Source organism: Lepus europaeus, chromosome X, assembly GCF_033115175.1.
Source record: "Lepus europaeus isolate LE1 chromosome X, mLepTim1.pri, whole genome shotgun sequence".
NCBI lineage: Eukaryota > Metazoa > Chordata > Mammalia > Lagomorpha > Leporidae > Lepus > Lepus europaeus.
The window spans coordinates 52,494,467-52,614,163 of record NC_084850.1 but is presented as its reverse complement, the minus strand read 5'-3'; the positions used below and the strand labels follow the sequence as shown (position 1 = coordinate 52,614,163).

Sequence of the window (119,697 nt, the reverse complement as noted above, 5' to 3'; positions counted from 1 at the left end):
CAAGATGAAAAACTGCAAAGCATAGGACAATAACAAAGTCTAGATTAATGTTCCATAATGGGTTTATACAGATGTTTCTGAAAAACAGAAATACAACCTAAAAAGGAACATCCTCAGGAGAAAAGAACTAGATACAGCAGTATGCATTGCAGTGACCTGAGATTAAATGACATTTCAAATGGCCCCGCAACTACCCCCACCAGTTCATGCTATAAATTCACATTCTTTTGCAACCAAAATGCCAGGGGAAAAAACATGTTGAAATAATCAAATGTCTGGTACACTCTTTGTGGCCATGAAAAAGTAAAATAGAAGAAAATCTCACACATTTTGGCCATTTTAAATGCTAGTTTTTATTTACTGCTAACTGTGCAAAGGACACCAATTCAATACTGTGCAGTAAAACAGTTACATAAATCCAGTTTTAAACAATAGTATATAGGATAAATCTAAAGCAGAGCACTGTGTGCCTTCAAAGCTGATTACCACAGAATACAGCTCAGTTCAGACAATTCTTAAGACATCTGAAGAACACTCTCATTTAATATTGAGTCACCTAGAAGCAAAGGCTTCTGGTTTTATTGTTTTGCTTTCTAGAAAAAAGCAGAAGTTATTCCAATTTTGCATGGTTTAATATGTGTGATCTTTGAACTAAGGAAACAGTTTGTATGACTTATTCCTTTTATCAGTTGTGACCATCAGCTAACTCAAAGTTGACAAGCCAGCTGATAGGAAAGCAGTTGAATAAAATGTGGGACTATTTGTACATTCAACTCAATTTCTTCATTCACAACTCAAAGAAATATTACTTTAATGTGGTATTTTAAATCAAAAGATAAAATATTCTTGAAAACAGATACAACAGTAACCATTCTACCCACCTAAACCATTTAAACACTAACATAAAAGACTTTCTAAAAACCAAAACAGCAAGAAATAGCAGTGCAAGAATACTTCATACTGTTGAATCTTACATATTTTGAGGTAAATAATGAGGAGCTGAGGAAGGTGGAGCAACATAGCCTGTTGGCCCAGGATTTATAGCACCATGAATTTGAGAAGAACTGCCATAGACTGCACCAACTGGATGCCATGAGGCAACACAGGTATAATCTGGCACAACAGGATAGCAGGCATCATAACCTGAAAAAGGTGGCTGTCCATAGGGATCTGACATTATTGGATAGTAGACTGCTCCATGAGGGATCGATGCAGGATCAGCATTTGGGAAAGTATCTGAAATACAGAATACATATGGTATACTTTATACACAAAAATTCACTGAAATAGATCACATACAGAATAAACAGATGTTCTTACAGGTGAAATATAATAATATCACTAACTGTAAGAAAGATCACAGCAACTGGAGCAGGGGCACTTTACATATAAATAATAGTGTCTAAAAGAAAACAACCAAAAGATAATATGAAAATTTTCAAATAAAACATTACATATAAGTTTGTGGAAAATGGATTCAAATCAGAACCACAATGATATATCACCTCATCCCAGTTGGAATGGCTATGATCAAAAACATAGTAGAGCCGGCGCCGTGGCTCAACAGGCTAATCCTCCGCCTAGCGGCGCCGGCACACCGGGTTCTAGTCCCGGTTGGGGTGCCGGATTCTATCCCGGTTGCCCCTCTTCCAGGCCAGCTCTCTGCTGTGGCCCGGGAAGGCAGTGGAGGATGGCTCAAGTGCTTGGGCCCTGCACCCGCATGGGAGACCAGGAGAAGCACCTGACTCCTGCCTTCGGATCAGCGCGGTGCACCGGCCACAGCACGCCGGCCGCGGTGGCCATTGGAGGGTGAACCAACGGCAAAAGGAAGACCTTTCTCTCTGTCTCTCTCTCTCACTATCCACTCTGCCTGTCAAAAAAAAAAATAAAAAAAAAACCACAGTAGAAATTGATGGTGTTTTAACCTTGCTATAGTGACCATACATATTAGACAAAAAAAAGGAATTTTTAATTATTTAGATTATCCCATCCCATTGAATCAAGATTGCCACTGCCTCATGGTTTACTACAACTAAAAAGAGCTCTATAAAAGATACATTGTACAAAAATGCAATGAAGTTTGACACTTTTTTTTTATTACCATGGGCCACATCATATCAGCTCACTAGAAAGAAGATTATATAGTGCTAACAACATTCCAAAAATATTACTATACTTTAAAAAAGGGAAGGGAGTAGAGAAAGGAAACTAACACTTCAAATATGCACCAGGTACAATATACTTATATATAGGCTGCAATCAGTTCTTCTAACAACACTGGCAAGCCAACTATTTCCCAGTTTACAGAAAATCCGGTTTAGGGAAGTTAAACAACCAAAATCACAAATATCAAGCAGCAGTGTTGGAATTTAAAACATATTTAATTAGATTAGTTCATACCATTTCTTCTGCCTCCTACTGATTCTTTCTAAGAAGAGCAGTCCAAAGATCCTACTCTAAACCCTCCCAAATGCTTTCCCATCTAAATTGTATTGTAATCACATAGATGGCAATCATCCTTACGGTCTGGCACAGTGGTTCTCAAATATTTTAGTCTCAGGATCACTTTACATTCTTAAAAAATTGAGAACTTCAAATAGATTTTATTTATATGGTTTATATCAATATTTAATATAGTAAGAATTAACATAAGAAAGCTAAAATATTAATGTGAAAAAACTACATATGTATAAATTTTATGAAAAAAATGATTTTCCAAAATTAAAAAAGTCACTGTTTTATATTTGTATGAATTTCCAGCGTATGGCTTAATAGAAGACGGCTGGACTCCCATAGATGCTTCTGTATTCAATCTACGATATGTCATTTTGGTTGAAGTATATGAAGAAATCTGATCTCAGAGACATAGCTGGAAAAGAGAATTTTTTAAATAACAAGACTTCTAGATATCCTGTGATGCTTTACCAAAGCTACCAAAGTGGTGGTTTCTCAAAAGTCATTACCAATATGGACTTTTCATATTATGTTACATTAGAATCCATTGTTTTACCTTGTACTTAGGTTAGATACTTTAGAAAACCAAGCACGGGTAACATCATGCATTGGTAATCAGGAAACTGTACCTCACTAAGCTACTCAGATCTTCCAAATGTTAACACATTTCATTATACATTTTAAGAAACTGGCTTCATTGCTCCACCTATCTTGTTAAAAAGTTTTAATTCCTGGGAAGCTGTCAAGCTCATGGTGGTAGATACAAGTTTTCCAAAAGCCTAAGTTTTACATGAAAACGAGTTTTCTTTGACAATAAATGCTACTAGTTGTTTTTCCAGAAATAATAGGGTCACTTTGTTCATTTGAGAAAATGATGGCGAGATCAACCAAGTCAGAATAATCAATCTGTCTATTATTCTTTCAAGTAAGAGTGCTCCATGAAAGTTAAGTCAGCTGGCACAATTTGTATCTCAATAGCACAAGAACTTTTTCTTAAGTTAATCATTGTACTTCACTCAATATGCAGATATGTTTCATGAATAGCTTCCATTCTATCACAAAGTATATGAAATAAAATTAGTCAAAGATATTTATTAAAAACAACATTTTTGATGAAACTGGAGAAGAAATAAAAATGGAATTTTTGTTTGGTGCTAATGCCTTGATTTGTGTTTAGGTGCCAGCAGTTTTACCCATTACTGATTTGTATACCTTCAATGCATATCTAACATAGTCAAAGGGGCAGATAAAATCTTACTGTGAATACTTTTGATCTCATGAATCCCTTGAAAGAGTCTCAGGGATGCAAAGGGGGCCACATATCATGCTTTGAGAATCACTGACTTAGTTTATGTTCCTAATAAAACATCTGAAAAGTATTACTAGATTACATACAATAAAATCCAATTGTCTGTCTTGCTGACAATTTCACTACATACTCACCATTTGTTGATGCTTCTGCCTGTGTGCCATCTGCTCTCCCTACTTCACTGTACGTGTGAGTAACAGTCTGGCCTATCAGAGGAGGTGGCTCAGGATACACTGGATAATTCTCTATAGGGAGTTGCTGCACATGTGGCATATAGACCATGGAGTGCCAGTAGTTCTGATGATAGCACTTGATAACAAGAAAGGGCAACAAAAAACAAAAAAAAATTTACTGTTTCCTATTATACCATAGAATTTCTCAGTGAAAAAAGCAATTGAGTCATGATTTTCAGGTATGGTAGCAATGACTGACATAAAAGAAATGACAGATAATTTGTTCTCTACTAGAATTTTAACATCTCATGCAGCATATGTTATTTCATATTTGGATCTAGGAATTCTTTTGGGAAAGCATCCTATGGAAATTAGAGATATACATAAACATCTGTATACAATAATAAATTTTGTAGCATTATTATTAAAAGCAAAAAACACTGAACCTAAGTATTCAACAACAGAGAATTGGATGAATTAATTATTATATATCTTTGATGGAAAACTATATAGGCAAAAATCATGCTGTCAAATATTTTAAGAAAAAATGATATTATTAAGAGATTACAAAATTATACAGTGTAATCCATATACTGGAAAAAATAAAAAGTTATAGGGAATATGATGAAAATGTACACTGGTTATACAGGTGATTTGAATTTCTATTTAATCCAAATGTACTGCAGTGGACACGACTGCTTCTAATATGTTAAAATATTAAAATAGCTACTCTGGGGTGGGAATTCTACATGGCAGATAAGACATCTGTGTCTAACATCAAAATACCTAGGTTTGATACCCAGCTCCAACTCCTAACCCCAGCTTTCTTCTAATGCAGATGGTGGGAAGCAGTGGTGACAGTTACAGCTCAGCACTTGGGTCCCTGCATCCATGCAGGTAACCTCGAGTGAGTTCCCAACTCCCAGCTTTGGCCTAGCCTAGCCCCTGGCATTGTGGACATTTGGGGAGCATTGGATGAGAGCTTGCTTTCTCTCTTTGCCCTTGAAATATTTTTTTAAATATCTAGTTTGCATTTCCTAGTACTCTTGTGATATAAAAAGCTGGAGAATATTTCAAATTCCTCAGTCCTGTAGAACAAAGTTTCCACAAGTGACTATAATAAACATAACTGAAGGGGCAAGTAATTTATCAATTCTTGAAAGTGCAATTAGTACAAAAGTCTCAAAAAACAAACCAAAAAAAAAAAAAACAGCCCACTACTCTGAATTTATAGGTACTATTTGGAGAAGGGTTTTCTGGAATATTGAAGGTTTCTGGGAAATTAGTGTCAGGGAATATGAAACAGGAGACTGTAATAGCTTATCATCTGCCAAATCTTAAGATGCACCATTCCTTTTCAGTAAATAAGTTATCTTGTATTATCAGAAGTGTTATTTCAGGAGGAAAAATAAAAGAACTCTCAGCTTAAATCAGAAATACCTTTAAGAAATATTAAGACATTTCTCAGTACCCATCTGTAGGACTCAAGTGGAGTGATGAAACCAGTGTTTGGCAAATATCTATGAACACATGAGTGCTTTAAAAATAATGTAGCTAACAGTCTGATTAGTTCTCATACAAAATGCAGAAATACTCATAAAATATTTTAAGTAGGCAAGGTAAATATTCTGTTTATTTGGAGACAGAAAAACAGTACAGAGTTGTAATGCTAAATATGAAGGCTAATCTAATATTTGCTGAAGTTGTGCTGCCAGAGTTTAGTCTCCACTCTTATAGTAAGAGAAACTTAAGCACTGGGAGGCTAAAGTAGAAAACTGACCTATAGCATATCTTCAGAGATCTCACAAGACAGAAACAAAATTTTTAGGCCCCTCACAGTATTCTTGGATTTTAAAGTTCAAGAGTCTGATTATCAACACACTTTACATTTTGAGTGTAGAGCTTATGAAAGCAATTTTAACATGACTCTTACCTGCAATCCAAGATTGAAATAGTACTGCAAAACTTTTGTGTCTAAAATTAAAAAAAAAAATTAGTGATTAGACTGACACAGGCAATCAGAACCATCATTTGGAAGTTTTTCTCTTTGAGTATTAAGGTAGGTATCAATGTAGTCTTCCACCATGACACTCCTCTCTCAATTCTACCTTAACAGTAAATGACCATTTACACATTATTATAGATAAGATCATTTTGTGATATAAAAATTAATCACTAACTACATATTTTATTTCTATTTTTAACATTAGATAGAATCAACAAGAATGCAATTCTGCTAACATTTAGGAAAAATGCGTAAAGGCATTTTCTTACTTGCCTAAACTACAATTCAACTTTAAAACAACTCTACTTATATACGCACTCACTTTGGTCCTCAGTTACTGGAACTATTAGATGGTACATATTAATGCTCTACTAATGCTGCTATTAGTGATGCCTGCTGAGACAACTAACACAACATGAAATAATTCATCTTGCTTTTTTTAAAAAAAAAATTTTGACAGGCAGAGTGGACAGTGAGAGAGAGAGAGAGAGAGAGAGAGAGAGGTCGGTCTTCCTTTTTGCCGTTGGTTCATCCTTCAATGGCCGCTGCGGCAGGCGCACCGCGCTGATCCGATTGCAGGAGCCAGGTGCTTCTCCTGGTCTCCCATGGGGTGCAGGACCCAAGCACTTGGGCCATCCTCCACTGCACTCCTGGGCCACAGCAGAGAGCTGGCCTGGAAGAGGGGCAACCGGGACAGAATCCGGCGCCCCGACTGGGACTAGAACCCGGGGTGCCGGCGCCGCAAGGCAGAGGATTAGCCTGTTGAGCCACGGCGCCGGCCCCATCTTGCTTTTCTTTACCATGGTTAACATACTACTGCTAGAACACTAAAGAAAAGAGGCAATGATTGAACTTAACTGGACTTAACAAAAATATTTCATAAATTAACTAGAAGTAAGGGTGAACAGAGGAAACAGTCTCAGTATTCCAATTGCATCTCTGAATGTATTTGTACTGACCTGGGACCCACATTTATTTTTATTCATATATAACCAGAATTCCACTAACAGAAGAACTCTCAGAAAACACCTCTCTGCTGTTATTTAAAAGCAATCAGCTTGTATTTTAACTATTATGTGGGAGTTTAGTATAAAACCCTAATGTGCAAGCTAAAGAATATGAAAAGATAGGTCATGAGACTCCTTGATATACACATTCATCAACACAAAAACTTGTATACAAATATCCATAGCAGTATTACTAAGAGCTAAATGGTAGAAACAACCCACATATGAATCAACTGATAAATGAAATGTGGTATATGCATATAATGGAATATTAGACATAAAAAGAATGAAATTCTGATACATGCTATGACACGGATGGACCCAGAAAACATTTTGCCAAGTGAAAACACTTTATATTGTATGAATCCATTTATGTGAAATGTCTAGAAAAAGAAAACCTATAGAAATAGAAAGCAGAGTTGTGACTGCTAGGACCAGACAGAATAGGGAATGACTACTAAAGGGTACAGAATACCTTTTGGGGGTTAACAGGAAATTTGATGGATGAGTGGATGGGTAAATTTTGAGTAATCACCATGCCAGCAAAGGCTTAGGAATAGAAAATTAGGTGCATAAAGTTCATGTAAGAATAGAAGGAGAAAAGGTTAGAATGGAGATTACATTATACTAAGTCATAAATGCCATCCTTAATTTGTTGAAATTTATAAAAACTAGAGAATCACTGAAGAGTTCTGAAGGTAAGAGACACAGAGTTGTACAGATATCAGAGTGGTCAAGAAGTTACTCTAAATGTTCAGAGATGAGGTGATAAAGGCACAATCTAGGAAGGAGGTGGTGGCTATTTTAAAAAATCCTCTATAACAAATTTCTAATAAGTCAGTCAAGGTTATCATGCAAACATCAATAGTATTTTTGTATGCTAGCATATAAGAATTAAAAAATCGAAGTTTAAATATTCTATTTACATAGTACCAAAAACCCAAACATATTTAACAAAAGATACAGAAGATTGTTATGCACACATACATAAACTGGTGAGAATCCAAAGATGACTCTAATAAATGGACAGATATAGTATGACAATATGTTTGTGGATTCTAAGTGTTAATACTGTTAAGATGGCAATTCTCCCCAAACTGGGCCACAGATTCAATGAAACCCCAAATTCTCAGAAGAATTTTTGGTTGGTAAAAAGCAACAATCAAATGGAACTGCAAATAACCTAGAATACCCAAAGCAATCTTCCCAGAAGACAGCTACAAAATTTATAAAAGTATTATAAGTTATACTATAAAAACAGTGTGGAGAGGCGCATGGATTGAAAAAAATAGATCAGTGCAACAAAAGAAAGCTCAGAAATAAACCTGCACTTAAAACAGTTATTTCATTTTTGACTGAAACACCAAACTAATCCAATAGAGAAAAGAAAGTCTTTTTCACAAGTGGTACTGCTGGAATACTGGATATTCATAAGGGAAAAAAGCAAACAATCTTAAGTCCCAGATCATACTATAAACCAAAATTTAAGATGAGGGCAGGCATCATAGAACAGGTTAAGCTGTCACTTGGAATGCCTGTGTCTTACATAAAACAGTAACAAGTTGAGTCTCAGAACCTCTGCTTCCAATCCAGCTTCTCGCTAATAGATCTTGGTAGACAACAGATGATGGCTTCAGTGCCTGGGGTCCTTCTCCTACATCGGAGACATGGATGGACTTCCAGGATGCTGGCTAGGGCTGAGCCCAGACCTGGCTATTGTGAGCATTCGGGGAATGAACCAGAAGATGGAAGATTGTCTAAGACTTTTAAGTGGATGAACATGCACTTAAAAAAAATTGAGATGGATGGCTAACCTAAATACAAATAAAGCTTTCAGAAGAAAATATAGGAGAATATTTTCAGGACTTTGGAATAGGCAAAGGTTTCTTTGGTTATAGAAAACAATAAAAAATTGACAAATCAGACTTTATCACCATTAAAATCCTTTGCTCATCACGACACCATGAAACAAATAAACAAGTAAACCACAGAATATTCACAAAACATATCTGACAGAAAGACTAGTATTCAAAATATGTAAAGAACTTTTACAACTCAATAACACAAGTGGTACAGAGGCGGCATTGTGGTGCAGTGGGTTAAGTTACAGCTTTGGATGCTTGATTTGGTGATTTAAGTCTCAGTTCCTTCACCTCTAACCCAAATTCATACTAACGTATCCTGGGAGGCAACAAAAGATGGCTCAAGTGCTTAGGCCCCTGCCACCCAGGAGTGAGACCCAGATGGAATCCCAGGTTCCAGACCTTAGCATGGCCCAGTCCAAGCTGTTGCAGGCATTTTGGGGAGTGAAACAGCAGATGGAAGATCAGTATCTCTGTTACTCTACCTTTCGAGTACATTAAAATAAACACTTAAAAAAAGAGAAATATAAGGACCAGCATTGTGGCATGGCAAGTTGGACCAATGCCTGCCACACTGACATCCCAAAAGGGCACTGGTTCAAGTGTCAGCTACTCTACTTCGAATCCAGCTTCCTGCTAATGTGCCTGGGAAAGCAACAGAAGATGGCCTGAATGCTTGGGCCTCCCCCACCCACATGGGTGACCTGGATAGAGTTATGGGCTCCTGGCTTTGACTTGGCCCAACTCTAGCTGTTGTGATCATTTGGCGAGTGAAACAGTGGATGGAAGATTCTCTCTCTGTCTCTCTGTCTCTGTCTCTCTCTCCCCTCCTCCATGACTCTTTCACATAAATAAATCTTAATAAATAAACAAAACACTTTTTAACAACAAAATATTGGGGCTGGCACTGTGGTGTAGCAGGTAAAGCTGCCGCCGGCAGTGCCTGCCAGCATCCCATATAGGCACCGGTTCAAATCCTGGCTGCTCTACCTCTGATCCAGCTCTCTGCTATGGCCTGGGAAAGTAGTACAAGATGGCCCAAGCACTTGGGCCCTTGCACCCACGTGGGAGACCCAGAAGAAGCTCCTGGCTCTTGGCTTCAGACTGGTGCAGCTCTGGCCTTTGCGGCCAATTGGGGAGTGAACCAGCGGATGGAAGCTCTCTCTCTGCTTCTCCTATCTCTGAGTAACTTTCTCTCTTTCAAATAAATAAATAAATCTTAAAAAAAAAAAAAAACTGCTTCCATCCACCACAGGTCAAATTTCATCATTCAAATGTAAATGTTCCCTATAAAACACAATCTTTAAAAATATTTATTTGAAGGGCAGAGTTACAGATCTCCCATGCGGGTACCAGGAGCCCAAGTATTTGGAGCATTAGCAGGTAACATGATCAGCAGCAGGGCAGACAGGATTTGATCTGGTACTCAGAAGGGATGCTGCTCATCTGGTGTGCTGGTATTGCAGGGGGCAGCTTAAGCTACTGTGCCACAATGCTGACCCTACATTGTATTTTTTAAAAAGAAAAATATGCAGATAGTTAATCAGCAGATGTGAAAAATACTCAAACTGGATATCCACATGGAAAAAACTCAATCTAAACACAGAATTACACTCATCACGAAAATTCACTCAAAATGGATCACAGATCTAAATGTAAAACACAAAACTATAAAAGTCTTAGAAGACCAGAGAGGAGAAAATCTAGATGGATTTGGCTTTGGTGATGGTTTTTTAGATACAACACCATAAGTACAATTCATAAAAGAAGTAACTGATAAAGCAGACTTAATTAAAATAAAAAACGTCCATTCTGTAAAAGACACTGTCAACAGAATGAAAAGACAAGTCATAGACTGGGAGAGAAGATATCTCTGATAAATATTTTTACCCAAAATACACAAAGAACTCTTAAAATTCTACAATAAGAAAACCTGTTTTAAGAAATGGGATGGGGCCGGCGCCGTGGCTTACTTGGTTAATCCTCTGCCTGTGGTGCCGGCATCCCATATGGGTGCCGGGTTCTAGTCCCGGCTGCTCCTCTTCCAGTCCAGCTCTCTGCTGTGGCCTGAGAAGGCAGTGGAGGATGGCCCAGGTGCTTAGGCTCCTGCAGCCGTGTGGGAGACCAGGAATAAGCGCCTGGCTCCTGGCTTCAGATTTGCGCAACTCCGGCCATAGTGGCCATTTGGGGAGTGAACCAACGGAAGGAAGACCTTTCTCTTTGTTCTTTCTCTCTCACTGTCTAACTCTGCCTGTCAAATAAAAAAAAAAAAGACACTTTCTGATGTATTTAAAAAAAAAAAAAAAGAAATGGGCCAAAGACCATGACAGACATCTCACCGAAATACAGGTGGCAAATATGTATATGAAAATGGCATATGAAAAATCCAAATCCAAATAATGAGGTGCCATTCCACGCCTACTAGAATGGCCAAAATCCAGAACACTGACAACACCAAGTACTGTTATGAATGTGGAGCAAGAAGAATTCTCATTTGCTGCTAGTGAGAATACGGAATGGTACATCCATCTTAGAAGAAAGTTTGACCATTTCTTATAAAACCAAACAAAAATTTGCACATACATATTTAGAGCAGCTCTATTCATAACTGTTCAAATTAAGAAGCAATCAGGGCCAGCGCTGTGGTGCAGGTTAATCCTCCGCCTGCGGCACCAGCATCCCATATGGACGCTGGTTCTAGTCTTGGCTGCTCCTCTTCCAATCCAGCTCTCTGCTATGGCCAGAGAAATGAGTAGAAGATGGCACAAGTCCTTGGGCCCTTGCATGCATGTGGGAGACCGGAAGAAGCTCCTGGCTCCTGGCTCCAGATCGGCCCAGCTCCGGCCATTGTGGCCATTTGGGGAGTGAACCAGTGGACGGAAGACCTTTCTCTCTGTCTCTCCCTCTCACTGTCTGTAACTCTACCTCTCAAATAAATAAACCTTTTTTTAAAAAAGAAGCAACCAAGATGTTCTGTAGGTGAATGAATATGCAAATTGTGGTATACCCAGACAATGGATTAATTTGCAGCTCTCAAAAGAAATGAACTATTGAGGTATAAAAATACATGGAGGAATCTTAAATGCACACTACGAAGCAAAAGAAGAAGTCAATCTGGAAAGGCTAAATACTGTCTATACAACTGTGTACAAGTATGCAGCATTCTGAAAAAAGTCAAAACTATGAAGATAATAAAAGGATCAGTGATTGCCAAAGGTTGGTGGGGGTGGGGAGGACAAATATGCTGAGCACAGAAGATTTTCAGGGCAGTGAAAATACGTGTGATACCATAATGGAGGCTACATGTCATTGTACAATTGTCCAAACCCATGAAATATATAACAGTACATGTCAACCATAATGTAATCTATGGCCTTAGGTGACAATGATGTGTCAATATAGGTTCATCAATTATAACAAATGTATCACACTGGTGGGGGGGTCATTTGTTAATATGCGAGGCTATGCACTTGTGGAAACAGGTGGTACATGGGGAATTTCTGTACCTTCCTCTCAATTTTCCTATGAATAGAAAATTGCTCAAAAAATGCAGTACTTTTTTTATTTGAAAGGCAGACACACAAATACACACACACAGAAACAGAGACATCTTCCATCCACCAGTTCACTCCCCAAATGGCCATAATGGTTAGGGCTGGGGTGGGCCAGGCCAAAGCTAGGAGCTTCTTTTGGGTCTCCCATGTGGGTGCAGGGGCCCAAGGACTCTGGCCATCTTCTACTGCTTCCTCAGGCACACTAGCAGAGAGCTGAATCATAAGTGGAGCAGTCAAGACTAGAACTGGCAGCCATGTGAGATGCCAGCATTGCAGGTGGCAGCTTTATCTGCTATACTACAATGCCAGACCCCAAAAACATATTGTTCATCAGTCACCAAAATGGCTAAAACTAGAGAGTGGCAACCCTCAATGATGGCAAGGATGAGAAAGAACTGGAATTATTATACATTACTGGTGGGCATGTAAAGTGGTACAATTTGGGGAAAATGTTCAGGGCCAACACCGTGGCATAGAAGGTTAAGCTTCCACCTGCAGTATTGGCATCCCATATGGGTGCTGGTTCATGTCCCAGCTGTTCCAAGTGCTTGAGACCCTGCACCCAAGTGGGATACCTGGAAGAAGCTCCTGCTTTGGCCTGGCCCAGCCCAGCCCTAACCATAATGGCTATTTGGGAGTGAAGCAACAGATGGAAGATCAATCTCAAGATCTTTTCTCTATTTCTCCTCTCTAGCTCTGCCTTTCAAATAAATAAATAAACCTTTTAAAAAATATGTTCAGTAGGGGGCCGGCACCGTGGCTCATTTGGTTAATCCTCCACCTGCAGCGCCGGCATCCCATATGGGCGCTGGGTTCTAGTTCCGGTGCTCCTCTTCCAGTCCAGCTCTCTGCTGTGGCCTGAGAAGGCAGTGGAGAATGGCCCAAGTTGTTGGGCCCCTGCACCTGCATGGGAGACCAGGAATAAGTGCCTGGCTCCTGGCTTCAGATCAGTGCAGCATCAGCAGTAGCAGCCATTTGGGGAATGAACCAACGGAAGGAAGACCTTTCTGTCTCTCTCTCTCTCTCTCTCTCTCTCTCTCTCTCTGTGTGTGTGTGTCTATAACTCTGTCAAATAAAAAAAAATGTTCAGCAATTTCTTATAAAAGCAAGAATATACTTCTCTGACCCAGCTATTTCATCCAGCAGAGAGCTGGATCAGAAGTGGAACAGCCAGGACTTGAACCAGTGCCCATATGGGATGCCGGCGCTTCAGGCCAGGGTGTTAACCTGCTGCACCACAGCGCCGGCCCCTAAATACTGTATGTTTACATTTATATGAAATGATAAAACAGATAAAACTATGGTAGGAAGAAATCAGAACAGTAGTTGTCTCAGGGATAATGGAGATGGGAGCAGGGAAAGAGTGGGAAGAGGCATGGAAGAACTTTGTTGCATAATGGTAACATTGTGTACCTTGATGCAGATTTGGGTTACACTGGTACATGCACACATATGTTAAACTCAGCTAGTTTTAAGTTTTGGACATTCCATTATATGTGAATTTTGCAAGAAAATGAAAAACTATGGATGGGTCTTGTACAATTAGTTAAGCCACTGCCTAGGATGCCTGCATCCCATATCAGAGTGCCTAGTTTGAGTCCCAACTACTCTGTGCTTCTGATTAAAACATCTGAGAAGCAGCAAATGAGGGTTCAAGTACTTTGGTTCCTGCCACCAACATGGGAGCCCCAGAGGCAGTTCCTGACTCCTAGTTTCAGCTGGGCTTAGCTCCAGCTGTTGCAGGCATTTGGGGAATAAACCAGCAGTCGGAAGATTTGTCTTCTTCACTCTGTCACTATGCCTTTCCAATAAAAAAACCTTTAAAAAAACCAAAAACTACTGAACTCCAACTAAATGATATGTACACTGAAGGTTTTTGAAATTTTACTGTGATTTTGATACATAATGGTTGTACATACTTGAGTACAGTGTAACATTTCAATAAAAGTACATGTTGTATAATGATCAAATCAGGGTGTTAAGCATATCCATTACCTCATTTACCATTTCTTTATTTTGAAAAATGGAATACTGTCAACTATAGTGACCCTACTATGCAACAGAATACCAGAACTTTTTTCTCGTATCTAACAGCAATTTTGTACCTATTGACCAATCTCTCCTCCATCCTCCCCAGCCTTTGTAACCACTATTCTATTTAGTACTTCTGTTTTAGATTCCACATATAAGTGAGATTGGGTGTTACTTGTTTTTCTGTGCCTGGCTTAATGTAACAACCTCTAGGTTCATCCATGTTGCTGCAAATGACAGGATCTCATTCCGTTTATGGCTGAATAGCATTTCATTATGCACATATACCACATTTTCTTTATCCATTTAGGAGAAATATACTGACATCTATAATTTACTTTTAAATTCATATAAATAAGATGGATTAATGAACTGATGGAGACGGAAAAATGTACATACATGCTATAAAGAAAACACAGCTAAACGTTAATGATAGAATCTAGGTGGCGAATAGAATATTCATTTTAAAATTCAACCTTGATGTGTGTTTGAATATTTCCATAACACAACGTTGGAAAAGAGCAAAGTCAGCATTATACAGTGATTGACTACAACTCTGATATAGGTAGGTAAGAGAGGGGAGAGAGTAAAGAAATCAGGGTTTAGATAAAATACCTTTTATTATTTATATATTTATTTTTTATTTATTTTTTATTTATTAGGTGGAAATGTTACCACTGCTAACAAACTAAGAAACCACGGAGAAGAGTCAGTGAATCAACATTTTGTGTGGGCTAAGAAGAAAGGAGATAAAAATGAGGAATTTCATTATGGACTTTTAAATTTGAAATGAAAGTTGAAAAGCTACATGAAAATGTGTAGCAAGTAGGCCAGTGCCATGGCTCAATAGGCTAATCTTCCACCTGTGGCGCAGGCACCCCGGGTTCTAGTCCCGGTTGGGGCACCGGATTCTGTCCTGGTTGCTCCTCTTCCGGTCCAGCTCTCTGCTGTGGCCCGGGAGTGCAGTGGAGGATGGCCCAAGTCCTTGGGCCCTGCACCCTCATGGGAGACCAGAAGCACCTGGCTCCTGGCTTCGGATCAGCACAGAGTGCCAGCCGCAGCGCGCTGGCCGTAGTGGCCATTGGGGGGTGAACCAATGGAAAAGGAAGACCTTTTTCTCTGTCTCTCTCACTGTCCACTCTGCCTGTCAAAAAAAAAAAAAAAAGAAAGAAAGAAAGAAAGAAAAGAAAAGAAAATGTGTAGCAAGTAGCTAGAGAAAAAAATATCTGATAATTCTGAGGCCAAGGCTACCTAGATTTAGGAATCAGCTACCTCAAAGTATTAACAATGAAGTTTGAAGGAAGGAAAAAAGGACATCATGAAGTCGAAGAAAATTTTGGCAATTAATTTGGGATTGGGGGAAAAAAGCCCAAAATTGAATAGAAAAGCAGCTAGAAATATCAAGAGAATGTCACAGCAAAGCAAATATTAGGGGCTGGCATTTTAGCACAGGGGGTTAAGTCACTGCTTGCAATGCAGGCATCCCATATGAGAGTTGAAGTTGTGGTTGCTTTGCTTCTGGTCTAGCTCCCTATCAATGTATCTCGGAAGGCAGCACCCACATGGGAGACCTAGACAAAGTTCCTGGTTCCTGGCTTTGGCCTGGCCTACACCTGGTTGTTAATGCCATTTTGGGAGTGAAATAGCAAACAGAAAACAGATGTCTGTCAGTGTGTCTGCCTCTCTCATCCTCCCACTGTCACTCTGTTTTTCAAAGAATAATACATCTTTCTTTTAAGAAAACAAAGTATAAGTAAACTACAAGGAACTTTCAAGTACAATTCTCTTTTAAGCAATGCTGCCAAACTGAAGGATAACTTCCAATGGAAACCACTCTTTAGCTATTTAAGGTAATGAGCACATGGCTGAAATCCAAGCAGATCAGATCCCCAATTCTCCCCTAAAACCCTCTGCATGTCTTCAAAATTCATTTGGAACCCTAAATAACAAAGACTGCAACAATTTCATATACTTGTGGAAAGAATTTTAAAAATGGAGAAAAATATGACCCTGACTCCTGCTTTTAAAGAAAAACAGTGGAGAAAAGGAAAGATATCCATTTGAGAATCTTTTTCAGGAAAGATATGTCACTACCCAAAAAAAGGATCAAAAGTCAAATCAACTATCTACTTGCTGATTATGTAAATGATACCCTTAGCTTTCAATCTCTCCATTCTGTAGTCAAATACCTGGCATTATGCTCAAGTTCATTTCCATTTGGGTGATCACCCCAGTTCTCTCATAGGTCAAGCATAAGAAATATGCACCAAGATTTTTTAAAATATCAGACTTAAATAGCCCTCACCAAGTCTCTAAATCTACTTACCTTGAGGCAGGTCACTGCCACTTGGATCACAGGAGTAAGGCGGAGGTGGTGGTGGTAAGTTTGAAGCCTCTCCCATCTCAAGAGAAGGAAGTGGAGGTGGTGGTGGTGGTGGTGGTACTGGTAGAGAGGCGGCAGCAGCAGCAGGAGGAAGAGGAGGAGAGTGGTATGGATAAGACTGTGAGACAATCACTAAAAAAAAAATAGCAATGCATAATGTAACACCTTATAAACAGCTTATCTTCTGCTTTTATGTTCCCTGTATGGTCATGGAACTCTTAATTTTCATAGTTTCACTTAAAGATAAAAACTTGCAAGGTGGGGCCAATGATGCAGCTCAGCGGGTTTAAGCTGCCACTTGCAACACTGGCATCCCATACTTTGGTGCAAGTTCAAGTCCTGGCTGCTCCACTTCCAATCCAGATTCCTGGTTATGTTCCTCAGAAAGTAGCAGAAAATGGTCCAAGTACTTGGGTCCCTGCCACACATGTGAGAAACCAGGAAGGAGTGCCTGGCTCCTGGTTTGGCCTGGTCCAGACCTGGCTACTGAGACCATTTGAAGAGTGAATCAGCAAATGTTAGATCTCTCTCCAGTCCCCCTTTCTCTCTCCACCTTCCATCTTCTCTCTCGTCCCCTTCTTTTACTCTGCCTTTCAAATAATAAATTCTTTTTTTTTCAAAAAATATTTGGTTACTTAGTTTAATATATAATTTAAAGCAGCAATCTTTCATGCTTAAATCACAAGATGCATAAACTAATAAGAAACTAAACTGCACAGATTTCATATTTTAGCAATCTTTGAGAAATTCTACTGGTAACATCTGAGAAACATGGGAAATTTTATATCACAACAGTTCCATATCTAAGGAGGTACAAAACAAAACAGGCTAAATAAACATTAAAGGGCTAACTTTAATGTTCTCTACCTCTTAATATAGTTTAAAAACAATACTCAGTGTCTCACAGTTTTAGATATAAGAAATTAAAATATAATAACATTTAAATATGAATCTTCTATGATAATAAAGGAGAAATAATGTGACTCTTCCCTAGTTAATACATACATCCTCCTCTTTCTCTCTCTACACACACATACACACACACACGACATGCCAGTTAAATTTTTCTAACAAAAGATGAAGGATATAACCCATCAAGTTTACCTAAATCACTTCAGCCAACTTAGAAATTCAAGTATGAAACTTCACCACTATGTCACCTGCACTAACATTTTCATACTGAGAAGTATAGGAAGTTTAGTATCATCATTCAATAAATGTTTAAATTCAGAATTTCTGCCCAGTGAATTAGTACAGGAACAGTCAACACAAGGTTAATTTGTTATAGTAGTAATTTAGCAATAAGTAATCCATGTTGTTTTCATTCAGTGACAAATAATAACAATATATTCATCTATACCTTTTATATACTTACAGGGTAATGGTTATAGGAAATCTGTATATCTCAGGGTTATCTAAAACTTGGTTACCAATTTCGGGGTGGAGGTCTGGTGATAAAACTTTCTCTTTTGATTGTGGCAGTAGTTATACAACTCCATGCATTTGTCAAAACTATAACTTCGTACCCCAAAAATGAATTTTCCCATATATAAATATTAAATTTTAAAAACTTGCTTAACTGACTGTTGGAGCTTTTTCATGCACTTATAAATCTTCTTTTCTTAAATTTTTTTTTTGACAGGCAGAGTGGACAGTGAGAGAGAGACACAGAGAAAGGTCTTCCTTTGCTGTTGGTTCACCCTCCAATGGCCGCCGCGGCTGGCGCGCTGATCCGATGGGAGGAGCCAGGTGCTTATTCTGGTCTCCCATGGGGTGCAGGGCCCAAGCACTTGGGCCATCCTCCACTGCCTTCCCGGGCCACAGCAGAGAGCTGGCCTGGAAGAGGGGCAACCGGGACAGAATCTGGTGCCCCGACCGGGACTAGAACCCGGTGTGCCGGCACCGCAAAGCGGAGGATTAGCCTGTTGAGCCACGGCGCCGGCCGCATTTATAAATCTTCTACAATTTGAGAATGATTTTCAGAATATCCTTAAGAGAGGCCGGCGCCGCGGCTCACTAGGCTAATCCTCCGCCTTGTGGCGCCGGCACACCGGGTTCTAGTCCCGGTCGGGGCACCGGATTCTGTCCCGGTTGCCCCTCTTCCAGGCCAGCTCTCTGCATGGCCAGGGAGTGCAGTGGAGGATGGCCCAAGTGCATGGGCCCTGCACCCCATGGGAGACCAGGAGAAGCACCTGGCTCCTGCCATCGGATCAGTGCGGTGCGCCGGCCGCAGCGCGCCAACCACGGCGGCCATTGGAGGGTGAACCAACGGCAAAAGGAAGACTTTCTCTCTGTCTCTCCCTCTCACTGTCCACTCTGCCTTTCAAAAAAAAATTTAAAAAAAAAGAATATCCTTAAGTGCTAAATCTATGAATTTGTTTTCAATAAAAAAGTTATTCAACAAAGCTCTTCTCTTACTCCTTTTAAACACTCAAAATAAGTCACATTTTAAAAAAAGAAAATGGAGTAAACTCAACTAGCTAAAAATAGCAGAGTGTGATTATGATCACTAGGTAAAAACCAACTAATAGAAAAAGACCTACATAAATTTTTCATGGACCTGAGAGAATCAAAGGTAGAAATATTTGAAGGTCACATTGTCTGAACTCATCATCCTTTTTTTTTAAACTTTTATTTAATGAATATAAATTTCCAAAGTACAGCTTAAGGATTACAATGGCTTCTCCCCCATAACTTCCCTCCCACCTGCAACACTCCACTTTCCTGCTCCCTCTCCCCTTTCATTCACATCAAGATTCATTTTCAATTCTCTTTATATACAGAAGATCAGTTTAGCATATATTAAGTAAAGATTTCAACAGTTTGCACCCACATAGAAACACAAAGTGAAAAATACTGTTGGAGTACTAGTTATAGCATTAAATCACAATGTACAGCATATTAAGGACAGAGATCCTACATGTGGAGTAAGTGCACAGTGACACCTATTGTTGACTTAACAAATTGACACTCTTGTTTATGGCGTCGGTAATCACCCTAGGATCTTGTGATGAGTTGCCAAGGCTATGGAAGCCTTTTGAGTTCACCGACTCTGATCATATTTAGACAAGGTCGTAGTCAAAGTGCAATTTCTCTCCTCCCTTCAGAGAAAGCTACCTCCTTCTTTGATGACCTGTTCTTTCCACTGGGATCTCACTCGCAGAGATCTTTCATTTAGGTCATTTTTTTTTTGTTTGGAACAGTGTCTTGGCTTTCCATGCCTGAAATACTCTCATGGGCTCTTCAGCTGGATCCGAATGCCTTAAGGGCTGATTCTGAGGCCAGAGTGCTGTTTAGGACATCTGCCATTCTATGAGTCTGCTGTGTATCTCGCTTCCCATGTTGGATCGTTCTCTCCCTGTTTTATTCTATCGGTTAGTATTTGCAGACACCAGTCTTGTTTATGTGATCCCTTTAACACTTAATCCTATCATGATGATCAATTATGAACTGAAAAAAAAAACTGACACCCCACTGGCCCAACAAACTAAAAAAAGAAAAGACCCAAATCAATAAAATCAAAGATGAAAAAGGAAACGTAACAACAGACACCACAGAAATAAAAAGAATCATTAGAAATTACTACAAGGAGTTGTATGCCAACAAACAGGGAAATCTATCAGAAATGGATAGATTCCTGGACACATACAACCTACCTAAATTGAACCAGGAAGACATAGAAAACCTAAACAGACCCATAACTGACACAGAAATTGAAACAGTAATAAAGGCCCTCCCAACAAAGAAAAGCCCAGGACCAGATGGATTCACTGCTGAATTCTACCAGACATTTAAAGAAGAATTAACTCCAATTCTTCTCAAACCATTCAGAACAATCGGAAAAGAGGGAATCCTCCCAAATTCTTTCTATGAAGCCAGCATCACCTTAATACCTAAGCCAGAGAAAGATGCAGCATTGAAAGAGAATTACAGACCAATATCCCTGATGAACATAGATGCAAAAATACTCAATAAAATTCTGGCCAATAGAATGCAACAACACATCAGAAAGATCATCCACCCAGACCAAGTGGGATTTATCCCTGGTATGCAGGGATGGTTCAATGTGCGCAAAACAATCAACGTGATACACCACATAAACAGACTGCAGAAGAAAAACCATATGATTCTCTCAATAGACGCAGAGAAAGCATTTGATAAAATACAACACCCTTTCATGATGAAAACTCTAAGCAAACTGGGTATACAAGGAACATTCCTCAATACAATCAAAGTAATCTATGAAAAACCCACAGCCAACATCCTATTGAATGGGGAAAAGTTGGAAGCATTTCCACTGAAATCTGGTACCAGACAGGGATGCACACTCTAACCACTGCTATTCAATATACTTCTGGAAGTTTTTGCCAGAGCTATTAGGCAAGAAAACGAAATTAAAGGAATACATATTGGGAAGGAAGAATTCAAACTATCCCTCTTTGCAGACGATATGATTCTTTATTTAGGGGATCCAAAGAACTCTACTAAGAGACTATTGGAACTCATTGAAAAGTTTGGCAAAGTAGCAGGATATAAAATCAATGCACAAAAATCAACAGCCTTTGCATACACAGGCAATGCCACGGCTGAGGAAGAACTGCTAAGATCAATCCCATTCACAATAGCTACAAAAACAATCAAATACCTTGGAATAAACTTGACCAAGGATGTTAAAGATCTCTACGATGAAAATTACAAAACCTTAAAGAAAGAAATAGAAGAGGATACCAAAAAATGGAAAAATCTTCCATGCTCATGGGTTGGAAGAATTAATATCATCAAAATGTCCATTCTCCCAAAAGCAATTCATACATTCAATGCAATACCAATCAAGATACCGAAGACATTCTTCTCAGATCTGGAAAAAATGATACTGAAATTCATATGGAGACACAGGAGACCTCGAATAGCTAAAGCAATCTTGTTATGTAAAAACAAGGCCGGAGGCATCACAATACCAGATTTCAGGACATACTACAGGGCAGTTGTTATCAAAACAGCATGGTACTGGTACAGAAACAGATGGATAGACCAATGGAACAGAATAGAAACACCAGAAATCAATCCAAACATCTACAGCCAACTCATATTTGAGCAAGGATCCAAAACCAATCCCTGGTGTAAGGACAGTCTATTCAATAAATGGTGCTGGGAAAATTGGATTTCCACGTGCAGAAGCATGAAGCAAGACCCATACCTTTCACCTTACACAAAAATCTACTCAACCTGGATTGAAGACTGAAATCTATGACCCGCAACCATCAAGTTATTAGAGAGCATTGGAGAAACCCTGCAAGATATAGGCACAGGCAAAGACTTCTTGGAAAAGACCCCAGAAGCACAGGCAGTCAAAGCCAAAATTAACATTTGGGATTGCATCAAATTGAGAAGTTTCTGTACTTCAAAAGAAACAGGAAAGTGAACTGGCAACTGACATAATGGGAAAAAAATATTTGCAAACTATGTTATAGATAAAGGGTTGATAACCAGAATCTACAAAGAAATCAAGAAACTCCACAACAACAAAACAAACAACCCACTTAAGAGATGGGCCAAGGACCTCAATATACATTTTCCCAAAGAGGAAATCTAAAGGGCCAACAGACACATGAAAAAATGTTCAAGATCACTAGCAATCAGGGAAATGCAAATCAAAACCACAATGAGGTTTCACCTCACCCCAGTCAGAATGGCTCACATTCAGAAATCTACCAACAACAGATGCTGCAGAGGATGTGGGGGAAAAGGGACACTAACCCACTGTTGGTGGGAATGCAAACTGGTTAAGCCACTATGGAAGTCAGTCTGGAGATTCCTCAGAAACCTGAATATAACCGTACCATACAACCCAGCCATCCCACTCTTTGGAATTTACCCAAAGGAAATTAAATTGGCAAATAAAACAACTGTCTGCAACTCAATGTTTATTGCATCTCAGTTCACAATAGCTAAGACCTGGAATCAACCTCAATGCCCATCCACAGAAGACTGGATAAAGAAATTATGGGATATGCACTCTATAGAATACTATACAGCAGTAAAAAATGAATGAAATCCAGTCATTTGCAACAAAATGGAGGAATTTGGAACACATCATGCTGAGTGAAATAAGCCAGTCCCAAAGGGACAAATATCATACGTTCTGATATGTGACAACTAACCGAGCACCAAAAAGGAAACCTGTTGAAGTGAAACGGACACTATGAGAAACAATGACTTGATCAGCCCTTGTCCTGACTGTTGAGGAACAACTTACTATTTTATTCCTTCTAGTATTTTATTTTTGTTCTACTTAATACTATTGGTTGAACCCTTTAATTAACATACAATTATTCTTAGGTGTTTAAATTTAGCTGAAAAGTGATTCCTGTTAAATATAACAGTTTGAGACATGCTCAATCGTACTTGCCCCAAATGGTAGAGTTAGAAATGCACCAGGGATTTCCAATTCAATCCCATCAAGGTGGCATGTACCAATGCCATCTCACTAGTCAAAGTGATTAGTTTCAGTTCATAATTGATCATAATGTTAGGATTAAGAGTCAAAGATATCACATAAATAAGAGTGGTGTCTGCTAATACTAACTGATAGAATTAAAAAGGAGAGAATCATCCTACATGGGAAGCGGGATACCCAGTTGACTCATAGACTGGCAGATGTCCTAAACAGCACTCTGGCCTCAGAATCAGCCCTTGAGGCATTTGGATCTGGCTGAAGAGCCCATGAGAGTATTTCAGGCATGGAAAGCCAAGACACTCTTCCAAAAAAAAAATGACCTAGATGAAAGATCTCTGTGAGATCCCAGTGGAAAGAATGGGCCATGAAAGAAGGAGGGGCTTTTCTCTGAAGGGAGGAGAGAACGTCCACTTTGACTATGGCCTTGTCTAAATAGATTGGAGTTGGTAAACTCAAAAGTCTTCCATAACCGTTGCAACTCATGACAAGAGCCTCGGGTGATTACTGACACCATAAACAAGAGTGTCAATTGTTAAATCAACAACAGGAGTCACTGTGCACTTACTGCCCATATAGCATCTCTGTCCTTAATGTATTGTACTATGTGGATTAACGGCATAACTAGTACTCAAACAGTACTTTGTACTTCTGTGTGGGTGCAAACTGATGAAATCTTTACTTAGTATATACTAAATTGATCTTCTGTATATAAAGAGTTGAAAATGAATCTTGATGTGAATGGGATGGGAGAGGGAGTGGGAGATGGTATGGTTGCGGGTGGGAGGGAGGTTATGGGGGGAAAAAGCCACTGTAATCCAAAAGCTGTACTTTGGAAATTTATATTTATTAAATATAAGTTCAAAAAAAGAAAAAAGGAAAATGGTAAGTACAAAATGTTATTAAATTGCTTGCCAAATCTGCAAGAAAAAATTGAAACTTTGACTCACATATATCATGAATTCCTCAATGACAAAGTTTACTACTAAATTTAATTTTGGCAATTAAAATGATCCTATCCAATCACTGTAATAGTTGCGTGCACATGTTCTTAAATAGGAAAACAACCATTAGTAACCTACCTGGTCTACCTCGTATAGGTGTAGATACATATAGAGGTGGTACAGTATTTTGTGAGGAAACTGAAGCAGTGCTACTAGCTTGATCAGCTGATGTACAGTTAGATAAAACTGGAGCTGGAACATTATTGGCACAGGAAGCTGCAAGTACTGGAGAATTTCCCATCTCCTATAAGTGCAGAAAAAGTTCAGAACTCTTAACTTTGGTTTCTCAAACAGATTTTAGTTTCTTCCCTAATCCTAAATTTCAGGATATAATTTTCTTTTGATGACTAAATGACTAAGAAGTCCATCTCACATAAATGCTATGTAGGAAGGTTATTTCTTTTAGAAGACCCCAGATTCATTTGAAAGCTTTAACATTTTATGATTTTATTTATTTGAAAGGCACAGTTACACACAGAGAGAGGGGAAAAGACACACAGAGAGATCTTCCATCCACTGGTTCACTCCCCAGATGACTGCAACAGCCAGGGATAGGCCAAGTTGAAGCGAAGAGCTTCATCCAGGTCTCCCACATGGATATAGGAGCCCAAGCACTTTGACTGTCCTCAGTTGCTTCCCCAGGCACATTAGCAGGGAGCTGGATAGGAAGTGGAGCAGTCAGGACTTGAACAAGTGCCTACATGGATGCCAGTATTATAGGCAGTGGCTGAATCTGCTATGGGACAACACTGGCTCCAAAAGCTTTAACTCCTAAATCTATTATTTTCTTGAAAATATATAAATGAGATTCAAAAATCAAGTACCAATTTGTATACAATGAAAAGTTTCCTTCCAACCTGTATTCTACTTGCCTCACTACCTCTTCCCCAAACAGATAATCTATGAGTTTCCTGTATATGGTTACAGATTTGTGATACATATCCAGTTTGTCACATTTTTTAAAATAATCACATACTTTTTAAACAGGAAAGGTGCTTTGCATATTTGGTAACTTCATGGGACTACAATTTTTTTTTCTGTTTATGACACAGACTACTTTCCCACAGCATCCAGTCCAAGTTTGTGCAGAGATAATAAATAAATGGCAAGACTTTTCTTGAACACATTGTCTTCACTGTCAGTTCCATTTCCTTACCACCCACGGAAATGTGCCTACTACCCTTACCCTCTCTGGTTTTCTGAAACCGCTTTCAAAGTCATCAGTAGTCTCCATGGCAACAAACCATAATAGACTTATTAATCCTTATGTTGTTTGACTTTTTAGCAGCAACTGCTCCTTGAAACTCTCTTTTCCAGGGGCTTCCAGATTAATACAATCTCCTACTTTTCCTCCCCCCCTCCGCACTGTTCCTTCTCTACCCATTTTGTAAAATTTGGCGACTCACAGACTCTGTTCTAGATGCTTTTCTCAATCTCTTGCACTTCCCAGGATGACTATTTACTCCTAGGGTTTCAGCTATCTTTTTCATGTTGACTCCCTATTCCACAGGAGAACTTTAAACTTAAGCTTCAGTAAAATAAATTTGACAGGTAATTTATATTAACTCACTCATCACAGAAGAGGTTCACAGTAGGTTGAATATGAGTAGTCTAATGCCAGCACATAGAACAATGTCTGGAACACAGTAGATTCTCAATCAATTTTATTGAATGAATTTACACAATCACTGTGTCAGGTACCACAATGTATTAATAATATTTAAAACACAATCAGCTGTTTGAAGTATTACAGGGATAAAAGAAAATAATTTTTCTCTGTTCAGATCACTGTAACTATTTAATAACAGTATGAGATTACCTTTTGGGGGTAGCTGTATGAGGTAACTGCATCCTGAGGAGGTACAGAACATGGCCTTCTGTCCTGAAGAGACTTTAAGGAATACAGAAATACAACTGAATAAAGGGAAATCAAGAAACCAAACTTCACATCAATAAAAGATCTGCTTAACATATTAAACCAAATGTAAGTGATCTGTCCTGAAATAATGAAAATTTGAAAGTGATAGGTAATACTGCTCTAAAAGGTGTCACTCTAGAGCCTGATTTGGGTGACTGTTTTGTTACCTACCTACCGAGATCCTGATCACATAACTAGTCCCAAGACAGATTCTAAAATCTAACTGAAATTTTAACCCTTTCTCAGTAGGCTTTCTTGCTTTAGAAGTAGAACCATCAATAGTTTTGCTAAAGGAATCTATTCTATCTGATGATGTAGCTTGGGACAAGGATGGGCTAGCTGACTGCATCTTTTTTAAAGATTAATTTATTTATTTGAAAGGCAGAGAGAGAGGGAGGGAATGAATCTTCCATCTGCTGGTTCACTTTGCAAATTGACCCAATAGCTGGAGCTGGGCCGATCTGGAGTCTGGAACCAGGAACTTCCTCTCAGTCTCCCATGCAGGTGCAAGGGCCCAAGCATTTGAGCCATCCTCCATTGCTTTCCCAAGAGCATCAGCAATGAGCTGGATTAGAAGTGGAACAGCCGGGACTCGAACCAGTGCCCACATGGGATGCCAGCACTGCAGGCAGCAGCTTCACTTGCCATTCCACAGTGCCCACCTCATGACTGCATCTTATCTAAGCAAGATGTAGTAGGATCCAAACATTACTTCCTTTGGGCAGAAGACCTTATCTTTATAAAAGTAAAGATGGTTTTGAAGGCCTCAAATTCATGTAAGAGAGACTATGATGGCAGCAAAAACTCTCACAGGAGAAACTGGTAATACTGGTCAATATGCAGAGGGAATCAGGGAGGCAATCACAGGAAACAACAAGAACCATACTGTGAAAAGGAGCCCCACTTAACAAGATGGCTCATTTCCAAAGTTCATGTTCAAGTACAGCCAAAGCACCTGCCTAAAGACAAACATTTACCCTAGCTCAGAAGGCCCTGTGTGAGTGTTAAACAACTATGGAGAAAGATTTAGTTGAGCGATGAACATGGAATAAATGTTTATGGTCTCCTGGAAGGCTCTGTACCTAGAAACATTTATTCAAGTCCTATATTGGGCTTCAATCCCTCAGAATAATATGAAAAAAAAATCTTTAGAAATTTGCTATGGATTTGGTGGCTTGGGAGGGGGGGTGGGCATGTGGAACATCATGAAGAGATTGTAGGCTATGATAAAGCAAATTGAGAAGAAAAAGGAACATGTGAAAAATGAAATTAAAAAGAAAATAAAGTACCTAGTCTTAGCATGCTTAATGGCTAGATTTTTAACTACCATTTTCACTTGAATGGCTATTTCAAAAGCAGGTTATAAGGCATGTGATATGAGAACAGTAATGGTGAGGTGGAGTAAAAACTCTTTCTTTAAAAGGTACAAAGTAAGAGAACAAAGGAGGAGAAAATAATTACATATCAGAGTTTTTTTTCTCTTTCCTAAGACGCATTGCCTAAATAGTAAAAAAAGAAAAAAAATTACAGAAAGCTGCCAAGGTTAAGTATAAACCTAATTAGAGAACAGAGGGTAATTATTAGTAAGTACTTAAAAAAAAATCCAGTTCTCATTTTGAGTTTCTAGTGGGATGGTCCTTTCCAGCCCCAAATAAAATTAAGTATTGCCAGGTGACTTGTATGGACACTGAAATATAAGCAGAAATGTTAACTGCTGGTGTTCAATTTCTGTATCTTTGAACTACAGAAGTGATTGTGAAAGTACACATCCATCAGCCTGGGGCCCTGAGGATCATGAAGAACAGAGACCTGCTACATCCTGCACTGAACATATAACATTGGCAGCAACAACTTTTCTGGTGATAAGCCTTTGGGATTTTGAGGGCTATTTGACAGCATAACTTGAGTAAAACAGGTGTTAGTAACTAAGAGTATGTGTTGTATCCAAAATCTAACTGAGATTATGAATGCATAGCTCTTAGGAAAAGAGACTTAGAAAATTGAATGTTAAACTGTGTTTTGACTACTGGTGGCAAAGTTTAGCAAGATATGAGAATACTTCAAAAGTGGAAATGGAACTTAAAGGTTTTTTGGTATAAAAAATTCTGAAATCCATGTAGTTTTTCATAATACTGATTTTTTATGAAAGTTCTAAAGACAGACATGTGTAAGAATTAGCAGATTGCAGGAAGGAATAAAAGGGAATAGAGTCTTTGCATACAGGAACTCTTAGGGTAGAAGAAGCAACTGTTTTGATCTTAAACTGTAAAAGATCAAATTGATAAATGAATTACTCAAAGAAACTATGAGCCAGAACTAGAAATCATTCGGCTGAGATAAAAACCACCCTTGGACTCACCATTAACTACAATCAACTACAAGCTACAATCAATCTTTGACAAACAAGCTAAAATCAATCCCTAGAGAAAGGATAGTCTATTCAACGAAAGGTGTTGGGAAAATTGGATCTTACGCATGCAGAAGTATGAAACAAGACACCTTATGCAAAAATCAACTCACAATGGATCAAGAATCTAAATCTACAACTTGATACCATCAAACTACTAGAGGAAAACATAGGGGGTATTTATGCAAAACATGACAAAAGACTTCTTGGAAAAGACTCCAGAAGACTAGGCAATAAAAGCATAAATTGACAAATGGTGTTACATCAAGTTAAGGAGCTTCTTCACTGCAAAAGGAAACATGCAACAAAGTGAAGAGGCAACACAGAATAGGAGAAAATATTTTTAAACCATGCAACTGATAAAGGATTAGCATTTACAATCTATAAAGAGCTCAAGAAACTCGACAATAATAAAACAATCAAGAAATGGGCAATGGATATGAACAGGCATTTTTTAAGGGATAAAATACAAATGGCCAACAGACACATGAAAACATGCTCAGGATCACTAGCCATCAGGGAGATGCAAACACCACAATGAGGTTTCACCTTACCCTATTTTGAATGCCTATCATCCAAAAATAAAAATAATAATAGTAATTGCTGGGGAGAGTGTGGGGATAAAGGTACCCTAATACACTGTTGGTATAACATTACGGAAGACATTATGGAGACTCCTCAGAAATCTGAAAATGGCTCTCTCATATGACCCAGCCACCCTACTCCTGAGAATTTACCCAAAGGATATAAAAGCAGCATATGAGTTACTTATTACATGTTTATTATGGATCAATTCACAATAGCTAAGATATGGAATCAACCTAGATGTCCATCAACTGATGAATGGATAAAGAAAATGTATATATACACTATGGAATACTACTCAGTCTTTTTTTTTTAATATTTATTTTTATTTTTTGACAGGCTGAGTGGACAGTGAGAGAGAGAGTCAGAGAGAAAGGTCTTCCTTTGCCGTTGGTTCACCCTCCAATGGCCGCCGCGGCTGGCGCGCTGCGGCCGGCGCACCGCACTGATCCAATGGCAGGAGCCAGGTGCTTCTCCTGGTCTCCCATGGGGTGCAGGGCCCAAGGACCTAGGCCATCCTCCACTGCACTCCCTGGCCACAGCAGAGAGCTGGCCTGGAAGAGGGGCAACCGGGACAGGATCAGTGCCCCGACTGGGACTAGAACCCGGTGTGCCAGCGCCGCTAGGCGGAGGATTAGCCTATTGAGCTGCAGCACCGGCCAACTACTCAGTCTTAAAGAATGAAGTCCTATCTTTGGCAATAAAATGGAAGCAACTAGAAACTATTATGCTTAGATAAGCCAGCAAATATGTTTTTGCTTATTTGTAGTAGTTAACACAGAATACAAAAAAAGTATAGGAACCAAATATCTTGTGATCTGATCATTGTTTCTAGCCCTTGTTTATACACCTGTGGAACTGTGTTTTTTGGTTTTTTTTTGTATTTATTTTTTAAGGAATACAAATTTCATAAGTAAAACTTTAGGAATATAGTTATTCTTCTCATCATACCTGCCCTCCAACCCGTGCTCTCACCCTTCCTCCTCCTCCCTCTCCCCTTACCAGTCCCATTCTCCATTAAGATTTATTTTCAATTAACTTTGTACACAGAAGACCAACTTTACACTAAGATTTCAACAATTTGCCCACATACACACACACAGTTTTGAGAACTAGTTTTACAGTTAACTCTCATAAATGCAACTCATTGAGGACAGAAGTCCTGCATGGGGAGTTAGTGCTCAGTGACTCCTGTTGTTAATTTAACAATTAACACTCATATATGACGTAAGTGACCACCCGAGGCTCTTGACATGAGCTGCCTATGGGAACTGTGGACTTTATTTAAAAAAAAAAAACACAAACTTCTATCTTATTTTTTAAACATTGAAGACAAATTTGTTCATGAATTTGGCAACTGAGAATTGAATGGTTAAAGTAACCAAATACAATGTGGAGCTATCATGAAGGAGGACATGGAATTGGATCTGTGTTCTTTAAATTACTTGTTGAACATTATGGTTAGTGGTACATTATGCCTGATTATACAGTGGACTTAAATTATGTTCCTGCAAAAATTAAAGAGGAAAAAAGAAAAGAAGAAAGGAGGGGCATTGGAGAAGGGAGAGAAGTATGGTTATCTTCCTAGAATTGTACCTATGGCATACATGAAATCAGTTCTCTCTGTATTAATAAAAATTTAAAAAAATAAAGGACTCTTAAAAAAAACACTTGGGGCCCCCATTTTCTGTAAGAAGCAGGCTGAAAAAGCTTCTCAGTTGCCAGGGAATAATCATTCTCCCATGCCTATTTCAAATATGGCCAAGGAAAGAAGAGCCTTGGAACCACCAAGAGACACCAGAAACAATGAACCAATGAATAGTTCCCCATTTATTGGTTAGCGCTGTTCATAATGTCTGCCTATGAAGATTTCAGAATTGCTATGGGACAGTAACTATGTTTCTACCATTTTCTTCCTTTCTAGGGATTTTCACTGCAATATTTTAGCCCCTGCTTTGTAACTAAAGCCTGGATATAGGTGGGCATGGTAAAACTTTTGCTTTAGGTCTCAACATAAAGAGGAGCCATACCTGGATCCAACATAAAGAGTTTAACAAATTACCCAGAAATCCTGGGCTTTAAGTTTGATTACACTGAATGGAAATTTTAGGCTGTCTCTTCTGGGGGTAGAAACAAGTATTTTGCCTGTGGGATGGAGAGGGAGAACTAGTTCAATGCTGTAGTCCTTAATGCTGTCAACATTTTGCCTTCCAAGAGCAAAGAAATTAGAGTTTTCAGGTGGATCTGCTCTAGCCAATAGAAAACAAAGTGCCATGTGTCACCTCTGATATAAGCTCTAGGAGTCAGTGTACCATTTACCCACTTTTATTACCCACTTTGGCAATCAAGAGATGCAGCACCCATCACTCTGTGTCACTAAGTCCTTGTAGACCTCTACTGGACATGTAGCATAATCAAGAAGCAAACTTTTGCTATATTAAATGACTGAGATTTATGTTCCATTTTAACTGATAAAAAATAAAATCCTCTAAAAATCATCACTGCCAATGTTAGAACTTCCTCTTATACTAACAACAAATATTAGGAATATCCCTTAACTAAATGAAATATCCCTAAATTAATCCCTAATTTCAGAATCTGAGTATGATATTGGATGAGTTATTTAATTTCTATATCTACAAAATGAGAATGATACTAATTGTCTCATGGATTTGATTTGAATACATTTATATGCATAGCTCCTAGAATAGTGCCCTAGTACATATGGCTCAGTGTTTGCCATTATTAAGTACCTACCAAGTTTGCTGTAGATGCAGTTGTGCTGTAAACACTTGAAGTTTCATAGTCTGGCTCTAGAGAATATAGCCAAAGTAAAGTAAAATATGAGCATTATTTTATCATTTGAAATTCCATAAATAGTGATGATTGTCATTATATCTAGATCTCACTGACCTGAAGGATAAAGATATTCTTCATGATATACCCCTAGAAAAAAAAGACAGAAGTATATTTATATAGGTTTTATTAGCTTGAGAAAGCAAAATGGCCAGCACTTGATTTTCCTAAGTTGTTTTTTTCACTTTTTAATTTTTTTCCTAAGTTTTATGGTTATATGTTCAAAACTAAACTCCATACATCCTTAGAAGTCATTTGAGTTTTCATACTTGTTGACAGATACTGAAGCCAAAGACCAGCAATAAACACCACAAATTTCTCCTGAAAATTCTCTTAGCTTGTAAGAGTTCAGGTAGAGGTGAAAAACCCAGCTGTGTTCAGTGTTTCCAGGGAGGCAGTACAGTGTAGCAGTACAAAGGGCCTGGAACTAGGACTGCCTGGATTTGAATCCTAGTTAGCTACATGACTTTAGGCAAACTATTTAATATTTGTACCTCAATTTCTTCACTGTAAAATGGATAATAGTATCTAGCGTATATGGGTTTCACTTTTAACAAAAGTGAAAAAATTTAGAATTTTTGACATATAGTATAGATTATAGTCAACTCAAATGTTGAGTATAATTTTAGTATAACTCAGTTTCCTGACGTGGATAATAAAGGAATAAGCTATGCCTTATATATTTTATGCCTGTTTCATGCCAGTAATACATGTAGTACCATTTTTCCTGAAAGGAAGGCTCAATAGATTGAAGTACTTTAAGATTTCTGAACTATTGAGATGCAGAATAAGGATAGTTTTCTACCAAATAAAACTCTACCAATCTGAACTGAAGGTGAGAACAAAGATCTGATCACTTTAAATGTGCCACAATGGGTGAGCAGTTTATCTGAAGTTACCCACAGGGATAAGAAGAAAAGAAAAAAGCAAAGAGGAAGCATCCTTACGCACATGCATACATACACGTGCATAACATTTTCACAAATCGGACTGGTACTGTATTTTTGATCCTCATTAATTTCCTAGAAGTATTTACTGTATTTTCTTCTACATGATAGTAGAAGGAGGAATATTATAAAACAAGAAACATACTGAAGTCATTCAGAATGTCTCACACTGCCTTATGTCCCCAATCTTCCAGAACAGTTTCAGTAGGCATATATCATTTACTAGTGAAATGGCAAAAAATAAGCATACTCATAGTAGGAGACAATATGACATCTGTTAAGAGCATTCATATATGCATATGTATGTATGTGTGTATGCTTTAAAGTCAGATACACCTAAGTCCAAAATCTATCTCTGCAATCACATAGATCCACTACTTTAAAAAGTTCATGGAAAAAAAAACTAAACATATTGCACATTTTCCATGAGCTTTTTGAAGACCCTCATACTATCTAAAAAGACCAGAATAAGTAAATCCATAGAGACAGAAAACATACTGATATTTACTAACAGCTGGGAACAGGGGTAGTTACATGATGTGGGGAATGGGTGCTGATGGGCACTAAGTTTCTCTCTGGGGTAATAAAAAATGCTATAATATTAATTATGGTGATGGCTATTCAATTCTGAATGTAATAAAAACACTGAATTACACATATTAAATAGGTAAAAAGTTGTATCTTAATAAAGTTGTCACATAAACATACCTCTACCATCTACCAAGAGTATGACCATGGCCATGTCATTTGAACCTCACATTTCCTCACAGATAAAATAGGAATATTGCATTCCTTAAAAGAGTACAGAAACAATGATATTAAAGTATAAATAAGCCTATTAAAATGGATGGCACATAGGATTCAATAAATAGTACTGTGTATAGGTCAACTAAACTGTGGGTGAGGAGACATTTCATAGCAGTCTTGTAAAATAAAAGCTAGTCATATGAAAAGGTCAAAGTAGTTAAACAAATGCTAAGGGGAACTATGAATAGTACCTTACTAATAAGAAACAGGTTTTCCATCCTGATATCTCACCAAAGTCCTATGTAAAGACCTAGAAATTAGTTATAACAATATAATGGCCTACTGAAATAAAAGGCTGCCCTTCTAAGAATTACCAGGACATCTTCCAAACTCCAGCAGGTTCTGGGACAAGGCCTTAAAACATTTCCAAAATAAACTACTAGAACAAAGACAAGACCCTAGATCCAAATTTTTGGTCTACTTCACAACCCTGATGTGCTAATATCCTAAGAATTCGCTTTTAAAAAACATTGAACATTGACTCACCACTATCACCCTGACCATTATTCTCTTCTGAATTCAAAGGCTGTTTGCCTGTACTATGTCCTCGCCTTGCAACACAGTATCCTGAATTAGCAGGAACCATTGTAGAGGGACCTCCATGATTCTGTATCAAAAAGAAACACAAGTGTATGCTTTGTATAGTCAGAAAAGAGGATATTCTGAAAGGCAATTAGTAACAAAGAGTAACAATGTGAATCGCTATTGTCAGAGAATTCTATAAGTACATGTTTTAAGTGTATTTTAAAATTAATGATCAACAGAAAACATTAGTATATACATACATGTATACATGTATCTGTGTATATGCATATATATAAGATTATTTGTCTACTTCTAGCCCATTCTCTACAAACAGCTTAAAAAGTTTTTCTCTTTGAACGCTCTAAGATGAAAACTCGTATTCTTCAGAAAAGTTTTTATTTGGTTGCTCATACAAAAAGCTAAAATTTATCCACATTGTCTTTACTTATAAAGAAAAAAAAAAGTAAACATCTTTTTGAGTAAAGCTTTGACCACTTACAGGTAAAGCTGGATAAGCAGTCTCACCCCCTTCTTCCACTTCATAGAAAGTAACAGTTTCTTCCAAGCTCCTGGGCATCTGTCCGTTTTCTGGGACAAACCCATATTGGAAGTTCTTATTCATACAATGCATCTGGCGGTGACTACGTCTAAAGGAGCTTAAGTAGTTTGGAGAATGAAAAAGGAAAAATGAGAAAATATGGCAGTAACTTGTTTCCCATTTCTAAGTAACATTTCTTTTTTTTTTTTTTTTTTTGACAGGCAGAGTGGATAGTGAGAGAGAGACAGAGAAAGGTCTTCCTTTTTGCCGTTGGTTCACCCTCCAATGGCCGCTGCGGCCAGCGCATCTTGCTGATCCAAAGCCAGGAGCCAGGTGCTTCTCCTGGTCTCCCATGCGGGTGCAGGGCCCAAGCACTTGGGCCATCTTCCACTGCCTTCCCGGGCCATAGCAGAGAGCTGGCCTGGAAGAGGGGCAACTGGGATAGAATCTGGCACCCCAACCGGGACTAGAACCCAGTGTGCCGGCGCCGCAAGGTGGAGGATTAGCCTGTTAAGCCACGGCGCTGGCCTTCTAAGTAACATTTCAAACATCTGAAGTTAACACTTTTTATTCTATATTATCATTGCTCAGCAACAAAACCAGACTTCACCATTTATTTTTTTCTGATTTCCAACTCTTTTAAAATACTTACCGAGATCTATAGGAGAAGTTATCATAGTTCTGGCAGCACCTTTTTCCTGGGCCAGAATAAAAACCAACTTTAGGGCCTGGCATGTTTTGCCTGTTGATAAAGTGAGATGAATCCCTAAGAATAAATGGAAAGGAAAAATAGAACTCTTTACTCACTTATGCCTGAGTAGTCATTGCTGAAATTAAGTAAAACACCTTTCTAAAAACATTCAACTAACAAGATTTGCTCTTTCCCACATACTGGCATAAGGCCTATCCATTACCAATGGATACAGTGGCATATATCACATGGACATTCATCTTCATGACATTTTATCTTCTAGCATCTCTTCAACAGCTTTACCTTTCCCTAGACTATGAGATACAAAAATGCCAACAGCTTCATTTTACAATAATTTAACTGTACAGAAGTTCTATCTTTCATGCTCTCTTTAGGCAGAGTATTCAGATTTTTTTTCAATTCTACTATAATTCCATGCAGGAATTAGAAAATTCTAAGACCTAAACAGGACATATGTTATTTTGAAAGTCTTACCTAGGCATCCCACATCCCCGACCTTGTCTTTGAGATGAATATTGAGGATGAAAATGTTCATTAGGCATAACATTGCCAGCTGCCTGTGAGTAGTGCAAAGGAGGCTCATGCCCATAATACATGCTATGCTGAAGTCTGGCTGGAAAGAGGGGATCTCCTCTGCTGTAGGCCATTGTCATATAAACCTCTTTTCCTCGAACTTTCTTGAATATTTTCTTCCGCTGCTTCATGTCCATCTCTACCATAGCTTTCAGGCATACAAAGAAATACCAAATAAGCTTCATAGTCAAAGCAATACATCCAGCATCCCATAACCCCCATGCTGCCTTAAAGTTTCAGTAGCTTTAATCAGGAATAGATCAAATATAGGGAGAAAATTTTTGTATTTTTCAAGGATATACTAAGTCTTCCATTTAGAATGGCAAAACCAGCAGATAATTTCTATACCAATGAGTAGTTCAGTGTGTTACCTTTATAGGCAGCACTGAATTCAAAATATTAAGTCATCCAGTCACCTACATCACTATTTTACAAGAAATTATGCTGGGGCCAGCACTGCGGCATAGCAAGTAAAACCGCCCGCCATCTGCAGTGTTAGCATCTCATATGGGTGCCGGTTTGAGTCCTGGCTGCTCCACTTCCTATCCAGCTCTATGCTATGACCTGGAAAACAGTTAAAGATGGCTCAAGTTGCTTGGGCCCCTTGCACCCACGTGGGAGACCCAGAAGAAACTCCTGGCTCCTGGCTTCGAATTGGTGCAGCCCCGACCATTGCAGCCAATTGGGGAGTGAAGCAACGGATGGAAGATCTCTCTCTCTTTCTCTGCCTCTCCTTTCCTCTCCGTGTAACTCTGACTTTTAAATAAATAAATAAATAAATAAATAAATCTTTTAAAAAAAGAAATTATGCCTGTTAGTATCTTTGGCTGTTTCTTAGAAAGTACTTTCTTAGTTCTTGGAGAAATTTCCCCCTCAAGTTTTCCAGTCTAAAATGTACACCACCTTAAGTTTACACAAAGTCTCCTAGAACAGTGGTTTTCAACCAGGAAAAATTTTCCCCTTCCTCCCTCAAGGTATATTTGGCAATGTCTGGAGACACTCCTGGTTGTCAAAAGCAGAGGCAGAGTGTGCCACTGACATCTAGTGTGTAGAAGCCAGGGATGCTTCGAATCACCCCACAATGAAGTATTATCCATCCCAAAATGTCCATAGTGCCGAGGCTGAGAAAATTTACCTTAGAATAAATAAAAAAAAAACCCATTCAACATAAGTAAAAAGGTCCAAAAGAAAGGAAAAATAAAAGCCTTTAGTATACAAACCCATTTCCGGAACATAGCCCCCAGGCATTTTCTGGTAACCTCTTCCTTTCCGACTGGGCATAGCATTCCAGGCAGGAACAGGTGGCACTTGGGTAACTGCTTTTAGGTTAGCCAGTGGAACAACATGCCTTAAAATTAGAAGTACCACCATGAAGCCACTGTAACTCAGACTTAACTCTCATTCAATATGCATATTTTACACCTTCTGCTACATTTTAAAGTGTATTCTATTTAAACTTACTGACATTAGCTTTCCTAGTTCATTTTTTTTTTTCTTTTCTTTTAGGTTAGAAAACCTAAAACTAGTTTGTAGAGCTTCAAAATGTGTGTAGCTTGTATCTTATATCCAGAAGACTGTATTAGTTCACAAATATTTGCTGCCCCTCTTAGAGAAGGATTTTATTTCACCACCCCACTGACATCAGACTTCACTAGGTAAAACTTTAGTCAGTAATGTATGAGACGTTTTAAGGATCAGCAGCTGGTTTGTCACACTCTCATTTCTTTCCCTGCCTGTGCTTACAGAAGCACATATCAGAAGAGAGCCACTGTTGGACCCACTATGGACATAGTAAATGAGACAGAAATTACCTTTCTTGTTTTAAACTGCTGAAATTTCTTTGATCATTAGGGCAATGCAGCCTCAATTAATGGCTCTTAAAGTGAGCCAACTGCATTAGCATCATCTGGAAATATGTTAGAAGTTCAAATACTTAGATACTACTCCAGACTTACTGAATCAGAAACACTGGGGATTGGGCTCACCAATCTGTGTTTTCATAAGCCTCCTAGGTAATTCTAGTATATGGTAGTTTCAGAAGGACTGGTCTAGCTTATCTTGATATTGGCAGAGGCTCAGTTGCCAAAACTCCTTTCCAATTACTATGAACGGTTTTCAACCATAATTTTCTTGTACTTAATTTAATCTTTCTCATGAGTTGGTTAGTACCTAGGATTTGGAAACTTTTATACATAAGTGGTACTTATGCTGTTATTTCCTACTTCAATATATGCTTTTTGTAATTCAAGATGACATCTTAGGCAAGTACCAAATATAACTCTGGTTTCTTACTAGCATCCTATTCTCAAGCTAATATTATGAAAAGCTATCAGGATCCAAAGATTTTAGTAATTCAGCACATTGTTATACTCTTACTTTTCTGCCAATTCTTCAATGAAGACTGTTACAGAATTGTTTTCATTTCCAACTTCCTGAATATGAGCATTATAGTATCTTCCACTTGTTTCCAAGCGAACCTGAAAGAGGGAAGAGATAGTAAGAATGCTTCTAGTCTCAAGTCTATTGATGGATCTGGTTTCTATCAAACAAAAATATCACTCTCCTCCAAAGGGAGTTCAGTATTTACTCTGTAAAGTAATTGATAACAACACTGCCTGTCTGGGACAATGGAGGTTGTACATAATGAAAGTTATGAGTTATATCAATCCACAGAAGTTTGTTGTTAAAATTTAATACAAACATCAACAACATTTTGCTAGCATTTTGTAAATAAGTCTTGCTCAACTTATGAATGACTGAAAGTCCAAGCCTGAAGAAATAAATTTATTCTTTAAAAGAACTAACCTGGCACTTGTCTCCCAAATAGTACTGCCTCCCAGCATATTCCATGTAATTACATTTTTGAAGTTCTATTTGAAAGAAAACAAAGATTGAAACTCAACTGAATTGGTTAACATTCCTATGTTATGTCACTTAATTTCCTAATTTACTTTTACCATAGTGCATTTGACAATGCTACCACTATAAATTAAAATTTGGGGTGGGGAACTCTCAGAAAGCCATTGTATCACTCTTTAGATGTTATTTCTGTGGTCAATGTAAAGTGACTTACCAGAACAGTTTTGTACTTTAAAATACAAATAATTAGAAATTCAGATATCATCTTAGAGTTGATCAAACATTAATTAAGGTATAATTTGTAAGTAACATTATACATCTTCTTTTTATTTTAAAGATTTATTTGAAAGGGAGAGAGAGAGAGAGGAAGAGAGAAAATGAGATCCATCAATTTATCTACCAGGTCACTCCTCAAATGGCTGCTGTGACCAGGGCTGAGCCAGGCTGAAACCAGGAGCTTCATTAGGGTCTCTCATGTGTTGGCAGGGCCCCAAGCCCTTGAGCCATCTTCTGATTTTTTCCCAGGGGTATTAGCAGTGATCTGTATTTGAAGTGGAACAGCCAGGACTGGAATTGGCACCCATACGGGTGTTGAAGGCAGTGGCGGTTTAACTCACAGTCCCTTAACTCCAGCCACTATATAGTTTCTTTAAAACAGACTTTTAAAATTACCAACACGAGGTCTTAACACATTCTAGATTATGTCTACGTACACTGAAGTTCAAGAAGATGAATGTGAAACCTTAAAGGGTTAACTTGGAAGCAGTACTTTAAGGTATAGTTTGATCAATTTAGTTACCTTATAAGAAGTAGACAACTATCTATTTCAAGGGTTAGCAAGCTTTTTGTGTAATGAACCAGAGATTAAGAAATTGTCAGAACTATTCAACTCCACTGTAAAACTTTAGGGGCAGCATTCAGCATAGTGATTAAGACACTGCTTGCAATATCCACATCCCATGTCAGAGTGCCTGGATTCAAGTCCTGGTTCCACTCCTGGTCCCTGAGCCTGGGAATCAACAAGTGATGGCTCAAGTAGTTGAGTCCCTGGCATCCATGTGGGAGACCTGAATTGAGTTCCCAGCTCCGCCCAGCCCCAACTGTTACAGGTATCTGCAGAGTGAATAAGCAGAGGGGAGATCTGTGTTTCTCTTTCAAGTTAAAAAAATATTTTATTTATAAACAATGAAATTTGAATTTTATATAATTTCTGTGTCACAATATACTGTTCTTTTATTTTTCTGTCATTTAGAAGTAACCATTCTTAGCTCATAGACCACACAAAAATAGGTTGTAGGTCAGATTTGGTTAATGGGTCTGACCTATTCACTCATCAGTTAAGAGTAATCTTAATACTTTAAGAAGTCCCAAATAAGCATTAGATTCTAAACGATTCTTTCCCATTTCTAAACCTATTTGCTTCCTCCTGACTTTAAATCATATCTCGAGTAATAAAAGTACTAGACTGGTTTTGACAACAATATGTTGTCAACATGTCTTATAAGAAACTTCTCCTGGCTCTGTCAAGATTCAGAAGTATCTTGGTGATATTTTATTACCTTTTCTGCTGTCCAACCAAACATCAAATTCTACATTACGATAGATTTCTGGATCCAGGGCTTTGAGCACCTTATAGGGGAAGAGCATCTTTGATGGATTTTCTGGAGACTAAAAGAAAAATAATCATGCTGCAAACTCACCATCCTTAGCTTGAATATTTCTTCTTTGAGTAAGGAAGAATTAAGGTTCTTGTCTTACTATCTCCCTTTCTTTATTAAAATAATAGCACAAATTTTACTGTGTATTTTAAAAATCAGGAAACTAAAGAAGTAAAATGCAAATAATTAAAAGCATTTAGATAGCAGAAGGGAAACAACACCTAGGAAAATCAACAACTCTATTTTTCAAGTGTCATCTTGATATACACACGGAGGTACAAGTAGAAACCTTAAAATCACTTGAAAATATCAGAAAGGTTTACTTTATTTTGGTGAAATTGTTACAATTTCCAAAGAAACTACCATCTTTTTCTGCTTAGAATTTAACCATATTCAGTATTATTCCAAAATTAATAGCACATACATAGATTGCTATATTAGTATTTGCCCTATATAGCTAGGCTGAAACTGAAGGCCCTCTTGATCTTAGGCAGTCGAGATGGTAAAATTGCTCTTATTTCTCCAACTTTAATAGACCAGGATTATCATCTAGTTTCTTTGATAAGAATAGACATAAGCATTATATTCTTACATGGAAAAAATGATCAAAGCATCACAAGACTATGAACTAAATACCATGTTTGTGTACTACTTTGAGAACAGCTTCTGAAATTTCTTGAGTATCCTGAGTTTGCTTTGAAAAATCTAAAATTTCACAAGAATAAGAATTTGGAGGAAATTAAACACATGGTTTACATCTTCAGTATCCAGAAAGGAAAACATGACCAACTCTTCCTAAGTTCCATATGGTTAGAATGGACCATGTGACCTTAATTAGTTTAAGTCATGATGTTGTAAGCCAAGAGTATAAAAATTCTTTTCCATAGAAAATATTAGACCTTTGATTCTTCTGTCCCTTGATTGTAGCCCTCTGGTATACTTTCAACATTGCAGCAGGCACCCCACTCTTCAGTCCTAATTAGAAAGATTAAGAGCAAAGAGCTTCATATAAATATTACTTAATGTTACTATAGTTACTTAAGTCTAATGACTATACCACCACCTAGTGGTAAAGTAGCTCAGTCCCCAAAGTGAAGCAAATACTTTATCCCAATATTTGCATTTATGCTCCCTTTATTTAAGTGTGTGCTATAATGCTAGTATACCAAGCATATTATCTCCTATATTTTATACCTCCTTTGAAGATACACTTAGGATGCTCCCTGCCTTCAGGTGTTCACACCTCTGTGATTCCCCTCTCCTTGAGTTTGCTTCTAACCAATAGACAGAATGCATGTGATTACATTACATAAGAACGCAGTACCCATATTACTGGTCTCTCTCCCCTCTGCTGCCCTATAAGGAAGCAAGCAGCCATATTCACCAATGTGTCAAGGTGATGACAGTTACCTCTGGCTAACTACTAGCAAAAAGATGGAAGCTCTCAGTCCAACAGCTGGAAGGAATGAACACTGCCAAGAACCAAGTAAAGAAGATCTTTCCTCAGCCAAAACTCTAGATAGGGGCTGGCACTGTGGTGTGGTGAGTAAAGTTGCCACCTGCAATGCTAGCATTCCATATGGGCGCTGGTTTGTGTTCTGGCTGCTCCACTCCCAATCCAGCTCCCTGATAATGGCCTGGGAAAAGCAGTGGAAGATTGCTCAAGTGTTTGGACCTCTGCCATCTGCATATGAGACCCACATGAAGCTCCCGGCTTTGGCCTCACCCAGTGCTGGCCACTGTGACCATCTGGAAAGTCCATCAGTGGATGTAAGATTGCTCTCTCACTGTAACTCTTTCAAAAAAAATAAAATCTTAAAAAAAAGTCCAGGGCCAGCCTTGTGGCACAGTGGGTTGAGCTGCTACCTGCAATGCTGGTATCACATATAGGCAACGGTTCAAGTCCTGGCTGCTCCACTTCCAATTTAGCTCCCTATTAATGTGCCTGGGAAAGCAGTGAAAGATAGTCCACATGCTTGGGCCCTTGCACCTATGTGGGAGACCTGGATGAAGTTCCTGGCTCCTGGCTTCAGCCTGGCCTAGCTTCAGTCATTACAGCCACTTTGGGGGAGAGAACAGCAGATGGAACATCTCTCCCTCTGTTTCTTCCTCTCTCCTTGTAACTCTGTCTTTCAAATAAATAAATCTTTTAAGAAAGTATTTACTTTTTAAAGATTATTTATTTGAAGCAGAGTTAGAGAGAGAGGGAGGGAGAGACAGAAAGGTTTTCCATCTGCTGGTTCATTCCCCAAATGGCCACAACAGCTGAAGCTAGGCTGATCTGAAGCCACGAGCTTCTTCTGGGTCTCCCCACGTGAGTGCAGGGGCCTAAGCACTTGGGCTATGTTCTACTGCTTTCCCATGCCATAAGCAGAGAGCTGGATCAAAAGATGAGCAGTTGGGACTAGAACCGGTGTCCATATGGGATGCCAGCATGGAGAAAGAGGTTTAGCCTACTACACCACACTCCAGATAAGGACTTGGCCAACACCCTCATTATGGTCTTACGAGTCCATCAGCAAAAGCTAAGTCATGCCCAGATTGAAAACCCATATAAATTGTGAGTTCAATGTCAAGTTGTGGTAATATTGTTATGCAGCAGTAGACAATTAATACATCTTGTTTTCTTACTACTAGCTTCCTTAAGCCTGAAGTCTTTAAGACAAACAATCTGAAGGATAAAGCAATGTTTGGGGCCAGCACTGTGGCTCACTTGGTTAATCCTCCGCCTGCGGAGCCGGCATCCCATATGGGCACCGGGTTCTAGTCCCGGCTGCTCCTCTTCCAGTCCAGCTCTCTGCTGTGGCCCGGGAAGGCAGTGGAGGATGGCCCCAGTGCTTGGGCCCCTGCACCCACGTGGGAGACCAGGAAGAAGCACCTGGCTCCTGGCTTTGGATCAGCACAGCGCCGGCCGTAGTGGCCATTTGGGGAATGAACCAATGGAAGGAAGACTTTCTCTCTGTCTCTCTCTCTGTCTATAACTCTACCTGTCAAATAAATAAATTAAAAAAAAAAGAATAAAGCAATATTTACCCTGATACATGGCTGCTACTCCCTGTAGTCACAAATAAATTTTTAAAAACCCTCTTTTACAAAAAAAAAAATGCAAGCATTAAATATCCAAGAAATAGACCTGTAGGACAAAAATCGAAAGAACTTGACTAGCACCAAACCTATCTGAATTTCCAGACAGAACTGAGAAACAGGACAAGATATAATACCCCCTTTACTATCTCAAACCCAGTTTCTGATTAGATCTATTAAACATCATTTGCATCCACAGATACACACAATGTATATACCCAGAGCATACAAAACGCAACATTCAAAGCCCCTCAAACACTGTTAGCCTGAGACGTTCTACTAGCTACGTATGTATCTCCAGCTACCACTCTACCTGTTATCAGCAGCAGAAAGATGGCGCTGGTTGAGAATTGCTTCCCAATCCCGCCTTCCAAAGTATGGGTCCACACCAGAACACTTGGAGGTACTTCTCTAAAAATGCAGATTCCTGGTGTGGGCACTGCGGTACAAAGGTTAATTCACCACTTGTGACACTGGAACGCCATATCAGAGTGCCAGGTTGTATTCCAGTTGCTCTGTTTCCTGGTGATGTGCCCGGGAAGGTAACAGATGATGGCTCAATGGCTTGGGCCCCTGTCATGCATGCAGGAAGACAGGATGGAGTTCCTGACTCCTGACTTTGGCTTGGCCTAGATCTGGCTATTGCAGTCATTGGAAGAGTGAACCAGAAGGTTGGAAACTAATCAACTGATATCTGTGTAAGTGTGAGTGTGAGTGTTTCAAGTAAATATTTTTTTGTATAGGCTTTGTGTTTAAAAAATCTGCTTGGTTAAAAACATAAAAGTATGTTCCTAAAATATTTCAGATTTTTCAATTATTGGTAAGATGTTTTCAGCAGAAGGATATGAGTACTTAAAAGCAGTATTTTTGAACAACCATCACTCCAACAGGTTTTTCCCTCAGAAACACATGAGTATTTTTCTTTAGTTACAATTTTTCCCTAAAAATCACATGCAAAGTAGAATGATCTCATAAAAAGTGTACAAAAGTTGTTTTTCCCTGTGAAAATGTTATAATAATGACCAAAGTTGTGCATTTTAAGAACTCTAAAGAATTATGACAGATTATGGGTCTTCAGACATACACATATAGAATTTATTCATTTAATTTTACTGAAGGTTTATGAGTAAAAAGTTGACATTTTGAGATTTCATTATTCTTTATAGCCTTATCTATACTCATGAGGAACAGTGGTATTTCTACTTACTACTTGTTAAATTCTTTATTTAGTAGGAATTAAGCTTGTGATTATAAGGTAAACAAAGTATTTCATTGCAAAAATTGAAAGAAAAATAAAAACAGAAGGAGGACAGAGGGTGAAAGTGCAGGAGACGAGGAAGTATCATTATGTTCTTTAAAAAATTTAAGTTATACAAGTTTCATGTATTTCATATATACAGATTTAGGAACACAGTGATACTTCCCATCCAACCCACCCCCCCTCCCGCCCATTCTCCCAACTCCTCTTCTTCCTCCTTTATTATCACTCTTAATTTTTTACAAATATCTACTTTGTTTACTTAATGATCATCAAGTTAACTCTACACTAAGTGTAAGAGTTCAACAAACAGTATGAAGAAAAAAAAAAACACAGTTCTTCAACAGAATAGACAAGAACTGTAAATAATCACCAAATCTCAAAATGTCCATTTCACTCCAATACATTACATTTTAGGTACTGTATTAGTTACCTTGGACCAGGGGAAACATATGGTACCTGCGTTTTGGGGACTAGCTTATTTCACTAAGAATAATGGTTTACAGTTGTACCCGTTTTATTGCAAAAGACAGGATTTTTTTTTTTTTTACAATTGAGTACTACCCCACAATGTATATATATCATAAATTTTTTATCCAGTCAAGAGTTGGTGGACATCTGGGTTGATTCCATATCTTAGCTACTGTCAACTGTGTTGCAATGAACATGGGGGTATAGAGAACTTTTTTAAAGATTTATTTATTTGAACGGGAGAGTTACACAAAGCGGCAGAGACAGAGAGGTCTTTCATCCACTGGTTCACTCCCCAACTGGCTACCAACGGCTGGAGCTGCGCCAATCTGAAGTCAGGAGCCAGGTGTCTCTTCTGGGTTTCCCACGTGGGTGCAGAGGCCCAAGGATTTGGGCCATCTTCCACTGCTTTCCCAGGCCGTAGCAGAGAATGGGATCAGAAGTGGAGCAGCTGGGACTCAAACCAGTACCCATACAGGATGCCAGCACTGCAGGTAGCAGCTTTACCTGCGATGCCACAGCGTTGGCCTCCAGATAACTCTCTATATGCTGATTTCTTTTGCTTTGGGTAAATTCTCAGGAGTGAGATGGCTGGGTCACATGGTAGGTCTATATTCAGATTTCTGAGTTGTCTTTCCCCCACATCCTCACCAGCATTTTTTTTTATTTCTGTATGAGAGCCACTCTAATAAGAGTGAGCTGAAACCTCATGTGGTCTTGATTTGCATTTACCTAATGGCTAATGATCCTGAGCATTTTTTTCAAGTGTCTGTTGGCCATTTGAATTTCCTCTCTTGAAAAATGCCTCTTCAAGTCCTTTGCTCACTTCTTAACTGGATTGCTTGCTTTGTTGTTGTTGAATTTATCACTGTGTTCTTAAAACTGCATATATGGTGTAGTGGGTCAAGCTGTCGCCTGCAACACTGGCATCCCATATGGACACCGGGGCTCGAGTCCTGGCTGCTCCACTTCTGATCCAGCTTCCTGCTAATGCAGCTGGGAAAGCAGCGGACAATGGCCCAAGTGCTTGGGCTCTTGCGCTCAAGTGGGAGCCCTGGAGGAAGCTTCTGGCTTCAGCCTAGTTCAGCCCCAGCCATTGTGGCCATCTGGGGAGTGAACCAGGGGATGGAACAACTGTTTCTCCTTATCTTTCTCTCTCTTTGTAACTCTGCCTTTCAAATAAAAAAATATTTAAAATGCTGCATATTTGAAATATGTGGAACTTCCTGTTATATAATTTTTAAAAAGACAAAAAATTATTTATTTGAAAGGCAGACACACACACACACTCAGAGACAGAGAGGGAGAGAGAGCTTCCATTTACTGTCTCATTACCCAAATAGCCTGAACATCCAAGTCTGGTCCAGGCTGAATCCAGGAGTCAGGAAGTCCACCCTGGACTCCTACATGGGTATTGAGGACGCAAGTACCTGGGTCATCTTTCACTGCCTTTGCAGGCACATTAGTAGGAAGCCACATCAAAAGCAGCGCAGCTGGGACTTGAACCAATATTACAATATGGGATGCCATGGTCACAAACAGCAGCTTGACCCAGTGTGGTACAATGTCAGCCCCATTGTGCCAACATCTTTTAATGTAAAAATTAATAGTAACCTTTCAAAAATATTTTAATATAAATTATTCAGGGAGATGTGTCTATGGCTTTCCATCTCTTCTAGTCCATTGCTCTCAAAATGTAGTCTACTGATGACAGTCAGCCTCAGAGCTGTAACCTACTAGTCTATGACAAGAAAGTGCTGACAGAGTGTTTATAAATTTTATAGCACCTTATTTGCATTGTTTCTTACCTATAGAAAGTAATAATAATGCAAATGATCTTGTATTGTCACATCTTTATTTCTCTTATTTTTACTAATTGCTTTATATTGTATTCAATGAGTTTATCTCCAATATATTGGGCAAAAAATTTCAATGATCATGATCTTTAACCAAAAATGATTTTACAAGTAATGCTCTAAAAAATGAAGAAGTGTTTGTAGGCATAAATATGCTGACCGAAGCTGCCTATAAATGTTGCAGAATAATTGAAGAACCTCACCCAAGAGAAGAACTAGATATGCAAAATGTAAGTGATCATTGTAACATCACAGTGAAGAGTGCAAGAAGACAAGAAAACCATGCAAGGATTAGTGTATGATATGGAAATGCAGAGTCTGCTTCAAGATTACACTGGAATACAAAGATTAGAAATAAGATTTGAGATCTGATTCACAAAAAATAATCTATGCCTGGACCCATTTCCTTAAGATACACAACCAAGCTATTAAGTGAACCAAATAATCCAAAAGGGTTTACAGTAGAATATAATGAACTTTGTAAATAAATACTTTAAAAAATAGATTCATGCTCTCATCCTGACCTCATATTTTGTGAAAGTAGGCCCAGGAATTTGCCTTTCTAAGAAGCATTCTGAGTAATTTGTATTCAATTAAAGTTTGAGAATCATGGGATTAGATCGACAGAATGGGAAAAAATATTTGCAAGCTAGTTATCCAATAAAGGATGCATATCCAGATGTATCAGCAACAAAAAACCCAACAACAAAAAAACCACCACTCCAGTTATGGAACGGACAAAGGGTCTGAATACAGTTCTCAAAAGAAGAAATACAAATGGCCAACAAATATATGAAGAAGTGCTCAATATCCCTAGCTATCAGGAAAATGCAAATCAAAATCATAATGAGATATCACTTCACCTCTGTCTGATGGCTATTACACAAAAGACAGCAACAAATGCTGGCAAGGACATGGAAGAAAGGGAACTAATTTTTACACTGTTGGTGGGAATGTAAATTAGTGCAGTTATTGTGGAACAATATGGAGATTTCTTTTAAAATAGATGTTCCAAAGATCCAGGAATCCCACTACTGGGTATATACACAAAAGACGTGAATTCATTGTATCAAAAAGGTATGTGCACCACGTTTATAACAGCACTGTTCACAATAGCCAAACTATGGAATCAGCCAAGGTGTCCATCATCAAATGCATTGATAATGTGTTTTGAGTGTGTACACATATACATGTATATCTATGCATGTACATATAATTTAAGTCATAAACTTACACACACACACAGTGGAATATGGTCCAGCTATTAAAAAGAATGAAATTCTATCATTTGCAGCAAAATGTTTAGAATTGGAAGACATCATGTTGAGTGAAATAAACCAGACCCAAAAAGACAAATACTGCATGATCTCCCTTATACATGGGAGCTAAAATAAAAAAAAAATGAAATGTCCAAGTGTATCAGCATTACTACAAACAGTGTTTTGTCAAACTTGGTTTTCAGTATTTGTCAAACAAATTGATACAAATTATATACTACTATAGTTTTAATGATTTTGTGAATATTTTAAAATTTACTTTATGTGAGTGAAGTTGAACATCTTGTTCTCTGACTATGTATAGCTCTTGACTTTTGCTGTTGCACTATGGTCTTTTTATTTGTTGAATTTTTTATTTAGTGGAGCCAATATGCTTTGAACTATAAAGTAAATTTAAAATGTTATCTCAAAAATATATTTTAAAATTAAAAAAATGGATTGTGACTTGAACAGAATCCCCGAAGTATGAGTACCTCAGAATATAACAAATTTTGGGGGGAAGGGTGAGCATTGTGGCACAGCAAGTTAAGCCACCTCTTGTGGTGTCTGCATCCCATATAAGAGTGCCAGTTGGAGTCCCAGCTACCCCCTTACAATTCAGCTTTCTGCTAATGCAGCTGAGAAGGCAGCTGATGATGGCCTAAGTACTTGGGTCCCTACCATCATCAAGAGACACCTGGCTCCTAGCTTAGTACTTGCCCAGCCTTGGTTATCACTGAAATTTGGGGAGTTACGCCAGCAGATGGAGGATCTCTGTTTTCCCCTCTTCCTGTCACTCTGCCTTTCAAGTAAATATATAAAATCTTTTAAAAAAACATTTTTTGGTAAATTTTCTCTTCCTTATTTAAAAATATGTATGTCTACCACACATGTATGTATGTATATGTCAGTTAAGTCATAAACTTGCCAGGCCCCTTCCACTTTCAAATGATGATGCACAGAAACATAATTGTCATGTAGTTGTCATCCCCTTTCCCTTTATTACCTATCCTGAGTTGAATTCTTGTAATCGATATGGGCATCATCACTTGCAGTCAGAGCATTGTTTCTGTTCTTCCTGGAATTACTTCGAAACAATTCAACTGCAGTTTTCAAAACTTGTTCATCCACAACAAACACATCTTTATAGAGAATTTCATACAATACAGCTGAAGGAAAAAAACGGCCAAAAGTTCAATTGTCAAAACAAGATGTTTTTCATTTCAATGTGAAAAAAGCCAAAGCCCAGCATGCAAATTTAATCAGCATCCAAAAGGTTTTAAAGGGGGTTCTTTATGGTCAGTACTTCAATTTAAAGACTGGGAACATATCAGCTGAAATTACATCCAAATATTAATAAAGCTTTCACATACCCTGACAAACAGCTGCACTTGACTGAAACTGTTTTGAATATACAGAATCATAATGACCACTACTGGAAGAGCACAGCAGAATCTGATGAAAAAGAGTAATTAAATAAATGTTATTGCATGCAACTAAACCGATAATTAACTTGAAATTAGTAATTGATTAAATGAATTTTTAAGATGTGATTTTTTAAAAACTAAATACAAATAAATATAAGCTATGCTCAAAGACATTTCTTGGCAGTGACTTTTAAATAACAAGATTAAAATTATTACTGAAGTTATAATATGCACCTCCATCATATTCCTTTAATACACTAAATAAGTCTTGATGTACAAATCTGCATTAAGATGGGATTTTTTTATAAACTTAGTTAGTGAACATAACAGAAATAAAAAAAAAACAGATTAATTTCCAACAATGACTGGAGAGATTAAATAAAATTTCAAAGTCAGACTAAGAGAGAGCAAATTCATGCAATTTATTCAAAAGGTTATCCACTCTTCTAAATAGCAATATATCAATATATTACATAGGAACAAGACTGTTAAAAAGGCTTTCTTAATGAATTAAGGCTACAAAAACAAGAGGTTAGCATCTTAGCTGATTCCTTCATGCCCTAGTTTTTTCAAAACAATCCAAAGGTCATGCTTGCCAACCCAAATTTTTCAACAAAAATGTTCCATTTGATGAAATGTGTTTGCATAACTATTCTATAATATTTATGAAGTTTTGTTTTAAAAAAATTGTCTTGTTTAAGTGATATAATCCCTAGGGATTGAGAAAGTTCTCTCTGGTATCAGAAACCTGAGATACTGAAGGCAAGTTAGGGCTCTAGGGAAGGATGTTGCCACCAAGCTTCCTTAGCAGAAAATTATCCTAAGCACTCTTTTTTTCTACTTTCCTACACTACCCTTGACTAACCCAATGATCTTCTGATTCCACATCTATTTTTGATCCCTAGTCATGTTTTGAAATCACAATTCTAACTCTGTCAGTATAATCCATTTCAAAGTACTGAGGGCAAGTGTCAAGCTAAGGTAACTCACAGTAAAGTTTATGTTATGAATAAGTTTTACTTACTAGGAGTAATATATACATTTAAGAGAAGTTTATTAACTCAACAGTGAGCAGATTTTAAGCAGAGTAGCCCTTTGTACTTTGAGCTGGAAACCCCAACTAAAAAAGGTTAATAACCAGAGGCAATTGTTAAGGAGTAAAGAAGCCCAGCTAACCAGAATTGATGAACAAACAAACAATTCTTGGAGAAAGAAAAGAGATGATTGCACAATTTCTCTATTCAACTGGCAAGAAGTTCCATTTTCAATGGAAGAAGCAGTATGTTCCTGGAGGTATCTCAATCTAAATAGTAATTCTCTCATATATACTTGTAGGTAGTGTGTTAGTTGAGGGGGTATAGGCAGGTGGGATGTAATGGCTATAAAGTAGTTAAAATGAGATCTACATGAGAAAGATAACTAAAAGGAACAAGCAAATAGAATGTTAAGTATGATACCATCTATGTTTTTAAAAAATACATACACAAATACAAAGAGAATGATACAGAAGACTCACCCTCAATACTTAATTATTACCTGGCAATGCACAAGACTGAAGAAAATGAATGGAGATTTTACTTTTCACTCTACAATGTAAGATTTAAGTTTTATTTTGTGTTTAAAATAAGTATGTATTTTTGTTCTTTCTAGATAGAGCAAATGAACTGAGTAAAGATGGCTAGCTTTCAGTAGTATTCACTTTGATACTGAATACATTTAGGAAGTTGAGGATAAATAGAGAGACTGCAGAGTTAAGTTGATAGAGAAGGTTACAAGTACCAAGGTGAACATGAGCATTTATCTCTTTGGAAGTTTTCTCTTAAACATATTTTAGAAGATTCATTAATGTTTACTACCTTTAATAAAGTCACTCTTGAAATTTCAAACAATTCAAATATCAATATTAGGAGTCTGGAGATACAACAGCAAAGTTTTAGACAAAGTGAAGTGTCACACAATAAAAGCACCTGGCTTTAGCATAAATTTCAATATGAACATACTTGGACTATAAATGATGTGTTCTGATTGTACACACTCAAGAGGCCTGACATCTTGTATTCCTATGGATCACTGCACCCATGTGGGAGACCCAGAGGAAGATCCTGGCTTTGGACCAGCCCAGCTCGGGCCGTTGTGACCATTTGCGGAGTGAACCAGCAGATGGAAGAGCTTTCTCTCTGTCTCTGCTTTTCTCTCTGTCTCTCTCCCTCTCTCTCTCCCTCTCTCTCTCTCTCTCTCTCTGTGTGTCTGTATCTCTAACTCTGCCTTTCAAATAAATAAATAAACCTTTAGAAAGAAAACAATACAGGGAGCTAGATCAGAAGCAGAGCAGTCAGGACTCCAACATGAGGTGTCAGCATCAACAAGCAGTGGCTTAACCCACTGTGCCACAACACTGGCCCCTTTTATGCTCTTTGCACATACTTTGATGATAAAATTTATCACTTCACTTTAATTATCTATTTCCATGCCGATCTTTATAGTCCCTAAGTCTTTGGAGGACAAGGATTTTACGATCTCATTTTGGTCTCCCAAAAAGCCCCGAAAAAAAATGTTTGTTATACTATAGGGGTTCAATGTCTGCTGAACAAATTAGATGGTGGCCATTGGTTAAAAAATTATGTATCATTTAGACAAGGTCATAGTCAAAGTGGAAGTTCTCTCCTCACTTCAGAGAAAGGTACCTCCTCCTTTGATGGCCCCGTTCTTTCCACTGGGATCTCACTCACACAGATCTTTCATTTAGGTGGTTTTTTTTTTTTTGCCAGAGTGTCTTGGCTTTCCATGCCTAAAATACTCTCATGGGCTCTTCAGCCAGATCCGAATGCTATAAGGGCTGATTGTGAGGCCAGAGTACTGTTTAGGACATCTGCCATTCTGAGTCTGCTGTGTATCCCACTTCCCACGTTGGATCATTCTCTCCCTTTTTGATTCTATCAATTAGTATTAGCAGACACTAGTCTTGTTTGTGTGATCCCTTTGACTCTTAGACCTATCAGTGTGATCAACTGTGAACTGAAATTGATCACTTGGACTAGTGAGATGGCATTGGTACATGCAATCTTGATGGGACTGTATTGGAATCCCCTGGCACATTTCTAACTCCACCATTTGGGGCAAGTCCGATTGAGCATGTCCCAAATTGTACATCTCCTCCCTCTCTTATTCCCACTCTTATATTTAACAGGGATCACTTTTCAGTTAAATTTAAACACCTAAGAATAAATGTGTGTTAATTACAGAGTTCAACCAATAGTATTAACTAGAACAAAAAAAATACTAAAAGGGATAAAGTATTAAATTGTACATCAACAGTCAGGACAAGGGCTGATCAAGTCACTGTTTCTCATAGTGTCCCTTTCACTTCAACAGGTTTCCTTTTTTGTGGTTGGTTAGTTGTCACCGATCAGGGAGAATGTATGATATTTTTGTTGAATCAGGTTTTCCTAATTATGCAAGGCACTCACACTAGGCAAGTTACAGTCACTTTTGGGAATACTATCAAAAAGATCCATGATTAAAGAAACAGAAATAAATGCAAAAACTGCTGCCTATATGTCTATTGATTAAAAATATGAGATGGTGATCACTATTTTCTTTTCTTAGTCTTTTTTTTTAACTTTTATTTAATGAATATAAATTTCCAAAGTACAGCTTATGGATTACAATGTAAGATCAAAGTCAGTGAACTTAAGAGGCTTCCATAGCCTTGGAAACTCATGACTAGAGCCTAGGGAGATTTCTGACGCCATTAACAAGAGTGTCAATTGTTAAGTCAACAACAGGAGTCACTGTGCACTTACTCCTCATGTAGGATCTCTGTCCTTAATGTGTTGTCCAATGTGAAGTAATGCTATAACTAGTACTGAAACAGTATTTTACACTTTATGTTCTGTGTGGGTACAAACTGAGGAAATCTTTACTTAATATATACTAAATTGATCTTCTGTATATAAAGATAATTGAAAATGAATCTTGATGTGAATGGAATGGGAGAGGGAGCGGGAGATGGCAGGGGTGCGGGTGGGAGGGAAGTTATAGAGGGGAAAAAGCCATTGTAATCCATAAACTGTACTTTGGAAAATTATATTTACTAAATAAAAGTTTAAAAAAATATGTCTCAATTTATACTTTTCTTTTAAATTATCTGTTATTTGGTCTTTACTAAAGCACTTTCCTAGTTCAGGTCTTTTGCCTAAATTACTGTAATGGCCTCCTAACAATTCTCCTAGTGTCAAGTCTTATCTTACCATCATTAAAACTATTGCCTGTATTGTGCTCCATGGTGTGAAAAAAGGCTTGTAAAACTCAAACTAGATAGTCCTACATTCACTAATCAAATGAAGATAAAAGCCTTTTCTTAAAATTTTTTTGTAAGTAAAAAATAAACTTTTTACAAGTTATATGCTAGAAAACAATTTAGTTATCTGCTGAGTGGCCACAACCAAAAGAACCTATTTTTTTTCCAAGCACATAATTAGGCAGAACATTGTCCCTGCCATCAAGAAACTTTCAGACTAATGGGAGAAATCGACATAAAAATACATACCAGGAAGTTGCTCCAGGGAGCTGCTAAAGGGGGACAATGAGCGGATCTGTCTCCAGGGGCCAGAGGCATTGGCAAAGTCTCAGAAGAATGGATATTTGAAATACAAAGGGACTGAAAGCATGAAAGCCCTAGCATATGGTAGCATGTTGCACTAAGGATGGAAGACAATGAAGCAAGGAAGGTGAGACCAACTTAGATTCAGGGCTTGAATCTCATCCTCCAGTCAAAGAGTAAGCAATAAACAGCATCATTCAACTTCTTTTTAATCAAGATTCAATTATCTTCTTACCTTGTCTTCATAGCCATTATCTGTGACATAAGTTGGAGGTTTTCCAGGATAACGATAAAGAATGAAATCTCGACTATCATTAAAAAACAAAGGGGAAGAGATAATTTGGTATATAGAAGAGATAGTTTATTTGAAAAGCAAGTGTTGACATTTTTTTTTTGTAAAAGGTCAGATAATAACAGCCACAGACAATGCGTAAGTGAATAAGCATGACTATGTTCCAGTAAAATTTACTTAAATTAAGAGTTAGGTCCTGTAAACTCTTTTCTGACTCTGTTAAATTAAACTAAATTATGGGGTGATTTCAAGTGCTCACTCTTATATTTAAGGTTCTTATTTCTGATTTATGTGATAACCAAAGAGTCACAGATTTTGTGTCCTGCTGAAGTAATCTATTGTGTTCTCTACTGTCTCTTAAGTTCTGAATGCTGGAAAGCATTGTCTTAAATATGTACTTATTTAAAAATATTTGGTCACTTTATGATTAAATCTGTTCTAAAATTGGTAAAATCACCTTGACTACATGGATGGATATTATTTCACAATGTTCAGGAATTCCATTTTGACCAGATATTTTAAAATCTCTTGCCCCTGGGGCCAGCGCTGTGGCACAGCGGGTTAATGTCCTGGCTTGAAACGCCAGTATCCCATATGGGCAACGGTTCAAGTCCCGACTGCTCTACTTCTCTTTTTTTTTTTGACAGGCAGAGTGGATAGTGAGAGAGAGACAGAGAGAAAGGTCTTCCTTTTTGCCGTTGGCTCACCCTCCAATGGCCACCACGGCTGGCGCGCTGCGGCCGGCACACCGCGCCTATCCGATGGCAGGAGCCAGGTGCTTCTCCTGGTCTCCCATGGGGTGCAGGACCCAAGCACTTGGGCCATCCTCCACTGCACTCCCTGGCCACAGCAGAGAGCTGGCCTGGAAGAGGGGCAACCGGGACAGGATCGGTGCCCCGACCGGGACTAGAACCCGGTATGCCGGCGCCGCAAGGCGGAGGATTAGCCTAGTGAGCCGCGGCGCCGGCTTGCTCTACTTCTGATCCAGCTCTCTGCTATGGCCTGGGAAACCATCAAAAGATGGCTCAAGTCCTTGGGCTCCTGCACCCCCACGTGGGAGACCGGGAAGAAGTTCCTGGCTCCTGGCTTTGGATATGCACAGCTCTGGCCATTGAGGACAATTGGGGAGTGAACCATTGAATGGAAGACCTTTCTCTCTCTCTCTCTCTCTCTGCTTCTCCTCTGTATAACTGACTTTCAAATAAATAAATCTTTAAAAAAAATCTCTTGGCCCTTTAACATACTTTCTGAAAATCAAGGTTATGAATTCTTTGGGCTTTGAAATTTTCAGATGAGCCCCTGGAAATGTCAAAGATATATCTCTCATCTTGTGGAGAAAATAATATAATCCAAATAGCCTAATTGATTAAACACTGCCAAGATGTGAAATGATGCTAAACTTCAGTTATAAGCACTTTTTTTCCCAGCTGCTTCAGTCTGTGGCTCTGTGGCCTGCGCCAGATTCAACTTCTCTAAGTCAGGCTATACAGTAAGTACCAGGAAAATCTGAAGGCTCAGGAAATTAGGCAAAGCAACCAGGGAGGCCAGATTTTTTCTTCTTTTCTCTTCCAGCCTCTCCACTCTGATGTATGGTTTGATTCCCAGACCTTATAAAAGGCATGATCTTTTCTGTAATAATACCTAGCCACAATATAGAGGACAAAATAGCATAGCCAGAAAATGAAAGATTAAACTATGCTATTATTTTACAGCTAGATTTATTTTTCTGTGTGCATGGCAAATGGGCAGAACTCCCCTTTTAAATCGAATTGAAGGGGTGATAGGAAGTTTTTCTGATGACCTCAAAATATATAAACAAGTCACCACATTTGATATCACCTAAAAGGTGATAGTTCTCATGGGCACTGATTTAATGCATAGGGAAATACTAAGTATCAGAATTTTCCCATCACCATAGATTTCTAGCTCACCCTGTCAATATTAAAAGAAATCTTCAAAAATTAGGGATGTGACTGAACACCCTATTGAATGACATCGTAAAGGATGCCACTTTGGTCTACTTTTATAGAGACCTGGAGAAAGAGGAGAGAGCTAAGCAGAAGAAGCAATGTAAGGATAGGTGGTAGGCCAAGTAAGGCTGCTTTATGCAGTGATCTGCCATCAAGAAGACCCAACAAGGCCAGTGCATCCCCAAATGGCACCTGTTTCAATATGAAGAGCTAGGGCATTGGGCAAGCAGCTGTTGTGATAGAAACAGAGCCCTGTTAGCTCTGCCAAGAAGCAGGCCACTGGAAATGAAACTTTCCTGGGGGGGTCCGAAGGACTCCTGGGTCAGAGCCACAGACCCTGTTGGCCCCATGCTAAAAGGCCCTTCATTCTACCCAGCTTCAAATTCTAACCATTGCTACTGTGGTAACAGCCTAGGGTCAGTGACACTGCAGGAAAAACCGTAAATTTCCACTTAGAGACACGACCTGTTCTGTACTAGCTTCCTGTTCAGACTAGCTCTCTTCGTAGTCCAGCCTCATAAAGGGAGTCAAAACATTCCTTCCTTAAGGAGTTTCATACCTCCCTTGTAAGGTCTCTTCAAGTACCCCATGGATAGGTCTGGGCCTCACACATACCTGGCCAGACCAGGCCTTAAAGTCTATCCAAATATTAAGCCCAAAAAGCCCCTCCTGTTAGTTTCTATTTGCCTTTAAATGAGTTAAAAACCTACACCACCCATCTCCGCTATCAAAGAGACTATCTATAAGATTCTCCAACCAAAAACTACACCAAATTAACATTGCTTAGACCTCTTCATTTTACATATCAGTATATCAGACTTTAAGTTTTCCCAATCCAAAATGGACTTTGATAGGAAACTTAGACATTCATGGGCTCATGGCTGCATGCACACACATTCACATATCTCTTAAAGGGAATGAAACTTACTTGTAAATTAGAGAAAGAGCTTTTATTTCCAGCTGGCCAGCAGTTTCCTAAAGATAAATAGTACACAGTTTTAAAAACCATTCTGTAGTTAGGAGGTAGAAGATTTGCAAATTCAGCACTTTTTTTTTAGTTGCTTAGCACTGTTTTAGATAAAGAACTTGTAGAACACACTTTAACTTGTTTTGAGGCTTAGAATACTGTGATAGTTACTCATTAACATAAACTTATCCTGGAAAAAACTACCTAACTAAGCCCTTCTTAGTTAGCCATTAAGTAATAATAGCCTTTCAAATGGGAGCTTTAAAAGGCACAATGAAAATGCAACTTAAGAATACAAAAGGTAGCAGGATATATTCTGTATATGTTACAAGCCTAGAACTATGGAATTAATTGCATTACATAAAAATTATGTCTATGTGAAGTGCATAAAAGGAGGATAACTACAAATCAGGGGAATTAAACAAAATAACAACAAAACAAAAATAACATTCATTACCACCCTCCTCCCCCATTAAAGTGAAAAGCCTTAAGTTTGTCCTTTTCTCAAGCAATGTGTACTCTGCCTAGCCTATGGATCAGACTGTTAACACACAATTGTCAATATTCAACACAAAACAAGATCCACTGCCAGTCTCCAAACTTTTTCAAAAATCCGTTGACTCAACACAGCTGGCTACTTAAGTATTTTGGGCCTGATTAAAGCAACACAGATTTAGGCTACTATTCCAAATAACTCTGAAAAGATTAAACCCCCATATTTGATCTTACCTTGGGATCTCCCAACCGTTCCAGGTATTTCTCAAAAGATCCCTCCACATACTTCAAAAATAAAACAAACTTGACTTAACCAAATACATAGCATTACTGAAATCTGATTATATTTTGCAATATTATGTTCCAATGGGTTTTGTGGTTAGCTCAACAATTATAGTATTAAATTACTATTTTGCACAGCACCTCAAGAAGATTTGTACATACACAACAGTTATGAGTGGAGAAACACTATCCTATCAAAGTATCTTAGGAGTTGGTCTTAGCTTATCCACATACCAGTGCGTTTCATCAAATGGTATGCTTCTGAGCTTCTTTTGAAATGCCAACTTAAAATAATTTGATGATTTTCATGAATCAAGTAAGACTTATAATTATAACGATTTCAAATTCGGCAGGAGACATGCATTTACAAAGTTAAACTGAGGAACTTTACAGAGAACCTGAATCATTCATTTCAAAAAAAGCTCAGGCACAAGAGAACTTTTATGGGCAATGGAAACATTCTGTATCTTGACTGTGATGGCAGTTGCATGATTCTGTGTCACTGCAACACTAAAAATGCTAAACTTAAAATGATGAATTTTATTGAATGTAAAATGTACTAAATAAAACTAAAATCAAATTAAATTCAGGAAACATAAGATTTCTAGTTTGATACCCACATAGCACTAGTCTTAAATCAATTTTTAATTTTTCCTCATTTATTTTAAGAGTTTTGAGGGATAATTAACATACAATACACTGTTCAATTTAAATAGTACAAATTACAAATGCATCCATGAAACCATCCGTACAATTGAGATCGTGAATTATCTATCACCCCTATAAGTTTCCTTGTGCCCATTTATAACTAATATATAGCCACTGATCTACTCTCTGTCACTACAGATTTGCTTATATTGTTCTAGTTTTAGATAAAGGAAATCACACAGAATAAACTTTGGGGAAGGAGGGAAGTGCCTGGCTTCTCTCATTCAGTGTAATTATTTTGAGATTCATCCATGTAGTTTTAAAATTTTACACACATCTTTGTTATTCAAAATGTAGTCCATGAACCAACAGCAAGCATCACTTGGGAGTTTGTTAAATGCAGAAATCTCAGACTCCAGTTCAGACCTACTGAATCAGAACTGTAGTTTAACAAGATCCCCAGGTGATTTGTATGCACAAAAATACTTGAGATGCACTGCTTTACACCACAGTCTTGCATTTGAAGTAATGCCACTAATAATCCTTTCCCCAGGTGTGAAGACGACTACAATCAAGCTTCAAGGTAATAAGCTTACAAGTCAAGAAGCCATCACATAGTTTACTGAAACCTGTTGAGAAAATTAAGAGTAAACCTCGAACAGCGGGAAGGCAAATACCCTCAACATAGTCAGAAGAAATCAAATAGTAATGGAAGGGCTAGAAGGGTCAAAAAAATAAACAGCCATACAAAAAGGCACACTTCAAATTAGACCTTGAAAGTTGTTTTACTTAAAGTCAATCATTAGTGGCAGAATTCCAATACTACAATTTGTCAAATGTAAGGACTAGGAGTTTTAGAGTAATTTTTTTTTTAAGTTTTATAAAAGTCCTTCTAAAGATTGTGTACAGGAGTAAGCAAAAGAACAGAAGTAGATTCCCATTTGTACATATTTTAAAATATTAACAGCAAAACCTCTCACAAACTAGTTAACTGTTCAAGAAAACAGTAGTATGGATAATACAAAACAGCAGTCAAAACGTCACTTTTTTGGGTTTGGGTTTTGTTGTTCGGGGATAACAGGAAAGACACAAATTCTTTAATTTTTTTAGACTACAACACAACTTAATTCTGAAAGAAGGCCCAAGCACATTAGCTAGTGGCAAGGAATTCAGCTGAGAATTAAATATTTGCTGCTAAGAGAAGAGATTGCATGACATAATGAATTTTCACATGTAGGCACTCAAAATTCTTTCTCCTACCTGCTACATACTCTATACCAACAACTCTCCCCTGGGTATGTATTCTACTTACAGATTCAAAAGCTTGTTGATTTTCCTTCATATATGAGACACAAGCCTTCCTGATTTCCAAATGATGGACCTGGCTGCAAAACAACTAAAAAGAAGAAAAAGATCAGCTCACTGTCAGCAGTCATTTGAAACAGAAGCTTCTAAATTTAAGACTATGAACTGGACACTAGGCTTCCTTTATTCAGAACATATGAAAGAAACTGACAAATTACAGTCCTCTTATTAAAATGTTTATCAACTTTAGTGAGATTGAGAAGAGATGATTCTGTTAAGCCCCCCACCTCTCCTCCTTTCTACTTCTTACTTGCACAGCCTGTAGTTTTTCTTGGGCATAAAATTTAGAGGAAGGAGGGGATACTTACAAAGGATCAAGATACATTTCGAAGTTTTCTTTAACCCCACTATCTTATCATTCCTGCAAACTGGCATTTAGAAAACGGAAAAAATAGCAAAGATACATCAATATTTGAACTAGCACACACCAAGCTAATAAGGTGCAGACAGGCTCTTTCCAGGACCTAATCTAATCTCATGGTAGGCTACAGGTTTAGCTACAGGACCATGCCATATCTCAAACTGTTAACATTCAATTTAAGGAAGACAGATTTTTCTTTTACCTGCTCCGAAATAGCCCGAAAGAGACAAGAGGCATCCTTGGCAGTCAGCTTTCGAAACAGCCCTAAGCTGCCTAAATATTCATCCATTGATGTCTCACTCAGAGACTTCTGGCCGCAGTACTTTTTCCATCCTTTATTCATTGTGCAGGGTCGTAGCAGGGCAGAAGAAGGAACAAAGTGTGGCAAAAAGAAAAAAAAGCAGGATGCAGGGAGGAATGAGTAGGAGTGACAAGGGCTGTTTATGCAGATATCTGGAAAACAGCCCCAGGTCTAGGCATGAGAAGGCAGTTGGAGTCAGCACTGCAGAACCTCGGCACTTCGCAGGAGCAGAAGCAAAGAACTGGCTTGCCCAGGATAGGTCGGGACCCTGTGAAAAGAAGAGGAAGAGCCAATGCTCCTAGGAATGGGGAACTTGAGAGGGAGACCAGGGAGGGACATGGCTCGCACAGAGCTACCTCATTGGGGAAGGGAGGGATTAACCCAATCAGCCCAAGGTTGAGAAAAGTATGCATAAGCAGCTGAGCTTTGGGACCAGAAGTATGCAGCTTAACTCAGGGCAACTGTTGCACGAGGCTGCAAAGGGGACTATGATAAGGCTCAGGTGTGTAGAATACTGCCTGGTCCACATCATACTGCCTTAAGATCTCTGCCTGAATTTTCAACTACAGTCTCTACCCAAGTTCCTTGCTTGTTTCATAGTTGCAGGAATGCCTAAACTTAATTAACTACTAAGTTTTACATTAAGAGTATCTTTCTTTATAAGCAAAGGAGGCAGGGAGCTCCCTTGATCTGTAGGGGTAGAGGTCACAGTTCAAGCAAACTAAAAAAACCAAAGCGATTATCTGGGGATATTTCAGGTATGGGGCTGAAATAATCTCATTTAGTTCTAAGATAGTAGTAACTGCTAGAATCACAAAAACTAAGCCTATTAGCTGTGCTAGGAAACCTTGATACGATTTTTGACTAATGTTGCCAAAGTACTATATGACACTAATAACAAGGGAAAATGCAAAAAGAAATATTTCTTAAAAATGGAAAACATAAGCATTTTAAATGAAAGCGGCATATGCAGCATATCTTACCCACAAATGTTCTAGTAGACTACATGTAAAATGTGGCACTATATAAGAGGGGTTGGACATGACGTATTATTAGAGTACTATTCCAGAAAAACTGCTCTGGATTTCGAGAAAATCAAAGTAAAATATTAAGGGGAAAAGACAGAACCAATCATTTGTATTGCTTTATTTCACTATCAAGTGTCTTATTTTAATTTAAAAGTCGAAATCCAATTCCTTTCCTACTTTTTAAAATAATTTAAATAGGTCAAAAGCTGGCTTTGGAGAAGTGCCACAGTAAGCTGGTATCAAAATTGTTTTTCTTATATTTGTGCATCCAGTAGTAAACCTGATTACTCCCTATAGAAAAAGCATCAACTACTACTTGTATAACTTAAATAAAAGCATGGGTTAAAAAAGGAATAAAATATTGACTTCCTTTAGCATGACAATGTGGAATTACTTTTTTTTTTTAGAGAAACTATAATATTGGGTGATATTTTTTTGCAAAAGTTCTGAACCATACTGTTTGGAAAACAAGGATTACCTCATTTCTTTAAGGCCACTAATTCACTGAAAAAAAAGTAATTAAGGGCTGTAATTTAAAAGTTAATTCATTTGGCATATTTTGCTTATAGGAAAAATCTGAATTCTTCATATTTATTGCCTTTTAAACTAAAAACAAGGTATATAAATTTTTTTAAAGATTTATTTATTTATTTGCAAGTCAGAGTTACACAGAGAGAGAAGGAGTGGCAGAGAGAAGTCTTCCATCTGCTGGTTCAATCCCCAATTGGCCGAAATGGCTGGAGCTGCGTTGATCCAAAGCCAGGAGCCAGGAGCTTCCTCCGGGTCTCCCACGCTGGTGCAGAGGCCTAAGGACTTGAGCCATCTTCTACTGCTTTCCCAGGCCATAGCAGAGAGCTGGATAGGAAGTGGAGCAGCCGGGACACGAACCCGCATCCACATGGGATGCCAGCACTGCAGGTGGCGGCTTTACCCGCTATGACACAGCGTCGGTATATAAAATAAGGTATATAAAATTTTAATTGATGTAATCTACAAACACGATTTTGAGAAGGCAATGGAGGAAGGGAAATCAGGAGAATCAAAAAACAGAAGAAAACTGGAACTAAAGTGATGAAAAATCAGAGACAGGAAGATAAAAAGAAACAAACAAAAAGTAACACAAGAGGTAGGCGCTGTGCCCCAGCAGGTTAAGCTGCTGCATGCAGTGCCAGCATCCCATATACACACAAGTTAGAGACCTGGCTGTTCCACTTCCCATCCAGCTCTGCTATGGCCTGGGAAAGCAGTAAAAGATGGCCCAAGTCCTTGGGCCTCTGCACCCATGTGGGAGACCCGGAAGAAGCTCCTAACTCCTGGCTTCGGATCAGCACAGCTCTGGCCATTGCGGCCAACTGGGTAGTGAACCAGCGGATAGAAGACCTCTTTCTCTGCCTCTCCTTCTCTCTCTGTGTAATTGTGACTTTCAAATAAATAAATAAATATTTTTTAAAAAAGTAACACACAAGGTAAACACACAAAAGGAGACTCACACTAAGATGGTAAACTGATTTTTAACAAAGGTACAAGAGCAGTTCAACAGAAAAAAATACAGTACTTTCATCAAATGCTATCAAAACAACTGATAATCCATATGCAAAAAATCAACCTATACCTCACAGCTTCTACAATAGAACCATCAACCTATATCTCATAGCTTATAATACACCCAAAAATATCACATATTTAAATGTAAAAAAGGAGGCTCAGTGTGGTGCAGTGGATTAAACACCCGATTGTGATAGCTGCCATCACATATCAGTGTCCCAGTTCCAGTCCCAACTGTTCTTTTTCCTCATACAGCTCCCTGCTAATGTACCTGGGAAGGCAACAGAAAATCACCCAAATACTTGGGACCCTGCCACCCATGTAGGGAGACCCAGATTGAGTTTAGGGCTCCTGGTTTAGGTGTGGCTCAGCCCTGACTGTTGTGGCCATTGGAGAGTGAACCACCAGATATGTGTCCTGGTTGTTCATCTCACCCACCTGTAAAATGTCCTCACTCTGCTTTTCAAATAAATAAATGAATAAATGTAAAAGAAAACTTCAAAGTTTTTAGATGAAAACATAGAAAATGTTCAAGGCCTTGGGTTAGATAAAAAGGTTTAGATATAGCATGAGAAATTAACTGGACTTTACCAAAACTAAAAAAATTTACCACTGGGGGGAGTATGGATTGGATAACTTAAAAGAAATGGGTAATTCTTAGACATAACCTACTGAAACTAAACTATTATTAGAAAATCTTAATAAGGTAATGCTTACGATCAAATTAGTAATAAACTCTCCCATCAAAGGAAAGTCCAGGATCTGACAACTTCACTGCTGAATTCTACCAAATAGTCAAAGAACTGATACTGAAAATGGAAGAAGAGAGAATATTTTGCAACTCATTTTATGAGGCCAGTATTACCCTAATAACACACTGGACAAAAACACTACCACCACAACAAAACAAACTATAGGTCATCTGTATTCTGATGTATACAGATGCAAAAATTCTCAACAAAATCATAGCACATAGAATTCAACAAAACATTAGAAGAATCATTCATAGGGCCCCGCCTTGTGGCTTAGCACATAAAGATGCTGCCTGCAATCCTATATGGATGCTGGTTCGAGTCCTAGCTGTTCCACTTCCGATCCAGCTCCCTGCTAATGTGCCTGGGAAAGCAGCATAGGATGGCCCAAGTACTTGGGCCACTACACTTATGTGGGAGACCTGGAAGAAGCTCATGGCTTTAGACCAGCCCAGCTCCGGCTGTTGTGGCCATTTGAGAAGTAACTTGCAGATAGAAGATCTTTCTCTCCCTGTGTCTCTCTGTAATTCTGCCTTTCCAATACATACTCTTGCAGATGATATGATTCTTTATTAGGGGATCCAAGGAACTCTGCTAAGAGACTACTGGAAATCATAGAAGAGTTTGGCAAAGTAGCAGGATATAAAATCAATGCACAAAAATCAACAGCCTTTGCATACACAGGCAATGCCACGGCTGAGAAAGAACTGCTAAGATCAATCCCATTCACAATAGCTACAAAAACAATCAAATACCTTGGAATAAACTTAACCAAGGACATTAAAGATCTCTACGATGAGAATTACAAAACCTTAAAGAAAGAAATAGAAGAGGACACCAAAAAAAAAAAAAGGAAAAATCTTCCATGCTCATGGATAGGAAGAAATCAATATCATCAAAATGTCCATTCTCCCAAAAGTAATTTATAGATTCAATGCTATACCAATCAAAATACCAAAGACAAGATCTTCTCAGATCTGGAAAAAAGTGATGCTGAAATTCATATGGAGGCACAGGAGAACTCGAATAGCTAAAGCAATCTTGTACAACAAAAACAAAGCCAGAGGCATCACAATACCAGATTTCAAGACATACTACAGGGCAGTTATAATCAAAACAGCATGGTACTGGTACAGAAACGGATGGATAGACCAATGGAAACAGAATAGAAACAGCAGAAATCAATCCAAACATTTACAGCCTACTTACCCGACACCATCAAATCATTCGAGAACGTCGGAGAACCCCTGAAAGATATAAGCACAGGCAAAGATTTCCTGGAAGAGACCCTAAAGGCACAAAGCCAAAATTAACATTTGGGATTGCATCAAATTGAAAAGTTTCTGTACTGCAAAAGAAACAGTCATCAGGAAAGGGAAGAGGAAACCAACAGAATGGGAAAAATATTTGCAAATTATACAACTGATAAAGGATTAATAACCAGAATCTACAAAGAGATCAAGAAACTCCACAACAACAAAACAAACTCCACAACAACAAACAACCCACTTCAGAGATGGGCCAAGGACCTAAACATTTTTCAAAAGAGGAAATCCAAATGGCCAACAGACACATGAAAAAATGTTCAGGATCACTATCCATCAGGAAAATGCAAATCAAAACCACAATGAGGTTTCACCTCACCCCAGTTAGAATGGCTCACATTCAGAAATCTACCAACAACAGATGCTGGTGAGGATTTGGGAAAAAGGCACACTAACCCACCATTGGTGGGAATGCAAACTGGTTAAGCCACCATGGAAGACAGTTTGGAGATTCCTCAGAAACCTGAATATAGCCTTACCACATGACACAGCCATCCCACTCCTTGGAATTTACCCAAAGGAAATTAAATTGGCAAATAAAACAACTGTCTGCAACTCAATGTTTATTGCAGCTCAATTCACAATAGCTAAAACCTGGAATCAACCTCAATGCCCATCCACAGAAGACTGGATAAAGAAATTATGGGATATGCACTCTATAGAATACCATACAGCAGTAAAAACAAATGAAATCCAGTCATTTGCAACAAAATGGAGGAATCTGGAACACATCATGCTGAGGGAATAAGCCAGTCCCAATGGGACAAATATCATACGTTCTGATATGTGACAACTAACCGAGCACCAAAAAGGAAACCTGCTGAAGTGAAACGGACACTAGGAGAAACAATGACTTGATCTGCCCTTGTCCTGACTGTTGAGGAACAACTTACTATTTTATTCCTTCTAGTATTTTATTTTTGTTCTACTTAATACCATTGGTTGAACTCTTTAATTAACATACAACTATTCTTAGGTGTTTAAATTTAACTAAAAAGTGATCTCTGTTAAATATAAGAGTGATAACAGGAGAGGGAGGAGATGTACAGTTCGGCACATACTCACTCGGACTTAACCCTAATGGTAGAGCTAGAAACATGCCAGAGGATTCCAATTCAATCCCATCAAGGTGGCATGTACCAATGCCATCTCACTAGTGCAATTGATCAATTTCAGTTCACAATAGACCATAATGGTAGGATTAAGTGTCAAAGGGAACACATAAACCAGACTACTGTCTGCTAATACTAACTGATAGAATTAAAAAGGAGAGAACGATCCAACATGGGAAGTGGGATACACAGCAGACTCATAGAATGGCAGATGTCCTAAACAGCACTCTGGCCTCAGAATCAGCCCTTAAAGCATTCGGATCTGGCTAAAAAGTCCATGAGAGTTTCTCTTGCATAGAAAGACAAAAAGAATGATGACCTATATGAAAGATCTCTGTGAGTGAGATCCCAGTGGAAAGAATGGGGCCATCAAAGAAGGAGGTACCTTTCTCCGAAGGAAGGAGAGAACTTCCACTTTGACTATGACCTTGTCTAAATAAGATCTAAGCCAGCGAACTCAAGAGGCTCCCATAGCCTTGGAAACTCATGACTAGAGCCTAGGGAGATTACTGACACCATAAACAAGAGTGTCAAATTGTTAAGTCAACAACAGGAGTCACTGTGTACTTACTCCTCATGTGGGATCTCTGTTCTTATTTGTTGTGGGAGTGGGAGATGGGATGGTTGTGGGTGGGAGGGAGGTTATGGGGGGAAAAGCCACTATAATCCAAAAGTTGTACTTTTGAAATTTATATTTATCAAATAAAAGTTTAAAAACAAATAATCTTTTTTTTTTTAAATTTTTGACAGGCAGAGTGGACAGTGAGAGAGAGACAGAGAGAAAGGTCTTCCTTTTGCCGTTGGTTCACCCTCCAATGGCCGCCGCGGTAGCGCGCTGCGGCCGGCGCACCGCGCTGTTCCGATGGCAGGAGCCAGGTACTTATCCTGGTCTCCAAAGGGGTGCAGAGCCCAAGCACTTGGGCCATCCTCCACTGCACTCCCTGGCCACAGCAGAGAGCTGGCCTGGAAGAGGGGCAACCGGGACAGGATCGGTGCTCTGACCGGGACTAGAACCCGGTGTGCCGGCGCCGCAAGGCGGAGGATTAGCCTGTTGAGCCACGGCGCCGGCCCAAATAATCTTTTTTTAAAAAAAGAATCATGCATCTTGATCAAGTAGGATTTATTACTGGGATGCAAGGATTATTCAATATATGCAAATCAATAAATGTGATAAATTAAGAAAATGAAGGATAAAACATTATATAATCAGGGTCAGTATTGTGGTGCAGTGGATTAAGCATCACTAGCAATGCCACCATTCCATTATTAAAGTGCTGGTTCAGGGACCAGCATTGTGGCTTAGTGGATAAAGCCACTACCTGTGATGCCAGCATTCCATATGTGTGCCAGTTCAAATCCTAGCTGTTCCACTTTTGATCCAGCTACCTGGTAATGGCCTGGGAAAAGCAGCAGAAGATGGCCTAAGTATTTGAGTACTGCTACCCATGTGGGAGACTAAGATGGAATTCCTGGCTTCTGGCTTTTCCCTGGCCATTTGGGGAGTAGACCAACAGAAGGAAGCGATAACATTCTCATACTCTAGCTCCCCATGTCACTCTGCCTTTCAAATAAATAATATTTACAAATCATATGATCATTTCAATATATGCAGAAAAAACATTTAGCAAAAATCTTTCTTGATTAAAAACTCTCAACAGACATGGTATAGAGAGAAAGCACCTTGACACACTAAAGGACATATATTCTATACTCATAGTTAAAATCATTCTCAACAGTGAGATGCTGAAAGTTTTTTCTTTAATATCAGAAGACAAAGAAATGCTCTCATGATTTCTTTTCAATGCAGTACTAAGTCCCAGAAACAGCAATTAGGCAAAAGAAAAAATATTTCCCAACAGAAAGAAGCGAAATTTCTCTGTTTGCTGACAGCATGATCATCTATCTTTGCACGTGCACACGCGCACACACACAGACACACACACAAAAAAGAAAACCCTAAAGACTTAACTAAAACACTGTTGGAAGTGAAAAGTGAATTTAGTAAACTTGCAGGATAGGGGCCGGCGCAGTTCGTAGTGGGTAAAGCCGCTGCCTGCAGTGCCAGCATTCCATATGGGCACAGGTTCAAGTCCCACTGCTCTACTTCTAATCCAGCTCTCTGCTATGGCCTGGGAAAGCAGTAGAAGATGGCCCAAGCCCCTGGGCCCTGTAACCACATGGGAGACCCGGAAGAAGTTTCTGGCTCCTGGCTTCTGATCAGTACAGCTCTGGCCATTGCAGCTAACTGGGGAGTGAACCAGCGGATGGAAAATCCACTCTCCCTCTCTGCTTCTCCTCTCTCTGTGTAACTGTGACCTTCAAATAAATAAATAAATCTTTTAAAAAAACTTGTAGGATATACAAAAGCAACATGCAAAAATCAGCAATGTTTCTATATACTATTGAGGAGCTATTCAAAAAGGAAATTACGAAAATAATCTCATTTATAACAGCAATAACAATATAAATAAAATACTTACATATAAATTTAACCAAAGGAAGTAAAAGACCTATATATTGAAAACCATAAAACACTGATGAAATAAGTTGAAGGAAACACAAATAAATGGAAAGGTATATCCTGTTCATGAGTAAGAAAAATATTGTAAAAATGCCTATATTATGCAAATTAACATACAGATTCAGTGTAATCCCTCTCAAAATTTCAATATTTTTCACAGAAATGGAATAGTTTTTACAATTCATATGGGACTACACAATATTCTTAATAGTCAAAACAACTTTGAAAACAAAGAACAAAGTTAGCAGCATCTGACTCCCTGATATCAAAGCATATTATAAAGTGATTATAATCTAAAAAAACTAATCCTCTGCCTGTGGCGCCAGCACCCCGGGTTCTAGTCCCAGTCGGGGCGCCGGATTCTCTCCCGGTTGCCCCTCTTCCAGGCCAGCTCTCTGCTGTGGCCCGGGAGTGCAGTGGAGGATGGCCCAAGTGCTTGGACCCTGCACCCCATGGGAGACCAGGAGGAAGCACCTGGCTCCTGGCTTTGGATTGGTGCAGCCCGCCAGCCGTAGCAGCCATTTTGGGGGTGAACCAACAGAAGGAAGACCTTTCTCTCTGTCTCTTTCTCTAACTCTGCCTGTCAAAAAATAAAAAACAAACAAACAAAAAAACACCATGGTAGTAGCATAAAAACACATACATTTATCTACAGAATCAGATAGAAAGCCTAGAAATTCAGGCCAGCATTGTGGCATAGGGGGTTGAGCCTCCACCTGCGATGTCAGTATTCCATATGGGCGCCAGTTCAAGACTCGGCTGCTCCACTTCCAATCACGCTCCCTGCTAATGCTCCTGCAAAACAGCAGAAGATGGGCCAAGCACTTGGGCCCCTACACCCATGTGGGAGACCCATAAGAAATTCTTGGCTCCCAGCTTTGACCTAGACCAGTCATGACCATTGCAGGCATTTGGGGAGTGAACCAACAGATGGAAGATCTCTTCCTGTCTCTCTAACTCTGCCTTTCAAATAAATAAATATATTTTTAAAAAGCCCAGAAATTCACCATACATTTAAAGGAAAATTTACCATCTACTTACTAAAGAATGAAATTGGATCTTTGTCTCATATCATATACAAAAATCAATCAAAATGGATTAAAAACTTAAACTTGTTAGTAGAAAATATAGAGGAAAACTTCCAGAATAACAGTATTGCCAACAATTTTTTAAATGACCCTGAGAACACATGAAACATGCAAAAGTATTTTGTACCTAAATAAACTTATCGTTTAACTCCATTTTCCACAAACTTTTTTTAAGTATTCTCATATATGTGAATTCTAAAAAGTTTTACTCACAGAAGTATATAGTTAGCATAAAGGGTACCAGAGGCTAGGAGTGGGGATGGAGATGGAGATGGAGAAATAGAGGTTTTTTTTTTTTTTAAAAAAGATTTATTTTAGTTATTTGAAAGACAGAGTTTCAGAGAGAGGTAGAGACAGAGAGAGGCATTCCATCTCCTGGTTCACTCCCCAGATGGCCACAACGGCTGGAGCTGTGCTAATCCGAAGCCAAGAGCTAGGAGCTTCTTCTGGGTCTCCCACGTGGGTGCAGGGGCCCAAGGACTTGGGCCATCTTCTACTGCTATCCCAGGCCATAGCAGAGAGCTGGATCGGAAGAGGAGCAGCCGGGATTAGAACCGGCACCCATATGGGATACTGGCTCCTCAGGCCAGGGCTTTACTTCACTGAGTCACAGCGCTGGCCCCACGAGAGTTGTTAATCAAATGTTACAAAGTTTCAGAGAGACAGGAGGCAGAGGGATTATAGCCAATAATACATATTTTAATTTTTAAGAGATTTATTTATTTATTTGAAAGAGTTGCAGAAGGAGAGATCTTGCATCTGCTGGTTCACTGCCCAGATGGCTGCAATGGACTGGGCTCGGCCAGGCTGAAGCCAGGAGCCAGGAGCTTCATCTGGGACTCCAGGAGTGGCAGGGTCCCAAACACTTGGGTCATCTTTCACTGCTTTTCCCAAGACATTAGCAGGAAGCTGTTGGGAAGAGGAGCAGCCGGGAAACAAACTGGTGCCCATATAGGATGCTGGCATCACAGGAGGCGGCTTTACCACTATACAATGAGAGCCTCAGTATATTTTAAAATCACTATGAAAATAAGTTTCAAACATCTCACCATAAAAATAATGATGGGTGGTGTCTGCATTATGGTGGAATGGGTTAAGCCACCACCTGCAACACCAGCATCTGATATGAACACTGGTTCCAGTCCTGACTGCTACATTTTTGACCCAGATCCCCCAGTGCACCTGAGAAAGCAGCAGAAGTTGGCCTGAGTCCTTACTCTGCACTCACATGGGAGACCTGGATAGAGTTCCAGACTTTGGCCTGGCCCAGTCCTGGTCATTGTGGCCCTTTGGGGAGTGAACCAACAGATGGAACATCTCTCTCTGTCTCTCACTCTCTCTATAACTCCGCCTTTAAAATAAATAAATTTTTAAAAGCGTTTTAAAAATGGTAGGTGAGATGAATAAGCTAATCAGACTGATTTACTCATTCCACAATGCTTATATATACCAAAGTATCACTGCTATAAATTTATACAATTGTCAAATTAATGTATAAATTTGAGTTCTCTTACATGTAGAAAGATTAAAGATAACACTCAAATTTTAAAAACAAAATCTATTTTGAGCATATTACTTACAATATATATAAAATAATATGTTCACCTACAAGAAGCAAGATCATAGATGGAGAAGAGTGGGACACTAAAGTGCTGCTTGCTATAAGCCTTGCAGAATTAATGAATACTTTAAATTATTTACTGTACTACCTTAAAACAATAAAAGTTTAATATAAACATTTTATTGCTAGCGAGCAAGAAAAAGAATGGCAGAATGAACTGGGAAAATCAGTAAAGCTGAATTTTGTGGCTACAAAAGAATTCTCATTTTAACTCTGTAATTAACACACAATTATTCTTAGGTGTTTAAATTTTAACTGAAAAGTGATCCCTGTTAAATTTAAGAGTGGAAAAAGAGAGGGAGGAGATGTACAATTTGGGACATGCACAATCAGACTTGCCCCAAATGATGGAGTTAGAAATGTGCCAGGGGATTACAATACAATCCCATCAAGGTGTCATGTACCAATGCCATCTCACTCGTCCAAGTGATCAATTTCAGTTCACAATCGATGGCTCTGATAGGTCAAAGAATCATAGGGATCACACAAACAAGACAAGTGTCTGCTAATACTAACTGATAGAATCCAAAAGGGAGAGAAAGATCCAACATGGGAAGCGGGATACACAGCAGACTCATAGAATGGCAGACGTCCTAAACAACACTCTGGCCTCAGAATCAGCCCTTAAGGCATTCGGATCTGGCTGAAGAGTCCATGAGAGTATTGTAGGCATGGAAAGCCAAGATACCATGGAAAAGAAAAAAAAAGAAGACGACGACCTAAATGAAAGATCTCTGTGAGATCCCAGTGGAAAGAATGGGGCCATCAAAGAAGGAGGTACCTTTCTCTGAAGGGAGGAGAGAACTTCCACTTTGACTATGACCCTATCGGAATAAGATCAAAGTCAGTGAACTCTAAAGGCTTCCATAGCCCTGGCAACTCATGACTAGAGCCTAGGGAGATTACTGACGCCATGAACAGGAGTGTCAAATTGTTAATTCAGCAACAGGAGTCACTGTGTACTTACGTCTCATGTGGGATCTGTCCTTAATGTGTTGTCCAACGTGAAGTGATGCTATAACTAGTACTGAAACAGTATTTTTACACTTTGTGTTTCTGCGTGGGTACAAACTGATGAGATCTTTACTAATTATATACTGAATCGATCTTCTGTATATAAAGATAATTGGAAATGAAAAAAAAAACCTGGTGTTAATTGGAAATGGCATAGAAAATTAATTAATTTTTTAAAAAAATATTATGTAGGATCTCTGTCTTTAATGTGCTGTGCACTGTTATTTAATGCTATAACTAGTACTCCAACAGTATTTTTTTTTCACTTTGTGTTGCTATATGGGGGCAAACTGTTGAAATCTTTACCTAATATATACTAAACTGATCTTCTGTATATAAAGAGAATTGAAAATGAATCTTGATGTGACTGGAAGGGGAGAGGGAGCGGGAAAGGGGAGGGTTGTGGGTGGGAGGGAAGTTTTGGGAGGGGGAAGCCATTGTAATCCATAAGCTGTACTTTGGAAATTTATATTCATTAAATAAAAGTTTAATAAAAAATAAATAAATAAAAGTAAATATTTGGCTTTGAAGAAAGTAAAAAAAAAGAATTCTCATTTTATAGATGAAGAGACAGATTTTGATTAATTATAAGACTTGTCTGCATTTTTATATGCAATCGGTAAAAGTATCAGAACTAAAACTATACAGTCTCCTGATGTTTTCACAATTAATATACACAGGACTTATATGCCAAAGCAGAAAAAAAATGAACGAAGGCTAAAATGATAAATATAGGTTACAATCTCCATATTAGTACAATAGAATTTTTTAGGAAAACTCATGGGACATGGCTAGACTTAATCTTGTTCATAACAGAAAGGCATTTCAAGGTATTTTTACTGTCCTTTAAAATATCTGTTTCACTTGAAATCCCAATTGGCTGACAATAATGGCATCATAAAACTATTCCAATCCTGTAAACATCCAGAACAGTGATTCTCAAGGGAAGCTTTGTTAAAAACAGATTGCCTCTTCCCCAGATTCTGATTTAGCAGATCTGGAATGGATCCTAAGAATTTGCATTCCTAGCAAGCTCTCAACTGATGCTGATGCTGATCCAGGGAATATACCTGGAGACCTACTGCTCTAGAACAATGTGTTCCACAAGTTATTAAATGTTAAAAAGAGGATTTCAAGGCCAATTTTTCAGGAAACATTCTATACTATAATTCGATCTTTGTGATTCATAATGCCTATAACTAATATTAAAGACCAGAAGGAATGTTTAAAGTGACTGCTTGACTTGTTTTGACTTAGACTTTCCCCCAATTTTTTTCCACCATGAACCATCTGGTAATGTTCTAAAATTTGAAACATATTGCTGTACGTATTTTTCTATAATATAAACCTGAGATTGTTGTAATAATTATATAAAACACTACATGTTCAGTGTTTTACACACAAATGCTTCATTAAATATTAATTGCTGTTAGCTGCTACCCGACGAAGTAGTTCACCAAATTATTCTTTGGTCAAAAATAAAGGTGGGACAGAAGTTGTAGAACAGGTTAGGTTGATGCTTGGGATACACCACAGTGCCTGGGTCCAAGTTCTGCCTCCATTTCCAATCCATCTTCCTGCAAGTACACCCCTGAGAGGCAACAGATGTTTGCTAAAGTACCTGGATTCCTGCTACCCATGTGGGAGATCTGCATGGTGTACCTGGCTCCTGGCTTTGGCCTGACCCAGCCTTGAGTAATGTGGACATTTGGAGAGTTAACCATGGATGGAAGATCTCTCTGTTGCTCTCATTCTCACTGTTGCATATATGGGATGCATATATGGGATGCCAGCACCACAGGTGGAGGATTAACCTACTGCACCACGGAGCTGGCCCCACTTTATGTTTCAATCAAGTAAATGAGGGGTATTTTTGCCCAGAATTATTTTTTAAAGCATACATAATCTGTGACATTCAAAGTGTAATTGTTAACGTATGCAACATAATGCTTTTGAGTTAGTTTCTCAGAGGAAATACAGTATCATGAAAAGTATTATGCCACTTTAATTTCTCTGGGTTTGCTTATCTGTAAAACAACAGAGATGAGCTGTAGGATCTCTGAGCTCTCTTACAAGTCTAAGGAATTATTCTGTGATTCAATGGTGGGTAACAGATTTGTTCCTCCTTCAGGTAGTTAAGATTGTGATCAACATTAGCCATAAAAATAGCTGTGGTGGTGTTAGGCTACTATCCAAGCAAAAAAGTGAGATTGATTGGCCTATAGAAAACTGAATAAATTTGGGGTCGGTGCTGTAGCTTAGCGGGTAAAGCTGCCACTTGCAGTGCCATCATCCCATATCAGGGCTGGATGGAGACCCGGTTGCTCCACTTCTGATCCAGCTCTCTGCTATGGCCTGGGAAAGCAGTAAGAAGATGGCCCAAGTCCTTGGGCCCCTGTACCCGCATTGGAGACCTGGAAGAAGCTCCTGGATCCTGGCTTTGGATTGGTGCATCTCCGGCCATTGCGGCCAACTGGGGATTGAAACATTGGATGGAAGACCTCTCTCTCTCTCTCTCTCTCTGCCTCTCCTCTCTGTGTGTAACTCTGGCTTTCATGTAAAATAAAATAAAAATCTTTTAAAAAACTGAATAAGGCTGGCGCCGTGGCTTAACAGGCTAATCCTCCACCTTGCGGCGCCAGCACACCGGGTTCTAGTCCCGGTTGGGGCGCCGGATTCTATCCCAGTTGCCCCTCTTCCAGGCCAGCTCTCTGCTATGGCCCGGGAAGGCAGTGGAGGATGGTCCAAGTCCTTGGGCCCTGCACCCGCATGGGAGACCAGGAGAAGCACCTGGCTCCTGGCTTCGGATCAGCACGATGCGCCGGCCGCAGCGGCCATTGGAGGGTGAACCAACGGCAAAAAGGAAGACCTTTCTGTCTCTCTCTCACTATCCATTCTGCCTGTCAAAAAAGGAAAAAAAAAACTGAAAAAATTTGACCTTATCAAACGAAATAAGCAGATCAAATCTTTTATAAACTTAGAACCTACTGAAAAAGGTAATCAGTATCTAAAAACTTCATGGTAAATTAAATAGTTTTAGTATCAAGTAACATGGGGTCCATTGGGAGAAATTAACTCTTCAACTTTATAAAACATCTTTTTAAGGTCTTTCATTATTGAATATATAATGGTAAACTTTTAACAAATGTTTTTAATAGCACCTTGGAACAAGAATCTGTTATTTTTCATGGTGGATATTCAAAAAAAATAGCAAAGCAGAATTTAGGAGGCAAGGGAACCACAATGGTTTAAAAAAAAAAAAAAAAAAAAAAAAAAAAAAAAAAAAAAAAAAACACCTCACAACCTGTCCAATCTTTTCAAGTTTTAGGAAGGAGAAAATAAAAACGAGAAAAAGAAGATATCTGCCAGAGTAGTAATCCTTGCATAGAAGTGAAAAACGAAATAAAACATTACTGAGAACTACTTTCTTTCATTTTCTTCTCTTCCCTTTTTTCCACTTGATGTATTATAATAGAGATGGGGGGGGAAATAGTACTTTTATTTAAAATTGATTGCTTTGCTGCAGAAATGCACTCAGGGTTGTTGTTTGTTGACCTAAGATAGTTACAGTGTCTGATCAGTCTTGCGATAGAATGGCTGGGAGGAGGAATAATAAACCAGAACATTCTTTGTTTTAAAATACTAGAAAAACTCACTTAAACTTCTAAATAACTTTAATCCTCTAACTATAACCTCAACTCGAGCCTGAAAATGAATTTAATATGAAATTCAATTAAGAATCTACTCTCTGTATCATTTAGGGCTATAGACTGAATTCTAGGGAAACACCTCTGCATACTCCTATTTCTTAAAACGAAAACAGAGAAAAATGTATTGTTTCAAAGGCTTTTTTTTATTTTTAAACATGCCACACAATTGGTTTTATGTCTTAGAAATTACATATAAGGAAAGCTAGTGTTATTAATTCACAAGTGAGAAAACAGAGATCATGAAAATTAATAATTTAAGCTAAAGATTTAGGAGTGCTTTCCACTGCTAACTTTGGGGAGTATACTATACATACACTTCACACTTGCATTGGATCAACAGTATTTTATCCTGTACTAAGGGAGAAACGAACAATGAAAAAATTGCAATGTATGTGCTCTCAGATATCACTTAAGCAGTGCCTATGATAGTTTAACAAACAAGTACTTTAGAAACATGCTTCACAGTAAAGAACTAAATCCAATACTGTATTGCCTCACTGGTCACCTTTGCCAAATAGCCTAATGTAGTAAATATCCTAAAACATAACTATAACTTTTTTAAAAAAAATTCCATTTAATCCTTTTTATCAATTAGAAATAGTGCTACACACAGCATTATGGGTTATAGACACTGAATTAACAGTTTAAGAGAATTAAGGTTAGTTTCCAAATGAGATGTTTGATGTTTTCAATTTGATGTGAAAAGCTTACAATTAACACTGCATTATAAAAAATTGGGTATCACTAAACAAATTTAATCAGAAGGGTTTAAAAGAATTATGAAATTATAATTATAAAATAATATAGAAGTTAGTATCAAAACTAATAATCAAAGACCAAAGCATGAAGTTAATGAAGTTGGCCTCAAACTAGGGATTCTTAATCTGGGACCAGCAGGCACCTGTCACTGCTATGTATATGTGTGAGTAGGGAGAGAAGAGTAAGTATTAAGTATTTTAAAAAGAAACTTAGTCGTTTAGAACAAGATTGCAGCCATCAAAATAAAGACATTTTGGAAGTTATGATAGTGTATCAAACAAAAGAAAGAATTTTGGCCAGGATGTGGTAAAAGCACATAAATATCTAGAAGTGAGATAAGATTGAAGTGTATAACAATATAAAAAGTTCTTCAAAATATTTCTCAAGAATTGATATTAACAACCAGAAGCAAGGATTCTATATTCTTGTAGATTTGTCTACCTTTTCTTAGTCACCTACAAATACATAAGAATTAACAGCAATATATAAAGATAGTACTAGAATATTCATGTAGGGAATTCACTATTTAATTAGTAGTTAAGTATTATTTGGTAGTAACCTAAATTTTTGTCCATGTAATCTTTTACTAGAAATCACTATACTGCTTTTTATATACTTGATTTTTAACATGATTTACTACAATTCCCCAGCAGGTAACACTATTTGATAGACTGTTAAATATCTTAAGGAGTTTTCATCGGATTAGCACTGTTAAATTTGGCATGCCATTTCTATAAACGCTTGATCCTACAAAGTTCACCATACCATGCGATAGCCTCATCGTTCTTCTGAACAAGAGAAATACTACATGGAATCAAATCAAAGACACTTTGAAATAAACATGTGTAAATGTTTCTTAGAACCAATACCTAATCAGAAAACTACTAAATTACAAAAGTACAGAAATCATTTATATAAAGCCTACTCTTTAAGGCAGAGGATTCAAAAATGAGTAAAACACAGAGCTTCCATAACTAGACAGGTTAAAAGCTCCTCCAGAGCAGGAATCACATCTTAAGTTCTGCTGACACAAAACACAGGATCTTATTATGCACTTATAAGACTGAACTAATAAATAAATAGGCTTGGGATGCTTAGGAAGTAAAGCTGAGATTACTTGTGAACAATCAGATGTAAGCGGTTAACTGATTTTTAAATGGTTAACTCCATTAATAAAAATAAGGATCTTGAAAAGGAGTATTTTAGTTTGTGGAGAAGGGCTTACAGAATTAACAGACAGATATGGCCAATAGGCAACTGGAAATATCATTGACAAGCTCAAATCATGATTTGGGAGACACAGATAGGGGAATCAACAATAGTATAATCTCTGAGAATGATGAAAATTCCAGGAAAAATATATAAAGAGGACCAAAAGAGAACCTTAAATATAGACATTCGAGGGAAAAACAATAATACTAATAATATGCAACTAGCTAAACTGGGAAAGTTTCTCCACATGGTTTCTATGAATAGTTGTCAGTGTGCAATGAAAAAACTCAAACAAGGTTATATACTTGTGGCTAGTATACATGAAATTTGCTGGAATAGTCTTCTGATTTTAAATGCCCCATTCTTCCATCCCCATAAATGATGGAAACATCAGGTGTCTTCAAAAAGTTCTTAGACAATAAATATTTTAAAAATGCATATATTTCATGAATTTTCACATTAAAAGAATCTTGTCTTTTATTTCCATTTTCCACAAACTTTTTGAAGTACTTACATACTGGAATTCAGTGTTCCAATTACAATTTTGGGAGCCTTTTTAAAATCCTTAAATGGCATAAAATTCCTTTTTCACTTCATATCCTGAGCTCAGATCCTTCATTTGCAAAATGGGATAATAGCAACTATTTCATAGAGTTATTGTAAAGATTAAATGAATTCATATTTATAAAGTACTTTCACTAGTAGCTGATGTGGAAACATTCAACAAGGGTTGACTGCAATTGTTCTTTTTCATTCCTCCACAAAAACATGCTACTAGTTGTAGAGTAGAAAACTGGTTATCACATGGCTCTCAGGACTATCCTTCCCAAATATTTTACAAAAATCATTGCAAACTATCCTTTCACATATCTCATTTCTCAGGCTGTATGCACAGTTTTGGTTATCTTTCATCTTCTATATCATGAACAAATCAGAAAGACTAAGTGCCTATACTGTAACAAAGGGCCAAGAAACCTCTACATTATTGTTAGTCATCTCTAACTTTAGTCATGGAAAATTCTTCCTAAGTCAAAGCAACAATCTATTTATATTTTCCTTTGTACCTACATATTATTTACCTTTAAAAGCATACAAAGTAGAACTTTAAGCTATCAAAAATCAGAAACTTGATAATACTTTCAGATAGTGACAACTTTTAAATGTTCCTGAACACTATGCCAAGTACTATCTTACCACTAAATGATTCCAGCTCTTTCTTTTCTCCCAAGTTATAAACACAGTCACCTAAAATCTCCATTCCCCAAATTATCTCACACTACCTCATACTTTTCCATCTATTCCAACACCATAAACTAACACCTGTCCACCTCTGAACCTAACCACAGGGTAAATTTCCAAAAACCAAACTCTCTTCTTTCATAGCACTGGAAACTCAAATATTTCTTTCTTTTTTTTTTTTTAAGCCCTGCAAAAGCAAGGCCCTCAAAAAATTGGGTAACGACTCAGAATTGTTCCTCTCCACGGAAATCTTTAGTAAAAGGCGAAAGATTTATACGATCTGAAGAGAAACCAGAGTATGGAAACTCAAATATTTCTAATATAAAACTGCTAAATAAATCATATTCCACTTATTCACTGACTTTATAAACCTGAGGCCCTGTCATGCAATGAAATCAAATTTATATTGAGGAAACATTTCAATTAGAATTTTGATTACCAATTTTTCATAAAGAACAGTAAGATGTGAACTTGGCAGTTAATCTACCTTAGCCTTTTTCATCTGTAAATGAGTGGTTTGTAGCACACATTCTTTAAATTCTTTTCCCACTCCCAAAACTCCATAATCCTTTGTCTTACAGTATTAATTCATTCCTAGTACTAATTCTGCACAGAACATTTTGCTAGATCCCAAAAATTCAGGAACGACACATTTCTAAGCGCTAGATGAGGCTGCCATACACCAAAGGAAAATTCATGTGTGAAATTACTAAAATAACTTGTGAAAATAAATAAAACTTTCCTTGAGAGGGATTACTGTAATTAAGATAAATACTAAGCAAACAACTATAAAGAACCAAAAAGCTTACAACTTACGGTATGACAGAAAGCACGGGAATGAAAATCAAGAAGCTGCTTCTAGCGGTGGCTGTGCCAAAAGTTGTCATTTTAGGCAAACTGTAATCTCTCATCTCTTTCCTCACCTGAGAAATGATGGCATTACACTACATAATCTTGAGACTCCCTGGCAAGCCGGAAGGACTCTAAAATATTCTTTGATTTAAAACCCCATAACAGATATAACTGTAGTCAGAGATGTTAGAATTGACACCATTGGCTTAAGCTTCTGCTCAATGAAATGTATTGTAGATTATGCATTCTTGCAGAAAAGTAGAAAACAAAGGATTTGAGGAATCGTGGATTTTAGCTGTCTGCTATTTGAGTAAACCCCTCCTTTCATTACTTTCAGAGTCTCTATGGTTAGTCCTTTGTGCGCCATAAAATAAGGACTGAGTGACGAATATAAACTTCAAGCCACAGTTTTTCTGAAATGAGAAAAATGTAATTTCAAGGGCTCAAAAGACACTAAAATTCTCTCCCTGGATTTGAACAGGACCTTTCCTAAAACATTAGTAAAACATTAATATACAACCATAATCATGGTGCTGTGAATTCTCAACTATGTAGATATAGATTACTCACTTTTTAGATTACTCTCAGCAAAGTTTTAATCCAAGTTGTCTTCCATTTGCTACCCAGAGCACTTCTCAGTCACCACTTTCTAAGTAAAACACAATCAGAAAAATAAGCCTATAAAACATCATATAATGTATCCTAAATTAAAATGTTTGGAACATTTAATATTTTGGGATGGTAGGATAAGAGAAGGTTGGTCTTTATAGTGAATATCTACTTTTATGGATAAGTTACATTGAAACTACCTACCAAAGAACTATGGACACTTAGGGATAATCTATTTTATTCTAAAGATCTTGAGACCACGCACTTTCATCAGAAAGAATAGTGTATCTATCTCAAGTTATCACATGAACTTAAACCATATACTTAATCCATTATGCCTACCTAATTTGTAAAACTAATTTTATAAGCACATAAATTAAAATAAATTTTCCATTACAACTGTGAGAGGGGATCCTTAAAAAAAATAATGGTTAAGTCCTACTGTCCTACTGTCCTACTAGTATAGTTTCTTTTGGTTTAGTCTTCTCAAACCAGTAAAGACTTGACACTGAGCAAAATTATTTTGTCATTTCTACTTATGTTAGAGGGAAAAGAGCACATCCATTTCACCCTACCTTTTAGGACAAAAGTAGTTTCTCCAAGTAAAATAGATAATCAGATCTAATGTTTTTCAGGCAATTATTGAGCTTTTTACTTCATAGAGCACAATCTAACATTTCTGCTTTAAAAAATATTGGTTCCCTGAATTATGAAGGTAAAGGCAACAGCTCTCAACTTTTAAAAGTTAATATTTCATTTTTTTAATTCTCAGGAACATCAAAGCTAACTACCTTTACGGCATTTGTCCAATTTTTAAAATTTCATTTTCTTCCCATGATTCCAAATCCATTTGGAATTCTAAGACCAAAGCTGTGAATTCTCACTACATATTGAAGACTGGGTAAAAAATAATAAGTACATTAAATTGCAATTAGAATTCTGACCCCATTGCAAATGTGTATACCATAAAATTTCCTACATACGTACATTCCATAGATGTAAGAGGTTTATTAATTTATATTGTTCTGAAAAGTATTATGCATTTAATTTGATTTGGCTACATTTCATGTACTGGATTCGGGAGTGTTTTTAAAGTACAAAGGGTTTAGTGTTTATTTTTGTAATCCAACAACTTTATCCAAAAATGTAGAAAATTTTTCTGGCTGGCCAGGAGGATAACATTTCAGTTTTAATAATCCATTGACTGTAACAACCCAGGAAGTATGCTAAAACAAAAGAAGAAAACTTTTAGGTAACAGGAGAAAGTTTCATAATTACTTGCTGTCCACCTGATGACTAAAATCTACTTCCAAGAACATAGTGATGTTTCTTAAACTACACATATAATTTTTATGTATTTTAATATTCTAGGCATACATACCAAGATAATTAAAGCAATACAAAGAATACTATAAAATGTCAACCCCAATTCAACAAATACATTCTTTTTTATATCAAGGTAATATTTCAGAAATGCAGTTACTTCATGAAAAAAAGTGTTCATGTGGCTTCGTAATACTTCTTAGAACTGAGCAGATATAAATTAAAACAAAATTAATTTATGAAAACAGAATAAATGAAACCAAATATAATAGCTGCCGGATAACAAAAGACTAGACCATGCATGAGGATTTTAAAATAACTATCCTGCCAGTAATTTACTATCATAAATCCATATATAAATAAGCAATATATAACCATCATGCATTTTAGAAATAAGGTTCTAAACCACAACATGAAACTGTTGTTTCAGGAATTTATTTAAATCAGTCACTTCAATTTGAACAGATATACAACCAACCAGTCTAAATTTGGAAAAAAAATGATTTACCTAAAATAAAAATATAACCAATTATTGATTCTTACTGCTTTCATGTATGTGACTTTCTTAAAAAAACTTCTAAAATTGTGGGAAAAAATGAGAAAATTAAAGAAGTGTACAGTTTCCCTTTAGACCTCAGTAAAATGTCAGCATGTGTTTCTGAAGTCAATGTTTCTCCCTTTATAAGGTACTAACTTAAAGTCACAGCTGTTTATCATTTAAAGTGAAAATATTCCTCAAATGTATCTGGAAAAATAGATTCACATAAACCAGTTAGGAAAATGAAAGTTTATTTATCTTAAAAACTGATGTTAACCCCTAGCAATCTCAGTTACACAAAGACAGATATGCCTATTATCTAAAGCATACATAATTTTAATCGTCTAGCTTCTCCACTGGCTCACAATGCTTCAAAACCAGCTTCTACATTATAGGACCCTCTAACACCTCTGTTGGTATACAAAGGAGGACACAAACAATTTTACTCCTGAATGAGTGAATCTGTGTCCTCTCAATGAGAGTAAGAATCTTGATTTTGTTCACTGATGGATATAGCAAGTTCCTAGAATAATACCTTGCACATTGTAGGTGCTCAATAAGTATTAATGAATGAACAAGTATTTATTGAGCGCCTAAAACAGGAAAATTAAAAGGAAAGCTTATTATGGTCTAGCCAATTTCTTCTATGGTTTACTTATTTTTATTCTAAATTAACTTCAATATAACAAAAATAAGTAATTTTAAATACTCCTATGTTTTTACTCTTCAAAACATCAAATTAGGGTATGTTTTAAAGTCAAACAGTTAGAAACTACTGACCAGCCCTTTGGGAAGCTTCCAGGATCTTAAGGAAGAACAATAGAAAACAAACCAGCAATTTTCTTCATCCTCCTATTATGATGTCAATCAGTTCTTGTTGAATTCTAACACACTTGTAGAAAATAATACTTCTTACCATAAAGTAATCCCCCTACCTAAAACGCTCCAAAGACTTGTCACTTAATGCAGAATAAAATCAGAACTCTTGCATGAACGATACCTGCCGAGCCCTATCTTGCACTACGTTCTCCCTTGCTATGTTCCTGCCACACTAAACTTCCCTCTGCTCCTCAAGCACACAAAATTCCAACTTTACTCCTAATTTTGGGCTTTTGCAATTGCTGTTCCTCTACCTCTAGAGCTTCACATGACTGGCTCTTCCAGGGAATTCAAGCCTCAGCTCAAAGATCATGTCAAACCTCTCCTGACAATTATATCTAATTGGTCTTCACTCCAGGTCTTATTTTCTTTGCAGGACATTCCTTCAGGTGAAATTATTGTGATTACTTGTGTACTTATTTACTGCTTGCTAATCAACCACCACTAGAATGTAAGCATTATGAGCACAGGGACTTTACCTCTTCTTTACCACTGTATCCACAATACCTAAAACAGCATCTATTACATATTAGGTACAGCTGAATGCATGAATGAGTAAATTTAATTTAGGGATGCCAACGGGCTTACTAAATACAAAACTTTAACTAAAGTAAGTAAATGCCTCCCCTGAATACTGAAAATCTAAATGATGAACATAAAAATTAGATTCTCAGAGACTTGTACACCCAGATACTCACATGTAAAGAAACAGTCACATACATAGAAAGGCATGTAACACAGAGGTCAGTTAAAAACATAAAGAAACAAATGAGATGATTTTATAGGTGAGAAAAATCAAAGTATGTTTGGTAAGCAGGAGAAGAGAACAGCTAAAAGAAGACCGGCGGGCTAGGTAAGTAGATAAGAACAGTCAGGGAGGAATTATAGTTAGTGGTCAAATAATCGGTCTCTAGTATACCTGCAAGTACAGTAGAAGAGATGCCCCTCTCTGTACAGCTGCTTTGCCAATTCCAGCTGATTATTCCAGTTGATTATTCATCAACTTTTCATTTATGACTACCACAGTGGCTTTCCTTTTTCCAGAGTCTCCAGCTTCCTGCACCTACCAAAAAAAAGATCATTTTTTAAAAAGATTTTATTTGTTTGAAAGAGTTACAGAGAGAGGTAGAGACAGTGGTATAGAGAGAGACGGAGAGAGGGAGAGAGGGAGAGAGAGAGGTAGAGACAGAGAGGTCTTCCATCCGCTGGTTCACTCCCCCAGATAACTGCAAGGTCTGAAGCTGAGCCAATCCAAAGCCAGGAGCCAGGAGCTTCTTCCAAATCTCCCACGTGGGTACTGGGGCCCAAGGACTTAGGACATCCTCAGCTGCTTTCCCAGGCGCATCATCAGGGAGCTGGATATAAAGTGGAACAGCCAGGACTTGAACCAGTGCATATATGGGATGCTGACACTGCAGGCCAGGGCTTTAGCACACTTCACCACAGCATTAGCCCCCAAAGATCAAATTTGTTAATACGACTTAAAAAAAAAAGATTTATTTGAAAGGCAGAGTCACAGAGAGGGACAGAGACAGATATTCCACCCACTAGTTCACTCCCCAAATAGCTGCAACAGATGAGGCTGTGCCAGGCCAAAGCCAGGAGCCTGGAACTCCATCCCAGTCTCCTATGTGAGTGACAGGAGCCCAAACACTTGGTTCATCTTCTGCTACTTTATCAGGTGCATTAGCAAGGAGCTGGATTGGAAGTGGAGCAGCCTGGACTCAAACCGGCACTCATAAGGGAGTCCAGTGTCTGGTAGCAGCTTAACCTGCTGTGCCACAATGCTGGCCCTTGCCACCCACGTGTGAGACTCAGCTGAAATTTCAGGCTCCTGGCTTGGGCCTGTTCCAGACCCAGCCATCGCAATCATTTGGGGAGTGAACTAGTGGGTGGAAGATCTGTCTTTGTCTCTCCCTCTCTGTGACTCTGCCTTTCAGATAAATAATCTTTAAAAAACAATATTCTGGAAATAAACGATCTGTACAAAACATGTTTAGATTTTTTTTCTTGTCATTACTCCCTACATAATACAAGAATACTTTTAAAAGTTTGTGGAAAAATGGAATTAAAAGTTTATTTTTGGGACCAGCACTGTGGTGTAGCAGGTAAAGCTGCCATCTGCAGCACCGGCATCCCATATGGGATTAGCAGACATTGCTGCTAATATGTCTGGGAAAGCAGTGGAAAATGTTCCACATGCTTGGGTTCCTGCACACACATGGAAGACCCAGAAGAAGCTCCTGGATCCAGGCTTCAGCCTGGCCCAGCCCTGGACATTGTAGTCTTTTTGGGAGTGAACCAATAGATTGAAAGTGTGTCTGTTATCTTTCTCTCTCTCCCCACCTCTGCCTCTTGTAACTTCAAATAAATAAATCTTTTTTTTTTAAGTTTATTTTCAGGGCAGGCATTGTGGCAGAATGCCTGGGATCTACTCTAGCCTAGCCTCCACTTCTTCTTCATTTTTTAACATTGGGATGCATGCTCAAAGAGCAGACTTTTCTTTTTATGGGTTCACAGAAGCCAGGAGCCTGGAACTCCATGAAGTCTCCCGTGTAAGTGACAGGGGACTAAGTGCTTGGGCCATCTTCTGCTGCTTTCCATGGTGCATCATGAGGCAGCTGGATCGAAAGCAGTGCAACTAAGACTTGAACAGGTGCCCATATGCAATGCTGGCATCCCCGGCAGCAGCTTAAGCTGCTGTGCCAGGATTCTGGCCTCCAGCCTCTACTTCTAACCCAGCTTCCTTTTAATGCACACCCTGGGAGGCAGCATACAATGACTCAAGTACTTGGATCGCTGCCACCCATTTGAGAAACCTGGATGGAGTTCTAGGCTCCAGGCTTCTGGCTTTTGCACTGCCCAGCCCTAGCTGTTGCAGGTATGTCAAGAATGAACCAACAGATGGAAGGCATCTCTTTTACTCTGCATTTCAAATAAATAAAAAGTTTATTTTGATAATTTTTTTTGAAATTCATGTATACTAGAGTCTTCAAAAATTCACGGAAAGTGAACATTATGAAAAATCTGTGGGTTTCAAAGTTTTTGTATCAATAAACTTATCTTTTAATTCTATTTTCCATAAAATTTTTGAAGTAACCTTTTATAACTATCATGCATATCGCATTTACACTGTATTAGGTATTATAAGCAATCTTGAGATGATTTCAAGTGCAGTTTATGGAAGGATATGTCTAAGCCACATGCAAATACTATTCTATTTTAGATAAGAGACTGGAGCATCTGCACAGGGTACTGGAACCCACCCTACAAGGATACCAAGGGATAGTCACAGTTTACTTCTATTCAAACACAAATAGAAAAGGCAAGCCTGCCATGTGAAAAATTAATAATAAAGCAAAGCTCTGCCCACTCCTTATGAGTCTACCCTTGAGGTGCCATACCCAGAATGGTTAGACTGCTATGAATTTTCACCCATAAAATATTAGGATCAATTCAACTTTGAATCTAAAATCACCCAGCTATTTTAAATGGGAGCAAGAACATTGATATGTAGACAGTACCTTTTACAGGAGGGGGTAATTAATTATCTGTTGACTGGACAACTAACTTAACACGTTTCTGTTTCCTCATCTGTAAAATGGAGAAACACAAGTACATGAAAAATTTATGGAAAATGTGTGTTATGAAAAAAGTTACTCATGGATTTCAAGTTTTTTGCACCAAAATAAACATTGTTTAATTGTAACTGCCATGAAGCTTCTGGAATTTCCTCTTATTTCCTTTGTATGTAAGAATCAAACAAGATAAAATACACAAAGCATTCAGAGCAGTTCCAAAAACTCTTTAGCTACTATTTTCTAAGTTTTTGATCACCAATCTGTTAGTAACGTCTGTTTCTAATGACTTTCTCTCCTCTTTAACTAGACTCTTTAAAAACTAGACTCTTTAAAACTAGACTCTTTAAAAACCAGGAATATCCTCCCTCCTGGCAGTGAAAACTGCAATGTTCCCTAAATGCAATTATGAAGGAACTGGAAGTCTAATTAACTAGATCATTAGGATGGTTCTCTGAAAAGCAGGCAGTGATTTGCATAATATATAGCTTCTAAAGAATATTTCTGAATTCATTTCACACACACTTTTAACAGAAATGCAAAAAAATCTTTCAAAGTGAATTTCACCATGACCAATCCAACCCATCAGCAAGCTAAACATTGCTTCAGATCTAAGCTCAAATACTAATTTCAAGTTCACAGTTCATTACAGGTGTCATTGCGTGAACTATCTCCCTCTCTGTGCTTAGCGTTTCTTATCAGAAAGTTGAGCCATGGTGATGAATTTTCCATCCTTCGCTCATCCAGAAATACTAAATTCCAATAAAGTTCTCAATTGTTACATTCAAATAATTCCAGTAATTATTATGTTCAAAAGGGCTACCACTGGGAATTCTGGCGACAGAAAGGTCCCGGTGTCAGCTCATTTTTTGTTATGTCACAAAGACCAAATTCTGAGATTCTAAGGCATTTTACCTGCGTGACTAATAGCAAGATCTGCTTTCTGAAGGTCTTCTTTCAAGGAATCCTTGTACCTGTAAACATTCAGAGTAAAAGACTCAGCACTGAACGGTTCAAGTACTACAGTTCCTCTACCAGTTTGGAGGATAAGTTGGTCATAAAAGCTCTTGGGTATCTGAAACAGGAAATAAGAAAACGCGGGCCTTTTAAACTGCCTCCCGTGAAAACCGCAGTAACAACAAATCCTAAAAGCCAGGGTGCAGACCCGAGCACGGGCTACCAAACAACCTTAATTTTCCCAGCTTTGCCAGTCCCGGGCCCGACCCAGGAACCTCACTAGCCCAAACGGATTTCGGTGACCCAGCTTGCCAAGTCGGGAAAGAACCAGTACGGCTAAAAGGAGAGCAGGGTTAGACTTTGAAAAGAGGGTCGCAAACTAGCCAGAGAGAAGCAGGGAACAGCAGAGCTCTACCTCCTCACGAGTTGGGCTGCGAGAACCGCAAGCCTTTAGGGGGACGCGCTCAGGGGACGCCGCGAAGCCCGAGGTCGCCAGCTCTGAGGGCACCCCACAGACTGGAAGGCCGAACACGACGGGGTGTCGGGGCTGGGCAGAAGCCCCAGCTCTGAGGGCGGAGCCGTTAGGGAGGAGGGGCGAAGGCGGAGAATCCCAGGGAAAAAAGCCTGGGAAAGGAGGAGCCACCGAAAGGACGAGGAGGCACAGCCCTGAGAAACGACGAGGGACGAGGAGCGGGAAGTGGAGGACCTAGAGGGGCTGAGCAGAACCGGAAGCGGACTCGACCGGGCGCAGTGAAAAGCCAATCAAGGGGCGGCGGCACCTGAGGTACAGCTGTGGTAATTTCTTTCCTCGTGTTGCGGTCAGGCAAGGTTACCGAGGCCAGGAGTGAAGATTGGCCTCGGCGGGCGAAGCGCGGCGAGCGCAGACGTCGCCCGCGCCCCTCCCCCACTCACTTGCAGACTCTCGTGCGCCCAGACGCGCGCAATGAGGTCGTCAAAGCAGGTGGTCCCTACGGTAACGAACACGCACTTCATCGCGCGGGATCCACTCGCAAGGACCGGATGTGACGTAGCATAGGCCACGCGTGTGGTGGCCGGTGGTCCGTGGCAGAAGCGGAAGTCGACCGGGACCGCCAGGGGGCGGCAGGACCCATGCCTGTGTCCCCAGTGGGGTGGAGCCAAAGACTTTGAGGATTTCTTTCCGGGCTCTTGTTGTAAACTCTGTGTCTAACTGCTCATGAGACCCTCACCGTAAAGGGATAAGAAATTGCCTAATATAATTTCTCTTTAGTAGTATTTAAAAAAAAAAAGACCAACCAGTCTATCCCTAGAATTATGCTGGGGTCATTTCTTGGGCACTTTAGCTCTTTTAATAATAGAAAAGTTTGGGGTTCTTTATTTGCTACTATGTTTTGCCAAGATACATGTGAGTTAAATAGTTTTAATTCGAGGCTGCGAAGCTGGAGGGGGATGAAAAGTAAAAGTGCCTTTTTAAAAATCATTCGTAGGCTCTTTCAACTCCGGTTGTCCAAAAACCAGAGTCCCGGAGGGTCCCTTGGAAGCTGCAAAGAGACTGGTCAACTCCCTTAGCACACTTTTTATGTAAAATAGAGGTAGTAAGGAATGAAGCCTAGATCTGTAACCCATTTAAACTGTAGATTATAAATCAGCATGAGTGCCACAGAGAAATTACACTTTAGCAAGCAGGTACAAGAGACAGGTGTAAAAACTCCTGCCACCATCATACTGTTAATTATTGCCTGTTTTATCTGGTTCTAATGTGTTTTGTGTTTCCAGCTTAAAAATCTCACTTTAAGTCATGTTTATATTTTGGCCTGCCTGAATATATCCACAGAAACCAAAAGAAGAAATTATTTTAAGGCAGAAAAGAATTGGAGGTGAATTAAGCCTAAAATAGTAGGCTGAGAAGACAGACTCCTTTTTCTATAGGGTGTTTCCTATAAATCTTGTACAATGGGTTATCTTTGAGGAGTTATAATGTTGTTATCCCTTTGTTGATAACAAATTTCAGAAATGAATGGTACAGTGCAACTACAGCTCAATAATGAATGTAGAAAAGCCATGGTTAAATAAAAATACGTAAGTACAATCATTTTCTGCCCAATAAGAGGAATAAAATATGAATATGTATTGAAATTTAAAGATAAAGACATTTAAAAATCTTACCTGTCCTAAAACATCCTGAACTTATAATTTATGCATATGCCTCAGTTGCTCTGAATTTTACCACAAGGCACACTAACCTGCAGAAACCATTTCTTCTATGTGAAAGCAATAATTGACTATTAGCGGAAATGGCTGGAATAGAGGTTCTTGCGTTGGCACAAGAAAGAATTCAAGGTGTCAATCTGATAGAGGATGCAGTGTTGTAAGTGATGGCTCAACATACTGTGGTATGTGACACTTAAGAGTGAATATTTTGCTATTTAATAACAAAGCATGAAAATTAAAATTCTTGTATATTTATCATTAATGCCATATTGTGAGATGATCATGTTGGTGCTTAAAATTAACATTTGTTAAAAGTTGATTTTTTCCTTTCTCTTTTTTCTTTATTTTTTTAAAGATTTATTTATTTATTTAAAAGTGACAGTTACACAGAGTGAGGAGAGGCAGAGAAAGAGAGAGAGAGAGAGAGAGGTCTTCCATCCACTGGTTCACTCCCCAATTGGCCACAACGGCCAGAGCTGTGCCGACCTGAAGCCAAGAGCCAGGAGCTTCTTCCAGGTTTCCCAGGTGAGTGCAGGGGCCCAAGGCCTTGGGCCATCTTGTACTGCTTTCCCAGGCCATAGCAGAGAGCTAGATCAGAAATGGAGCAGCCAGGACTTGAACTGGTGCCCATGTGGGGCGCCAGCACTGCAGGCGGCAGCTTTACCCATTATGCCACAGCACTGGCACCCTTTTTCTTCATTATTGTTATTTTGTTTTTGATACAAACATGTTTGGTAGCAACAGTAAGGGAGAATTCAGTTTTATAGTATGACTTTGACCTGTATTAATAGATTGTATAGATTAGTAATAATGGATTATAAAGCCCTGTCTTCTGTTAGGCAAGAGATGATAGAAGGTTTTATTACTTTTGTTTGTGTGTTTATTTATTTCGTCTTCAAATCATTTAAGAATTTATACGACCAGGAAGAATAGCTTTTTGATCTCTTGGTTTATTAGGATTTGTTTTTATGTTGACTCTTTTTTTTTTTAAAGATTTATTTTAGGGCCGGCGCCGCGGCTCACTAGGCTAATCCTCCGCCTTGCGGCGCCGGCACACCAGGTTCTAGTCCCGGTCGGGGCACCGATCCTGTCCCGGTTGCCCCTCTTCCAGGCCAGCTCTCTGCTGTGGCTAGGGAGTGCAGTGGAGGATGGCCCAAGTGCTTGGGCCCTGCACCCCATGGGAGACCAGGAGAAGCACCTGGCTCCCGCCATCGGATCAGCGCGGTGCGCCGGCCGCAGCGCGCTACCGCGGCGGCCATTGGAGGGTGAACCAACGGCAAAAAGGAAGACCTTCCTCTCTGTCTCTCTCTCACTGTCCACTCTGCCTGTCCAAAAAAAAAAGATTTATTTTATTAGAAAGGTAGAGCAACAGGGAGAGGGAGAAAGAAAGAGAGAGATCTTCCATCTGCTGGTTCACTCCCGAAGTGGCCGCAATGGCCAGAGCTGGGCTGGTCTAAAGCCAGGAGCCAGGAGTTTCTACCCGGTCTCCCAGCTAGGGGCAGGGGCTCATGCACTTGGGCAATCTTCCACTGTTTTCCCAGGCGCATTAGCAGAGAGTGAGATTGGAAGTGGAACAGCGGGACTCAAACCGGCGTCCATATGGAATGCCAGCTTTGCAGACAGCAGCTTAACCTGCTGTGCAGCTGAAGTTTTAAGCTTTCTTTGTATTTGTGTGGCTGTTACTCAGAAAGACCTTAACTTCTCATTGTTGTCTATGAAATCTTTTCTTATATCTGGAAGATATGTGAAGGAGCACCATTGTTCAATTAAAGAACATGAATACATATATAAACTGAATGATCTTAAAATCCTAGAAAATTAGAAAATTGAACTTCTAACACTTTAAATGTGCTAGACTTTAATAATAAAACATCTCACAGAAACTAATGGAGAAAACAAGATTACATAATTAACATGATTCTTTGGCTTATGTCTTTTTTTCTGACTTACCATTGTTAAGTGTAATATAAGCATACTTTTTGTTTTACTTGGGTGATATTTTCTTAAACTTGCACACATATTCTGATCAAGTTAGTTAACATTATTCCTAACAATGTTTGCAATTGTGAAAAATGTAAATTGTATTCAACTAAATTAAATCATTACTCCAACAAACTTCATTTCAATAACAACTATGCTTTGAAGTATGCCTACATGAAGATTTTTCCAAGATCTTTAATCAACCATGTGATGGCATTAAATTGAATGAATTAATGGTTAGTCATTGGTAGGCTAGGTAATTCCTAAGGAAAATTGAGTAATGAAACTTTTTCTAAAGATTTATTTATTTATCTGGAAACTAGAGTTATAGAGGGAGGGAGCGAGTGAGAAAGCTCCACCATACACTGGTTCATTCCCTAAATGGCTGCAATGACTGGGGCTGGGGCAGGCCGAAGCCAGGAGCCAGGAGCTTTTTTTGGGTCACCCAAATGGGTGCAGTGGCCCAAGGACTTGGGCCATTGTCCGCTGCTTTCCCAAACGCATTAGCAGAGAGCTGGATAAGAAGTGGAGCAGCCAAGACTCAAACTGGTGGCGATATGGGATGCCAACACTGCAGACAGTAGCTTAACCAGCTACACCACAGTGATGGCCCACAAAATATCCTTCACTGAATTCATTCAGAACTCTGCCTTGGTCCAATTACATGAGATTATTAGAAAAAAGCCTTTTAGTTTCAGCACCTGGAGAGAGATTTCACATATTGCTTCCTCTTCTCAATTGCATTGTCAAGATTAAGGCTTATGGCATCAAAAGATCCTTTGTCAATACAAATTTTAAATCCAGACAGCTTTGTGGAAAGATTCAAAAATCTTATACCTTCAACTTAAAGTTAGATAGCCCTTCTTTCTCTAGGATACTTCCAGAAATCTGAATTGCTGAAGGAGAGTACTCAATGCCAATAATATTACTGAAACCAAATTTTGCAGGTTCAACCAGGAAAACACTATATCCAGTTCCAATATGAAGCACTGGTTGCATCCAGTGGAATCTTCTGTTTCTTCATCCACCTTATTAGTCAAGTCATACTCTCTTCTCCAAACCAGATTTCTTTTGTATCTCCATATTCCTGGCAAGTTTGTAGTTCTCTCTCATAGACGGCATTCCAATGCTCTTGCTTCCCCAGAGCCAAGGAGATGAATTCATCCTCTGAGGGATTACCTTCACTGAATAACACCATAGCCACACTGCTGGGGCTGCTGTCCTCAGTGCTGGAACTCTGAAACATTGTTTTCAATTAAGCATAATTTTAACAACCTTTGCTTATTATTTTCTTTTTTTAAAGATTTTATTTATTTGACAGGTAGCGTTACAGACAGTGAGAGAGAGAGACAGAGACAAAGGTCTTCCTTCCATTGGTTCACTCCCCAAATGGCCGCAACGGCCAGAGCTGCCCCGATCCGAAGCCAGGAGCCAGGTGCTTCTTCCCGGTCTCCCATGCGGGTGCAGGGGCCCAGGTACTTGGGCCATCCTCCACTGCCTTCCCGTTCCACAGCAGAGAGCTGAACTGGAAGAGGAGCGACCGGGACTAGAAATTGGCACCCAAATGGGATGCTGGTGCCGCAGGCAGAATATTAACCTACTGTGTCAAGGTGCTGGCCCCGCTTCTTGTTTTCAAAGGCTGTAGAGAGGCTACATCTTTTTTCTTTTACAGATTTATTTATTTGAAAGGAACATTTTTTTAAAAAAATAGCTATTTTATTTATTTGAAAGGCAGAAGGGAGAGGGAGTTCTACTAGTTTGCTCCCTAAATGGCTACAATAGCCAGGCCAAAGCCAGGAGCCTGGAACTCAATTTGAGTTTCCCATTTGGATAACAGGGGCCTAAGTACTTGGGTCATCTTCTGCTGCCTTCCCAGGTGCATTAGCAGGGAGTTGCATTAGTAGTGGAGCAACCTGGATTTGATCCAGTTCTCATTATGGACTTCCAGTGTTGCAGGCAGTGACTATCCCACTGTGCCACAATGCTGGCCCTGAGAGGGGCTATATCATGAAGGCTGTAATGAATGTGTCCATTTCCTCCACTTTAGGAAGTTATAAAAAGGATTTATGTAGCTATAGAAAGTTTTTTTTTATATGTAGTCCTAACCTCTGCTACTCTGTTCAAATGCTTCTGCCAATGTACCTTAAGAAGTTTGTGAAAAATGGAATTAAAAGATAAATTCAGGGGCTAGCTTTGTGGCACAGCAGGTGAAGCTGCTATCTTCAATACCAACATTCCGTATGAGTGCCAGTTCGAGTCCCAGCTGCTCCACTTCCAATTGAGCTCCCTCCTAATACACTTGGGAGGCAGCGGATGGTGGCTCACATCCTTGGGCCCCTGCCACCCACATGGGAGATGCAGATGGTGTTCCAGACTCCTGGCTTTGCCTTGGCACAGTCCCAACCTTGCCATCATTTGGGGAGTAAACCAGTGGATGGAAGATCTCTGTCTCTGTAATTCTGCCTTCCAAATCAATAAATATTCTTTTTTAAAAAAGATACTCATTTTTGTGCAAAAATTTTGGAATTCATGCCCTTTTTCATAATGTGAATCTTGGTGAGCTTTTTGAAGACTTTCAAAATTATTTTTTAAAATATGAATTTATTAGGGCTGCTGCTCTGGTGTAGAAAGCTAAGCCTTTGCCTGCAGTGCCAGCATCCCATATGGACACCAGTTTGAGTTCCAGCTGTTCCACTTCCAATCCAGCTCCCTGCTAATGTGCCTGGGAAAGCACCAGAAGATGGCTCAAGTCCTTGGGCCACTGCATCCATGTGGGAGACAAAGAAGAAGCCCCTGGCTACTGGCTTTGGTCTGGCTCAGCCCTGGCCGTTGCAGCCATTTGGTGAGTAAACCAGCAGATGGAAGATTTTCTCTCTCTCTCTCAGTATTTCTGCCTTTTGAATACATAAATAGATCTTTATTCTAAAAAGGTGAATTTATTATTTGAAAGGTACAGAGAGAGAGAGATTTTCTATCCTTTGTCTTACTTCTCAAGTGACTATAACAGCTGGGACTGAGCCAGGCCTAAATCAAAAGCCAGGAACTTCATCCTTCATGAGTGATAGTGGCCCAAGTAATTGAGTAATTATCTGCTGCCTTCCCAGCAAAGCAGCAGGAAGCTGGACTAGAAGCAGAGCAGCAAAGATTGAATCCGTGCTTTGGTAGGGGATATCAGTTACCTAACACCACAATGCCAGCCCTGAATATTATGTTGCATCAAGATTAATTTGTCTTTTACTGAAGCAGAGAGAACAGTTGAGCTACCTGGGTTGTTCCTATTTTCTCAAGACCTACAAGATATGGGTTTGGTTCCCCTTGCCTTTAAAGATAAGCAGACTCCTTGCCTGGACCAGGTTTATACCCATTTAGTGTCCCAAGGTTGACTTAGATTGACCTACAGCTCAGTATACTGTCATTGTAATACTTCAGCATGCTGAGTAACACACCTACCAGCTGCCATGACAAGAAATATCATAACATATAAGTATTGAACTAGGATAATAACTATATTCTGGCAAATCATCCAGCTTCTCAGAAAAACCTGGAATATAACTACCCTTTGTTGAAATACACATCCTCTTGAATTACATGGCCCATATAATATGAAACATAATTCAGAGGTGAGAGTCTGCTGCCCTGCGGTGTGTGGTGTGTATCTTTGCTTTTTCAATATAATGTTTGCTGCTTGCTGTTTGCTATTCTCTGATTTGCTCCTAATTTTTTTCTTGAAGGTAAGTCAAGGATTTGATTACCTGTCTTCTTTCAATATCAAACACCAACTCCATTTTCCACAACCTTTTCGAAGTACCTTGTTATGTCCCAGACAGTTCTCAATCCACCTTGTTCTTTTCTCTTTAAAATAGTAGTTGACTACTTCATTTAAAAGATATAGTTACTATGAGTGACTGAGAATCTTCAAAGAATAACATGACAGAATTATACCAGTATATGTGCTTTTGTTTTCCAAGGAAAGAGAGTTTTTCCCTAATGTAACTTCTTGGTTTCTACATCCTTAAAAAAAGGTTTACTTGTTTATTTATAAATAAAGGCAGAGTGACAGAGAGAGATCTTCCATCCATTGTCTCACCAGATGTTAGGGCTGGGACATGCTGAAGCCAGGAGCCTGCAACTCCATCTGAGTCTCCCACCTAAGCGGTAGGGACTCAGGTATCTGTGCCTTCCCAGGCACATTAGCAGGGAGCTAGACTGAAAGAAAAGTAGCCAGCCATTCCACAGGGGATATGGGCACCCCAACCCACAGCCACAACATCAGTCTCTCCAAAACCTCTTAAACTCTTAAAAATTATTGAGAACCTCAAAGTATTTTTATTTCTGTAGATTATAACTATTGTTATTTACCACATTAGACACTAAAAATATAAAAATGGTAAAATATTTATTGAATTATTCCTTGGAAAATGGCAGTGATAAGCACATTGCATATTAACATAAATGACCTGGTTGTGTGTGTATGTAAAATGAAATTTCTTAAAAAATACTTATTTGAAAGACGCAGTACAAGAGAGAGATTGTATATACAGTGGTTCACTTCCCAAATGGTTGCAGTGGCCAGGCTGGACCAGGTTGAAGCTAGGAGCCTGGAACTCCATCCAGGTCTCCTATGTGGGTAGCATGGCCCAAGCACTGAGATCATCTTCTGCTGCTTTTCCAGATGCATTAGCAGGAAGTTAGGTCAGAAGTGGAACAATGGGGACTCAAACTAGCTTTCTAATATGGAATGCTGGCATCACAGATGGCAGCTTTACCTGCTGTGCCACAACACTGGCCCCAAACCAAAAACTTTTAAGCTAAAACCATTGAGATTTCTGATGTCATCTGAAAAATCACAAAGATTAATTCTTTTATTTTATAAAAGAGATGAAACAATTCTGATTGTTTTAATGTGTTATTTTTATAAAAGATGCATGGGAAGAGTTGTTGTATCAGAAGAGATACTTAGTGTTCTCTAAGTTTGCTTTGATAAAATGTATTTTTAAAGATTTATTTATTTATTTGAAAGGCAGAGTGACACAGAGAGAGGAAGAAATATAGCAAGAAATAGGCCTTCCCTCCCTTCATTTACTCCCTAAATGGCCATAATGGTCAAAGCTGATCCAGGCTGAAGCCAGACACCTAGAACTCCATTTTTGTCTCACACATGAGTATGAAGGGCCCAAGTACTTGGACCATCCACAGGCACATTAGCAAGAAGCTGGATCAGAAGCAGAGCAGCCAGATCTTGAACTGGTACTGTGATATGAGATGCCGACATTGCAAGTAGCAGCCAAACATCCCATGCCACAATGCTGGCACCAATAAAATGTATGTAATGTAAAGGAACTATATGGTTTATTGGAAGTCTCTGGCAATTGTCTGAACCCTCCCTGTCCATAATTTTATTTTGCCCACAGGAGATAATAACCCTGACCAAAACTTTTATGAAACTCCAATATATGCTTTATGATAGCATTGGTTATAGTAATAAGTTAACCAAAATTATTCAATATCTTATTGTTCTTGTTTTATTCTGGAACTTGCCTGAAGGTTCTACTATAAACTACAGGCCAGAATTTGTGTCTTCATCAAAGAAGAATCTCAGATGCTCATGGAAAGACTATCAGGTACTACACATGATTGCTACTTTAAAGAACAGATTTTAGAGTTCAGTCTTCTAAATTGACATTATTTAGATAACTGTCAGACCATACCAATGAATAGAATTCTGATTCTCAGGGCTCATTTTAGTCCAGTGAAAGGCACAGACAGCTACAGAAACAAGTAACCCAAAGGGCATATTAGACAGTCCCTACCTTTTCATAAGATACCCAGTAATCCTATTTTCTCACCATTTTTCATGACATATGAAACCCAGGTTTTACAGCATGCATTTTAGAAGAAAATTCTTTACATACTTGCCACCAAAAAATAAACACACAGCTATTGCTGAGATTCTAAAGGAAATATGGAAAATAAGTAGCATAAGTTACCTTTATAAGGGTGGTTTCATACCCATTTTATATAATTGGTGATCTATTTTTCTTAATTTAGAATGAATTAATATCCCATATCTATTTATTCATACACCTTATGTTTCTTTATTTTTTGCCCTTGCTACTTCTTTTTTTATCTTGCTCTTTTTAAAAGATTTATTTATTTATTTAAAGACAGAGTTACAGAGAGAGACAGAAATCTTCCATCCACTGGTTCACTCTCCAAATGGCCACAGTGACCAGGGCTAGGCCAGGCCGAAGCCCGGTAGACAGGAGCTTCTTCCAGTTATCCCATGTGGGTGACAGGGGCCCAGGGACTTGAGCCATCTTCCACTACCTTTCCAGGTACATTAGCAGAGAGCTGGATCGGAAGTGGAGCTGCCAGGACTCGAACTAGCGCCTGTATGGAATGCTGGTGCTCTAAGCAGTGGCTTAACCTGCTGCACCACAGCACTGGCCCCACCCTTACTCTTTCTTGTTTCTTCCCATGGAAATGGGTAAATAATCCTTCAGGATTCATCAACAGTGTGGTTTCCTTCAGGAATACTTTCTCAGCCTTTCATAAGCTGTACCCATTATGTTCCAGTATCACTCTTTTCCTACCTCTGTCATAATTTTTTTAAGATTTATATATGTTTGAAAGAGTGACAGGGGGAAGAGAGAGAGAAAGGGAGACAGTGCTTCCCTCTGTTGCTCTGGTCCCCAGGTGGCTGCAATGGCTAGGTCTTAGCCAGGAGCCAAGAACTCCATCTTGGTTTCCCACATGGGTGTCAGGGGCCCAAGTATGTGAGCCATCATCTGCTATCTTCCTAGGATGTTACCAGGAAATTGGATCAGAAGCAGAGTGGCCAGGACTGGAACCAGAGCTCTGGATATGAGGAAACAGCTTGTAAGCATCAGCTTACCTTGCTATACCACAATACCATCTCCATGTCATAAATCCTTGATATTTATATTACATGTATAGTGTTCTTCTCTGGACTGTAAAATAGTGAAAGAGAGCATATCTAAACCATCTCTGAATTTCTAGTATTTAGTGCTATTCCAGGAATCTGGACAATAGTTGGAAAATGTTCATTGAATTAAATAGAATTAATTCTTATGTACTATGTTATACCCTCTGGGGATTACAAAGACAATTAAAACATAGTTCCTATACTCTTCTAGCAGTAATTTTTTGTTATATTTATTGGCTAAAGAGTGGTGTGTAGAAATTTAGAAGAAGCCATGGAACCATTTTTTTTTGTTTGATTTCAGAACAAGAAAGGGACTGATTTTCCCAATATTATTCTGATAGTAGATCTAAGGATTAAACCCAACTCTCCTCATGCATGTCCAGTGCTCCCCTACACTGTGCTAACCCATCATTTAACAATGAGCCTATAATAATGGTATTTTGCATGATATCATCATATGAGTAACATCAGCAGTATAATTTTTAAAGAATGATAAACCAGAAATGTTTCTTCTTAATCTTTAAACGTAACACATAACAAAATCCTTGAGGTGTGTTTAGATTTATTTCTTTAATTTTCCATTATTCATCAAAACTTTATCAAAAATGTATCATTCATCAAAAATATATCATGTATTATTAAAGTAAATGTCTTTTTTTTCAAAAGTGAGAAGTAGTAAGTTATAAAACTCTGGCTTTTAATCTCTGCTTTGTAGATCTTTGTGTTCTTGAGAAGTTGCCAGACCCTGACTGTCCCTTTCCTCTAACATTTTCCTTCAAGTATTATTAATGGCAGGTGTCTTCTTTTAAGGACACCAAAATAATGCTTCCTAGCTTCACTGTTCAAATCATAAGTTAAAATGTACTAAAGTCCACTTTTAGAGAGCTGTAAAAAAGGTTAATTTATTAGTCTTTTTATTTCAGTGATGTTTAAAGAACAGGTTGCCCAGTTTCTTTAACATCCTCGCAAGTAAAATGAAGGACTTCATTCACTCAAGAATGTGCAGGGGAGCTAACAAAATTAAAATTAAAAAGAACCAAAAAAATTTAAAAAATGAAAATATGAAATAGCAGAAGCAATAAGCTGAAATAAATCAGATCAAAGTCTTAGACTAAGATTAGAAAAAAACAACTATGTGAGTATATTGGAGTTTTAATGGACTGTAATGAATGAGAGTTGGCTGTACTGCTATTTGGGTCATCAGAGAAAGGAAAACAATCTAATTTGTATTGAGCATTCCTAATGTGCCAAGCACGTAGGAGGCACATTACATATCTGATCTCATTTTACTACACTAAGATTTTTACAAATTCAATCTATACATGAAATTGCTGCTTATAGAAAATTACACCACTAATCATATTAGAAAAAATATTATTGAAATAATTATAGTGAACCTTGCAGCAAATCTTTGGCCTTGTGGTTAAGTTACTCATTTTTCATATCAGAGTTCTGGGATTTGAGTCCTAGCTCTGCTTGTAATCCAGCTTCTTGCTAATGTGCACCCTTGGAACTGCACCCAGGTGATGGCTCAAGTACTTAAGTTACTGCTACCTGTGAGGGAGACCTGGATTGAGTTCCTGCATCCCAGATTTGGCCTTGCCCAGCCCCAGAAATTGAGGGCATTCAAATAGTGAACCAGAGGATGGGAGCTCTCTCTGCCTCTCAAAAACAATTTTTGTGACTTTTAAAAAAAGATTTATTTATTTATTTATTTGAAAGTCATAGTTACACACACAGAGAGAGAGAAGAAAAGGCAGAGAGAGAGAGAGAGAGAGAGAGGTCTTCCATCCACTGGTTCACTCCCCAATTGGCCACAACAGCCGGAGCTGGGCCAAATCTGAAACCAGAAGCCAGGAGCTTCCTCCAGGTCTCCCACACAGGTGCAGGGGCCCAAGGACTTGGGCCATCTTCTGCTGCTTTCCCAGGCCATGGCAGAGCGCTGAATTGGAAGTGGAGCAGCTGGGACTCAAACCAGTGCCCATATGGGATGCCAGCACTGCAGGCAGAGGCTTTACCCACTACGCCCCTTTTTGTGACTTATCTCACACTGCTTTCTAGGCCACAATAACAAAGATAAAAAATAATGGAACTGGGGCCGGCACTGTGGTGTAGTGGATAAAACCATGGTACCAGTTCAAGTCCCAGCTGCTCCACATCTGATCCAGTTCCTTCCTAATGCACCTGTAAGGCAACAGAAGATGGCTCAAGTCCTTGGGCCCCTGCACCCACCTGGGAGACTGGAAGAAGTTCCTGTCTCCTGGCTTTGGATTGGCCCAGCTATGGCCATGGCAACCATTTTGAGAGTGAACCAGCCAATGGAAGATATATCTCTCTCTCCCTCTCCCCCTCTCCCCCTCCCTCCCTCCCACCCTCCTCCACTTTCTTTTATCCTGCCTTTAAATTAAATAAATAAATCCTTAAAAATATAATGAAATACTCTCTTTAAAATAGTTGAAAATATCATGCTGAGTGAAATAAGCCAGTCCCAAAGGGACAAATATCATATGTTCTCCCTGATTGGTGACAACTAACTGAGCACCTAAAAGGAAACCTGTTGAAGTGAAAGGGACACTATGAGAAGCAATGACTTGATCACCCCTTGTCCTGACTGTTGAGGAACAACTTACTATTTTATTCCTTTTAGTATTTTTTTGCTCTACTTAATACCATTTTGTTCTACGTAATACCATCTTTAATTAACACACAATTATTCTTAGGTGTTTAAATTTAGCTGAAAAGTGATCCCTGTTAAATATAAGAGTGGGAATAAGAGAGGGAGGAGATGTACAATTCGGCACATGCTCACTCGGACTTACCCCTAATTGTAGAGCTAGAAACGTGCCAGAGGATTCCAATTCAGTCCCATCAAGGTGGCATGTACCAATGCCATCTCACTAGTCCAAATGATCAGTTTCAGTTCATAATTGATCATCATGATAGGATTAAGTGTCAAAGGGATCACATAAACAAGACTAGTGTCTGCTAATACTAACTGATAGAAATAAAAAGGAGAGAACAATCCAACATGAGAAGCGGGATACACAGCAGACTCATAGAATGGCAGATATCCTAAACAGCACTGTGGCCTCAGAATCAGCCCTTAAGGCATTCAGATCCAGCTAAAAAGCCTACGAGAGTATTTCAGTCATGGACAGCCAAGACACTCTGGCAAGAAAAAAAAAAAAAAACTAAATGAAAGATCTCTGTGAGTGAGATCCCAGTGAAAGAACAGGCCATCAAAGAAGGAGGTACCTTTCTCTGAAGGGAGGAGAGAACTTCCACTTTGAATATGGTCTTGTCTAAACAAGATCAGAGTTGGCGAACTCAATAGGCTTCCATAGCCTTGGCAACTCATGACAAGAGCCTCGGGTGATTATTGATGTCCTAAATAAGAGTGTCAGTTGTTAAATCAACAACAGGAGTCACTGTGCACTTACTCCCCATATAGGATCTCTGTTTTAATGTGTTGTACTATGTGAATTAATGGCATAACTAGTACTCAAACAGTACTTTATACTTTGTGTTTCTGTGTGGGTGTAAACTGTTGAAATCTTTACTTAGTATATACTAAATTGATCTTCTATATACAAAGTCAATTGAAAATGAATCTTGATGAAGAATGGGATGGGAGAGGGAGTGGGAGATAGGATTGTTGCGGGTGGGAGGGAGGTTATGGGGGAAAAAGCCACTATAATCCAAAAGTTGTACTTTGAAAATTTATATTTATTAAATAAAAGTTAAAAAATAAATAAATTTAACTGAAAAGTGATCCCTGTTAAATATAAGAGTGGGAATAAAAGAGGGAGGAGATGTACAATTTGGCGCATGCTCACTCGGACTTACCCCAATGGTAGAGCTAGAAATGTGCCGGGGGACTCCTATTAAATCCCATCAAGGTGGCATGTACCAATGCCATCTTACTTTTTAAAGTGATCAGTTTAAGTTCATAATTGATCAAAAAGATAGGATGAAGTATCAAAGGGATTACATAAATAAGGCCGGCGCTGCGGCTCACTTGGCTAATCCTCCGCCTGTGACTCCGGCACCCTGGGTTCTTGTCCCCGTTGTAGTGCCAGATTCTCTCCCAGTTGCTCCTCTTCCAGTCCAGCTCTCTGCTGTGGCCCAGGAGTGCAGTGGAGGATGGCCTAAGTGCTTGGGCCCTGCACCCGCATGGGAGCCCAGGAGGAAGCACCTGGCTCCTGGCTTCAGATCGGCACAGTGCGCCGGCCATAGCAGCTATTTGGGGCGTGAAGCAATGGAAAAGGAAGACCTTTCTCTCTGTTTCTCTCTCTCTCATTGTCTAACTCTGCCTGTCAAAAAAGAAAAGGGATTACATAAATAATTCAGTGTCTGCAAATAATTGATAGAATTAAAAAGGAGAGAATGATCCTACATAGGAAGCAGGATACCCAGCAGACTCATAGAATGGCAAAAACCCTAAACAGCACTCTGGCCTCAGAATCAGCCCTTAAGGCATGCGGATCTGGCTAAAAAGAGAGTTTCGCAGGCATGGAAAGCCAAGACATTGTGGCAAAAAAAAAAAAAAAAAATGACCCAAATGAAAGATCTCTGTGAGTGAGATCCCAGCGGAAAGAATGGGCCGTCAAAGAAGGCAGTACCTTTCTCTGAAGGGAGGAGAGAACTTCCACTTTGAATATGGTCTTGTCTAAATAAGATCAGAGTTGGTGAACTCAATAGGCTTCCATAGCCTTGGCAGCTCATGACAAGAGCCTCAGGTGATTACTGATGCCATAAATAAGAGTGTCAATTGTCAAATCAACAACGGAAGTCACTGTGTACCTGCTCCCCATGTAGGACCTCTAGCCTTAATGTGTTGTACTATGAGAATTGATGGTAAAACTACTACCCAAACAGTACTCTATACTTTGTGTGGGTGCAGTCTGTTGAAATCTTCACTTAGTATATACTAACTTGATCTTCTGTATGTAAAGATCATTGAAAATGAATCATGATGAAGAATGCGACGGGAGAGGGAGTGGTAGATGGGATAGTTGTGGGTGGGAGGGAGGTTATGGGGGAAAAGCTGCTATAATTCAAAAGTTGTACTTTGGAAATTTATATTTATTAAATAAAAGCTGAAAAAAAATAAAATAGTTGAATATGGAACTAGTCACCTCAAACATACTTCATTTTATTATAGCAGCTATAAAACTGTTAGATATTTCATTACCATGTGTTTTAGGAATAAGGAAAAGACATTTATGTGAATCTAATTATTGTGAACCTGATTCTATAATTATACATCTCCTGCAGCATTGATCAGTGATGTTGTTATTTAACCCCCTTATTTGTAAAATTATCATAATCAACTACAAATGTTAAGCTGTTTGATTTTAAAGGAAACAGTGTAGTGTGAGTATAACCTCCTTTAATCAATACTCTTAAGTACTCAAATTCCAGACATTGCTCTAAATCTATTGTATAATGAAAGTGTGCTTAGATGATACAAGAGGTGTTAGGACTTTGAAGTTTTTCAAGAACTCCAGTTTTCAAAAAAAATTGAACTATTTTGGTTTCTCTTTCTGTCCCTCTTATCTAATTTTAGCCCATTGTAGACCAATCTGCAGACTATAACATACCATTGTTAATAAATGTCAGAGGCATGGCTTTGTCACTTAATATAAACAAATTCATTAAAAATAATCATTAAGCATTATTGTGCAAGTCTTTTATGCACAGATGCGCTACAGGAACTGAGAGAACACACAAACATGTATGCAAATATGTCTTTACACAGAGTCAGTATTGTGATGCAGTGGGTTAAGCGACTATTCCGTATGAGCACCAGTTGGAGTCCTGGCTGCTCCATTTCCAATCCAGCTCCCTGCTAATGGACCTGGGAAAGCAGTGGAAGTTGGCCCAGGTGCTTGGACCTCTGCCATCCACATGGAAGACTTGGATGGGGTTCTGGGCTCCTGGCTTCTGCTTGCCTAAGCCCTGGCTGTTGTGGCCATTTGAGAAGTGAACCAGTGAGTAGAAGATTCTCTCTATCTCTGTAACTCTCTTTCAAATAAATAAACAAATCTTTAAAAACTATGTTTTTACAATTGTGATAGAGCAGAACCATGCAGAGAAGGATTACAAGCAGTGTTGGTGTTGGGAAAGGAATGACTTGAGATTTAATAATCAGGAAAAGTTTCTCCTTACAAGTGGCATGTAAGCCAAAGTTTGAAAAAATAAGGAAAAAAACAGGAGAAGACAGAGAATAACCTTCCAAGCAAAATGATCATCTGGGAAGAAGCTTTGCTTATGTGTATAGAGAAATGAAAAATGGCAGTGTGTATACAGCATAGTAAGCAAAGGTATCAGGGTTACACGATGACGTTGAAGAATTCAACAAGCCTTACAGGTCATGTTAAGGATTTTTATTTTTGCTCTTCAAGAATCTAATAAGAGTCAAATGTGTCAACATATTTAAAAGGATTATTTACCTGCTTAAAAATTATTATTTATGGATTAAAACATGCACACATCTCTGAAAAATTAAGCTAAACCCAAAAATATGTTGTTTATGGGAATAACATAATAAAGAATTGCTTATTTGAAAGGCAGAATATTAGTGAGGGAAAGACAGAAAGAGAGTGATCTTTTATCTACTGGTTCACTCCCCAACTGGCTTTGACAGCCATGCCAAATCCAGGAACCCAGAACTCCATCTTGTTTCCCACAAAGGGTGGCAGGAGCCCAAGCACCTGGCCAACTTCCCCTGCTTTCCCAGGTGCATTAGCAGGGAGCTGGATTGGAAGTGGAACAGCCAGCCAGGACTTCAGCTGATACTCCAATATGGAATTCCGGAGTTGCAAGCAGTGGCTTAACCAGCTGGGCCACAATGCCAGCCCCCATAATAATCATTTCAAAGCTAAGTATTTTCTTAAATTAATACTGTATACATAGGTCTTCAAAAATAGTACAGTGAAAAACAACAGTCTCCTATCCCATCCCTCTCCACTCCAAAAGGGTAATAAACTTTAAACATACATAGCATGTTTATATTGTTGTATCTTGATTTTTAAATTTTTAGGTACAAGGGAGCTTCCAAAAGTTCATGGAAAGTACATATTATGAAAAAATGCATGGATTTCAAAATTAATTTTACAACAAAATGAATTTATCTTTTCCATTTTTCTGTAAAATCTTTAATATACTCTCATACTATCTGTTGATTTTCTCTCATAAATGTTGACAATTTGGCTTGCTTGTACTCCCATAAACATGCATACTGCTCTTCTTCTCAGAGTATTTAAATCAATATTTGGTGATTATAACACTATGACTTTGTAGACAATGTTCAGATTTTAACCATTTATTGAAAATGTCATTAAATTTTATTTCCTATAAAAATTTTATTTTGCTTAAGATTTTCTTTGTGAATTAATCACTTACTCAAACAGGTCTCCCCAGAAGATCTATACATCTCCTCTATGTATGTTCAAAAATATCAGGTTACCTATAACTCTTCTTTATCACTAAAGATGTCTGTGATGGGGAATCATGTCCCTCTGCTCCTGTCAGAATTGATTTAGTCATTGTGAATAGCTGTCCTCCATGGATCTCGTCCATAGTAACTGGTCTTACTGTTTAGTATATAGAGATTCAGTCCCCATTTTCATTATAGTTCATCACTCCAGTCCTCAACTATGCCTGTCTCTAGGATTAAACCTTTGCTGGAGAGATGACTTGAAACTTGAAACTTTTGTTGAAATGAAAAAGAGGCTTTTGAGATCCATTATTTTTTCTTATATAAACTTTGAATCACTCCTCTTTTTAGCATTCTCTTCATCTGTACTTCAGAGACCTTCAGTACTCCAATGAACTGAGCCTATCAATACCAGCTTTAGGGTTCAGCTTTCCATAGTTAAGTTGGCTTAGCACTAACCCTATCTATTGCCTTCCAGCCTCTACATCTTTATTGACTTCACTGCTTTGCTGTAGTCTTTCTCTGTTTTCTTTGTCCTTCTGTATTTACACCTTCTTAAAAATAATTATTTATTTATTTATTTATTTAAAAAGTAGAGTTATTGGCCCCAGCTGAGCCAGGCAAAATCCAGGAGCTAGGAACATCTTCTTGGTCTCCCATGTGGGTGCAGTTGCCCAAGCACTTGGGCTATCTTCTGCTGCCTTTCCAGGCACATTAGCAGGGAACTGGATTGGAAATGGAGCAGCCAAGACTTGAACCTATGCTTATATGTCGTGCCGGCATCGCAGGTGGTGGCTTAAACTGCTAAGCCATGGCACCAACCCATAATTACGCTTTTTAAATATATATACATTATATATATATATACACACACTATATATATAATGTATTTATATATATATATGTATATATATATGTATTTATATATATATATTTATATATATATGTATATATATGTATATTTATATATATGTATATATATATGTATATTTGTATATATATATATGTGTATTTGTATATATATGTATATATATGTATATTTATATATATATGTATATTTATATATATATGTATATATATTTATATATATATGTATATATATATATATATGTATTTATATATATATGTATATATATATTTATATATACATTATATATATACAGTGTATATATATATATATATATATACTATCATTTTAGTAGAGCCTTCTGATACAACAAAGATAAAATTTAATCTGCTTTGTTTAACCAGAAGTCTTATAGCACATTTTGTATGGAAAAATAATAAAGTCAGAAGCAAATAACATAAAGGGTGGGAGATTGAAAAGCCCGCTTTACAACAAAAAAGTGAAAATCTGCCTCAGAGTAACATACAATAAACAAAACAGTTAGTTTATAAGTAAGCCATACATATGACTATTCACTGCACTGTGAAGAAGCAAAAGGTCTGTTGCTACAGAACACTGAGTTGTAGCAATTGTTAAATACTTGAAATTATAGATAATTTGTTTATAAATAAACAATAAGGGCCTGTCTAGTGGTTTTTGAATACAGAATATATTTTTATGAAAAATTACCCTCATGTATTAATTGCCCTTATTTAGGGACATTAGGAAGAATGGCATTTATTGACGAGCTAAAACAGTTCCTAATTGGAGGGATGGAGCAAGGAGTTTGATGTTGTAGATTTATGAAATAGGTGAATTAAAGACAGTATTTTTAAAATTATTTACACAGATCTTATGTACTTATTTCTTTTTTTTAATTATTTTTTATTTGACAGATAGAATTAGACAAAGAGAGACAGAGAGAAAGATCTTCCTTCCATTGGTTCACCCCCCAAATGGCCACTATGGCGGGCGCTATGCCGATCCAAAGCCAGGAGCCAGGTGCTTCTTCCCGGTCTCCCATGTGGGTGCAGGGGCCCAAGGACTTGGGCCATCCTCCACTGCCTTCCCAGGCCACAGCAGAGAGCTGGACTGGAAGAGGAGCAACCAGGACTAGAAACCGGTGCCCATATGGGAAGCTGACACCACAGGCGGAGGATTAACCAAGTGAGCCATGGCGCCGGCCCCAAGAACTTATGTATTTAAAACATGAAATGCATGGTCTTCCTCTGCTCCAACCATGGCCTCACTGGCCCCTATAAAAATTTGGAAAAAGGGGTACAGTAAAGGCAAAGAAGTAGAATTAAGCACATTAATAGTCACTAGATTTTATTCATCTTTATAGAGTGTTTACTACCTACCAGTAACTACTAAACTTTTTTCATGAATTATTTCATGGCAGATGGTTAGTGATTGTTTGAAAAATGAATTTAAACAGTTTAAAAGGACGAACAAATGAGTAAAGAGGAACAGAAAACAGAGAATACCACAAGAGTTACAACATCCCCATTTCCTTCAACTCCCCCATCCCTCCTTTTCTCAAGTACTACTGTAAACTTATTTATATTTATAGTATAATTTTAAATGCTGTCCCTGTTTTTGCTGTTCTTTCAGCATGGCAGTATTAAATAGCTCATCCTAGGCACATGAATTTGAAGATTAACAATTTGGAACTTTAAGCAGAGCTTTGATTTAGCATTTATAATAAATGTTCAGCTCACACATAGCTTACTGTTTTTTGCAAAATATACCATCAGATATGTTTTAAGAGAAGAAAGAGAATAAAAGCAGAAAGAGAAGAAAGAGAAACATGTCAAAGAATAGCTGTTTTTTAAAAGCAATATAGCTGGTGTTTCCAAGCAACCAAATCTTTTAAAGCTCCTAGGTATTATCAGCCTGCAATGAATTAATGCATATTCAGTCTAACAAATTATCAGGAATGCACAAGTCTGGAATATGTATAAATGTATATATAAAATTGGCTAAGACTAAAAGAAATAACCTAGAGAGAAAATGAGAATTTAAATAATTCTCCAAAAGACTAGTAAAATATATTTGAGCTTGCAGATTATTTAACATGGATATTTGTGTTATTCTTTTTTTCTTTTGTGTAAGAACAAGATAGATTTCTTTCTCAATTTATGTATATTGCATACCTCCTCTGTGCAAGGCACAGACATATGGAGAGGAGGCTGTGAAATGAAGATACTGCCTATTATATCAAGAAGCTCATTGTCTAGTGTTGAGGATAAAACATATGCAAAATAACTACTAAACTCTATGGTATTATGTGATAAGTGCCACATGAATGACACAAGTATTTTCATGTATCCATTTTTCCAAGTTGCAGTATAAATTAGTTGTGCAGGTTATATTCCAGATCTGTGTGTTTATACCTCATTCACACAGGCCAATCTTCTAGCTTAGGTACAACTAGGCTGTTAAAAGGGCTGCCAGCTATGGCACAGGAGAGAAAACTTGCTGGTTCAGAGAAGAATATGTATGTGTGTTTCATAGAATGTATAAACGATTTTTTTTACCATTTAGCTAAGAGTATTAAGTATATATCCCCTTTAATTTTCATAGAAGTCCACTTACTGTTTTTGTCATTACTTTACAGATGAAGAGACTGAGGCTCAGAGGAATGAACTAACTTGCCCAAAGTTACAGAACTAGTAATGGAGTCAGGAGTTGAACATAGTCTATTTTAACCTCTGGTCTGCACTTGTAAATTGTTTTGTTTTGAGAGGCAGGCAGGCAGACAGAAAGCCCATCTGCTGGTTCAATCCCCAGATACCCCACAACATCCTGGGAGCCAGAGCCGTGAGCCAGGAACTCAATTCAGGTCTCTCACAAGGGTAACAGGACCTCAATCACTTGAGCCATCCTTAATGCCTTCCAGGGTTTGCATTAGCAGGAAGCTGGAGTCAGGAGTGCAGCTGAGTATCAAACCCAGGCACTTTGATATGGCACTCAGATATCTCAGTTGGCACCTTACCCGCTAGTCCAAGTGCTTGTCCCGTAGTCTGTGTTTTTAAATGTTTGGCTCTGCTGTCTGTCTGGTGAGACATGTTAGGAAGATGTATAGAAGCTATTTAGATACCTGAGATTGCAGTTCAAGAGTTAGGCTAGAGACACAGATTTAGTGGCCATTGACATCTTTACATCCTTGAATATAAAAAGATTTCAATAAGAAGATACTAAAAGTTTTTCTTATGAGCTGGATTATAAAAATTTTTAGGGATGTAGGTAAATGAGTTAAATACCTATTTGTGACACTTAAAATCTCAATGTAGGGGCAGTTGTTTGTTTAACAGTTAAAATGCCTATGTTTAATACCTGGCTCTGGCTCTGGACTCCAACTTCCTGCTAAGACAGAACCTGGGAGACAGGGGTGATGGCTCAAGTAATTTATTTTCTCCCACTCCTCTGGAAGACCTAGACGGAGTGGCTCCCAGCTTCAAGCAAGTGAAGCCCCAGCCTTGTGGATATTTCGGAATGAACCAGCAGATGGGAACATTCTGTATGTGTATATGTGCTCACTCCATTTGGGGAATGAACCAGCAGATGGAAGATTCTCTCTCTCTCCCTCTTTCTCTCTCTCTCGCTCTCGCTCTCTCTCTCCCCCTCCCCCTCTACCTCTCCCTCCCCCACTCTCCCTCCCTCCCTCTCCCTCTCTCTCCTTTCCTCTCTCTCCCTCCCCTCCCTCTCCCACTCCTCTAAAAACTAAATAAAAATTTAACTAAAGAATAAATTGAAAATCTACAACTTTATTTTTTAAAAAAGATTTTTATTTATTTGAAAGACAGAGTTACACAGAGAAGGAGAGACAGAGGCAGAGATCTTCCATCCACTGATTCACTCCCCAGTTTGCTACAGTAACCCGTACTGGGCCAGGCTGAAGCCAGGAGCCAGGAGCCAGGAGCTTCACCCAGGTTTCCCACATGGGTACAGGGCCCCAAGTACTTGGGCCAATCTTATGCTGCTTTCCCAGGCACATTAACAGGGAGCTGCATTGCAAGTAGAGCAGCTGGGACTTGAACCAGCACCCATATGGGATGCCAGCATAGCAGGTGACCAAAACACTGGCCCCAGAAATCTACATGATCTCAGTTTAGTGCCTTTCAAATAAATAAATATATTTTTAAAAAGCTACATTATGTAAATGATTTAGCTCTTTTCTCTCATTTCTTGAAGCAATTTTAATTCTTTTAAAAAAAGATTTATTTATTTGAAAGGCAGGGTTAGAGAGAGAGAGAGAGAGAGAGAGAGAGAGAGATATCTTCCATCTCATAGTTCACTCCCAAATGGCTACAACAGCCAGGACTGGGCCAGGCCGGAGCCAGGAACCTAGAACACCATCTGGGTCTCCCATGTGGGTGACAGAGGCCCAAGCACTTGGGCTATCTTCTGCTGCTTTCCCAGGAAGATTAGCAGTGTGCTGCAGAGGAAGTGGAACCACTGGGACTTGAACAGGTGCCCATATAGGATGTTGGCATTGCAGGCAGCAGCTTAACCCACTATGCCACAACATTGGCCCCAGTAATTTTAATTTTTCATGTGCATTTTCAACAACAGTATTTGCATTGTCACTAGAGGCTATTTCTGTAATGTTTTTCAGAGGTCATCGTCTGTTTTAAGTTACTTAACATACAAAACTGCATTATTTTGCTCTCAAGGAAATGCTATCACAATTCACAAAACATCACACTTGCAATTGTGATGTCAGTTTTTAAAATATATATATTTATTTGAAAGTCATTTATTTGAAAATTACACAGAGAGAGAGAGAGTCTTTCATCTGCTGGTTCACACCCCAGTTAGCCGCAATGGCCAGAGCTGCGCCGATCAGAAGCCAGAAGCCAGTAGCTTCTTTGGGTCTCCTATGTGGGTGCAGGGCCCAAGGACTTGGGCCATCTTCTTCTGCTTTCCCAGGCCATAGCAGAGAGTGGATCAGAAGTGGAGCAACCGGGACTCGGACTGGCGCCCATACGGGTTGCTGGCACTGCAGGCAGTGGCTTTACGTGCTTTGCCGCAGCGCCGGCCCCAGTTTCTACATTTATGTTAAATTGATATTTTTGTATATGTATGTGCAAGCAAGTTTCCAATGTACAGCTTATGGATTACAATGGCTTCCCCCTCCCTTAACTTCCCTCCCACCCGCAACCCTCCCCTCTCCCGCTCCCTCTCCCCTTCCATTCACATCAAGAATCATTTTCAATTCTCTTTATATACAGAAGATCAATCTAGTATAAAGATTTCAACAGTTTGCACCCACATAGAAACACAAAGTGAAACATACTGTTTGAGTACAAGTTATAGCATTAAATCCCAATGTACAGCACATTAAGGACAGAGATCTCACATGAGGAGCAAGTGCACAGTGACTCCTGTTGGGTCTCCTTGAGAGCACATCACTGTACAGATCAGCCATTAATAGGCCTGCCACCCATTGCTTCTGATGCCTAGCTTTCTTTTCCTCCTGGTTTGTGTTCAAGCAGACCAGAGGATGCAAGTCAATGGAGGGCCCAAGTCCCATCTCTCATCTTCGGTGGCCTGAACTACAAGTCTATAGTCACAGGCATGTTCTCTAGTAGTTTTTCTAAGGTAGACAATGCCCATGAGGAAAATTATATTCTCACATAAAAACTTTCTTTCCCTTTGGTCTGAAAGGGAGGTTTTTTCTACTTACTGCATACTTCACTGATGGCGAAGTAAATCTAGCTATGAGATTATTATTTAGGCTCTTATTTTGACTATGCTATTACAGAAAAATGTTAGCCATCTCTTTTATAAGGCCTAAAGATTAAATTGTGCGTCCTACAGATTCCTTCATAATAGAATTAGTTTCCTACCTTGAAGAGAATAGAGAAATGCAAGAACAAGTTGGGCTTAGAATAGAGAAATGAGGGAGCAAGTCCTAGATCGCTTGCTGACAATAGCAATATTACATGAATACTTAGCAAACAGTTTCAACCATTAGATAACAACTTAAGAAAACATTTACCAGGAGGTCCAATGCCTTCTATAAATTTTAAGAATCATGTATTTGAAAACACCTCTTAAATATCTAACATGGTGTAGTTTAACCAGTAAACTTAAGCACAAACATATAAAATGTTTTTAGTTTCTTTCTACCAACAAGTATAAAATATATGATGCAGAGATTCAGGTGACACAAATTATAATGTATCTGATTAATTTTAGCAGCTTAAATTTCTGGACAATCTTATCTATAAGCCAATTAAAATAAAATTCTTAATAATAAAATTTTCCCATGTGGACATACAATATGTACACACATATAACATAACATAATAGACCAATATAGCAATTTTAATAATAGCTTTTAAAATCTTTAACTCTTTTTGTGGATTGCCAATTGATTTGAATTGCTTTTTGTTTTTAGTAACCTCAGTTAACCATATTTTCTCTCAGTTGGTACTGTTAATACATTATTGGCTTCATCTGTTTACAGAGCCATCCCAAAGTACTGAATACAATAGAGGTGGCTGGAAAAAGTCCATAGGAACCTATAGGAGGACAGCTAAACACAGAACCAACAACGCTTTAGTTTTATGAGCAGCAAATCATATATAACTGTGGATGACAAAAGACTTTAAGTTGCCATGTTTAAAATTATAAACTCAGGCCGGTGCCGTGGCTCAACAGGCTAATCCTCCGCCTTGCGGCGCCGGCACACCGGGTTCTAGTCCCGGTCGGGGCACCGATCCTGTCCCGGTTGCCCCTCCTCCAGGCCAGCTCTCTGCTGTGGCCAGGGAGTGCAGTGGAGGATGGCCCAAGTGCTTGGGCTCTGCACCCCATGGGAGACCAGGAGAAGCACCTGGCCCCGATCCTGCCATAGGATCAGCGCGGTGCGCCGGCCGCAGCGCGCTACCGGGGCGGCCATTGGAGGGTGAACCAACGGCAAAAGGAAGACCTTCCTCTCTGTCTCTCTCTCTCACTGTCCACTCTGCCTGTCAAAAATTAAAAAAAAATTATAAACTCATCAACTAACAAGAGGCACTTGGTTATTTCACAGTATTTTGGAAAGCACCTGTAGGATTTTACAAGTATTTAACCCTTTAGGCCTCTGGGGTTTTCTCATTAAGATAACTATCATGTCTAGTAACACCAGATCATTAGACTTTTTAATTCTCAAACATTTGTATTAATAGCATTTTCCATTATAGAAACTTAAAATTTAGTACCACGTCACATCTTGACAGTACTTCTAATATAATCCAAATAGCCTGATTAGCTGGTGTCTCTATAGGATGAGAGACATAGCTGTGTTTGTCATTTGATCTATTGAATTCTTCATTTCATTATGATTTCTCGTCACTATCACAGTTTCTTGTTCTACTAGTTGTTTCATTTCATTTTGATTCCTCTTGAGTATTTCATTTTCACGAGAGAGATTTTCTATCTTGTCCATTAAGGATTTCTGTAGTTCAAGAATTTGTTTTTGAGAACTTCTTAATGTTCTTATCAATTTTTTGAGATCCGCTTCTTGCATTTCTTCTATCTCATCATCTTCATAATCTTGAATTGGGGTGTCTTTTTCATTTGGGGGCATCATAGTGTCTTCCTTGTTCTTGTTACCTCAGTTTTTGCGTTTGTTGTTTGCATGTTGGAGATATTTGGTTCCTTCACTGTGGGGTTTTTTCTCATTATACTACAGCTCTATTTTAAGTGGATTGTCTGCTTTCGATGGAGCCTTAGAGGCTTGAGATAAGTGTGGCCTGAGAGCTCTGTTTGGTTCCTCAGGTTTGAGGGTGTGCCAAAGGTGACACTCTCAGGTTAGTCGTGGTAAATCTCTTTCTTTCATTCTTTTTTTGTTTGTTTTTGATTCAAAAGGGAAGTAATTCCACACAGGTGAACGAAATTGGAGGTAATTAGCAGGCAAATGATTTACCCACAGGAGCCAGAGATTGGAAGCTCTTTCCCAAGGACCACACAGGGAATCTCTGCTGCCCTCACTGTGGGCTCAAATTCTTCTGCAGTCTCCCACTGGGTTGCCAAGTTAGATCCTAATCTCCTGTTATTTCACCCTACCAGAGTTAGGTTTTTCTGCTAGGCTCAGGGCCGGTGCAGACCTGAGGTCGCCCTGCTGATGACGTATGTCCAAAATGGCGCCTGTGCTTTGTCTTGCTCGCCTATGAGAGGTGAGTGGAGAGAGAGAAACTCGTGTCCGTATCGGTCACTTTTTTTTTTCCTCTCTCTCTCTTCTAGTTAGCCTGGTGAACTTTTCCCCACGGATTTTCAAGCCTCCTTCCCTCTAGTCTCCTCTTTCCGCTTGCCCGCTGGTGTTTCGGGCTATTGAGGTTCGGCTCACCTCGCGTTCCAGTGCTGGTGTGTTGAGTCTGCCGCTGGTGTCCTGAACTTGGGCTCCCACGCTCTCCATGCAGGTCCACTGTGAATCACTAGTTCCGGAAGAGTTTCCTCTGCTGTTTCTTCCCCTACTCTTCCTTGAACCTGCAGTGTCTCCACTTTTGTTAAACTGTCTCTCCCCCGACTATCAGTGTGCTCCCTTCCTATTCCGCCATCTTGCTGCTCTCCCGGCTTGTTTTTTAAAACTGGCTTTGATACAGGTTTTCTTTAATAGCTGTAATGGTAGTGTTAATGGCGTTAATGGTAGTGTTATACCTTTAGGAGGCAGGCATTGTGGCAAAGCAAGTTTAGCTGCCACTTTGGATGCCCATATCCCATTTATCAGAGTGCTAGTTCAAGTACTGGCTACTCCTTTCATTTATGTATTTATTTGAAAGACACAGTTACAGAGGGGTCAAGGGAGAAATAGAGACAACTTCCATCCACTGGCTCACTCCCCACATGGCTCCAACAGCTGGGGCTGGGCAATGCTAAAACCAGGAGCTAGGAAATTCTTCCAGGTCTCCCACATGGGTGAGGGGCACAAGGGCTTGGACCATTTTCTGCTGCTTTCCTAGGTGCATTAGCAGGAAGCTGGATTAGAAGTAGAGCAGCTGGAACTCACAACGCCTATATGGGATGCCAGCACTGCAGACTGTGGCTTAACTCGCTGCACCACAGCGCCACCTCCCTCCCCTTGGCTACTCTGCTCTGATCCATCTCCCTGTTAGTGCTCCTGGGAAGCAATGATGATGGCCCAAGTGCTTGAGATCCTGCCACCCATGTAGGAGACCTGGATGGAGTGCCTGACTCTTGGCTCTAACCTGGCCCAGCCCTGACTGTTGTGATCATTTAGGGAGTAAACTAGCAGATGGAAGGTCTCTCTCTCATTCACTCACTTCGACTTTCAAATAAATTTTTTAAAAGCAAAAAACCTTAGGAGTATACAATAGATACACCTGCAATTTTTTAAAGGCACAGCTTGATATGACAATTGTATAAAGGCAGCAAGTGATATAATCTTCCAAAAAGAAATTCTTCACATTTAACTGGGTTACTGTAAAATCCCTTTCTTTGAGAGGCGCTGTCATCCCTACAGCAACCTAGTACCATCCATATGCCATAATATCCCTTGCTTCTTTTTCTTATAGCTGAAGAATGAGGCTTAGAGACCTCATTTATAAAGGATAAATAATTCAAAAATAGTCAAGATAAGATTTCAATCTAGATCTTACTCAAGCCTGTCTTTATTTTTTGACTTGCTCTCCTTTATGATTAACAAACAGTATATACTTATGACATGGTTGGCTGATGACCATGGGACAGAGCTCAGTTAACTGTCCTATGTGTACACTTGCAATAAATGACTATGATTTCCTAGCACACTCTTTTAACCCATTGTCATGATGTTGCATTTCAGTATATGGGTGATCACTGTTAGAATTTCATTAGGAAAAGGAAGGAGAAAATTGGAAAACTAGAAAAGGTGGATGGTGATATGTGAATCATCAGTCATTCCGCATTAGAGTAGATTAGAGATTGAACTATTTACACTACTTGCATATATTTGATCCTGAATCCCCATGGCATGGCCATCAGGTAAAGACATACATGAACCCAAAAGTCAATTTAACATTTAACACAAAACCAATATGATGTCATAGGCCTTCTAGATATTTTTATTTTTTTTAAGATTTATTATATTTCATTTGAAAGGCAGAGTGATAGGGAGAGATAGAGAGACAGGTAAAAATCTTCCATCTGTTGGTTTACTCCCCAGATTTCTACAATGGCCAGGGCTGGGCCAGGCCAAAGCCAGGCACCTGAAACTACATTTGTATCTCCCATATGAGTGACAGAGGCCCAAGCACTTGGGCCATCTTCTGTTGTTTTTCCAGACACATCAGCAGGGGGCTGCACTGGAAGCTGCCAGGACTTAAATGGACACTTACGTGGGTTGCAGACATTGCAGACAGCAGCTTAATACACTACACACCAGCCCCTCTAAATATTTTTAATATTTATGTAACGAAAGTTTATTTAACAAAAACTTGATAAATATTTTAAAGTACTCAATATATTATTATCTTTTAAATCTGAAGCTTTAGTATACTGACATTTCTGATATTTTTCTCATACTTCAGTTGCAAAGAACAGTCACCCATTCAATAGGAATGATAAAATACACAATAAACATTTAAAATACCTTTATGTTTACTAAAATGTGCAGGCTTTGCCCACCTGCAAGAGTGTTTCTTTGCTTATGTTTATAAATGTTACTGGCTTTTAGTCGTAGAAAGTCCACCAGATGGCAACCTCATCCTCCTTTGAAACATCATGTACACTTCTGTGCAACCCATTACAGGTCCCTTGAGCCTGATGCTCCCTGATTGGTGGCTGATTTCTGTAGTGATCCCAGTAGTACTTGTAGTCACTTGGAAGTGATTGTTGCAAGGTGGGAGATGGGCATAATTGACATATTTAACATGAAGGGTGAAATATTTTAATAGTGTTCTTTTTTATTAACACTGAAAGCAAAAAATAGAGTATTTCCACACTGCTCTCTAAACACATTTCTGATTCAAAGCTAAAGGCAGTCATTTATTTCTCTAGGGTATGAAGCTGCAGACAAAATTATTTTGCATGGATCATGGGTTATTCTAGTTGGTTCCCTTGTACTTAATGATAGTCTGGTAGCTAGCTGGCTTATTACTTAAAATGCAAACCATCTTCCTTATTCCTAAACCTGATAATATGGGAAGAATACTGTTGGGGATATTTAATATGTCCCTTATTGTTTTCTGTTTATAAACAACCTGCCCTGAGGTACTAATTAGATGGTAGATACCGCATATATTTAGAAATACTGTTGTGTTTTTCCATACAAATGAATCTGTGGTCAAGGTGAAAGTTGTTTCTGGGTTGCTGATAAGAGCTACAAAGTTCTACATCTATGTATGAT

The 119,697-nt window shown here is 38.6% G+C and overlaps 1 protein-coding gene, 1 non-coding gene and 1 pseudogene across 2 annotated transcripts; all 3 read right to left on the bottom strand.

Annotated features, from left to right (window-relative positions):
• Positions 1-221: 221 nt before the first annotated feature.
• ALG13 (ALG13 UDP-N-acetylglucosaminyltransferase subunit) lies at positions 222-89,921 on the bottom strand. The gene is given in 32 exon segments (XM_062183040.1): positions 222-1,236; positions 3,898-4,072; positions 5,870-5,910; positions 16,722-16,910; positions 24,315-24,480; positions 26,056-26,127; positions 31,904-31,959; positions 32,060-32,092; positions 34,243-34,363; positions 34,781-34,937; positions 35,472-35,585; positions 36,006-36,252; positions 37,325-37,452; positions 38,481-38,581; positions 38,910-38,974; positions 40,523-40,631; positions 41,521-41,596; positions 49,553-49,715; positions 49,920-50,001; positions 54,812-54,884; positions 57,767-57,813; positions 58,535-58,585; positions 60,543-60,626; positions 61,159-61,300; positions 61,302-61,494; positions 61,497-61,525; positions 85,304-85,377; positions 85,379-85,410; positions 85,413-85,447; positions 88,603-88,714; positions 88,878-89,037; positions 89,832-89,921. Coding segments are annotated over 32 exon segments (3,474 nt in total). The 5' UTR covers positions 89,913-89,921; the 3' UTR covers positions 222-970.
• LOC133753846 (U5 spliceosomal RNA) lies at positions 80,367-80,483 on the bottom strand. Its single transcript, XR_009865089.1, has one exon. It is a non-coding gene; the product is annotated as a U5 spliceosomal RNA (small nuclear RNA).
• Positions 89,922-92,983: 3,062 nt separating the features above from the next.
• LOC133752603 (EEF1A lysine methyltransferase 2-like) lies at positions 92,984-94,335 on the bottom strand (annotated as a pseudogene).
• Between the last annotated feature and the right edge of the window lie 25,362 nt (positions 94,336-119,697).